This window comes from Astyanax mexicanus, chromosome 19 (assembly GCF_023375975.1).
Source record: "Astyanax mexicanus isolate ESR-SI-001 chromosome 19, AstMex3_surface, whole genome shotgun sequence".
Lineage (NCBI taxonomy): Eukaryota > Metazoa > Chordata > Actinopteri > Characiformes > Acestrorhamphidae > Astyanax > Astyanax mexicanus.
Genome location: NC_064426.1, coordinates 6567182 through 6711360, shown reverse-complemented (window position 1 = coordinate 6711360; position 144179 = coordinate 6567182). Strand labels below are relative to the sequence as shown.

Here is a 144179-nt window from a genome sequence, read left to right as displayed (position 1 = left end):
TGTGATCGGAGAACAGAAGCAAACGATGCGGTGGTGAAGGAGTTCCGTTCATTTCCACCGCGCCGTCCCTGTGAGTACCTCACCACAAACGAGCTGCCACCAGTCCCGGATTTCTAATGGAGCTGCATTAATTACCGCTGCTTAGGACAGCTGCCAACAGGATGCACTCCAGCTCAAGATCAAGATTAAAATCAGGAGCAGGCGGCCGATATCCTCGAGTGAAGAGGAGAGTAGCTCTAAGAAAAGGCTTATTCAGTGAAGGAAAGCTGATCCATCTGCCACTTTCCCTGATCCCTGTTAACAAAGGTTAAAGCCACAGTTATCACCAGTGTTAACAGGAGCAGCCTGTGTTTGTTCATTAATTATTTGGTAGCTCTCGCTCTCAAAGCTCATTAAAATAAGTGGAAAAGTTGGGCCAAAAGTCAAAATAATATAATAATTTCCTTTTAATCTACATTCTAATTTGTGAACACACCTTCTTCTAACAAATGCCTGTAGCTACAGTACTTTAAGTTTTAAGCACATATTGCTCAATGTTCAAATGTTTGACATGAAGTTTAAAGGCAGCATTTTAAATTCAGTGTTTAAGATAGGTTAAGTGATCCAGACTAGTGCTGACTTAGGCTGATTATGCTGCAGAATGCATTTAAATAAAAGTACAATATGTACTAAATTACAGGCTTAAAGGCTTCCTGATAGCTTAAGTTTTGTATTTTGCCGGCTGCAGGAATGACGAACCTGGCTGGCTGGATGGCTACTGTCAGCAACTAGTGGGAGGGGCTCCCTTGAGAGGGTTTCCTTTCCAATAACAGTGATGCTGTGCTTTTCTGCATTCACAATCACAGAATTTAAAGGGGCGCTCATGCACACCGTTTATCATTGCATTCAATAACCATAACCAGTTGTTGGTTCTCCATGTACATGTACATCGTCATGGTCAACCTGGCCCAAGATGATGACTGGTTTTTTATCTTAAAACATGTGCCATTGGTTTTTGTTCTTTTTTAAAATGCATAGGCAACCCTTGTGAAGCTCACAAATATCTCAGATGGTCCACAAAATACTGTATAAGAAAAGAGGCCTTGATGCCAATCTTGGCCAAAGTAAAACACAGTGCATATAAATTTTTACTCATTGTTTTCTATAAATCACTCAAAATAATCAAGATCATAGAGATCATAAAATAAAGCTGGATAATATATTGTTTATGCTAAATATTGATTAGGATAAAATTGTGTTTACAGTATTTATTTAATCGAGAATAACACAATATACTACAAGACAATACTCCTCCATATTATTTCAACAACAATTATTTGAGAAAGGTTAAGTGGTCCAGACTAGTGCTGACTAATGCTGTTGTGCTAAAAAATGCTAACATTAAAAAAAAAAATCAACTTTATATTACTTTATATAAAGCTATTTACTGTATGTGATAGGTGTGTACCTACTGCAAAAGTTCTTAACCCTCCTATTATGTTTGGGGTCAATTTGACCCCATTCAATGTTTAGCCTATAAATGAGCAGTTAATATCATTTTATTTACTTCATATTTGGTGACTTTTCCTAATTTAATGGGGACAACTGGTTGAACATAAAATTAATGTGATGGTGTATTTTTTTTGTGTCCTGTACACACTTTGTATGCATCGGCAATGTTTGGGGTCAATTAGACCCCAGGCTGTTTTAGCTTTTTATCGCATATGTTTTTTTTTTTTTTTTTTTTTTTTCTCAAATATGCACTTAGAAATAATATATGAAGCCATTAAAGCACCAATAAGATCTGTATTTTCCATTTTATGTAAATCAATGAGACTTTAGGGTAATTTAATGGCTATTTAAGTAGTCAACAAGCAAATATAGCATGTGACATAAACGTGGGTAAAAATGTTATTAATATATAATAACTTTCTGGTCCCACTTTATAATAAGTGTCCCTTAGTACTATGTAGTTACACGGTAATAATACATGTAACTACAATGCAACTACTAATGAAGTACACATCGTTACAGATTAACTACAGAGGTACAGGTTATGTAATTACACATGTGTATTAAGGTTCATTTTGGCTTGTGTAAGTACACATGTGTACCAGGGTGAGTGTAATTACACATAAATAGTGTGTGTAATAGTGTGTGTGTGATAAGTTGAGTATAAACTTATCCAACAGCTATTGTCTAGTATGTAATTAGGGCTGATTGAGTACACACACATTGTTACACATGTGTAAGTACACTTGCTCTATTACAAAGTGTAATTACACTCACCCTGGTACACATGTGTACTTACACAAGTCAAAATTAACCTTAATACACATGTAGTTAATCTGTAACAATGTGTAATTCATCAGTAGTTACGCTGTAGTTACAGCGTAACTACTGATGAAGTACACATTGTTACAGACACTCATTATAAAGTGGGACCAACTTTCTGTAGTTTAAAATGGCCAGGGTCAAATTGACCGCAAACATAAAAGGTGTAAATTATTTAGTACATATTATACCTTTATTTAAATGCATTTTCACAACGTAGCAGTGCACCCTGGAGAAATCCATCCTTTTCTTATTCAAAGGTAGTAAAACAAAAGCACTAAAGTAGAGATGGCCAGCCCGTGTCTACGGTTTAATTGTGTATTCTTTTGTAACCATGCCAGAGGCCATATTTAACATTGTTCTTATGATTTTTGTGTTTTTTTTTTATCATGTATAATTTTGACAGAGTTGACGCTTTTTTTTTTTTCCATGACTATTCTCCAGCCTCTTTTTCCTCCCCTGCAATTAAACAGTCTGTTTGTGTTGCCGGGCCTGGAATATGTAAATGACCTCTGTTCTGAGCACATCGTGTCCCATTCCAAATGTACTCCAGGCTGAAATTCGTGGAACAATCTGTTAAATCAGCCTCAGGGTTAAATGGAAGAGAAGGTAAACGCATTTAAAAATGATTTTAAATGGACTGAACCACTAACCTTTTGAAAACCTGACCATATTCAAAACACATGATCTCACATACAAATGCCCATGTATTAAATTAATTATAAAAATATTAAAATTATTTTTAAAAAAATTTAAGCATAGTGCTATGTTCACGGTCCTCTTCCTTTCTCTTGAATGAATTACAATTCCCACAATCCCCTGCACCATGCCAGCCAATCACAAATAGTCTTCGTGTTCAATGTAACCTGAATACTGATTGCATGCACCTGTGGCTCATTATTTACTTGTATAATTACACCTGATTGTTCCTCTGTATCTGTCAGTTTGCGAAGTATTGCCAACTCCTGTTGTTGCATACTGAGCATTATTTCACTCTTGTCAATATGTCAATTGTATGTATATAAAATATGTATGTTACTTAATAACTAACTTACAATTACACTTATATAGCAACTTTTTTGCCTGTCTAGGCACTCAAGAATGCTAACAATTACATCTACACATAATTACCTACATTTAACAACACACATTGGTCAAAAGCCAATCGCACAGCCAATCAGGTTTATCCACTTGTAGAACTGCTGGCAAGGTGGAAGGGAACTGTTTACTATTCTTAAAAAATGGCTAACTTAAACTTTAGTTTTTAAATTGGTTTCATAAAAGTTTTATTAATCTTGCACAATTTTTAACTGTAAAATAATCATTAAAAAATAAAAATCATAATCAAGAATTAGGCTACTCATATATTTAAAAAATGGATGAACACTTGTGATCTCTCAACCAATTACCAGCGGCTTCCACCTGCTTTAAAAATACAAGCCATTTATTATTAATCTAATTCTTTACATACTGTTATGTCACAAGTTCTATCGCTAAATACCAAAGACTGTAAAAAAGATGGACGCCGTGTCGCCATTCCCATTCATTCAATGAAAATGAAGCCAAAATCTTCCACCATGTTGGCGATCCTGAAACCCAAGTCTGTAGAACGCAGTAGAGACCAGAGGAGGGAGAAAGACTGTGGAGAGCAGCCTACTCATTTAAATAACCCCGCCCCTGAGGGCTGCCTCCACAAAGCTATACACACAGTCTTTGGTGCCTCCCTGGCTAGGTGTAACCCCGCCCTTTTACACACCAATAACCACACCTTTTTAAATAGAACTAAAAAAATGACAATATAAGCAAAGGTTACACTAGCTGCTGCATTTAAATAATGGAGCTAGAATTACAGTATATTAGAAAAAAACGTGATTAAAAGTTGTTGTCTGTTTTGCCATTGAAACCTATGGGAATGGGTTCGGTTACACAGCTTTCTGCAACCGAACAGCAGGGGGCGCCTGACCTGTGATGGCTTCACTTTTAAGACACGATGCTCTGTCCAGCTATACACAGTCTATGCTAAATACAATCCGCAGCCTGGTGCTATTATGTGTAATGTGATATAAAAATGCGACAAATTGGCAAACAGAGGATTTCTATCCTATTAATCAAAGCCAGCATCTTCAGAAGTGGCTTCTTCAGAAGTCCATTCAGATGACAAATTAGCCCCAGACACACACAAGCATTGGAAGCCAAGTGGTGGAATGTGGAGTTTGGCAGAAATCCAGCTACTCCCTGAGACTTTGTAAACTTTGGGCGTCTACAAATGGCCTCCAGAGGGTCTTGCATGGTTTCCCGTCCTGCATTCAGCATTCCAGAGAGATGCTGGAAGCTCAGCTCTTTTTGTTTTGGGTTTGTTTAAACCAGGGGTGTCCAAACTTTTTTTGTTGGGGGCCAGAAGGAGAAATATATTTGAAGTCACGGGCCACAGACTCTGTAATAAAACAAATAATGAAATATACCACTTTAAATAATATTTTTTCCTGATTATTTCATTTACACAATTTTACATGACTAACTGTCTTTATCTTTGACAGTGTTGTGTAAACTAAGATTTTTCAAATTGATGTTTAATTTTAATAAAGTCTCTTAATATAAAACTCCTTAATTACGGCAACTTTTAGACTCTTTGGCCCGTTTGCGCTAGAAATGCGCACTCTCTCCGCTTTTAGACTCTTTGGCCCGTTTTTCTGCGCTAGAAATGCGCACACTCTCCGCTTTTAGACTCTTTGCCCCGTTTTTCTGCGCTAGAAATGCGCACACTCTCCGCTTTTAGACTCTTTGGCCCATTTTTCTGCGCTAGAAATGCGCACTCTCTCCGCTTTTAGACTCTTTGGCCCATTTTTCTGCCCTAGAAATGCGCACCCTCTCCGCTTTTAGACTCTTTGCCCCGTTTTTCTGCGCTAGAAATGCGCACACTCTCCGCTTTTAGACTCTTTTGCCCAGTTTTTCTGCGCAAAAAATGCGCACCCTCTCTCTCTTTGGTCCGTTTCTGACACCTAGCGTTCAAACGTTGAATCTCACATTATAAAAACCTGCTTAACAGCGGGCCAACTTTCATTCTATTTCTAAAATACCTCGTGGGCCGCTTCAAAAAAAGGAAACGGGCCGCAAATGGCCCGCGGGCCGTAGTTTGGACACCCCTGGTTTGAACGGTTCCAGTCATCACACATTGGTATTTGTTGTTATTTTTGTTTTCTGCCCTCAGCTCGCCCCGAGTCCCGCTGGGATTTAGAGATGGAAGTAAATACAAACTAGTTTGTTCTTCCTTTACTACCTTAATTCAATTAGGGCAATTTGCAGCATCGATTCTGCAGCGGAGCAGACAGGACCCAGTCACCCGTGACGAGAGGTCGGAGAGGCAGCGGAGAGAGACGAGCGAGACTAAACACAAGTGACATGAAATGCTCAGAGTGACATGCACACTCTTTATGCCCGCCGGGCACAAATCGATTTGGACGTCGCTCCGGCCTTTCAGATGTTAATGTGTGGCGTGAAAGGACAGTTTGTACTGTTGAGTTAACAGGCCGATGTAAGAGTCACCATCTTAATCAGATGCCATTCACATCTTAATAAGTGTGATCACATGGCAAAGTTGTGTGTCAGTTGGTGGCGGGGTGGTGGGGGACACTATGAAGTTGGAGTGCCACTATACTCAATACATATAAAGAAACATAAGGAAACTTTTTCATGCATTTGAACATACTGTACATTAAGGGCACTATTGGCTATACAAGTAGAATTTGATGGTTATCTATGGTCATTATTCGTTGTCTGTTAGTTTCACAATATTACACTTATGTAAGATAATGGGAAGCTTAGTATGTGTAGCAAAACCAAAGAAAGAAGTACAGTACAACCATGCAAATGGAAATAGGTGTGAGACAACCATCATACTCTCTTCCCTTTTTAATAAACAGGAATACTGTATTGTCATCTTTTGATTTTCTGGAGAATTTTCATGGAATGAAGATGAACAGTTGCTTTTAACAGCAACCAAAAACACAGTGATTCCACAACATACATTTTGCTAACATTGCAGCTTCAACCCTGCTGAGCCATTCTGTTAGCACTGCGGCTAAGCTGCTCCCTGTTAAACGCAGTCCGAGATGTTATTAACGATTTGACCAGCCTGCAATATGAATAGAAGTTCTAATTAATCTATCTGCTAATCATAATGTCTGTTCAAGGATAAAATCCCATCATTCAACAAAAATGATAGGACTGCACAGACACAGTAGCCATACCGAGACGTAAAATATTACAACTGCGTTTTTATAAAGGTGGACTATGGAATAGGGTCTAGGATAATAATGGAAATAGGTGTAGCAATACCAAGCATTCATTGGTGTAGTGTAACCACAGAAATATGGATGGATTAAATGAGGCTTAGTTTAGCATAACTGTAGAAATGGGTGCAGTGTAATCCTGTGAATGGGTTCCTTGTCTATGGAAAACCTGTAACGTGAACAAGGGCAATAGATGTAGCGTAACCATGAAAATGGGGATTAGGTTAATTAAATGGTTTAGAAAAAATCTTAGCAAAAAAAGTTAAAGCTATATATTTTGGACTATTTTTGTAAAGTTTATTGAGCTACAGGGAAACCTTATCAAAATGCTGCTTAATCCCATATTTTAAGTTAGGTCAGCAAGAAAACATTTGGGGAAATTTTGGAACAAACTTTTTAATGACTATGGCCCCTATCGTATGCGTCCTGATGCTTTTTGCTATCTTACACCCCATCAACAGTCTACTGTTAAAACAGTGTCAGAGTTAAGGAATAAATCTACACTGATGGGCGTGGTGGTAGTTCTATTTTGGCGGCAGAAAACGCAGGTGCTCCACTGACTGAAATGAACCTAGACAACAGTCAATCATAGTCAAGTATATTTCTATAGGTGCACCATGACTTTTTTAAACCTGACTTTTAACTCAACAAAAAAAAGTATACGGAATAAAATAACATTGCGGATTCCTTAAATTGGATGCTGGTGTATCTTTACAGTGTGAACACACAGGTCAGTATTAATCCTCTGCTGAGACACGCAAAAGCATTGCACTGTTAAGATAGGAACGCGCCAAAGTCAGAGCTCACCTGGCTCTTAAAGGGAAGGACAAGTGACACACCGATTAGTTTGTTTTATATTACTCCCAAAACACACCCATGACTATTTAAGAGAATTAGTACAACAGTCTCATTATCTAAATATGCTGACCAACAGAGAATAAGAGCAAACCTGCATAAGATGCATTTTCTTTCACAACTTTAGGGAACATAACCTATATTCTGAAAATTCTTAGCTACTCATGTCTCCAGTGTAAACTCCACTTATACAGAGAGAGAGAGAGGATCTTCCCAACTGTGTGCCTCCTAATTTCTAGAGGCACTTCTTGTCCCTACATGGTCTGAAACGGAAGCTGATTTAGCAGAAACGCTCCTGGTCACTCCCGGTCCTTTCACCCGAGGCGGACCTAAGCCTTTCTGCTCATTTTACAAGTAGGAAATGTGGTAAGGACAAGACGCCAAGGAGCCACTGCCTGGGGCGCTTCAGCTACAGCTCTGCAGGCAGCCTGGCCTGGGACGCGTTCTCAGAAGCAACGCTTCTAAGCTGAAGGAAAGCTCAAGACGCTGGAACTGTGCACCCTGATGTGGCCTGAGGTGAGCGGGCAGCAGTAAGCCTCAGGTCAGGATGAACTTATAGGACAGTGGAGAGATATCGTAGAACATACAGTACTCCAGTATTTGGACAGGATTTATATTTTCCCCAAGGGTAACTGGAATAGTGTAATTAGCAGACTGATTTTTATCTCAAAGCCACATGGGAGAAGCTTCTCGTGTGCTGAGTAGAACCATCTCAGACCTTAACATCATCTGAAAATGCACCATATATCCAAAAGACCTGGAGGCCTATTGTACACCCTGTACAAGGCTTGTCCCAAAACTCTTTGCTACCTTACACCCAGTCAAATGCCTATTTTATGCCTTGCACCAGAATTTAGAAATAAATCTACACTAAAAAAATGGTGGTGGTCTGGAAGTGAGGTGTGTAGAAAACACAGGAGCTCCACTGACTCCAAAATGAACGTAGACAACAGTCAATCGCAATCGTCAGAGTCCTATAGGTGTTCCTATAGGTGCGCCATGCGTGCAAACCCAACTTTTAACTCAACAATAAACAGAATAAAGAATAAAATAACATCGCCGTTCACTTAAAAGATCTGCTGGTGTACCTTTACAGCTTGAATGTGCAGGTCAGTATCTGTCTCTGCAGAGACGTGCGAAAACACTGCGCTGTTAAGATACGAACGTGCCAAAGTCAGAGCTCACCCGTCTCTTAAAGGGACAAGGGGCAAGTGACTCACTGGTTGGTTTATTTCATGTTACACCCCAAAACAAACCCATAATTAATTAATTAATCTAGCTACACAATCCACAATTGGCCAGTGCACTAAAGAACATTAAAATAGGGCCCCTGATGTTATGGTGTGGGGATAGCCCCAGAGCATGATGCTGCCACCACCATGTTTCACAGTGGGGATGGTGTGTTTAAAATTATGTGCAGTGTTAATTCTCCACTACACAAAGCGTTTTGCATTTTGGCCAAAAATTCAATTTTGGTCTCATCTGACAAAAGCACCTTGTTCCACATGTTAGCTGTGTCCCCAACATGGCTTCTGGCAAACTGCAAATGGGACACATCTTTTTTCAGTTATCTTTTTGCCTCTCTTCCATAAAGACCACATTTGTGCAGTGAATGAATAATATTGTCCTGTGGACAGATTCCCCCACCTGAGCTGTGGATCTCTGCATTTCGTCCAGAGTCACCATGGGCCTCCTGGCTGCATCTCTGATCAGTGCTCTCCTTGTTTAGCCTGTAGGTTTAGATGGAAGGCCTTGTCTTGGTAGGTTTACAGTTGTGTAATTCCTTACCTGTCTGGTGTGTTATTTGGACTTCATGATGCTGTTTTCTCCCCAATAGTCTCTTAACCCTTGTGTGGTGTTCGTGTCTGTGGGACCCCTTTTTTATTTTTCATCAAATGATACTAAAAAAATATTTTTTATAACTCAAACTCATTGGCATTGGCTCATTTTTTGTGAAAAACATATATCAAAACACATTTTCGATAAACACACATTGTACCCCCCCCCCATACATTTATATTACATACAGTATGTTTGGCCAAGGGCTAATAAACATTGCTTCATTTGTAAATTTGAAACTGAACAAATTTTCTACTCATATCTTGAGTTTAATTCATTTTCTTTTACATTTTATTAAAACTAATAAAAAAGAGTAGCACTTTTTGAAAGAATTGTAACATAAGAAAGGTAAAGGGCAAATATTAACCATGTAAGCTGTTTATATTGCTTGCAATTTAGGTGAAGCGAGCATGTGTAAAGCATTTTAATGTAAAATTGCTTAATTTTGCTGAATTAAATACAAGTAACAAAGTAAACGAGTAACAAAAATATGAACACCACTATACCACTTTGTGTTGGTCTTTTACATTAAATTCTAATATTAATATTAATATTTTTGCAAGCCACTATAGCTGTTTAGGGACTGGAACTGAAGTTGCATGCAGCTTTTTTGCCGCAGTTATAGATTCTATATCACATGTATGGATCAAACGTGTAAAAAGTGAATAAATGGAAGAAGGAAACATGATAGACTGCTTCCCCAGTAAGATCAGCACTCTTCCTGTCTGAGTTTAGAGTTACAGTACCAGCCATTGCTCTCCAAAGACACACAAGGGCAAAAAGCTCCTCATGCATGAGCTTGATGAAAAATGAAGCCTTGACAACACACAGGTAAATACGTCTTGTAAATACAGCGCTACAATAATCCTGGAGCTTCCTGAGGCAGCGAGACGTACGCATGTCGCTGCTTTCCCAAGAAAAAATGTGCAAGAAGTGCAACAAAATCAGACATTCGTTCATATCCATCAGAAAAGCAGTCGGTTGCCAGGACCTGTGGAGGGTAAAAGCTAGGCTACATCATTATTCTTTAGCCCTGTAAAGCCCCCTGGCACATCCACCTTGCAATATTTAGCATGTGGTTATAATTCTTTTTTAATTGTTTCCCAAGTGGCTCATTATTAAAACAGCTAATGTTTCAAAAAAAAAAATCCCAAAGTCATGGGATAGCAGCATGTAAATTATTAATAAGGTGTTATCTGAGGGAACGACTTGGGAACACCCTTGATTTATCTGTATAAATTGTGAAGTGTTGACTTGTGAGTGAGGTTAAACACTGGCCAGCGTGCTCATGACAAGGCTGTGCATGCACGGTTGCTGAGAAACAGATCCAGATTTAACTGTTGGTGTGAATGGGGCATATATCCGGAAGTACTAATTTGCATATGGCGGCCATATTGTTCACAAATTTCAACGTTTTTTTTTTTTTTTTTGATGAATATTGAAGCACATGCTCTCACTAGTATTTTGATATCAAACATGTCAGGATTGGTCAAAATACCTAGGACTAGTTCGCAAAAGTATGTTTTGCATATTATGCAAATTAGCAAAAAATCTAAGTAGACGGAAGTGCATGGTCCAAATTTGGAATGTTGTAGGTTTTGAACCAAGGAATCCAGCAAAATAATAATTTTGAATATAGGTCTTATGCTTTTGAAGTTATTGAGAAAAATGTGAAAAATGAATTTTTTTGTTTATTTCACCACCACTTGACCAATCGGTGCCATTTTTGTTGTGAATAAGAAGAAAAATCTGAGCAAATACAATACCGAAGGTGCTTGAACCTTCATATTGAATAATAATATGAAAAGAGTTTTTCAAGACATCAGTGGTGTCATTTGATAGTATTTTTAAAGATTTTTTTTTTCCTTTTAAACTTTTAAATTGTGGTCTATACAATTTGTCCTCTTTTGAACTCTGGTATGTCTCCCATAATGTTGTGTGCATTGCAATACTTTGAGAAAAACTGTGCTCTTACCCTGCTAATTGCACCTTCACACTCTGCTCTTACTGGTGCAATAATGTGCAATTAATGAAGATTGACCACCAGAATGCTCCAATTTAGCCATGAAACCTCCCACACTAAAATGAGGGGTTTCAGTGTGTGAAGGTTTAATTAGCAGGGTAAGAGCACAGTTTTTTTTTTCTCAAAGTATTGCAATGCACACAACATTATGGGTGACATACCAGAGTTCAAAAGAGGACAAATTGTTGGTGCACGTCTTGCTGGCGCATCTGTGACCAATACAGCAAGTCTTTGTGATGTATCAAGAGCCACGGTATCCAGGGTAATGTCAGCAAACCACCAAGAAGGACCAACCACATCCAACAGGATTAACTGTGGACGCTGTAAGAGGAAGCTGTCTGAAAGGGATGTTCGGGTGCTAACCCGGATTATTTCCAAAAAACATAAAACCACGGCTGATCAAATTGTAGATTTAGCTGCTTAGCCAGATCCCATTTAAAAGAAGGGCTTTAAATGGTGTGGGCTTCACTCAGTGGATGACTTAGGGAGAGAAGTAAAGGAGATTGGCATGGCCAGGTTAGGAGCCCCACAGAGAGGGCCTGAATCAATCCCAGCATGGTGAGGGTCCTCTTCACGCATCTCCTCCCCGTCCTCCTCCTCCTCCTCCTCGTCCCCCAGGGGCGACGGCGTGACATTGAGAGGATGTGTGTGAGGAGAATGGAAAGAGGTGCAGTGAAGGACCAGAAGAACGAGGGCACGAGAGCAGCTCCTTGTCAGCTGGCCAGCTGCTGAGGTTATTTAGGAGAGAGGGAGGGAGAGAGTGAGAGAGAAAGAAAGAAGTAGATGAGAAAGAGAGTTAGAGAAAGAGATGAAATTGAGCAACAAAAAAAGTAGATTAAATACTTAGTATACTAAGCATTATACAACAGTTAGTTCCGACCTCACAATCTGATTGGTTGAGAAATGATCTAGCCATGATGATATTCGTGATAACATCACGGCCTTCTCACACTAAACCTGTATCACTCCGCCGTCGCGTTGCCGAGTAACGGCGTATATACACACAGGACACCCGCAGCAGCATCAGCTTATCAAAGGCTCGCCCACAGCCCGCAGCGCTGACTCGTCTTTCGTGGAAAAAAGGGAAAGAAAATCGCTTGGTTACAGCTGCCTGACAGCCAGAACACTAACCAGCCAGGCTAGGCTAAGCTACGCTAAGCTAATGCTGAGCTAAAGCAAGCTATGCTAACCTAACCACAGTCCAGCAGGCTAGCTAAAACCAACACCACCCAGCAAAACAAGCAGAAATGCTCAAAAAATGCGCAGCCTTCACCTGAAGTCGACTCCACGGAGCAGGAGAGGAAAGTATTAGCGTTATTTCACGCTCCTAATGTTACCATCTTCACTTATTCCCAATTTTGATTTCAAGCTAACTTTTGTGGTGTTACTCTGTATGAATCATACACCATTTTGTAGTTAATTTACAGTTCTGTTATAGTTGTTGTGGAACTACTTTTTGGCGGAAGGCACTGTTCATATTAAAGCATATTCAAACTGATTTTCTTAAAGTTCTTTGATTTATTTTCTTTATTCATTTTTTAAAAAAAGAAACTGTTGCATAAAAGCAATAGAACACTCAAGGTCGTGTGTTATCACGTGATGTTATTTGTGATAACAAACTCCCTCTCGTGTTCTATTGCTTAATTATAATGCTATAGTGCACTAAAGTGTTCTTGTAGCCACATTATTAATCTGTATATTTAAAGAGAGCTAAAATGGAACAACTCTTTTATTTATTCACTTTAATTGTATAAAAATAGTACAAAAGTCTTAGTTAAATTGTGCTAAGTGTACTTAACTGTACTAAAATGGAACTATTTTAAATATACTTAAGTAACATTTAAACATACTACTATGTTAATGTGTAGTTTTAGTGTTTTATGGGCACTTTCTTCATAGCAAGAATAAAAAAATTCAGGTACCATATTTTCCGGGGCTTTACACTGGCTGTGTGTGAATGGAAAATCTCTTAACGCCAGTCATACAGCTCTCCATCACAAAGGAATTAAGGAGTGGACATGAATAATCAATTGCTGTACCTTTTGCCCACTTTCTGAAGTGATAAGATACTAATAAGTTAACTAGTTAATCAGCAGTTAGGTTGCTGAACCTTAGCCTACATGTTCTTTATGGGTTGTCCCAATTCTTAAGGGTGGTTTTCACCTCTTACCCTGCAAAACAAGGGGTTAAGGGTACACAAGAGAAATGGGATTGGGCCATACTATTGTGGTCTGAATCAGTGCAGCGGCAGCCGCTGTGGCACAGCAGCTCAGGCCCACACACACGTCGATGCAGTCGATCGTTTTGGTGCAGAAATCCAGAGTCATGGCATGACTAAATATAGAGCGGCGCTTTATGTAAGTGGAGGTGAATCACAGGCTTTCTGTAGATTTCATCTCCACACCGAGGCTGCCGCACAGCTGCTTTTAGCCTCCTCCATGAACACACACACACACACTGAGGATAAAAACGTGCTTCATCTGAACTCTTACAAGTCCAGAGTTAGTATTTGTGTGTTTTGTTGTTCAAATGTAAATAGCATTGTCTGTATTGGCTTGCCATGAACACACTGGACAATGTTTAACTACAAGGATTTTGGCATCTGGAAAAAAAAAAATAAAAGACCACTTAAAAATTAAGAGTTTCCTTGATTTTTTGCACCAGAAGTAAAGGCATAAAGTTATCCAAAAGCAGTGTGTAAGACTGGTGGAGTAGAACATGATGCCAAGATGCCTGAAAACTGTGATTAAACACCAGGGTTATAGCACCAAATATTCATTTCTCAACTTTATGAATATGAACTTGTTTTCTTTGCATTATTTGAGCATTATTGCTCATTTTCTAGATTATAGAATAAAAACACTCAAACTCAAACATATACCTATAAATAGCAAAATCAGAGAAACTGATTCAGAAACTGAATTGCTGTTTTAAAGGTTACATTTTTTTTTCTTCACTTTAAAGTTATTAAGCATACACTCTACACTAGTCACTGCTATTTAATAAAGAGACTATCCAGCTTTTGTTGGAGTAACTATCTCTACTGTCCACAAATATTCGAACAGTACATATAGTGTGTTATTTTAACAGTATTATTTAACAGCTGCTGTGAAGCTGGGTGTGAGGAGCTGTGTGTGGGACTGAAGCGAAGTCAGCTCACCCCTCAGGCCTCACCGATTCACTGATTCTCACACATACACTCCCAAACGAGCATTCACACACTTTAAAACCACCTCACACACACTTTACCAGAAGTCAATACAATTTATTCGGCTGTCAGTCACTCTTCTTTCTCTACAAATGATCTCTCTCTCTTTCTCTCTCTCTAGCTCTCTCTCTCTCTCTTTGTGTGTGTAATATTCCATAGTTTTCTTTATTCTATTTTATTTTCTTTTTTTTATTATTTTCTTTTTTATTTTCTATTTCTTTTTCTCTGGATAAAATTAACTACCCTTTATTTATTTAGATTTTTCCTACAATTCTCTTTATCTAGTGATCTATAGGTGTGTCATTCACTCTGGTGTAAAATTGACTTTGGGTGTAGTAAAACATGATAAAGAGTATTAACCTTTGTTGAATAGCCCACCTCCATTTTCCCGCAGCTTTCTGAGATCCAGTAATTTTGTGCAGTTTGTCCAAACAGGCTAGAATGGGTTTTAGTTGGGCATATTTCGCCCCTGCAGATAAATGTTTTTTTTTCACTGTTATCCAGGCTTAAAGTAGCTCCAACTCCTCATTGGTAGAATCCGGAGAGCCCTAACATTAAAAATGAGGCATTAAGAACTTTAAAAGTGCATAAGAAGTTTATTAAAACAACTATTTACAACCCGTAGCGTTAGCTAAATCTACAGGCGCCGCTATCTTAAAATAAAGTCATGATCAGTAGAGTGACAAGCATGTAATGTTGACGGAAGTACATGCTGTATACATGACTTTACGCTACGGGTTGTAAACAATGTGTTTTAATAAGCTTCTGATGCACTTTTAAATTCCTTAATGCCTCTTTTTAAATATCAGGGCTCTCCGGATTCTACCAATAAGGTGTGGAGCTACTTTGAGCCTGGATAACGCTGTAAAAAGCGATTTATCTGCAGGGGCAAAATATGCCCCCTTAAAACCCATTCTAGCCTGTTTGGACAAACTGCACAAAATTGATGGATCTCAGAAAGCTGTAGGCGAACAGAGGTGGGCTATTCAACAAAGATAGTACTCTTTATCATGTTTTACTACACCTAAATCAATTTCACACTGGAGTTCTCCTTTAAGAGCCAGCTGTACTCTGACTTTGGCGCGTTGGTATCTTAACAGCACAGCACAGCACAGTGTGTTTTCCGCTGGCAAGATAGAAACTTGCCAGAAATTTATCTGAACACACCTCATTTTCAGATCACCACGCATAATCCACGCACTATCAGTGTAGATTTATTCCTAAACACCAACGCTATTTTGACACAAGTGGACACAAGGTGTGAAAATAGACTGTTGACAGCATGTGAGGTAGGATTGAGCATCAGGACGTGCCTTAAGATTAAGATTAAGGGTCCTTAATCTTTATATTGTTTTCAGAATTTCAAAATGAATGGATCGATAGAATAGAAATGCTCACAAATTATTTAAAATACACTCCTTTTACATTGACTTCTATTGAAAGCTAAGGAATTATTTTTCTTTCTGCTATAAAGTAGCCATTGTGGAAATTTGCCATATATAGCCATATATTGCCATTTTTCAGACCACTGAAGGGGTTTTAAAGGGATTTTAATTAATATCATCTTTATGTCACTATTATTTGGTCTACAAACCAATAATATCCAGTAAACAGTGGCTCTGTAGGCAGAAAGTGACCCCAAGTTACGAGCTAAAGGATTGCTAATACGAACTGTGCATCAACAGATGAATTTCAGCTAAATACACAAGCAAGGTGGGCTAGCGTAGGAAAGGTTGAAGCACCTTTAGCGCAGCATTAGCGATGTGAGTGAAGGAGCGCAAGATATCCAGCTGATGAGGCGATTAAACAGCATTAATCATGATCTAAATGAGGGAATTATGCAGGTATTACCATCACAGCTCAGAGAGCTAAACTGCGCTCCAGCGCTAGGTTGGGTTTAGCGAACTGCGGCGGCGCTTATTTTTAGCCTGCTTACATTTAACATACCCTCATTACAATGTCTCTCGCTCGCTCTCTCTCTATCACACACACACACACACACACACACACACACATGCTCAGGAGAGCCAAAGAGAGGAAGGGGGAGGCCTTGAGACGAAGCTAAAAATATCTGGATGCAGAAGCCGAAGCATTCATGCTCAAGCTTCCACACACACATGTATACACACACACACAAACACACACACACACACCGGGGCACGCAGCGTCTGGTCTGAAACATTCTGTCTGAGACACACAAACACACACAAACACACACATGAACCTGTAGCTTACACCGAGTTTAGAGGTAAAAACAAACAGAAAACTACACTTCCAGGAGTGGAAATAGCTAAGCTAACAGTAATGCAAGGGTTAAAGAAGCAATTTAATAGGTTATTTTGCTGAAACAATTCAATTAAATCAGGAATTTCCAGGATAAATTGCTGACCCAAGTAGTGTAGTGTAGTCAATCAACAAGAAAATGTAAAAAAAAGTGAAAAAATATCTAAGGTGAGCTTCTCTGCTTCACAACAAGAGATGCTAAGCTAACGCTGCTAAACATAAAAAAAAAATACTAGGCTCTCACCAATCTCATCCTACAAATGCAACCAAAATCTTAAAAAGTATAAAAGCCCATTTCCGCCACCTAAAATAAACAAAGTAAACTGCTCCCATTATTTTGAGATACTATCTCATTAGTTTGAGATACTATCTCATTAATTTGAGATATTAAATAATTATTTTGAGATACTATTTTATTTTTTTGAGAAACAAATGTATTATTTTGAGATACTCTCTAATATTTTCAGAAACTAATGCATTATTTTGAGATTCTGTCTCATTATTTTGAGGAACTAATTCATTATTTTGAGATACTGTCTCAAAAAAAATAATCCAGCACCTTTTTAAAAATTATTATTGCTAAGTAAACTGCTTCCATTATTTTGAGATACTATCTCATTATTTTGAGATACTATCTCATTAGTTTGAGATACTAAATAATTATTTTGAGATACTATTTTATTTTTTTGAGAAAGTAATTTATTATTTTGAGATACTCTCTCATTATTTTAAGAAATTAATGCAATTTTTTTGAGATACTGTCTCATTATTTTGAGGAACTAATTCATTATTTTGAGATACTATCCCGCATAATATCCCGATAACAATCCCGCACCTTTTTAAAAATTATTATTATTAAGTAAACTGCTCCCATTATTTGAGATACTATCTCATTATTTTGAAAGAATAAAGCAAACACACTTGCTATCTCAAAATAATGAGATTGTATCTATTATTATTAATATGCATCCATTTCTGCATTACTCATCCAGGCCTGCTGGCATCACAACGGATGGATAGTGAAGAATAAGAAAACATGTGAAAAACTGAGAGATGAACGGAGAGAAGGATGAGGGAATGAGGAGTCAGCCTGCAGGAGGAACCAATGAGGAACCTGGTCGTCATGGTATCCAAATCTGGCCACCTGTCTTCTCTAGGGAGACGACACCTGACCCCACCGAGCTGATTACTATTCCACATCTGAGACCTAAGACCACACACGCATACACACACACACACACACACACACACATATACTCTCTCTTTCTTAAAGACAAAAATGAGCATGTAAAGAAAAAGGAGAGAAACAGATAGAGACAGAGGGGGAGAAATAAAAAAAGAATGAGAAATAAACATAGACAGTGTGTAAGACAGAAAAAAAAGAAAGCAAGAGAGAAAGAGAGTGTGTGTGCATGAGAGAGAGAGAGAGAGAGAGAGAGACGAAATAGGAGAGAATAAGAGAGAGTGAGGGAGAGAGAGAAAGAGAGCGAGGGGGAGAGAGAAAGAGAAAACAAAAGAGAGTGAGAGAAACATAGAAAGAGAGTAAGAGAATAATTATTTTAATTAATTAATATTAATATTTTTTTATTTTTTAAGTTACTTCTACTATCCTACTATCTTATATATCTTTAATGTGCTTTTGTAGCTATTTTTACATATTTTATTTATTGATTACTAATTATTATTATTATTGTAACCTTACAATTTTTTCTCTAATATCTGTGTTTATTATTATTATTATTATTATTATTATTATTATTATTATTATTATTATTATTATTATTATTATTATTATTTTATTATTATCTGTCTAACACCACATAACTAAACTGAACAGAACTAAATAAGAGAGAGAGACAGAGAGAGAGAGTTTTATTTATACACACAAACAGTATTAATAGAACAGGTATTGGCCTGTTCGTGAACCTGTTCCTTTATTCTCCATCTTTATTTATTTATTATTTATCTCTTTTTCATTTTTACACCTTCACACTAATCTATTCTTATTGTGTGTTTTTTTTTTTTTTTGCAACAGTATTATTATTATTAAGTCATCAATAATTCATAGACTTTGCACAGCAGTAGAGCAGAATTTAGCCCCTGTATTTAACCCCTCAGGGGGAGTGAACACTCACAGTAGTGAACAGAGCAGTGAATGCACACCTGGTGCAGCGGGCGGTCACCCCAGGACCAGGGGTCAGGGGTACCTTGACCTTCTGGTGACCTGTCCTTTATGCCAAAATGCCCCTTTTGAATGAATCTATCTATCTAGATTATCTAGATTATCATCAGCAGTAATATTAACACCAAATTAAACTTCCTGAAGTGCTAAAAGGTTGTGTAGCTTTAAGTGATTTCCACCTCCAGGCAGTTGCTAAGCTATTTCTGTGTGGTTACTATGGTTTTCCAGGTGCTTTCTATGGCATGGTAAGCTGGCTACAACTAAGGTCTTGCTTATTGGTTGATATGGTATCAGAGGTGGTTCGTGTGGTGTTGCTTAGTGGTTGCTACCACCTTCCAGTGGTATCCCAGGTTTTTGCTATAGTGTTGCTATAGGGGTTTTTATGCAGTTGCAGGGGTATCCCAGGTTTGTGCTATAGTGTTCCTAAGCAGTTACTAAGTGGTTGGTTTGGTATTTCACATGGTTTCTATGGTGTTGCTAGCTTGTTGTTATGCTATTGCTGAAAAGTTACTAGGTGGTTGCTATGGTATCTCAGATATAGTTGAAATGGTGTTGCATGTGTCACGCTGTCGCTCTGTTTCCCTGCGTTTTTCCCGTTTCCTAGTGTGTTTCCCCAGTGATTTTCCATCACGTGTGTCTAATTTGTAGCTCCGCCCCTTCCCCAGGTGTTCAGTGTTTCATGTTACTATACATAGTGCCCGTTAGTCTATGTTTGCTGCTGGTCTTTGCACCTTCCTCTGTCGTTTGTCTTGCCACGTTTATAGTAGTTTATCTCCACGTCCCATAGTTCTTGTTTATTAGTTATTCTCTGTTTATTTCTCTAGTTTGTTTCCTTGTTTATTTCTTGTTTATATTTACGTTTATTTCCTTGTATATATATATATATATATATATATATATATATATATATATATATATATATATATATATATATATATATATATATATATATATATATATATATCCCCAGCCCTGTTTAGTTATTATCTGTCTAGATTTAGCTCTTGGTTATTTTCGCTGTTTGTTTATGTATTTATATTTCCTCGTTTATTCCTTATTTGTTTGTTTGTTTATTTGTTATTTAATAAATTCTGTCTCACCCGCATTTACATCCGCCTCCCGTCTGCTCCCGTTTGTTACAGCATAGGGTTTGGCAAACTATTCCTAGGCAGTTAATATGGTACCACAAGTGGCTCCTTTAGTGTTTCTAAGCAGCTGGAAGGTGGCTGTTATGGTGTTCCATGAGGTATAACCAACCACTTAGTAACTTAGTGCTTAGGAACAAAAACCTATGGCAAAAACCTATAGTTTGTAACCAGTTGCTAGGAGGTTGGTATGTTGTTGCTAAGTGGTTGCTATGCTACTCCAGATGGTTGCTATGATGTTACTACCAAACTAAAATTCCTACTTATGAATGTCTCTAAACGGAACTAAGGTAAAAGACAGAGAACGAAAGAGAATGATAATGAGAGATATACAGAGAGAGAGACAGAGATACAGAGAGAGAAAGAGAAACAGAGAGAAAGAGAGAGAGAGAGAGTCTTTGAGCTGACAGGGGCTGTGAGATGTGGAGTCTGCAGGTTTAAGACAGATCAGCGTTTCACTCCTACAAACACAGCCTAATTGAAAGCTTACCACCAGAGCAAAGCGGAAAAATCCAGAAAGCCGTTTGACATTTCCAGTGCACCTGTATTTACGCGTCCATTTGTGCAGCGAAAGTACTTTCACATTATGCATAATTTAGTGTGTAATAACTGCAGAGGATTTAATTCCTACTCAGTCCTGTGTGTGTTAGGCCCGGGGCCAGCAGCTGAACACTCCACATACTTTCTGTATAATACAATCTCTCTCTCTCTCTCACTTTCTGTCTCTCTCTCTCTCTCTCTCTCTCTCTCTCTCACACACACAGACACACACCTGCAGAGATACACACCTCACACTTTATAGTACTCTGGCAAAAATCCTATTTAACCTAATGGGAAATCAGAGCACCCAAATAAAAAGCGCCACTGGTACCCAATTGGAACCCAAACCACCTATCTAACCAACAGCACCTGTCCCCCATAGCTATTTGTGTTTAAAAGAGATTTATAGTACATACAAATTAAGTTATAATAGATAATAAAATATTTACAGTAGGGACTAAATCATTCATTGCAATTACTGAATCATTTATTGTACATACAGAAATATTAAGTAAAGGGGTTGGACAATGGAACTGAAACACCTGTCATTTTAGTGTGGGAGGTTTCATGGATAAATTGGAGCAGCCTCGTGGCCAATCTTCATTAATTGCACATTGCACCAGGAAGAGCAGAGTGTGAAGGTTGGTTTACTTAGCAGAGTAAGAGCACAGTTTTGCTCAAAATATGGGTGACGTACCACAGTTCAAAAGAGGACAAATTGTTGGTGCACGTCTTGCTGGCGCATCTGTGACCAACACAGCAAGTCTTTGTGATGCATCAAGAGCCACGGGATCCAGGGTAATGTCAGCATACCACCAAGAAGAAGGACCAACCACATCCAACAGGATTAACTGTGGACGCTGTAAGAGGAAGCTGTCTGAAAGGGATGTTCGGGTGCTAACCCGGATTGTATCCAAAAAAACATAAAACCACAGCTGCCCAAATCAGGGCAGAATTCAACGTGCACCTCAACTCTCCTGTTTCCACCAGAACTGTCCGTAAGGATAATACATTTTTGGTGTTTCAGTTTCATTGTCCAACCCCTGTATATAGTGAGTGTAACAGGTAAATTCAATATTCAGGTGATTGGCTTCATGGTAGCATAAAGTGCAGTGTCATGTGCTCGTGAACAGGTGTGATGTCAGTGTGTGGTGCATTCTGGGTATCGTAGTCCTAAGACTGGAGGCAGCTGAATGTGGGAGAGGTGGGAAAGCATTAAATACGATGTGGATTTTTGTGCACAGCTAAACACACTAATGGTGTGTTGAGAAGATGGGGAGGAGGCAGGGGATATTCTGGGATATATCAGAAAGCAGACATCAAGGATGCATTAAACATGAGCAAAAGTCCTGTCTCACTAGAAAACCCACACACCATCCATAGTAAACTGCAATGTGACGTGATGTCAACAGCAGACTGAACGGCAGTCAGCTAACAATAACACAGCTAACAGCTAAGAGTCTCCTCAGCTGCTGTGATCTTCACGTCACCTTGTTGTTCTGAGCAACTAATCAAGGGCGGCATTTTCTTGATGGCAGGGGACGTTCCGTCTCTCCTGTCCCCACAGTGCATATAGTTCTTAATATACAAAAACAGAAAAGGTACAAAGAGTGTGTGAACAGTGCAGTACAAATAAATATATATAATGTATAATATCCCCAGCACCACATTTTACCATTTTTTACAAGGTTATTTCCTTTACAAATCTGCCTCTAGTGACTATTTCATAAGGGTATTTGTTTAAAACGGCATTATTAACAACTACAATGGAATATGTTGTTCTACTACCACATATAAGCACAAAACACACTTTTTAAAATTAATAAGAGTTGTTGTCTTAAGCATATATCCAAGTGTGCTCCAAATTCAACTGTGTGTCCAGAGTGAGCATCAATTTGCTACTTCTTTGTAATGAGTTCCTATGAGTTTATCAGTCACTACCTGTGTTAGTTGTTATTTAGCATCAAGGTGCTGGTGTAATAGAGGAGCATTGAGGGGATGAGGTGGAGTAATGGGGTGTAGAGGAGATGAGGGTGGAGTGATAGGGGGTCAATGAGATGGGGTGGAATGGGGGGGTTTATCAATCACCGCCTGTGTTAGCTAGTTCTTTGTAATGAGTTTGTATGAGTTTATCTGACACTACCTGTGTTAGTTGGTTGGCATCAACAAGGTGGTGTATGGAAGTATTAAGGAGATGTGGTGGAGTACTTATGTGTTGGGGTAAAGGGGGTGGAGTAATGTAGTATTAAGGAGATGAGTGTGGAGGTATGGGGTGTTGAGAAGATGGAGTTGAATGGGGTGTAAAGGAAATAATATGGGGAGTAATAGGGTGTTCAGGACCTTTTTCATTTATATTTCAGAGGGACTTATTATCTTAAGAGTGTGCATCAAATTTCTAATGGGGTTTAAAGGGGATGAGAGTGGACTAATGGGGTGTTGAGGAGTTGAGGGTGGAGTTATGGGGTGTTGAGGAGTTGAGGGTGAAGTAATGGGGTGTAGAGGAGATTGGAAGGAGTAATGGGGTGTAGAGGAGATGAGGGTGGAGTAATAGGGTGTAGAGGAGATGAGGGTGGAGTAATGTAGTGTTGAGGAGTTAAGGGTGGACTAATAGGTTGTTGAGATGATGGTGGACTAATGGGGCGTAGAGGAGATTGGAAGGAGTAATGGGGTGTAGAGGAGATGAGGGTGGAGTAATGTGATGTAGAGGAGATTGAAAGGAGTAATAGGGTTTAAAGGGGGTGAGAGTGGAGTAATGGGGTGTTAAGAAGATGAGGGTGGAGTAATGTAGTGTTGAGGAGTTGGGGTGGAGTAATAGGGTGTAGAAGAGATGAGGGTGGAGTAATGGGGTGTTGAGGAGTTGAGGGTAAAGTAATGGGGCATTGAGGAGATGAGGGTAAAGTTATGAGGTGTTGAGGAGTTGGAGTAGAGTAATGGGGTGTAGAGGAGAATGAAAGGAGTAATGGGGTTTAAAGGGGATGTGAGTGGACTAATGGGGCGTTGAGGAGTTGAGGGTGGAGTTATGGGGTGTTGAGGAGTTGAGGGTGAAGTAATGGGGTGTAGAGGAGATTGGAAGGAGTAATGGGGTGTAGAGGAGATGAGGGTGGAGTAATAGGGTGTAGAGGAGATGAGGGTGGAGTAATGTAGTGTTGAGGAGTTAAGGGTGGACTAATAGGTTGTTGAGATGATGGTGGACTAATGGGGCGTAGAGGAGATTGGAAGGAGTAATGGGGTGTAGAGGAGATGAGGGTGGAGTAATGTGATGTAGAGGAGATTGAAAGGAGTAATAGGGTTTAAAGGGGGTGAGAGTGGAGTAATGGGGTGTTAAGAAGATGAGGGTGGAGTAATGTAGTGTTGAGGAGTTGGGGTGGAGTAATAGGGTGTAGAAGAGATGAGGGTGGAGTAATAGGGTGTTGAGGAGTTGAGGGTAAAGTAATGGGGCATTGAGGAGATGAGGGTAAAATTATGAGGTGTTGAGGAGTTGGAGTAGAGTAATGGGGTGTAGAGGAGAATGAAAGGAGTAATGGGGTTTAAAGGGGATGAGAGTGGACTAATGGGGCATTGAGGAGTTGGGGTGGAGTAATGGGGTGTATAGAGGAGATGAGGGTGGAGTAATAGGGTGTAGAGGAGATGAGGGTGGAGTCTTTTTTTTCTCATTTTACTGTTTTAAAAGACACATTCTGTGTAAAATAGCATTCCCCCTCATCGGTATTAGAGAAAGTGTTCCACACTGTCAGTATTTTCATGTTTTTATTGCACACACACTCAGCAAATAAAGGCAGGATTGAGGTTTGGATAGGAAACACTCCGATCCCCTAAAACCAACTTATTTGTCTCCTCTAGACACAACCTTTCCTTCTTTGTGTGCACCTGCCTGAAGAGCCTGTTCCTCATTACTGTTTACCCACTGTGTGTTTCTCTACATTGCATTATATTACATCAGATTATATAATGAGAACACACACACACACACACACTTGCTCACTCACACAATCAGACACACACTCACTCAGACTCACACACTCAGTAAATCTCAGTGATAACCTGGTCACAAAGCGTTCCTGAATGTGACATGAGAAAGTCACAGTGTAGTGTGAGAGAGAGAGAGAGAGAGAGAGAGAGAGAGAGAGAGAGAGGAAAACAAAGAGAAAGAGTAAGAGAGTGAGGAAAAGGGAAAAAAGAGAGGTAGAAGTAGGGTAGAAGAGAAAGGAGGAAAATAAACAGAATGGAGAAAGAACAGTTACAGAATGATAAGAAAGAAAACAAATAAAGAAAGATAGAATTCAGAGAAAGAGAGAAAAAATAAAAGGCGAGGACGAAAGCCTGGGGAAGACAAAAGACAGTTGTAAGAGAGTTGTGGAAGATGGAAGGAGGAGAGAAAAGCATAAAATAGTGAGACCAAATGAGATCAAGAGCCAAGAGACACTATGTTTGACAGCTGTTTGATGTTCAGATGTTCTGATAGTGGAATGCTTCATTATCATTCACTTCAGGTTAGCAAAGGAGGGAGAGAAGATCCAAAGAGAAAGAAAGTGGGAATAGACATGAACAGAGGAATGGGAAAAGAAGGGATGAAGAAAAGAGAGCAAGAAAAAGACAGAAAGACAAAAGAAGAAAGTGCAGAATAGAGAGACAAGATGAGATTCAAAGCTAGGAGAGATTGCCCCGGTCCTAAAGCAAGACCATCACACTACCACCACCATGTTTGACAGTTGGTTAATGTTATGATAATGGAATGCTAAAAATATAAAAAGGCAACACAACAGCAGAAGAAATGGAAAAAAGTCAGTGAAACAAACAAAGGATAGCAAAGGAGAGATACAAAGAGAAAGAGAAGAGGAATAAGAGAAAAGAGAGGGAGAAAAGGGCAAGAAAAAGGCAAAGGAGAAAAAGTGCAGAATAGGGAGACAAAATGAGATAGAGCAGAAAGAGAAAAGAAAAAGAGAGAGCGAGAGAGAGAGCAAGAGAGAGAGAGAGAGAGAGCTGAACAGTATCTCGGTAGGAGGTGGGGGGTAGGGGGGGTGGAGCACAATTGGCCAAATAAAATGGCGAATGGAACGAGTTCCCAAACTAAAGGTCAAAAAGCAGTGAAAGAGAATACAAATGGAGAAAGGACAGAGTGGCCAGTACCCTCGCATGAGTCCAGACAGCCTCACAATGGCGCTGTGGCATCCACACACAGCGTGCCCAGCAAAATACGGCAACTTAGCAACAGCACCAGCACCAGACCCCCACCTCCACGCTCCTTCAGGCAGTATCGCTCACTCTCGCTCTGTCCATAACGTCCAGCTGAGCTGCCTCTCTGCGTAAAGGCTGTGAAGCTTAGCCTCCCAGTGCTACAGCTGCCCAAATGAACCAATTACAAGCGTTTGATCACAGCCAAGGGCAACACGGCCCTCCCGCAGTCCGAGTCCTGTAATACACGACACGGCGACGAAGAGGTCCTCTGAGCCTGGGCTTAGATCCTAAACTCAGAATTAGTCTCTCGCTCCATCATCCTGACCTTTACAACAGCACATCATCAACGCTCTAACAAACGACTGTCTGGAAATGAAGCTTCATAGAAGAACTACTGCATTATAATAAGCACTGATAGCGTAGCCACAGAATGCTACACTGATCTGAGGAATTTAAATACAGTGGTATGAAAAAGTTTGGGCACCCCGTATAATTTTTTTACTGATTTTCCTTTATTAATCATTGGTTGTTTGGATCAGCAATTTCAGTTAAATTCATATATTTCATAAAGCAGATGAACACAGTTGTCAGGGTGAGGTGCAGGGAAGACGTGGAGGTGGACGTAAACGCAGGTAAGAAATAAATATTTAATAAATAAATGACAAATAAACAAAGAAACAAGGAACAAGTAAACACGTAACAAAGATAAACCAAAAACCAATAACCAAAATAAACAGTGAACCAAAATAACATAAACCTAAACAAACAAGAGATACTAGAAATAAACTAACAGGGCTAGGGAACAAACTAATAAATAAACAAGGAAATAGACTATTAAACGAGAGAACAAGCTAAAAACGAGAAACAAGGGACTAAGGCTATGAGAGACAAGAAAACATTGGGATAAGCTTAGAAACACAGAAAGAGAGACGAACGACAGGTGAAGGTGCAAAGACCGAGGAAGACAAAGTGCCACAGGAGATCTATAAATTGGAACAGGAAACAATGAACACCTGGGGAAGGGCGGAGCTACAAATGAGACACGTGGTGGAAAACTACTGAGACAGGAGACACAGAGGAGCAGGGGTCACGTGGGAATAACACACAGGCACGAGGACAGACAGGAACAGGGCGAAGACGTGACAACAGTGATATTTTAGAAGTGAAATTACGTTTATAGGATTTACAGAAAGTGTGCAATAATGATTGAAACTAAATTAGGCACCCCAACAGAAAAATTCCATCAATATTTTTAGTAGATCCTCCTTTTGCAGAAATAGCAGCCTCTAAATGCTTCCTATGGCTTCCAATGAGAGTCAGGCTTCTGGCTGAAGGTGTTTTGGACCATTCTTCTTTACTAAACATTTCCAGTTCAGTCAGATATCTTAGATTTCAAAGGTCAAAGGGTCAATGAGCTTATCAAATAAATTTCATGTTCCAATACTTGGTGCTGTAGGTATTCAAATATATAAAGCGACAAGGGTGCCCACATTTATGCACCTGCCTAATTTAAAGTTTAAAGAATTATTGCAAGCTTTCTGTAAATTCTATAAACTTCATTTACCTTCTCAAATATCACTGTGTTCATTTGCTATATGATATATATTTAACTAAAATTGCTGATCTGAACAACCAATGATTTATAGGGAAAAATCATAAAATTATCAGGGGTGCCTAATCTTTTTCATAGCACTGTAAGTGTAGTATATACTGTTCCGGCCAGATCACCCACTGCAAAACACCCACTGCACTGTCCACTGTGGGTGATAATGCCTTCTATGAAATATTTCTGGTACACTTGTGAGACTGTGGGTCGAGGAATGTCAATTTCCCGCATGTGCTCTTTAAGCACATGGCCTTATTTCGTTATTGTCATGTCTTTGCCCTAGCTCTGCCTGTCTTATTTTTAACCCCACCCCCTAGTTACTTCACCAGGTGTTCCTCACCCACTTTGTGTGTATATAAGCCCCTTGTTTCAGTGTTTCTTGTTGAGTCTTTTGTATTTTTGTATGCTTGGCGCTCTTCATTTCGTCAGGTCTTTTGTTTTTTTTTTTGTTTGTGCTGGTTGTTCTGTGTTTTTTGTTTTCTAAGAAATGTTTAATCTGTTTAGTCTAGTTAGATTTTCCTTGTCCAGTTTTTACTATTGTGTTTTCTTAGACTGTTTATTCTTGTGTTGCATTATTCTTACCTATATTTCTTTTCTGTTCATGCTTTAAGTTATCTTGTTTCATTTAATTAAATATTACCTGCATTAAACACTGTTTAATTATTTTCCACTACCACAGTATTTTTTGTGCATGTGCAGATCATTACTGAGATTTAAAAAAAACATCTCTCTTTATAGGATTTCTTTATAAGATTTATAAGATACTAGGCTTTAATTTAAGGCTTCAAAGAAACCGCTGTATACATGATCACTAAATAAAAAAAAAAACACACCTTCTGATCTGATTAATGCAGAACATTGGAATTTGTCAGTCACGATTTTTGCTTTGCTAACAGCCAATAAATGCAGAATAACATGTGAAGTAAAGATTGTATAAAACCCACATTGTGTAGAAACATAACAGATCATAATAAGCATGTAAACTCACTCACTCACTGTTTGAGGTTCACAGATCATCGCTTCCCTGTACTGCTCTCTCATTTTTCAGTTACGCCACGGAAAATACAGTTTCCCTTCTAGGGCACCTTTAAATGTTTCATACTAGAAGGGACAATGGATTCCTCGGATGAGTTGTTCAGCGGTAATCATCACTGCTACACACACACACACACACGTGTGCACATATACACACACACACACACACACACAGTCGCACACTCCCCTTTGATAAATGAGAGCCCTGGTGCCGGAGAGATCAGTGGGATGTGTGAGAGAGTCTGTGTTCTCCACAGCAAGAATCAGCCTTCATAGCTCCGCTGGAGTTTCAGCACACAGCCATCCATCTCACTTATCATGAACCCTGCACCTCCTCCAGCTCCAGCACATCAGCCCATTACTGCCCGACACACACACACACACACATAGAAACACGTTAAAGCCATTTCTTCCCCCCCGACATACACATCAACAGTCTGAAACCACAGATAACACTTTCTTCATGAAGATCCTTCGTAAATGCTTAAATCTGAATCTTACATTTATTCCATCACTGAATTTAACCTCAACCCAGAACCTGATTCTAATCCTAATTTCAATCCAACACACTGATATTTACCACTTGACTATTAGCAGATAATGATGTCCAACTGTACAGCACATACATCTCCGTGAAAGTTGTCAGTAGCAGAGGGAAGCATGAAGTGCTGTAAGATTTTGTGGGAAAACAAAAAAAACTGCACTGACTTTAGACTTGATAATAAAACACAGCGGATCAACACCAGCAGATGACATGTCTCTCCTCTAAACCATCACTGACCATCAGTAAATTTTGCAATTTATTTGTAAATTAAGGGAGCAGAGTCTGGAGGAAGAGTGGAGACACACACAGTCCAAGCTGCTCGAGGTCTAGTGTGAAGTTTCCACCAATCAATGATGGTTTGGAGAGACATGTCTGTCATCTGCTGCTGTTGATCCACTGTGTTTTATTATCAAGGCTAAAGTCAGTGCAGTTTTGTTTTCCTTCAAAATCTTACAGCACTTCATGCTTCCCTCTGCTACTGACAACTTTTATAGAGATGTGGATTTCATTTTCCAGCAGGACTTGGCACACTGCCCACCCTGCCAAAATTGGTACCAATTGGACTTATATAATATTCTAATTTTCTGAGACACTGATTTTTGGGTTTTCATTGGCTGTAAGCCATAATCATCAACAATAAAATAAAAAAAAAACACTTAAAATAGATCACTCTGTGTGTAATACATCTATATAATATATGAGTTTCACATTTTGAACTTTATTACTGAAATAAAAATGTAACGTTTTAATGATATTCTATTTTTTTGAGATGCGCTATTATATGTTATCTTTCTAGTGCACCTCCAAGTAGAAACACTAGCCCTGCTACAACTAATCAATTGAATTGATTAAAATTGGTTATTAAAACAGTTGGCAAGCCTGCTGGAGTAGTTAAACAACATGTGTCTAAGTTTTGGTGAATTAAATTTATATCTTACTCACGTTTAGCATTTTCCATTCCACCTTAAATGTGGCGGCAGCTACAGCTTTTTTTAAGGTATCTGACTGTTGATGTGTGGAAGTGTTTGGGAATCACAGCTACATGTAGATTTACATAACATTGTTACATTGTTGTGTTAAATAATTAAATAATGATCATTATAAAATCAATGCAACTGTTGAGTTAATTTTTCATGAAAATATGAAAAATAGGAAATATTTGAATAAAATGCTGGAAATAAAATTTAGATTTTTGTCCATTTATCCTATTAATAATCGATTAATCAAAAACAAATGCTGATTAAGAAAAATAATCAACTGTAAAAAAAAAAAATATCATTATCATATATATATATATATATATATATATATATATATATATATATATATATATATATACGTGTATATATACGTGGCAAAAGTGCATTATTGATTCCACTAATTATTTTTTATTTAAAAAAAAAAATATATATATATATATATATATATATATATATATATATATATATATATATATATATATATATATATATATATATATATATACCTATTTATTTATTTTTTACATTTTTTTTATAAATAGTGGAATCAAGAATGCACTTTTACCCTTCAGGGCTTCCATACATACATACATACATGATAACATATATGGAACATGGTGAAACAGATACATAACAGTAGATGCAAAACACAGTACAACACACACAGAACTATATAACCATGTATGTATTATACAGTGTTTATAACCCACGGCTGCTGCTGCTGCTGCTGCTGCTGCTGCTGTGCTGTGGGGGATGCTGAGCTGTGGCTCTACATCAGATTACATCACTTTATACATGTGTTGCACTGACAGGACTCTGCAGTTTCAGCATGCAGGAACCAGGAACACCAGGAGCTCACAAGACTGTTGATCTGAATTATTCTGCTCATCTTAAAAAAAAAAAAAAAAACGAAAAAAAAAAAACTTGTGGAGAATATTTATCAGATGAAATCAGAGAATTGGAAAGAGTCAGGTTTTATATATATATAAAAAAAACTCCTTTATACAATCATAATTTATAATTTGCTAATGGAATTAAATGATTTAATCTACAAAGTTGTATCTGTTTGTTCTTGGTTGTTTGGTGACACCTAGTGGTTAAAGTGACCTGGAGAGATTATTATATTATATTATATTATATTATATTATATTATATTATAAAAAATAAATTATTCTTAAAAAAGAAAAAGAAATTATCATATTTTGTCATCTAATCTTTTCTAACATAAATTTTAAAAACTATAATATTCTTAAAAATAAGTTAAACAATTTCTTAACTTTATAAGAGCCACATACTGCACATGTAATTCACATATTTATTTACACTGCCATGAAAAAAGTATTTGCCCGCTATATATTTCTTTTGTTTTAGCTTTTTTCATACTTACATTTTTCAGATTATCAAAAACATTTTCATACCAGGACAAAAGGTTAGGGATAACCTGAGTAAAAATACAAAGCAGTTTTTTTTTTATTATGATTTAATTTATTGAGAGAAAAAAAATGTTAACCAAGTAAATAAGTTTAGGGGGCCATTTTGTTTAGTTTTCCATGTTGGTTTGGATAGATTTTTACCATTAATAAATGAAATCTTAATAAAAAAAAAAAAGCTTTTTATATTTACTTCTATATTTATTCTATCTTTGTCTGATATTAAAATGTGTTTGTTAATCTGAAAATGTAAAATAAAGCTTCCTAATCATGGAAATCCCAGGTCCTGTCCATCATATTTTACTATTAGGCTGCAGGCTTATGCCATTAATAGGCATAGACAATATGGACAATATATATGTATACTGTAATATAAATATAGTATTGTTATACGATACATTTGTGATACTTTATTGTTACATGGCAACAAATATCATAAGTGTTTGTTAAAACAGACTGTTTCTCACTCCTAAGACTAAAGTTACTGCTTCATTACTCCACATGGTGGCACTATAATCAAAAGAATAGGGTAAACTTGCAGTGAATAACATTGATTATAGTTAAACAGAATAATAAATCCATAATTCCTGCTATTTACTTATTTAGGAGTATTTTATCCTCAGAGGATGTGAAGCATCGTAGAGAATTGTCTTGTTATATATTGAGTATCACAGACTCACAGTTTTTTTTTTAGGTGTTGAAAAAAAAAGTTTGTTTTGTTTGGTTTAGGCTTCAGATCAAAAAATATATATTTTTTGCATCACTATTAAATAATCCCCAAAGTTTTTATATTTGCCAAACTCTGTCAAAACATTTTTTCTTTAGCCCTATCTGGGCGGGATTAGTTTCTCAGGGGGTTATGGGGTCATTTTCTCTTTTATTGGGGATCCTTTGTGATTTTATTCCCATCCGGAACCACCATGTACATTTTTTACAGGCTAAATTATCTTCTGTTTTTTGCTGAACTCTGTGGTCCTCTGGTAATTTTATTTTTGTACGGATCCACATCTCTGAGTTTTGTCACCTCATATTTAATAAAATAGTTATTTGTCCACTGCCACGCACCATAATTACACTTCGGGTGTGCGTTCCCCCTGAGATCCATGTAAAACACAACACCGAGTGGAAATGGAGGAGCTACTGAACTACTGAGCTTGGTCATGTGACCAAGAAAGCCTAAAAAAAAAAACTCGCCGGTCCTCCTGTTTTTTTCAATTGCAATCCGGATGCAAGAGTGTTTTCACTGAGTAGAAGTGTGAAATAGTTTTCACAGATGTCCCCCTGAGAAACTAATAACATCCGGATAGTTCTTTTGACGTACTGTTCCATTTCTTCAACAAAGAACAAAGAAAAAATGACAAGGTTGCGGTAGATTTTTTAACATTCAGCTGTAGGGGTGGGCGAAATGGCTTTAAAATAATATAATGGTATACTTGGCGATATAGGAAAACAGAAAAATAATTAGTTAATTTCAGGAATACCATATAAGATAACAGCATAATCATAATGTGGCAAAATAAATAATATAGCATAAAATAATATAATGCAGAAAAAAAATATTGCAGAATATTTAGTGCATGCGTATAAACTGCAAACTAAAACAATTATACAATAAATACACTTAAAGCTTCACAGTTAATAATAGACTACTTTTAAGACAGAACATCTCTATTATCACGATATGGATTTTTAATATCACGATATTTCTGTGTCACTATATATTGTATACGATATAATATTGCCCACCCCTATTCAGCTGTGTTTAGAAGAAAATGGAAATGGTGGACCAAGAAAGCCTAAAAACTCACTGGTTCTCCTGTTTCTTTTTTCAATTGCAGTCCGGATGCAAGAGTTTTATCACTGAGTAAAAGTGTAAAATATATTTTTCACAGACGTACCCCTGAGAAACTAATACCGTCCGGATTGGGCTTTTGACGTACTGTTCCATTTCTTGCACAAAGAACAAAGAAACAATGACAAGGTTGCGGTAGATTTTTTAAATTAAGCTGTGTTTAGAAAAAAAATGGAAATGGAGGAGCTACTGAACGTTATGTCATGTGACCAAGAAAGCCTAAAAACTCACTGGTTCTCCTGTTTTTTTTTTTTTTCAATTGCAGTCCGGATGAATGAGTTTTATCACGGAGTAGAAGTGTAAAATATATTTTTTCACAGACTCCCCCCTGAGAAACGAATCCCCTCCCCTCCCTTGCACAAAGAACAAAGAAACAATGACAAGGTTGCGATAGATTTTTTATTATTATTCAGCTGTGTTTAGAAATGTGTTTAGAGTTTGAATGACACTGCTTTGTAACAAACCTGGAATGGTTTTAGCACACGATTTAAACGAGTTCAAAGAAAAGCTCTGCTGTAAAGCTATAACTGGAAACGAATACCAACTTTTCTTCTCATTCTTGTACCAGCAGCATCAGATAACAACATTTTACTGCAGTCGTGTTCCCTCTGGCGGTTCAGATGGGTTAGTGCCACAACAAGCGACAGGCTTGCTTAGGCTGAGTAAATCACATGCAGAGAGGTAAGATGTTAAAAATGAGCCTAATAAGATAATTGCGTAGGACAGGTTCAGACAGATAAGGCAGCAGATGCGTTGACAGGAGTGCAGGATGATGCAGAACCAGAAATGACGGATCTACTGGATATTGATGCCACTGATTCTGACCTCGCCATCGAAATTCAGGAATTTATACTTCTCAGCAGCCTGGCGGTTGGGGAAATGAATCTTGCATCCATCTGGCAGGGAGATGGTGAACTCCTCATTGTTGAAAGTGACCTTTATCTGAGGGAGAAGAGGAAGAGTCATGTAGTTAAATGTATATAAACTAGCTTGAGCTGTCATGTATGAAGTATTTTATTTGAAGTATATTTAACATTAAAATAAATAAACACAAAATGCAGTTTTTAAATGAATACAGGACAGAGACTGTAAAAAAAGAAGATGGACATTGTGTCGCCGTTCCAATTTATTCAATGAAATTGAAGCCAAAATCTTCCTCCATGTTGGCGATCCTGAAACTCGAGTCTGTAGAGCGCAGTAGAGACCAGAGGAGGAAGAAAGACTGTGGAGAGACAGCCTACTCATTTAAATAACCCCGCCCCTGAGTGCTGCCTCCACAGAGCTATACACACAGTCTATGGTCCTGCCCATACAGTCATTGGTCCTGCCCCGGCTAGGTGTAACCCAGCCCTTTTACACACCAATAACCACACCTTTTTGAATATAGAGCTGAATAGCGTTTTAAAATATGAGTTCTGTGGGGGTATAACAATGTAACAATATAAGCAGAAGTTACACTAGCTGCTGCATTTAAATAAAAAAAAATGTGATTAAAAGTTGTCTGATTTGCCATTGAAACCTATGGGGATGGGTGGGGTTACACAGCTTTCTGCAACCGAACAGCAGGGGGCGCCCGACCTGTGGTGGCTTCACTTTTGAGAGACGATGCTCTGTCCAGCTATACACAGTCTATGATACAGGAATAAAAATCCACCTACATGGCTCTGTGTGAAAAAGTATTTGCCCCCTAAACCTGAACATAACTGGCTGGGCCAAACAATGAGTTTTTCACAGTGCTGTGTAGAAATTTTCAACACTTTGGAGGGTTTTCAAGCACGAACCACCTTTTTAAGGTGATGCCACAGCATCTCAATCAGATTCGACTAGGCCACTCCAAAGTTTTTACTTTAATTTTCTTCAGCCCTTTCAGAGGTGGACTTGTTGGTGTGTTTTGGATCATTGTCCTGCTGCAGAACCCAAGTTTGTTTTAGCTTGAGGTCACGAACTGTTGGCCGGACAGTCACCTTCAGGTTTTTTTTTTTGGTAGACAGCGGAGTTCATGGTTCCATTCATCACAGCAAGTATTCCAGGTCCTAAAGCAGCAAAACAGCCCCAGACCATCATGCTACCACCACCATGTTTTACTTTTTAGATATGATGTTCTTTTTTTTCTGAAGTGCGGTGTTACCTTTACGCCAGATGTAATGGGACACACACCTTCCAAAAATGTTCATTGATGTTTTTAATCAGTCTACAGAGTATTTTCTCAAAAGTCTGGGGGATCATCAAGATGTTTTATGGCAAAATTGAGACAAGCCTTAAATGTTCTTTTTGTTCTGCAGTGTTTTTTGCCATGAATGCTGACCTTAACTGAGGCTAGTGAGGCCTGCAGTTCTTTGGATGTTGTTGTGGGGTCTTTTGTGACCTCTTGGATGAGTCGTCTCAGCGCTTTTCGGGTAACTTTGGTCGGCGGCTACCCCTTGCACCATTGGTACCACTTTAAAATAAGACTACCTTTATAAAGGGTTTATGAATGGTTTATAAAAGGAGATTATTGAATGGTTTTCAATTAGGCTGCAAATACTTATTAATAATTAATAACCAGTTAATAAATAAATAACAACATGGATAGAAATGACAACAGTGAGTTTGAAAAAAAAAAGTAGTGGCAAAGTAGTGATTCCATACTCATTTCTACTGTCCAACCTCAGATCTTTGAAACTTTGTGTTTTCCATCAATCAGCATTAAAGTTGTCATATTAATATATTTGTAAGTATGTTTAACTCTTTACTATACATGAAATGACTTGAGTTGAATTGCATGACTAAGCAAACAACGGATCACTGTTGCCTTTTCAATTGATGTGCTGTAACTGCTTATCAATGGTTTTACGTCATTACGTCAACCTAATCAATAATACTTAATAATCTAGTTTATAAACCATTTATAAACCATTTATAAGGGTAGTCTTATTTTAAAGTGGTACCTCACCGTTTGTTGATAATGGCTCTCACTGTGGTTTTGATGAAGTCCCAAAACTTTATAACCTTTTCCAGACAGATAGATCTCAGTTACCTTCTTTCTCATTTGTTTTTGAATTTATTTGGATTATGGTTTGATGTCTAGCTTTTGAGGATCTTTTGGTTCTACTTCACTTTGTCAGACAGGTCCTATTCACTGTAAGTGATTTCTTAATTGAGATCAGGTGTAGCAGGTATCAGATCTGGGTGTGGCTAGAAAAACTGAACTCAGGTGTGATAAACCACAGTTAAATTATGTTACATTTTTTCACACAGGATCATGTAGGTTTTGATTTTTTTTTCTCCATTAATAATAAAAATGAAGAAATCTTAAAGGGGCAACACTTTTAGAACACTGTAAGTCTAAAAAAAAAAATAGGATGATAAAGTAACTTCTTAATAGGGTTGGGCGATACTGGAAAAAATAGCCAATATACTGTAAAAATAATAGTCTAAATTCACTTTTCTAAAAGGCTCTTTTCAGAAAGTGGTCCTACCTGAAACTCCTCGCCTTGGTTAAAGGGAAAGGTTCCCTCTCTGTGCTCCTCACACCAGTTCCCCCCCTGGTAGGAGTTGCAGACCACCGTGCGCTGGTCACCGTGGGCATCGAAGCGAGCGTTCATGTGCAGTGCCAGATCATCTGCGCTGTTTCCAATGTTAATCGCAAAACTGAAAAACACCAAAAATAGGCCTGTCACAATAATTACATTGTCGACTTATCGTTCAATAAATGGACAGGACCTCAATTATTTTAATAATCGTGACATCGTCCATTGTGCGACACAGACACAGGGAGTTAATAACCTCAAAACCCATACCTTTTTTTAAGAAAAATGCCCTCTATCAACACCCAAAATTCACTTAAAGAAACATAGTAACGGCCCAGTGTGGTGTTAGTCAATTAACTTTAGTGTTTCTTAGGTACATGTTGCCTCAACCTTCCCCTCTCACCATCAACGTATCTGTCGAGTTAAGGCTAACTTATGCCGGTCCAATGCAATCCAGCTGGGACAAACCAGTGCTGCATGTCAAGGTGTGGAGCAGACTCACGCTTCCCCTGCCTCTGCACTTCGCAATGTGTATAGTTTTTAAAAGGGTATAATTCCTATGTTATCATTATATAAGTACCATATATTTGTTCTAAAATGCCAACAATATTGTTTATCGCAATAATATCGTTCGCAAAAAATTTAATATCGTGACAGTCCTAACCAAAAATAGGTTAAGACATTTGCAGGTCCAGGACATCATATGTTTATACATGTCAGCTTTGGTTGGCACACATGCCAAATCTGAACAGGCGGGTCTCGATCTGTTTCTAAACAAATTCTGGTCAGTGCTTAGACAGCTGCACCTCTCAGGACCCCTATACATGTTTACATTCACACATTTACAGAAACACTTACTTGGTTGAATCAGCAGTGGGGACTCCAGTAAGGGTCAGGGTCTGCCCCGCCTTGAAGGACATGTTCTGCACGACCACGCCCTGTAAAAATCAAACAGAAACACAGTAAGACTTTATCTATAAAAATAAAAAATAAATAAAAACATTCTACACCATCATCAATAGTGTATTTAAGGAAATGCTCTGCAAAATAATGTGGCTTCTGACACTGAATGCCATTGTGTAGTTGTTTGCCATTTGTTTTAGTAGTATCTCATAATTCTGAGAGATAGTAAGTAAATAACCACAAAATCATTGATTATGAGATACTACCATATATACTGAACTTGTAGATAGTGAATTTTGATTATTAAATACCATGACCATTACTCAAATTTGGGTTTCAAGGTATCATTGAAAACGTACATTTCTGAGACTATTTTAAATACTAAAATTAAATCAATATAAATGATCTACAGTAGTCACTAGCAGGTAATTCTGAGATTCTCTCTGTGCATCCATTTAAAACACTTTTTTTTTAAAGCCTATTTTTCTATTTAAGATGATTTAGCCTGACAAGTGTGATAAGCAGAAACTAAGCTTGCACAATATTAACTGATTGAGAATCAGCTGACTCTGGAGAAGCTGTGACTGGTTAGGTTCATTAGTTTAGTAGCTCCCATGCAAAACTCACAATCATAACTAGGGTTTGGAGGTATGACGGTAATACCATATACAGCAGCATCTTCAAACAACGACGGTATTGCATGAACATGACGTGCCAAATTTCTGCTCTGTGGCTAATACAGGCCATAATAGCTTATTCATTTACGTGCATTTAAGATGGCTACAGGAGTGGGGCACTCACTGAATTTGAGTTACTCTCTGAAAACGGATGGGAGGAAAGGCTTTGCCATCAAGCTGCCGGCGCTCAGAGGGAGCACAATTGGTCCTGCTCCCTCCGGGTGGGTAGATGGCGCTCTCTCTCTCCCCACATCACTCCTAGAGTGATGTCTGCAGCACAGGGCGTCTGTGAGCTGATGTATCAGAACCGAGTCGTTGCGCTTTCCTCCAAGCGCGCTGTGATGCTGCTCGGCAATGCTGCATCAGCAGCAGCTCAAAAAGAAGCGGTGGCTGACTTCACATGTATCGGAGGAAGCTCCTGGTGTGTTGGGGCTTTACTAGTGATAGGAGGAGTCCTAATGAGTGGGTTAGGTAATTGGCTGTGTAAATTGGGGAGAAAATGGGAAAAAATAGAAAATAAATAAATACATTTTAGATGATTTAACCTAAGAAGTGCGTAATAAGTTTGTGCGTAGTAATGTTTGTTAGCTTCGTAGCTCCAGTGTAAAACTAAAAAGCCAACTTCAGACTTTAACCCTTGTGTGGTGTTCGGGTCTGTGGGACCCGTTTTCGATTTTCATAAAATGATACTAAAAAAATATTTTTTCTAACTCAAACTCATTGGCATTGGCTCATTTTTTGTGAAAAACATATATCAAAACACATTTTCAAGAAACACACACTGTACACCCCCCCACCAACCATTTATATTACATACAGTATGTTTGGCCAAGGGCTAATAAACATTGCTTCATTTGTAAATTTGAAACTAAACAAATTTTCTACTCATATCTTGAGTTTAATTCATTTTCTTTTACATTTTATTAAAAAACTAATAAAAAAAAGAGTAGCTCTTTTTGAAAGAAATGTAACATAAGAAAGGTAAAGGGCAAATATTAACCATGTAAGCTGTTTATATTGCTTGCAATTTAGGTAAAGCGAGCATGTGTAAAGCATTTTAATGTAAAATTGCTTAGTTTTGCTGAATTAAATAGAAGTAACAAAGTAAACGAGTAACAAAAATATGAACCCCACACATGACTTGTTGATTGGCTTTTAGTTTACAGAATCTGGAACATGATACAGTTTCACATGGTTCACTGAGTCATCGAGTCATTTATACACAGGTTCCTTAAAGTGGCTTCCTCTGATTACACCAAACCAGCCAAATGTAAACGTTGGAACATCTGTTTCCACTCCGTTTTTTTTATTTTCCCCCTTTTTACTGATGAAATGGGCATCAGATCAGCGTGGGCAGCATGGAATCGTACAGTCAAACATGAAGGGGATGGTGTGTATAATTTTCCTGCAGTGGTTCTGAAATGGGGTTTAAAACAGTAAATGTAGTGATGAATGATAGGGGAGTAGTAAAAGTAGCTTTATAAGAAATATATATATGAGTGAAATTAAGTCAGATTTTCCTCATGGCTGCAGAACTGAGTGCATCGGCAGGCACAGAGCCAGGCCTGGGCCTCCACTCTGTACATGTGGCACCATCCATCTGCTGGAAAACCTATACAGTGTGGATCAGGAGCAGCTGTGCACTAGACTCTCTAGCAGAAATACCTTCACGATCTGTTTCTCAGACAAACGATGATGTCAGAGGAGCAGCAAGCCCAAAAAAATACAAGTTACTCTGTAAAACAATCTGAAATACTGTCTAAATTATTGGTGATACAGTAAGCCTGGTGTATGAACATTTTTGTAAGAATAACTGATACACACTGAAACCAAGGCTTTACTGGACTTTTACTCAGTCGACACGTGACCAATAAAAAGCAAGAATGTTCTCCCCATTTCCAAAAGTCTCCTACTCACCATTCCACAGGCTGAACAATAGATTTATTGTTCAAGATTATTGTTTTTATTGGCAGATTGAGAAGTTTTGTATAATGCCCGTGCTGCACACTCACTCTCAGGGCCCTGTTTTAGTGATCTATAGGTCTGTAGTCAACGTGCAATCAAGCAGCTTGATTTAGGATGTGTCAATGTGTCTTTGCTATCATAACGACGGGAAAAGTAACAAAAACACAAAAAAAGGCATGTACTAGTTATCTTTACTAATTAATCATGGGTGTGTTTTGGGCATAACATGAAATAAACCAATCACTCGCGCTCTGGTGGTTTGCTATTTTAAGGGCGCAGCGCTTCTTGGTTTCACAGCAAAGCAAACCGACTTGCTTGTTCTCATTGTGAAGGTGTGTGAGCAGCTCATTTAAATGAAAAGCAATGCTTTTTTTTATTTGGTGTTTTGGTTATTGTTAAAGTAAAAGTTAGGTTTGTGGCTTGCACCTGAAAGTCCGGACTAAGGTTTGTGTCTTTGTTTTATTGTATGTAGTATTTGGTTCAGTTAGTTTTGGTTTCACAGAGCTGGGCCATTAATTGATTTTATCGATTCATTCAAATGTACAGTTAAGGACGATGTGTTTTTATGAAAATCGATTTTCTCTGAGTTTTAATTTTCACCACCAATGCTCCCCTGAGCTAAGCCCCGCCCCTCTCTCCTGTACGCAGCCCCACCTCTCTCTCCCTCCCTCCCTCATCGCCTTATTCTGCAAATTAGGTGATGACGTCATTTAGCGACCTCTAGCGGAAAAATCGATTTTTAATCGATTTTGAAAATCAGATTATCGCCCAGCTCTAGTTTCACACTACAATTTATGGAGTGGACTAAATAACTTGACTACATCCTGTTGGCACAATTAGCTATGTGGGCGGAGTCTCAATACTTCATATTAATTGGTTTGTACAATGTGTGTCATGAGTTTGGCTTTGAGTTGCTTTGTCAGGTGTTGTGCTGAATTCTAGCTCTCTGTCAGAATCTGACTCCCCTTTGCAAACACTCTTTTACCCCACAGCAGATTCAGTGTAAAAGATTATCCTCAGATTCTTTTTATTTCTGTTTATAAATAAGGGTTAATCTACTGATATAGTGAATAAATTAATTTCCAGTCTAAGCGCTTGTGTTTATACTTCAGCGTGACGCCCCTGCACGCCAAGGGGAGTCGAATTTGGCACAACACCTGTTCTTTTTCCCTCTGCTTTGTTTAAAGACTGACTCAACATCCTGTAATCGGTCTGAATAAAGACTGAACCACTTAGAAAAGTGTTTTACACTGTACATAAACCAGACCATGGTTCAGTAGATCCAAACCGAGACCATCTCCTTTGGTCAAACCAAACTCTGGTCCTTTGGTGGGGACCATGTATCCATATGTATCCAAATACGATATTAGCCACATGCGTTTACTCCTGGCAGTCAAATGCATCTCCGGTTAGTCAGACTGAAATCCGAATACTGTGTGGGATGGAATGTGCATATGCAATCTGAACAATTCCCTTGTTGTGCACCAGTTATTACTGGTGTATTAGTTGTACTGGGAGAAGTTTACACATGCATTGATTTGTGGTTTGGCCTTAACCAGTAATCCTAATGCTCATGCATTGATGAGATATAAACAGGGACATTTAATATTGTTTAAAAAAGAGAGTTCATGACATTAACAAAGCAAAAATCTATAACCTTTTTGGCTTTGTGCAATTTTGTTCACTGATACTAAAAATGCAAAATAAATTCTGTGAGGTGTCACACTTAACAAACCAAGAATAATGGCCAGTTGAGGCTCTACAATATAGATTAATATATATAGAGAGTGATATAGAGTGAAGGTTAGCACATGCCTCCTCCGATACATGTAAAGTCAGACACCTCCACTTTTTTCCAACTGCTGCCGATGCAGCATTGCTAAGTAGCATCACAGTGCTGGCGCTCGGAGGAAAACGCAGCGACTCGGTTCTGATACATCAGCTCACAGATGCCTTGTGCTGATCGACATCACCCTTTGTAGTGATAAGAGTAAAGAGAGTGCCATCTACCCACCCAGAGAGAGAAAGGCCAATTGTGCTCTCTCAAGGCTCCGGCAGCTGATGGCAAGCTACGTGAACGGGATTCGAAACCAGCGATCTTAAACTCGTCCCAAACCACCTGGGTTGGGATTTTAAATATAAAGGGGTTTGTGAAGGTTAAACCCTTACTGCATATGTGTTCCTTCATAGTTTTTGAGTCTTTGATATTAGTCCACAATGTAGTAAACAATGCAAATAAAGAATTATAATTATAATGAGTATGTGTGTCCAAACTTTTGACTAGTACTGCATGTTAAAAATGACATTTTTTCACATGGCTCCAGCCATGGAGTGCTGAGCATGCTAGATCTGCACTGGGCCTTCACATCAGCTCTGGCTTAGAGGACAGCAGATTTTTATAGCTGCTTTAATGTTGGCACAGCAACCAGGCTAAATCTGTCAGGCAGCGCTGAGGAAGTGGGGGAGGGAGGTATGATACGGACTGACCAGTAAAGAAAGTGCTGGAGAGAAGAGGGGGAAGAAAAGAAGGAAAAAGTAAGTGAGTGAAAGAGGAACAGAAACAGAGAGGGAAATGGACGACCCTGTGAATTCTTTCCACATTAGTCCCTCTGCTATATTGTAAACTAGCATTTTTTTCCCTTTCCACTTCACGTCTAGAGCACAGGTCACAGCTGCACTTTCACACAGTCGCAATACATCTCACTTCACTCAGCCTGAGAGGCAGAGGACTTACAGCAGCTGTGCGCGTGTGGAAACACTGAACGCAGGGATGACAGCATTCAAACAATTACTGTAACCTTTACACAATTACAATGAATCTCACACAATCACTGCACACTTTTCTCACATAGTTTTAAATGAAGATTTTGCACTCATCCATATGTATTTGTTAGGGGCGTCACAATTCTCTAAATCCTCGATTCGATTTTATTTCCGATTTTAGGGTCACGATTTGATTTGATTTTCGATTTTCTTTTTTCTTTTTTTTTTACAGCAGAGAGGTCTATGCCAGTTTTAGATTAGTCTATGGTCAGTCATTGGTTTGATTCATCAATCATCAAATTAACAATATCTTATTTCAAAAGGTGGGCTTGATATAAGTGATGCAAAGTGATACAAGTGATCTGTAATAGACCACATTAGGCACTAATGGTCAAATTTAATTGATTTAAATAAGATATATATGTAATGCCATCTAGTGGCTTTTTTGGTAGCAGCATTGTGCACTATTAAAACAGCAATGTGCAACATAACAAAATAAATAATAATAAAAAAAAATACAGGAACAGTCATGTACAAAATAATAGAACATTTAGAGCCTTAACAAACTGAACTCTATCCTACTAGAACAGTTAAACATGAAAATCCTGTGGGTGTGGCTCATTTTCCTAGCTTTCTCTAGAAACAGCTGAAGGTGTTTTTTTAAATACTTTTTCATTTCCTAGAAGGTATTTGAATGTGAAAGTGGGTGAGTGAATGTGAAAGCGAATTTGAGTGATCGTGAAAGTGAATTTTAGTGTAAACAGTCCTTGAGTTAGCAGCCCTAACCCTCTTCTATTGTGTTTCTCTCCACAGTACTTTGGTTAATTCACTGTAGTTACAAATTAGTCGACTGAACGATTGAAATTAGGAGCTGATACATTTTTATAATTGTCACTGCAATCGTTGTAGCCCTAGTGATAACCTGAAACACGACTAGTGGAACATCTTGGTTGGATCTGCCATAAAAAACAGTAAAGTATTGTCAGACCAGTTGGTGTAAACCTTAAAGTCTTTATCTAACTGTACATTATTTCAAAGCATTTCCAAAAAAATAATGATCTGAATGTTTTATTTTTAATTAAGTCAAACTTGGTTATAAAATCCATCTGTTTAGGTAAATCTGTGAGTGTGTAAGATTTCCAACCACTTAAAATGTTTAAATAAATGTTGATTCAATGCAGAATTATAGCACTGATCAATGCTTATGAGTACAACTGTCACAATGACGACTTCTGGTGGGCGATATATCATCCCAGAAATTATTGTGATAAACGATATTACTGTCATTTTAAGGTGATTAAAGGCTATGAATTTAAAGACAACATTTTAATTCATCATAAGTTGGGAAATATATATTTTTTTACCTACTACAGTCTGTCCACAATGTGTGAATGGTTTTAACGATTTAAGGTTTTTAAATAAAAAATAATAATAATAAACAATAGTGACATACAGTGTCTAAAAACAACTCTGTTCAAGATGACCTAACCTTTGACCAAGATGACCTAAACTTGATGCAGTTTTTGGCAGGTGTGTGAGGATTCTGACATCTAGTGAACACAATGCTAATTGCTGAGGCAGACGTTTCCAGTACTCCAGCACAAAGCTAAATAAGTATTTTTAAATATAATGTCACATATAAATATATTTTTATTAAATGTGTATTCACACATATTAACCAAACATGGTCACAATCTTTTTAGAGGTAAAGTGGTGACAGGGTAAGGTTGAGTCAAAAGAGAACTTTAATCCAATTTGCATGTCACAATATCTATTCAAATCAGATCTTAATACCAGAATGCCAAGATTTCATTACACTGTTGAATCCCATGAGATCTACAGACATTCCCTATCTCACATGCTTTTATTTAAAGCACTAAAAAAGTACCACGCCCTTATTCATACAAGGGTCTTCACTACTAAACCTACTTCACCACTAAATACCACCACTTATTCTAATAATGTCCATACTCCACACGACTTTTAAAAAAGACTCTAAAAAATACTTTTAACAGAATAAAGTCTGACTCTCACATCTAAAAACTAGATGGTTCTGGAGATTACATACAATATATATTACAAATTAAGTTACAAATAATGTGTATATCAATACTGTGATTTATTTATCAGAGACTCACAACTTGTGTCCCCATCAACAGTTTATTTTTCTGCCACACTGTTAGTTCTTGATCAACTGTTAGTTTTTTTCAATAGAATACATTTTGAGTTCAACTGGTCCTATAAGCTTCAATAACCCCCTTTTTTTTCTACGACCCTGTATAGCAAAGAATCCCAGTTTCACTGCTACACATTTCCCTTTGATTTAGATCAAATTAACGCAATAAAGAACATCATTCTGGAAAAATGTGTAATTGTTAAACTTGTTTGTATCAAAAATAACACTACTGCTCAATAAGACAAAGTAGTGCAAAATAAAATAAGTTTAAATATAATGACTTTAAAGTGATACCTGGGTTTAAAATACTTTAAGAACCATAATTTGTAAGCCATATTAACTGCAAAATATGTTATTTTTCAAACCATATGTAAGCAGTCACGTAAAATAGTCTCGCCCTGCGGCTTCTCAAAGCTCTCCTATTGGTTGTTGACATTGTTCGTGTCACTATTTGCTCGAGCCAAGTCTCAAGACTTATGATCATATTAAACACGCTTAATTTTATCTGAACACCAGGACGAAAAAAAGACTGAACAACTGAGTTGAAGCGACCACAACTCAACTCTAACAAGACACATGATTTTACTCCAACTCTGGAAATTTGTCTGCGACAGTAAAAACGATTGAAAATCGGCATAAGACTATTTTCATGGCCAAGCTGGTCAACCAAATCAAATGGAACATACACAAACTGGTCAAAAGCTGGTAACATAACTATTTTCCCAGCAAAATATGGCATGTTTTCACCTGGATGACCAGTTTTACAACCAACGCCAGTTTATACCATCTGAAAGAAGCTTCCAGCACAAGCTGGTCTCAAGCTGGATTTTTCAGCAGAGCCGTCACACCCATTTCACAAGCAAACGCAAACTTCTAATGTCCAGTGTGACTGTGGTTTTAACAGCTCATTAACAGCACAGCGGTTTCAGTGACTCGTGCATTAATACAGAGGTCTGTCATGACAGGTGTGTGTACATTAAATATTTTACAACAGGTTTGAATGCAGCTCAGCATTCTCTAAAGTAAATGTAATATTTTTACATATACAGTAATATTACATTACATTACTCTGTCATCACCTTGTAGGCGAATGTAAGAACTTGGAATTTAAAACGAGCAGCCACTGGTAGCCAATGGAGCTCAATGAGCAGTGGGGTGCCTGTTGTGTTAGAAATTATCAATTTTTTCTGATGTTAAAAAGCGCGAAGCGGCAGGATGGAGCAACACATGATGCGTGAAGGAGAGCTGGTCATCAACCAGAACACCCAGGTTCCTAGCAACCTTTGTCGGGAAGAGAGAGAGAGAGAGAGAGAGAGAGAGAGAGAGAGAGAGAGAGAGAGAGAGAGAGAGAGAGAGATGGTTATGGTGAAGTTGTGTTAGATAGACGGTTTTGCTGGTATAACCAGAAGTTCAAGTTCTAGAGAATCTATTTGCAGAAAATGAGAAATGGCTGAAATAACAAAAAAAGGTGCAGAGCTTTCAGACCTCAAATAATGCAATTTTCAAGCTCCTGCTCATCCCAAATCACCTCAAACTACCATCTCACTTTATCAGCTTTAGATCAGGGGATTGTGGGGGACGAACACTTTTTATACTGTTTACTGCGTAATTTTATACGTGTTCCTTAAGTATTTTTACGTCCAATATCAATCCAAAATGTAGATATAGAATGTTCAATAAAAAAAAAAATAAATAAATAAATAAAAAGACACTGAATGCGTATCCAAACTTTAGACTGGTACCGTATATAGAAGCAAAAATTACACCCTTTATACATATATATATATATATTAGTGGCATTTAGGGGTGTGCCATATCATATCGTACCCGATAATATCGCCAACATTTTTAAACATCGTGAACGATATTATACCCTAAAAATATTGTGCCAGATCACCCACCCTTAATTATCACAGCAGGGTCCTACTTTTTTGCTGTTTAAGCAAAAGAAAAAATCTCACATTTCTCATTTACAATTATATATCTACTAGAGACAGATTATATCTGTTCAGTATCATTTATTTTACTTTAATCCTGGACATATGGAGATATTTGGAGTGCATTATTATTAGTATCATGACATTCTGGATCATTGATTTCTGTTACAAATCTGATAAAATTCAGATTTTGTATACAATCGTATACAATAATAAAATGTATGTTTTTTTTGTTGCAGTAGTGTATTTTTTTGTTGTTGTCATATCGCCAAGAGTATCATTATCATGATAATACCATGAGATATTGTGATTTTATTTTAGGGCCATATCGTCCACCCCTAGTGGCATATATATTTTTTTTAATGAAAAAATATTATTTTTTTATTAATTAATTGCAATAAATAATGTTACAATATACTGTCTAAATTACATAAACAGTTGTTGTTACAGGCCTAGCTACAAACAGTCTAGCTCTGTAGCAGTAAAATCACTTGAATAGTTGTTCAGTGTAAAGCTGGCACTGCATATAAGACAGTGTCCCACTTTAGTCTTAAAAAAAAAATTCAGATTCTTTTCAAAAGCTTCTACTGTACGGTTGGCATAAGTGGAGCGAGACGAATTAGCCTAGCATCTGCCTCCGGCCTGCAGAGGCTCACCTCAGCTGTTATATGATTAGCGGTTGCTAACTCTGTGTTTACTACACAACCGCCAAACATCAGCCTGGACACAAACGCAGGCTCTGTCTGGCTGAACATTAGGTTATCTGTAATTATAAAGTTCAGTCCAGTGCAGTGCGTCTTTCACACTGATGGTGAATGACCCAATTGAGGCCTAAAAGACAGGGCTTGCTGAGTGAGATTTTTTTTTTTTTTTTTTACTTTAACCTTTGTTTAATCAGGGTAGTCACATGTTGATTTCTAAAGCTATTCATTCCCAATTTATTCTAGAATTTTCACAATCACTATTGAACTCAAGGGACATCAGAGGGGGTATTTGCCCTACTGATGCCCCCTGGTTGAAACAGTGTTGCTAAAGTGACCTCTAGAGAGGCAAAAACGAGACAAACTTCCAAATTAGCTGAACTTCCTCCGGAAAAAAATCGAATCAAGAGTCTGCTGGGCTGGGCTCTATGACCATAAACATATCTCATGATTTTTTACCTTAAAAACCTCAATTAAAGCTTCTAATGGTTGAAGCTAATTATTTTGCCCATCCTTAATCAAGTCATTTTAGCCACATCAATAAAGATACTGGGCAATATTGAGGTCAGAAAAAATTACTGGGGTTATTTCCATATATTGTGCGACAACATGATAATGCAATCATTGTGACAGGCTAAGGTGCAACTGATGTATTCTTCATGGTCCTCAGTTCTCAGTACCCACAATCGTTTGTGTATATACAATGTGAATGGGAAAAAATGCCTTGAATCAGGGCATTTTAGTCATTTTACCACTACAGGGACAAACGGTTCTAAGCACAAATTCTGAGTAAACCATTTTGTTTGCTTTTCTGCAGTTTGACATGAAACACTGGGTCCATTTTTCTCAGCATTGATAGCTAACCATACCTGAAGCCACAAATCTGTTTAGTGGGTATATGGGTAGATATTGATATGAACAGTCTAAAAGCCACTGTGTTCTGCTCAGCTCAAAAAAGGCTTAAAAGAAATAGATTATCAATGATGCTAACAGCCAGACTTAGACGTTTTTGAGCAGTTAGCCACAATGTTAACAGGCAGACTTCGTAGGGTGAGCAGGTTAGCAGCAGGTTGTTAAAATCTGAAATATTTGCTGGTAATTAATAACAGGTCAGTGCTGTATTTTATGATATATATTTTATGTCCGTAGATCAATCTGATTATTTGTAAAGCTTAGATTAGCATGATTGAGTTGTTGGCTCAGACAGGTTCTATTACCATTGTTGAAATGTTTTCGATGTTCACGATTATATATTGATACCAAATTAAGATCCAGCCTCAGGCTCCAGATTTGCTTTATATATAAAAATGTCAGTAATAGACACATACGGGGTTAAAATGTACATTAAAATAAGTATGGGTTTAAAAAAAAATACCTATATGAGATTAATGTTGGCTGTAACAATGAGACCCATTTAGGAAGACCAACTGGGTCCCAGTAACAAAACAAATACAAACTCACTCATAGCGCTTTTCCACCAATGTGGAAATCGCATTGTTCTAATATGCAAACCTAATTTTGAACCATTTGCCATGTTTCCACCAACAAAAGTAGGTTCCGGAACCATAACTAGGTTATTCAGCATGAACCTTAATGGTATCTGTGGGCGTGTCTGTTTTGTACAGGAGCAAAATGGCGACCCCTCTGTTGATGACGTACGATGTGAAATTTTTGATGGTTTCACTAAAACTGGTAGAAACAAGGGCTGGTTCACAAAAAAAAAAAAGTTTTTTATCAGCACGAAAGGAACTGGTTCAAGTTCAAGTTCTTTTAGTGGAAAAGCACTGTCAGAGTTAATGCCCACCTGGAACCCATTTAGCCCATGTTCCACCCATATGAGCCCCATATGAGGATGTTGGCAGCAGCACTGCAGCTTTTGCACCTTGTCTGCTCAAACACACCTCTTGAACTTCATGAACTTCAGTTTTTTCTTGGGCTGAGATTCCCAAAAACATTATAACTCAGAAAGATTCTGATTTGGAAAGGGTGGAGCGAGCACCACAGTTAATACTATCTCTCTCCATCTGTTCAGATGATGTTGATACAAAAATGTTGTTGGGAAAATGATCCCTGATGAACCTAAGATTTTTTGGAGCAATGAAGGTTATTAAAAATGCAGTTCTAAACGATTCCACAATCACTTTTTTGTGGAGAAGCCAACTTTCCCTGAATGAAGGGACCACTCCCTTTATCTACCAAGAATGATTGATTACTACTGGAGCCCAAATTTCCATCTATTTCCCAAAGCAATCCCATCTGAGCTAATATATGTAGCATCAGCTATGGACTAACCAGTCCTCAGAGACCTCCAGATGGTCCATATCTGTAGCTGCATCCCAAAATACCGGCTACAGGCGATGTGGGCTTGGTTTTTGGCTGCTAAATCATAGAAAAAGGCTGTGTCAAAGTGAAAGACTCTTTGTATACAGCTGAAAAATGCAGCCTTTGTTTAGAGTGATTTCTAAACCCATCACAATAACATTTATTTTAGGACTATATACCAGCTATCAGATTATTGGGCTCCTTTCGCTAAGTAAAGATACTGGGCAATATTGAGGTCAGCTAAAATGACTGAGGATATTTCCATATATTGTGCGATAAGACGATAATAAGACGACCTATTGTGACAGGTTAAGGTGCAGCTGATGTATCCTTCACAGTCCTCACTTCTCAGTACCTACAATTCTCTGTGTACATGGAATGTAAATTGGGAAAAACAGCCCCATTCAAAATAGGTTAAGATAGACAAAAATTAATTCAGCATATTTTAAATTAATTAATAGCGAATGTTAGTTTTTACAATTTGTAAATATTAAAAATAAATGTAAAGAAATGTAAGGCACACAGTAACTGAAGTCTTAATGTTTACAGGACAGTCCAACAGAGGACACGCCCTAAATCGACCGCAGCTTAGGCTTTGGAACGCAGTGATAATTGTGTCTGTAAAATAGGTGGATTATGGCCGTTTTGCAGTTTTCATTACTCTGAGGGGTTAACATTTAATGTAACCTGTCTATATCTCAGATGTGTTTCCACAATAAAATCAACACATTTTCTTAAAACTAATAACTGTAACTGCAGGGGTCGGCAATTAAGACATTTTCCAAGCCACTATGTGTTTATGAAAATGAAGTGTAATGGGATGAAGCAGGTAAACCCTAGAAAAAAGGAAAACTAAATAAATAAACACAGCACTCCTCACGCGGGATCGAACCCGTGACGTCAGGGTCGCGATCCAATACACTACAGCTGCCACGGCTAGTGAGTTGGGACACAGCCTGTAAAAAAAACGCCCTTATAAGGAGATAGGGAGCCCAAGAACGGGCAGGAAAACGAGAATGGGCAAAAACGAAAGTCATGACAGAGGAACAGAGAGACAGGGGAGGAATGTAAACAAAAGCTGACCAGAGAGACATTTTGTTATAATTTAAAAAAAAAAAATTTTTAAATGTCATTAAGTAAAAAAGATTAGGCCACGCCCCCCCCTCGTCAAAACATATTTTTCTAAAAGCTATAATGACTATAATGTTATATTAAAATGTTAATGTTGATAAATGTGGGATGCACTAGGCTCCCATGTATTTCAGCTGCATATATGCCCATTGTAAATGAATGTATTTTAGTAGAATGTAAATATATTAAAGAAGCAGCGTGTGCAGGTGTGATGATCACAGTATAAACCAATAGGGTGTCGGAATGGTAGATGTTTATACTTCTCTACATCCAATCACAATCAGATTCACTCTATCTGGATGGAGAGATTTATCTGAATAGGGTTTTTTTTTACAATGAGAAATGAAATGAAATAGGAGTAACAAGGCTATTTTTGAATATAAGTGGAAAAAGCTGTCTGAAAAATAATTACTACAGTAAAGTATAGATTGCCAAAGTTTTTAACAAAGTATTTGTTCTTCTTTCTTTTATTTGATTCTTCCATTTCCAACACAACAATGCCGATAATAAGAAGGTTACCTACTTAAACAGCTGCCTATTTAGTCAGTGCCTACATAGGGAGCTCACAAAGGTTTTGAGACGGACCCCATTTTCTGTGTACTGAGTTGGGCTGGTGCACAAGAAACCTGGCCAGTTTAAAAAATATTGCACTTAAAGCATTAAAACACCAATTTAAACCCCATGAGGAAACTTGCTAATGAGCTGCTGAGTCTGCTGTGTTTAAGCAAGGAAAGCAGGGATTCCATTACCATTTTTGGGAATGTTGTTTCTTGAGGGCTGCAAACTACTAAAATACAAAACTTGGAGCCTTAAGCAGATTCTAACTTGAGGCATTAATTATTAAACAGTCAATGAAGAAGCATCATCCATTCTGTTTGGTAATCAGGATGCCACTGTGAATATCCGTGTGAATTTGCTGCTGGCACGCCCTGCACAGCTTTTTTATACACCAACTTTACACACAACCTCATGGAGGGCTTAGTTATACTGAATCAAGGCCAATCCTAAAATCCCAATAACAAACTCTAAGACCAAGACATTCAAATGGGTTACACATTGACTAGTTTGACCATTATTCAGTAATATATGCTGTGTTTTCATAGAAACATGATATGATATATGATATGCAACTCAAATACCAAGATTCTTTTTTGATCAATGATTTTGTATAGAGATTCCCCTATTATTGTGCTTATTGAGCTGGTAAAATATTTATCAACTGTACTAAATTCCTTCTCCAACTTCAATGTCATCTCAATACTGAATTATTCACTGTCTATTGCTCTTTAAAAGTGTGTACTTGCATTATTTTGCTTATCATACTATTATTTGTTGCAACAATTTCTGGGAGAATATATCATCCCTTTTAAAAAGAACTGTTTTTATGACCGGTCTAACTATTAATATTGCTGGATAGAGCTGGGCGACATGGTAAAAATATATTTCATACAAGGTAAAGTGATTTTAATGCAATTTTAAGTTGCACACCATCCAGGTAAACAGGATTTTTAACACTTTGTGTAACAAAATGTACAGTTTTAAGCAGTGTCTCAAGAACTTATTCATGCACTTACCCTTAATATGCTTTAAACAGTATATTGTTTTATTTGATAAGACAATTTATCTCAATATGATTTAAAAAAAAATCATCATATTGCCCAGCTCTATTGGTGACCCACCCTCTGCACAGACAGCATTTACACACACCAACTTTACCCTCACTGAGAGCTTGGTAGGCTTGGTTATATGAATTTAGGCTAATCCCAAAATCTAAGCTAATAAAACAAACACATTCCCACACGTTGAAAATACTTTTAACCCCAATATTCAGTAAAATACGTTATATTTCTGCTGTCCTGATCCACTGCAGACAGTGAATCAGCTATTTGTGGAGGAGGGAAAGGGAATTCCTGCTTCTAAATGCATCTCAGTTGGGGATATTTAAGCCAAACACGAGTTTAAAGTTGAATAAAAATGCAGTAAAGATGTTTAAAAGAACAAAAACAGTAAAATAAGATACTTACACTCATGTTTTCTGCTGTGGTTTGCTCTGTGTGCTGAGAAATGAACGGCCTGAGGAGGAGAAACTCACCCTCAGCGCTGCTCGCCTTTTATCTGCGCTGGGAGAAGGGGGCGGGGTTCAGCGTTCAGCCAATAGGATTGCTTGCTTGACCAGCTACGGGCCAATGGCAGATGTAGGATTGGTTCCCTATATATGAATGAGCTCATGCTGTAATATTAATCTCAGTTATGACGGGAATAAACAGCTATTCATTCTGAATGGGAAACAGTATCGTCACTAAATATTAGCAGATAATCTGATACATAAATTATCGAGAGCAGTTTTCACAATGTTGTCTACTGTCTAACAACGCTGCTAAAATATTTCCACGACCTCATTATTAATAATTATTAACTGACTAACATTTAAAAACGTTTACATTTCTAGGCATGTTTTCTGACAATATATTAGTGGTAATAACATGTTCACGTTATATTTATCATTAGATTTTGGAGCGCAGTAAAAAGCATTTAATCAGCAGGTTAAAACTTAAAACACTATACAATAAACTACAACAGGTATTTAAAAAGCAAATTAATTCAAAATGTGATGCAAGTCCTGCAGTTAAACAGGACTATGTACACACTCTGTAATTTGCAATCTAGTATAGGGAGAAGTGTGTCATATAGGGCTGTGTAGGATGTACAATATAAGTAGTACAAGCTAGTATATGAAGTATATGTTGTATAGATTAGTATATGAAAATTTTGTGCAGTATAGGTAAAGATATATATAGTATAGAGGTGTATATTCAGTATAGAGGCGTATTTGAAGATAGGGGAGTGTATGTAGTACAGGGAGTATAGTGTGGCGTAGATAGTATATTCAGTATAGAGGTGTATATAAAGTATACGGAAGTATATATAATACAGGAAGCATAATGTAGTATAGGAAAATATACTGTATAGAGGCTTATATGCTGTATAGGTGAGTATATGTAGTATAAGGAGTATAGGGTATATGTATAGTGGGGGTATAATGTAGTAGAGTGAGGTATTTATATAGTATAGAGGTGTATATGAAGTATGTGTAATATATGGTAGTATAAGAAGTATAGGGTATATGTATAGTGGAGGTATGGTGTAGTAGAGTGGGATATATATATATATATAGTATAGAGGTGCATATGAAGTATAGGGGAGTATATGTAGTACAGGGAGTGTAGTCTAGCATATGGAGTATACACAATATATGGTGCTATAAGGAGTTTTGGATATATGTATAGAGGGGGATAAGGTGTAGTAGAGTGGGGTATATATAGTATAGAGGCATATATATGAAGTATAGGGGAGTATATGTAGTATAGGGAGTATAGTCTAGCATATGGAGTATATTCAATATATGGTAGTATAAGGAGTATAGGGTATATGTATAGTATAGTGCGGGTATAGTGTAGTAGAGTGGGGTATATATAGAATAGAGGTGTATATTAAGTATAGTGGAGTATATGTAATATATTGAGTATAGTAGTGTAGCATATGGAGCATATGTAATATATGGTAGTATATGGAGTATGGGGTATATGTATAGCATATAGTAATATAGTATTATAGTACTATATATTGTATATAGGTGTATATAGTATAGGACATATTGTGTTTAGTGGGAGTATAAGTAGTATAAAGAGTAAAGCATAGCAAAGGAAATATAATATTTCTATTATAATATTTCTACATATGATAATACTATAATATTTTCAACCCCAAATAAGACCAAATTTGCATATCTGTGTACATCAAAAGCAGTAAAAGGACACAGACTTCCAGCTCATGATGTAGTGTAGCTGCTAATTGCACTAGTTAATCAGTCTAATTACTAACAGAGGTGGTGCATTCGTCAGCAGCGTGTCGGAATATTTCACGAGTTTAGGATTTAGGACAGCGAGGAGTGGCAGTCGTAATTGGCCCAGCTGGACAGATTGATGTTGATGTGAGTCTGGTAATGCCGTTTATTTACTGATGAATTTACCTCATGCTGGCTGTGGTCAGAAAATATGTAGTGGTTGAATTTGTTACATTTTGTGGAGAAGTGACGAGGACTAATAGCTGAAATGCTTTTCCTTTTATAACGATGTGCGAGATTCCACTAAAGGGAAACTTCTGTGCAATGTGTAAGTGTGTAAGTGTGAGTGTGTGTAAGTGTGTGGGTGTGCCTGAGATACTCATGTCACATGTCATAAAACATTTATAGGGGAGCAAAGGCAACGTGAACTCTAGGCTAACACTAATTACTGTATCACTGTTCCCCTTTGTGTCTTAAAAGTCACACATGCAACAGCCCATCTAATTGAGAACGCTATAAGAGCGTTTATCAACATTTTTATCAACATCAACAAAAATGTTCCAATAACATTCTGAAAACATGTGATATAAAGGGATGTTGCAGTGACTTTACCAGAAATATTGTTCTTAGAATATCCAGAAAACTTTTAAAAGGTTAACGTTCTGCTCTTCAGTGGGTTTTAGTGTATATATATACTGTCTATATTTTATATACATGTGAACATGACATATTCAATTGTCATGTCAACTAAAGTCCATTATTTTACAAGTATATTGTAAAGGAATGCACTTCAATATGTACTTTAATACAACTTACAGTACAATAAATTACTCTTACTTTATTTGTGAATACTAGCTCTCACTGTGGTCAAAAAGCCTTAAAAATGACATTGTAACCTTTTTTCAGACTGATATATTTTTACACCACTGTATGTATGTAATGTATACATATGTAATGTATTTTTCTTACATCCTGAAGCATGCTTCTATTGTCATCAAATGTACAATAAACTGATATATTGCACTTAAGTGCAATTAAAAAAAATACTTTTTGAATTATTTTTAAATAGATTTCAGAGTATTTTTAACATCTTTTAGTACACAGTTCCCTTTTTTTTTTTTTTCTGAAGTGAGCGATTTGGTGATAATGTTGGCTAACTATCATTAGATAGATCCAAATCCAAAGAGCTCTTTGAGACCTTGAGAAAGAAGGGTGTGGATGAGTTTGGGTGGAACTTTATAAAGATTTGTGTGGTTTAATTTACAAACACTGGCCTAGAAGAACTGTGAGGTACTGTGTTTTTTACAGAGTTTTCCCACTTCTTAACTCCCCAATATATCCGAAAATGACTGATAACTGCTAAAGGGAGCCCGCGAGTGAGTGCTTGATGAATTGGGGATGAACGGAGCTAAACAGCTAAAACGCAGATATATTGATATAAAACTTTGTCTAACTTCTTATTCTCTAATTTTAGAAAGTATATTGAAATGTTTTGTTGAAAAGTAAAAAAAACTACCTGTTCATTTCTATTTTTTCTACAGTAAACTATTTTTCAAAAGGTTATAGGAAATAAAGAGACTAGCATTTCTGCTACCTTTGAGCTCACTCTGCGCATGCCCCTCCCCTAACGACGAAAGCCCTCCCACACCCACAAAAAGATGTCATGTATGAAACCCCTGGGCTGCGTCCAGAAACCCCAAAAAACATTCCTTTTTCTTACTGATTAATTAACTGATTAAGTTAATTTTATGTTTTGGATAAATATCATATAATATTAACAAGGCCTTACAGTTAGTCATTTTTGTACAGTTTTCATAAAATACATAAAAATCTTTCACCATAAGGGCAGCAGGTGGTGCTCGCTGTCCGGCTTCAGGTTACTGTGCTGTAATATAGTGTAATATCCTCCAGGGCAGTGAGTGGCGCTGCAGCACAGTTCAGACCGGCGGCTCCACACGTGTGCTGTGTTTACAGCTGCAGGCAGGCAGGCTGAGGGTTGTAGATGGGGGTTTAGTGTGTGTAGATGTTTATAGGGGTTTAGGGGTTTAATATCTCAGTCTGGAGCTTCTCACGGGTCAAGCAGGATGCAGGACGCCGCGGCCGAAGGCGGGACTGGCCGGTTCCAGGCGCAGTTTTTCGCTATGTGCGGATTAAACGCGTTTCAGTGGGGAGTAAGTAAATAGTCCTGTCTTGGTGTTCTGTCGATATGTGCTACCCGTCGATATGTGCTACTTAGCGTCTGTGCGCTTGCGCCGAACCACTGTTCTGAAATGTTAACGTGTTTTTTTTATATTAACTGTGTTTTCCTCGGGCGGATTAAATAATCTGAGTTTACTGGTATTATTTGCTTCAGTGTATCGTAAGCATGAATGGCGTTTCAATTTACTGTTAGGACAGTTATAAGTAGGTAGCACGATTTGACTGGGTAGCACAAATCGACAGAACACCGGCTCTGTCGGGTTATCCTGTTTTTACGGTTAAAATGTTAACATTTCTGCTCTAAAATGTTTTAGGGTTTAGAGACTGAGCTCAAATCTTCTCCAGAACCTTCAGAAGTCATTTTGGACATTTTAAAAAAGGTAAAGGAAGTTGTTTTTCCCTCAGAAGTTTTAGCTTCAGCCTGCTAGCTTAGCTTACGTAGCCAAGTACATGATAAATAAACTAACTCAACCTAGAGCTGGGCGGTATGACCAAAAACATTTATTACAATTTTCAAAATTCTGAAATTGCTGTGTTATTATTATTATTATTATTATTATTATTATTATTATTATTATTATTATTATTATTTTTATTTAATATTGTTTATTATTATTTATAGGTTGTGTGTGTGAATGGGCTTTAATATAGGTTTGTGACTTCCTGTACTGTTTGGAGGACATATAATATACAACACTAAGGCCTTAAATTAAGGCCTTGATTATTATAGGGTTTACTTAATCCAACAGTGGCAGCTTATAATGTAGTGTTTTATTTCCACCAAGAGTATAAATATAAAATATAAAAAATTGAATTCAAACAAAATTTTATTTGTGTGAGAAAATAATAAATGTTTCTTTTACAGACATGTTTACATTCCATCTGTCGCAAAACCCCACCCTCCGTGAAGTACAGGAGACTCTTCCTCTCAGAGCTCATAAAAAGGGTGACTATATCTTAAGTTTTCCATTAAATAGAAAAAGATGCAACCCAATGTCATAAAAAAATAAAAAAAAAATACTGATCGATTTCTTCTCTTTTGTGTTGCAGCATGAGCGGACTGCTGCCGAGCCTCTGGATGAGCTGTACGATGCTCTGGCTGAGGTTGTGGGTGCAAAAGAGGAACCAGTTTGTTATAAAACCTATTTACTGGTAAGCTAATGGCATAGCAAGTATTCCATCCCAACACCCCCCACAGCTATTAAGCTGACCCTAAAGATTGTTGGCAGCCTAATATAGAAAAAAGGTGTAAAAAATGACATTCTGGTTTCTTGTCAGCCTTCAGGGGAGCCAGTAAGTCTAGAAGAAAATGTGGCATTTATCTCGGATGGAACCACGGGGCTGGTCACCTGGGAAGCTGCTCTTTACATGTCAGAATGGGCACTTGAAAACCAACACATCTTTACTGGCAGGTATGGATGAACATAGACAGGGGTACTAAAATAATGACTAAGGCATCAGGCAGCATATTTATAACCATGTCACAGGGCTCAAGTGAATACAACCCAATTCTTGCACTGATATTATAATTCTACACCGGTGCCAGTATGTGACTATTTTTATGCAGTACCATGCATATGAGTTGTGATGCTGATAAAAAGATAAAGAAAGAACATTAATAGTGCTTTGATATAAATATCTTCATTAACTTCAGTCAGTACAATAAAAGTCAGACTGTAAAAATCTGATGCATAAGCCTCTAGCATAAGGCCTCTAAAAGCAGTTTCACCTACAGCATACAGTCATGGCCGAAAGTGTTGGCACCCCTGATTTTTTTTTTTCCAGAAAATGAAGTTAGGAAGCTGGGTTTGTGTCCTAGGTCACGGGTCTTCCAGCAGGACAATGACCCCAAACATACTTCAAAAAGCACCCAGAAATGGATGGAAACAAAGCGCTGGAGAGTTCTAAAGTGGCCAGCAATGAGTCCGGATCTAAATCCCATTGAGCACCTGTGGAGAAATCTTAAATTTGCACCCTATAAATATGAGAGACTTGGAGCAGTATGCAAAAGAAGATTGGTCCAAAATTCCAGTTGAGAGGTGTAAGAAGCTTGTTGATGGTTATAGTGATTGATTTCAGTTATTTTTTTCCATTTTGTCCGGCCCATTTTTGGAGTTTTGTGTAAAATTATGTCAAATTAGCCTTTTTTTCTCTGTTTTGTTGTGTAGTTCCAATACACACAAAGGAAATAAACATGTGTATAACAAAACGTGCAATTGCAATAATTTCCAACACCAACACTTTCGGCCATGACTGTATTTGACATATATGGCAACCTCGTGTTAGTGCATTATTTTTTGTCAATGTGTGTAGTACTACATTTAATTAAATGCATATTTCTACGCAAAATGTACTTTATCATAAACATTTCTGGCATTTCTGGTACAGATAAACAAATGCTTTTTGAGGTAGGTTTTTTAAGCTGTGCATTGCAGCAGTGTGCCACCATGCAGTGTCTTCTTTTTGTCCACTTTTTAAACAGGACTGTGCTGGAGTTAGGCAGTGGAGTGGGGCTCACTGGGATTGTAGTGTGTCAGGCTTGCAAACCCACCAAATACGTCTTCAGCGACTGCCATCAAACCGTGCTCCAGAGACTCAGGAACAACGTTCACCACAATGGCCTGACTGAACATGGCAACCCAGACTCAGTCTCAGTCAGTGTGGAGGAACTGGACTGGGAAACTGTGAGCGATGAACAGCTGCAAAGGATTGGAGCTGACGTGGTCATCGCTGCAGGTAACCCAAGAATCTGTTTGCACTGTGTGTTCTTGTGATATGGGTACTTTTGTTACTGGTGCACTGAAATGAAAATGTTTGCCCAAAACCAAACAAATGGTTTGAGTCCTATTGAGTAAAATCCTCCCAAAACCTTAAGTTTTGAGCATTTTTGGTCTCTCCCCATTCATAGAAATTGAACTTGGTCTTGCCTTAGTGTAGTGTAGTGTTGTTACCCACCATGCCAAACTAACAGTGAGTGCGTTTGACATGCAGATACATAATAAGATTGTCAATCAGTCTGTGCATAAGTAAAAAAAAATGCTATGTTAGTGAAAATACTAGTGCATCTCAAAAATATTGAGAAATTTAATATTGTTAAATTTCTTTTTAGTAATTCAGTTTAAAATGTGGAACTCATTATATAGATGTATTACACACAGAGTGATCTATTTTAAGCGTTTATATCTTTTATTGTTGATGATTGAGTTACAGCCAACAGTGGACCAAACCTAGCAGATGACATGTCTCTCCTCTAAACCATCACTGATCATCAGTAAATTTTACATTTCATTTGTAAATAAAAGGACCAGAGTCTGGAGGAAGAGTGGAGAGACACACAGTCCAAACTGCTTGAGGTCTAGTGTGAAGTTTCCACCAATCAGTGATGGGGTTTGGAGAGTCATGTCTGTCATCTGCTGGTGTTGATCCACTGTGTTTTATTATCAAGTCTAAAGTCAGTGCAGTTTTGTTTTTCTACAAAATCTTACAGCACTTCATGCTTCCCTCTGCTGATAACATTAATGGAGATGCTGATTTCATTTTCCAGCAGGACTTGGCACATTGCCCACATTGCCCACACTGCCAAGAGTACCAGTTGGTCTTTTATAATATTCTCATTTTCTGAGACACTAATTTGTGGGTTTTTATTGGCTGTAAGCCAACTTCATGTACACACATTGATTGGATTACTGACAAAATCTGCTTTAATAGGATTAAAAAGTACAGATAGACCCATGCATTGATGTAACCAGATATTCACGTTACCATGTTAACTTGTTTTTTAAATCAGATGTGGTTTATGATCCTGATATAATCGGCTGTCTGGTGAGGCTGCTGGCTAAACTTCTTAACTGCAAAATGAAGGAAAGTCCTCCTGAAGTTTATATAGCCTCAACCATTCGCAACCCAAAGACATACGAATGCTTCAGGGATGAACTAGGTGAGTTTATTTATTGTCATTATATGTCTCTATTCATTTCAACACTAATAATGCTCTAATAATATTGCAGTAGTAACAGGCATTCATCAAAATAGTTCATGAATAAAACTTAAAATCTTGTTTCTTCTTGTACAGAAAAGGCTGGATTGAAACACCTCGTCGTTACCCATCCCGTCACACACGTCTTCCCATACACCCGAGTCTCCACCATAGAAATGCTCAAGATACTCAGTTGACCTGATCTGTCAAAATCTCTTTTTTTGTTATTAAAGTGCTTATTTACATCTTATTTACAAGGAAAAAAAATGTGCTTTTTGCTCTTATATTCAAGTCTTATCCCATTAAATTGCTGGAATGCTCATGACCCAAAAGAGGTACATTGACATTGTAATAGTAATGGTATACCCTGTACAAATCCCTGACCGAAACTGCCGCTTGTGGCGAGTGCAAAGACCGTACTGCAGCTGCTCTGCTGCTGGTCAGTCACAGTGTTCCTTGAATAGCGGCAGGACGTTGTGGTCCCAGTTTTCGTCCCAACGCTGCTGTCCGCTCTCTCTGAGGTTGTTTCTGAAGAGGTTCAGTTTACCCTGTTCGTTAGGGAAGTCTGAAAACAGCATCTGTGGAAATGAAACACAAATCGGTGAGTAGACATATTAAAGATGTGTGCATACAGGCTACAAGTGTAGATGATACAAAAAAAAAAAACTTTTTCTCTGCTGTAAAATAAGTTTATTTACATTATAAAACTTTGGCTCTGGAGGCACTTATGCCCAGATCAGACTACACGAATTTGACCCGATTTTGTCGTCGCCGAAAGACTAGCATGTTCGAATTTTTTGTATTTTATCGCCTAGTTTGACGTTGCTGCTCCACGACCTGCTCCCTGACTCTGACCAAGAGGAAGAAAGAGCGTTCTGTGGTGCACAGATGTAAACACGGGAAAAGAAAGCAGCACAGTGCTGCTGCAGTTCACTGGACCAGAGAAACAGAAGAATAATCTAATAATCATCTAATAATCTACTTCATCCATGAGATATTCTGTTTACAGACACTGAAACCTAAGTAGCTACATCTTTACCATACCTCAAGTTCTCTCTGGAGTACAAAAAACATGTAATGTCCATTTGGGTCACCCAGGAATGAGCCTGCCCACAGTAGCTTTTCCCCCCTTTTTTTAGTTTCTTGAGCAAAAAAGTGCTTCCATCACGCAAAAAGGGCTTCTGTAGCTGTGATTGTTAGATTGTTAGAATGCGGACGATGATTGGTCGGTGACTAACGTGTAGTGTTGACAGTCCTCCGAGAACAACACAAAACGAAGGTAACTGCTTAATCTGACATAGTGAACATTGTGAGGGACAAAAATGTTTTGTAGTCTGAGCTTGGCATTAGAGAAGCGGCCTGATTTTAGATCAGTTATTGCCAGGTTCACGCTACACGATTTTAGCCCAGTTTTTTGTTGATCGCCGCCAAAATTGGGGATCTCTCGGCGCTCGCTCAGTCGTGTAGTGTGAACTACTGAAAGGCGCTCGCTGAGCTGTCGCCAACCAGTCACAGACGCCTGGCAAATATTTGCCATGCTAGATATCTGACACAGTTGGCGACTGGGAGTCAGGAGCAGCTACATACTTCCAGTGGAACTGCAGTAAAATTGCAAATTGCATCCCCTGCATTCCCAAAGCCGTTTATGGAGAGTCTGACCACTTTCTGTTCCTCCTATTAGATCTCTATTATCAGTCTATTCTCTATTACATTTCAGTCTAAAGAATCTAAAGAAAGCAGGTTTTACACTGTAAACACTAGAATTACTGCCACTGTAAGCTGATTGGTTGGCAAGCTGATCCTGAAGATACAGGTAGAGCCTGTTTAAAAGGTTTAAAACTGGAGTTTAAAAAAAAAAAAAAAAATATGTCTGCGGTACTGAAATTTGATATAGATGTGTGTTGAGGACATAGGTACATATTTTAGTATAAAACTGATCAGACATTTCTAAATTCTGATTTTGCATCAGTTGCTTCATATGAATCAATTCATGTTGGACTTACTACTAGTGTGTATATACACAAAACATTTTTCCTGCAGTAAAATAAGTTATTTACATTCTGAAAACATTGAGGGTTTTGGAGACTCCTACAGGACATTTGGAGAAGTTGTCTTTCCACTCTCTACTCTACTTAATAATCTTTATATCAGTAAGAGGAATTAATCTAAATTCTGCATGTTTGAAACTAGATAAACAAAAGCTTTGGAGAACATGAAAGGTTTGATTTGTATTCACTAAAATATTGATATTAAAATAGTAGGAATTTAGGAAAGCACCAATTTAGTGTTTATTCATTATATCACAGTTGCAGATTTACTTCAACATTTTTTTATATATTTTCTATTACAATTAGGGTTTTCAGTATTGTGTCTTATCAAAAAAATTAACGCAAAGACTTGAATGTAATTTGAATTCAAGCCACGATACTTAAAATCCAACCCAGATTCGGCCCAAAGACTTAAAATTGATTTAAAACTCAATTTGGACAAGCAGCCTAGAAATGTTTAGCTTAACTCAGACTTGCACCCCAAAGATTGAGACTGTACTCTGAACCCTACTTGGAATCATAGTCCAGATACTTAGTACTAAACTTTGACTCCAGAGACTCCCAGCGACTCAACTCAGACATGACAAGAGACATTCAGACCTGAGACAGGCCTTAAAGTTCCTCACCTTTAGCTGCTGAGATAGTTCTGATGAGTCCTTGAAGATCAGGCCATTTTCCTCATGTTTCACCAGCTCATCCAAGCTTTTTGTAAAAGAAAACAAAACAAAAAATAAGCCAAATCGTTTCACTACTCAGTTTTTAATATTAGTAAAAGTGAAAAAAAAAAAAAGACAAAAGCATTTCTAACTCACCACTGGAAGTCTATGGCACAAACAGGCAGACAACAACCAAACATGTCGACCACCTTCATTGGCAGGTCAAGACCACTCGAGGATGTGTGCAAACAGACTCCTAGATCAGCAGAACCTGGTTAAAAAAAAAAAAAAAAAGAAAAAGTGCTGTTATGACGGACAGTAGACCAAAAGTCCGAAGCTCTAGATTATTGAATAAGCAAAACAACAAACTACAGGGGTTGGACAATGAAACTGAAACACCTGGTTTTAGACCACAATAATTTATTGTCCCGACAGACAGTTCTGGTGGAAACAGGAGAGTTGAGGTGCACATTGAATTCTGCCGTGATTTGATCAGCCGTGGTTTTTTTGGATACAATCCGGGTTAGCACCCGAACATCCCTTTCAGACAGCTTCCTCTTACAGCGTCCACAGTTAATCCTGTTGGATGTGGTTGGTCCTTCTTGGTGGATACCGTGGCTCTTGATGCATCACAAAGACTTGCTGTCTTGGTCACAGATGCGCCAGCAAGACGTGCACCAACAATTTGTCCTCTTTTGAACTCTGGTATGTCACACATAATGTTGTGTGTATTGCAATATTTTGAACAGAACTGTGCTCTTACCCTGCTAATTGAACCTTCACACTCTGCTCTTACTGGTGCAATAATGTGCAATTAATGAAGATTGGCCACCAGGCTGCTCCAATTTAGCCATGAAACCTCCCACACTAAAATGACCGGTGTTTTTTGTTTTTGTTTTATTGTCCAACCCCTGTAGATAAACAACTGTTTTAAAGTTTGGCATCACTTTATTTTTATATGATTTTAATAATACAACTGAAACTACTTTTACATACTATTGTATGTGTGGTACTGCTCTTACCCAGGAGAAGAGGATAATCCTCTGCTTCCAGCCACGGAGTGCAGATTTTAACATGTTTAAAATTCTTAGAGTCGATTATCTTCTTATAATGATCCTTAAGAGGGCCTTTACCTACAGATAAGAAAGATGGAAGATAAAGTAAAGTAAAATTAGGCCCCAACATGCATCAAATTTCACTTGTGAGCACTTTCTAGGAATAAAGTTGTACCAATCTGGGCACATTTGTACCAAACAGTTATTAACAGAATGCCACAGCCTTTTTAATGTGACTGGCTGTCGAATCAATGAGCTTGAACTAAATATATATATATATTTTTTGCAAGGGAATTACGTAAAGTGTCAGAACTCAGAAATATTTACAATGCAAAATGGGCAAAAATAACCACATTTTTGTACGGCTGAGACCTATTGAGGAGGGATGGGATAGAAGCTCATCCCAAATCACACATCTCAGTTGATAGGGTTTAAGTCAGGGGATTGTGGAGGCCTTTTTTGTGCTATTTAATTGTTTATGCCTTCAGTATTAATCTGCAATGTAGACAATAAAGAAAATACATATATTAAAAAAGGAAATTAAATGAAAAGGTGTGATCAAACTTTTCACTGGTACTGTATGTCTGTCTGATGTCTGTAATAAAAGCTATGGATAATGATCAGATCAGATTATCTGCACATTTTGTGAAAAAACATCTAGTATTAGTATATAGAGATCGTACTGGTACTCATACCTGTGATAACGCACAATATTGATGGAAGACTTTCTTTTGCTTCTATGAAGCGTTCATAATCTGTTGGAGGAGGACAAAAACTGAGGTTAGTAGGCATATTAGTAAATTAAGTACACTAAAATAATTGGTGCTAATAATAATAATAAAAAAAAACGAACAAAAATCACCTTCAAGGGCCTTTAGTAGAACTGAGAAGTCCTCGTCCTCTGAGAAATAAAAGTGAATGAATTTACACAAATACATAAATAGCATCATTCTAGACAATTTCTTTAGAATCACGTTTTGCATGCAACCATTTACACTCAGCACTCATCAACACACACACAGGTGAGAAGAAGCAGCCAATAGCGTACAGCCTACTCTCAACCGGAAACAGACATCCATCTGGTGGAATGCATTGAGTACTGAGGACCAATGCTAAACCATATCTAAGCATACGGTCATACACAAATTAAAACCCCCACACGCACCAGGACAAATTAGAGCAGGGGTTCTGGAGGTCACTGGGGGTTACGTACTTTCGGGGGGGGGGGTCAAGTTTTCTCAGGTAAATTTACGACAAATTAGATTTGGGTGCTAAACTTTTTTTTTTTTCTCTTTACTGAATCAAACGACTCATAAGAGTCCCTTTTTTAATAAAGTTTTCTTTTTACTTATTTAAACGACTCATTCTCCGTTCTTTTTTTTTTCAGATTTTTCCCCATTTTCTCCCAGTTTTTTGGATATCGAATTGTCCCACCCCTTTGTGCGTCCCCATCACCGGTGACGCCCGTGAAGGATGTGGACGAGCACACGCCTCCTCTGACACGTGTGAAGTCAGTCACCTCTTTTTTCAAGCTGCTGCTGCTGAATTATTATCTGAGCAGCTAGCACGCTCGGAGGAAAGCACAGCGTCCACAGACGCCTCGTGCCGCCCAGCGCCACCTGAAGTGTGATGGGGAGAGAGCGCCATCTACCCACCCCAGAGGGAGCAGGGCCAATTTTGCTCCCTCTAAGCACCGGCAGCTGATGGCAAAGCTGCATGAGCTGGGGTTCGAACCTGCGACCTCCCACTCATAGTGGCAGCGCTTTAGACCGCTGGACCACTCAGCGCCCCTAATTCTCAGTTCTGCTTGACTTTTCGGTTCAGGTTCTGCAAGTTCAAAATAGAGCGTTTTTTTAGAAGGAAGAATTGGAAGCGGAGATGCAGAAAACATGTACAAAAGTACTTGGAAAATGAATTCAATGTTGTTGAAAAAACGCCTCCCCTTTGGATCAACATTTGTGAATCTGGATTTTCTGCACTGCACAATTTTCTGCATGTCTAAAAAACAAATACAGAGCCCGTCTGAACGTGGAAGTTGATTTCTGACTGTTTCTGAACCCTACTAAGCCATGCCATAAGCATGGATCATCTTTGTGATTTAAAGCAGGCTCAACCATCACATTAAGTAATCAAACTTAGAATTGTTTTATTTGTGCTGCCAATGATGGGGGGGCTCCAAATTTTTCTGGAGCCTACAAGGGGGTCCACATTTAAAAAGCTTGAAAACCCCTGATTTAGATTATTCAATTTTGACATGATATTTAAATTCTTAGAAATATAGTAGGGGTAAATTCAATGGCCCAGACAGGGCAATACTGACCAGTCCAGCTGGTGCTGCTGATGAGCAGTGCAGGTCGTCCAGCAACCGAAGTCACCTCTCCTGTTTTAGTGTTGAGCACCGTTAAGGCAGTCTGTTCTTCATTCTGCCTGCTGTTCTCATCACTGCAGAAATCAAACAAAATATCATCAGGATAAGCTGCTCTGTCACAATTATTACTTAACCCTTGTGTGGTGTTCATATTTTTGTTACTGGTTTACTTTGTTACTTGTATTTAATTCAGCAAAATTAAGCAATTCTACATTAAAATGCTTTACACATGCTTGCTTCACCTAAATTGCAAGCAATATAAACAGCTTACATGGTTAATATTTGCCCTTTACCTTTCTTATGTTACATTTCTTTCAAAAAGTGCTACTCTTTTTTTTATTAATTTCTTAATAAAATGTAAAAGAAAATGAATTTAACTCAAGATATGAGTAGAAAATTTGTTCAGTTTCAAATTTACAAATGAAGCAATGTTTATTAGCCCTTGGCCAAACATACTGTATGTGATATAAATGTGTAGGGGGGGGGGGGGGGGGGGTGTACAGTGTGTGTTTATGGAAAATGTGTTTTGATATATGTTTTTCACAAAAAATGAGCCAATGCCAATGAGTTTGAGTTAGAAAAAATATTGTTTTAGTATCATTTGATGAAAAATGAAAACGAGTCCCACAGACCCGAACACCACACAAGGGTTAAGAAACAGTATTAGAGGAAGTACCTTAAATAAATAAAACATACCTTGCCCTGAATGGAGGGTAAGCACTGGCCAGTCTGAAGAAGAGCTCATGCTGAATATGCAGAGGTGTTTCTCTAAATATTGAAGGTGGCTTGTCATATAAAGTCGTTGCCCTGTAAGAATATCAGCATCATAGAAATTAGAGCATTAGCCACTGCAGCCACCGATTTAAAACTGTGCTTTGGTGGAATAACCCTGGTTTTAATCACAGTTTTCATTTCACAGCATCGTGGCATGTTCTCCTCCACCAGTCTTACACACTGCTTTTGGATAACTTTATGCCTTTACTCCTGATGCAAAAATTCAAGCAGTTCAGTTTGGTTTGATGGCTTGTGATCATCCATCTTCCTCTTGATTATATTCCAGAGGTTTTCAATTTGGTAAAATTAAAGAAACTCAAATTTTAAATAGTCTCTTATTTTTTTCCAGAGCTGTATTTCTAGTCCTATGTGAGAGCAGCACTTACCTGATATTCCAATTCTTTTGAAGGTCATGTCTCATAGCATTGGTGACGCACAGGTTATGATCTGAGAAACGGCCAAAAAACTTCTCGTACCTGAGAAATGAATAAACATAATGATTGGCTTAAAATAGATCACTGTGTGTAATACATCTATACAGTTTTACATTTTGAACTATATCACTGAAATAAAGCAACTTTTTAATTATATAATTTTTTTTTAGATGCACTACTATAATCCTACTAATATAAGTGACCAGGTGTAAACAGGAACCTTTATTCACTTACCATTTTGCCACTTTAACGATGGGATGCTTCTCCCCCAGAGAGAGCGCCATGATGGAGTAACCATAATTGTGCCAGTCTATCACAAACTGAGCACCGCAGAATCGACTGGCCAGCCACGTTACTGCAATACTCGGCAACCCAGGGGGATTCTAGGTGAAAAATATAGAAATAAATAATTCATTAATGCTCATCCCTGCAGACTATAGTAACTATAGGTTTTAACTACACTGCTCAAAAAAATAAAGGGAACACTCAAATAACACATCCTAGATCTGAATGAATGAAATATTCTCATTGAATACTTTGTTCTGTACAAAGTTGAATGTGCTGACAACAAAATCACACAAAAATCATCAATGGAAATAAAATTTATTAACCAATGGAGGCCTGGATTTGGAGCCACACACAAAATTAAAGTGAAAAAACACACTACAGGCTGATCCAACTTTAATGTAATGTCCTTAAAACAAGTCAAAATGAGGCTCAGTATTGTGTGTGGCCTACACGTGCCTGTATGACCTCCCTACAACGCCTGGGCATGCTCCTGATGAGGTGGCGGATGGTCTCCTGAGGGATCTCCTCCCAGACCTGGACTAAAGCATCCGCCAACTTCTGGACAGTCTGTGGTGCAACGTGACGTTGGTGGATGGAGCGAGACATGATGTCCCAGATGTGCTCAATCGGATTCAGGTCTGGGGAACGGGCGGGCCAGTCCATAGCTTCAATGCCTTCATCTTGCAGGAACTGCTGACACACTCCAGCCACATGAGGTCTAGCATTGTCCTGCATTAGGAGGAACCCAGGGCCAACCGCACCAGCATATGGTCTCACAAGGGGTCTGAGGATCTCATCTCGGTACCTAATGGCAGTCAGGCTACCTCTGGTGAGCACATGGAGGGCTGTGCGGCCCTCCAAAGAAATGCCACCCCACACCATTACTGACCCACTGCCAAACCGGTCATGCTGAAGGATGTTGCAGGCAGCAGACCGCTCTCCACGGCGTCTCCAGACTCTGTCACGTCTGTCATGTGCTCAGTATGAACCTGCTTTCATCTGTGAAGAGCACAAGGCGCCAGTGGCGAATTTGCCAATCCTGGTGTTCTCTGGCAAATGCCAAGCGTCCTGCACGGTGTTGGGCTGTGAGCACAACCCCCATCTGTGGACGTCGGGCCCTCATACCATCCTCATGGAGTCGGTTTCTAACCGTTTGTGCAGACACATGCACATTTGTGGCCTGCTGGAGGTCATTTTGCAGGGCTCTGGCAGTGCTCCTCCTGTTCCTTCTTGCACAAAGGCGGAGGTAGCGGTCCTGCTGCTGGGTTGTTGCCCTCCTACGGCCTCCTCCACGTCTCTTGGTGTACTGGCCTGTCTCCTGGTAGCGCCTCCAGCCTCTAGACACTACGCTGACAGACACAGCAAACCTTCTTGCCACAGCTCGCATTGATGTGCCATCCTGGATGAGCTGCACTACCTGAGCCACTTGTGTGGGTTGTAGAGTCCGTCTCATGCTACCACGAGTGTGAAGGAACCACCAACATTCAAAACTGACCAAAACATCAGCCAGACAGCATAGGTTCTGAGACGTGGTCTGTGGTCCCCACCTGCAGAACCACTCCTTTATTGAGTGTGTCTTGCTAATTGCCAATAATTTCCACCTGTTGTCTATTCCATTTGCACAACAGCAGGTGAAATTGATTGTCAATCAGTGTTGCTTCCGAAGTGGACAGTTTAATTTCACAGAAGTTTGATTTACTTGGAGTTATATTATGTTATTTGAGTGTTCCCTTTATTTTTTTGAGCAGTGTATATAAACCGCATACCTGCAGGAAAATATAAGCCTGGTCCTCCAGCTTCAGTAAGACGTAAAGAAGCTGGATAGACTGGAAGACCACCTTGGAGGCATAGCGAAAGATTTTCGGTCCCACTAAAAGATAAAAAGCAGATGATAGAACAGAGAAACATCAGAAAGATGTTTGTGCAACATAAAAATAAACCTGAGCCTGCATTACTGCGTTACCTTGAATGCCCTTAAGTTCTGAAATAGGAATGATGTCTATTCGGTCGTCTTCAAGAACATCTTGATGAGGTTTGGTACCTACAAGGGGAAAAACACCCGTCAGTTAATAATCTGATGATACACCAGCTTTACAAGGGTAGAAACCTTGCATAAAAATCTTGCATAAATATTTATCTATAAAGTATACAGATTAATAAAGCAGTGATGTGCATGCAATTTCTCTGCAGAAAGTAAATAAGGACAGTGCGGATTTGGAAATACTGAATGATGATAATTAGTTATAAAACATTAATAACTGTTGTCTTAATACTAACTAATTCAAAATGATAGAAACAATTGAATGTGGATTTAAATGCCCAGATGTTTAAGTGAGAAATGTTGGGATATTTTAAGTAAGTAAATATAAGTAAATATGTAATCTGTTGTATTTGGGCACTTTAGGAAACAGAGCAAGCTGAGTGTGAACTGTGTAAATCAGCACATTACTCCTCTCTTATTTGGTTTCTGTCGCCCAGTATTGCTGTTAAAAAAAAAGGTTGGATTCGACAAACATAATTACAATTAACACTGTCAATTATACAGTACCCATCAAAGGTTTGGACACACCTTCTCATTCAGTCTTTATTTAATTGATTTTCTAAATTGTAGAGTAATATTAAAGACATAGAACACTCATAAAGACACTGACCATAAAACACCAAGAGTGTGCAGATCTGTCCTCAAAGCTAAATGTGGTACTTAGAAGAATCTAAACTAGAAAACATACTATGTTTTTTTTTTGTTTACACAAAGTTCCTGCATGTGTTCCTTTATAGCATTAACATAGTCTTCAATATTCAAAAAACATAAAAATAAGGAAAAACACATTGAGAAAATGAGAAGAGGTGTGTCCAAACTTTTGACTGGTACTATATATACACAACTCTAAAAAAAAAAAGAGAGACCACTTAAAAATGATGAGTTTCTTTAATTTTACCAAATTGAAAACCTCTGGAATATAATCAAGAGGAAGATGGATGATCACAAGCCATCAAACCACCAAACTGAACTGCTTGAATTTTTGCACCAGGAGTAAAGCAGCATAAAGTTATCCAAAAGCAGTGTGTAAGACTAGTGGAGAAAAACATGAAAGCCAAGATGCATGAAAACTGTGATAAAAAAAAAAACAGGGTTATTCCACCAAATCATTTTTTGCCATTTCCCATTTTCTGCAAATAAATGCTCTAAATGACAATATTTTTATTTGGAATTTGATAGAAATGTTGTCCATAGTTTATAGAATAAAACAACAATGTTTATTTTACTCAAACATAAACCTATAAATAGCTAAATCAGATAAACTGATTCAGAAAACGAAGTGGTCTCTTATTTTTTCCAGAGCTGTATATGGACTAATATGTATGGACTGTAAACAAGGCAATAGTGTGCATGCTTTCATTACTGACTGTCATTCAGAAAAGTCATGCAGGTGTCCCATTGAATCCCATTGATGTGAAGCAGAACTGCAGCTGCACTGATCTGATTCGCCACGCTGCAGTCCTGATGCATATGCATGCACTACTGTAGTCTCGTGCTCGTGCATGCTCTGCTCATATGCTACACAAAACAAAACGAATCCCGAATGTCTCGCGCCAGCTTTACGGTGACTGCAGTGAGTCAGAGCGTCACTGCGGCTGCTTACCGAGGAACCCGACCAGCGTGACGTTGTATCCGTGCCTGCTGAGGGACAGCGCGTGGTACTGCATGCGCGGACTGCGCCCCAGGTCTCCCAGCACGAGCACGCACGCGTTCAGCAGCGCCGACTCGTCGCGCGCCTTCAGGCTCCGCGCCAGCACGAAGATGAAGGCGACCACGGCCACCGGCAGCAGCGCCCAGGACAGGCTGAGCCCGGCCAGCAGCCCCAGCAGAACCAGCGACACCGTCACCAGCAGCACTGCCGCATTGGCGTCCGCCATCGTGGCTGGTTAGCCCGCCTCTGACGCGCTGAGGCGGGGGGAGGGATTTAAAGGAGCCGCTGCTGCGATATTCAAGAAATCTAAACTAAAACTAAAAACAGTTTTGAATCAGTTTCTCTGATTTTTCTATTTATAGGTTTATGTTTGAGTAAAATTACCATTTTTTTATTATATAAACTACAGACAACATTTCTCCCAAGTTCCAAAAAATATATATTGTCATTTAGAGCATTTATTTGCAGAAAATGAGAAATGGCTGAGATAACAAAAAAAAAAGATGCAGAGCTTTCAGACCTCAAATAATGCAAGAAAACAAGTTCATATTTATAAAGTTTTAAAAGTTCAGAAATCAATATTTGGTGGAATAACCCTAGTTTTTAATCACATTTTTAAATGCATTTTCGCATGTTCTCCTCCACCAGTCTTACACACTGCTTTTGGATAACTTTATGCTGCTTTACTCCTGGTGCAGAAATGTAAGCAGTTCAGTTTGGTTTGATGGCTTATCATCCATCTTCCCCTTGATTATGTTTTTCAATGTGGTAAAATCAAAGAAACTCATACTTTTTTAAGTGGTCTCTTATTTTTTTTCAGAGCTGTATGTTCTAGTGATGAAAAAAATATAAGAATGCAATTTTCTGCCTGTGATGCACCTAAAACAGAATTCAATAAAACAAAATAATACATCAATTAATAAATTAATAAACACAAACAAAACATAATATATGTTTTTTGTATTTTATTGCAGTGGAGACATTTGTTTAACACTGTTATTTTTATTTAATATAACTTATCAACTTATATCATTTTTTTTTCTACAGTAGGGGTGGGGGATATATGGCCCTAAAATAATATCAAGATATTTCATTTCAATATCAAGTTATTTTTGCGATAATGATACGGCACATATCCAATATCTATAAGGAATTTTGTCAGATTTGTGACAGTATGATCCACAATGTCATGATACTAATAATGCACTTCTCCAAATATCTCCCTATATCCAGGATTAAAGTAAAATAAATTATACTGGACATATATAATCTGTCTCTTTTAGATATATAATGGGAAATGAGAACGGTGTGAATTTTTCTTTTGCTAAAAACTGACAAAAACTAGTATCCTGATGTGATAATTAGAGGTGGGTGATTTGGCACCATATTTCAGGGTATAATATGATTCATGATCTTAAAAAATGTTGTTTACTATTTTTAATCAGTAAAAACTCATATTATGATGGGAAAATATGTTTTCTCTGCCACATTAGCTGTGATGCTACCATGCTTTATTTCAGTGTGCAGATTTGTCTGTTCCAATGCAGTGGGCAGGTGTGATGAATCGTATAAACCAATAGAGTGTTGGAATGGCATATGTTTATACTTCTCATCCAATCACAATATGGATAGGTTTGGTACTGAACGATAAGACGCTGGAATGAAAACAAGCTGAAATGAAATATGAGGAAATACAAGACTATTTTTAAAATGTACTCTGTGGTGCCGCATAAGCTTTTTTCCTTAATTGCATTTTTTCCCTCTTATATTACTTTTACGTTTATACTTTAAGTAATTTTGAAACCAGTACTTTTACACTTTTACTCGAGTAAAAGGTTGAAATGCAGTCTCCATACTTTGATAAAAATATTATTTTTAGTAATTTTACTATGCAACAGTAGGGGGAGCCCACAAGCAAAAATATGAATATTTCCCAGTGTCCCTTTAACTCACAAATATGATCTGATAGGCTCTAGGGATAGTGTCTGGTAAATGATTGCTCGTAGCTTTATTACTCAATCAATAAAATGTAATATATTATAATATTTGCACATTGATTAATACTTTTGTTGCAATATGCACAGTCTTTTTGGTTTGACCTGTGCAGAAAGGAAGAGAAAAATAAGCTGTGAATCTGAGAGAAGATTGAAAATCAGTCAGAGATATTCCTTAAATATTGTCCATAGCCAGAACAACCGTTTGGAATGTCCTGGAGAAGAAAGTCATCACTGGTGTACTAAGAGGTGTTGAACAGCAGTTGATGACAGTAACATTGTGTGTGCTGTAAAGAAAGACCCTAGGTGGCTCTCATCTTGGGTGCTGTTAACCTTTAGATTCTGAGGCTGGTAACTTTTATTTACTTATCCTGTGCAACAGAGTAAACTCTTGTTTTTACTTTCCTGGGTGGTCCTGATGAGAGCCAGTTTTATCATAACATTTTTGATGATCTTTGCTGTGACTGTACTTGAGTATACTGTTTTTGAAATGTCCTTAAAATCATTTTTTTTGTCTATACATTTTGAGAAGTTCTTGCCGTAATATGGATTAGAACATTACTCAAATAGGGCTATTTACTGTATACCAACTCTTGTATACCAACTCTTGACAAGTTCATATTACATATTACATATAATACTAAAGTTCTTTACTTTAATATTAATCTACAACACAAAGTGCCTATAAATCGTAGGGATTAGGGCATAGGGAGCATGAGTTAAGAATGGAACGCGCCCCCTCAAGGCTGTACACTAGCTTACACTCCCTCCCTGCCTCCCCTACTTTACTGATCCCCCCGACTCATCACTGTATTCATCAGAACTAACCAACCACGTGATGAGTTTCTCACCTCGCTCTGTTCCTCCACACTTCTAAACTAAAAAGCAAAGTCTCCTTCTTTTACTGCAGCTTTAACTAGTTATTCTTTCTTTTAGATTGTTTTTTTTAATGGGAGTGAAGAAGAGCATGTCTCCCAGTCTGCTGCTGCTCCTCTTCCTCTCCTCCCTGATGAACTGTTCTCAGCAGGAGCTGATTGATGATCTGCTGGAGAGTTTATCTAAAGGAGTGTCCTTCTTCGAGAAGCAGAGCGGGAATATTAACCTGGATGGAGTTGTTGGTTATGTCATTCTGCAAGGTAAGTTTCTACTGCTGTTCTGGGGGCGTTTGGGCACGAGCTTAAGAAAAGCATAAGAATAAAATAACCTCTGTAGTTGAGTTCTGCAGTGTTTTCTCAGTGTTTGCACCTGTTTATCTGTTGTAACATAACGAAGAACAGTCAAAAGGGAAAGATTTACACTGGAAACATGGGTTGGGTACTGGACCACTGGGTCATTAAATGTTCACACTATACATAATGTATAAAAAACTCAATAAAAGTTTGTTTTGCATCCATATTTTCACCTTTTACTGTTTATTCCCTGCATTTAATAATTGCATAAGAACTTGTAACCTCTGTAGTTGAGTTATGCAGTGTTTTCTCAGTGTTTGCACCTCATTTACTTCTGTAACATAATAAAGAACAGTCAAAAAGGACGAGATTTACACTGGAAACAGTACTGGGCCATGGGTCATTAAATATTCACACTATACAGAATGCTTAAAAAACTCAATAAAAGTTTGTTTGGCATCCATATTTTCACCTTTTATACTTTATTCCCTGTATTTAATAAAAGCATAAGAACTTGTAACCTCTGTAGTTGAGTTATGCAGTGTTTTCTCAGTGTTTGCACCTTATTTACTTCTGTAACATGAAGAACAGTCAAAAGGAAGAGATTTACACTGGAAACAGTACACTGTAAAAAAAAAACTGTAGTTTTTACAGGAAAACGCTGGCAGCTGTGGTTACCAGAGTTTTCCTGTTAAAATTACAGACGATAAGTAAATAACTCTACTGAAAAAAAATGTAAATTAATTTACAGTGATTGAAATCACTGCTAAATTACAATAATAATCTGTCAAGTTTACACAAATTAAATGTTAATTTTGCATAGCAGTGTTCTACATAAAAATACCCTTTCCTGTATTTTTTACCTCTAACAAATGTCCACTGTAAAAAAAAAATCTTGTCAAATTTACGGTGAAAAACTGGCAGCTGTGGTTGCCATTTTTTCACCGTAAAAAAATACAGTGATCTTGTATATGGCTTCACGGTAAGGTATATTAACACTTGTAAAACAACAGTTTGAAAATGTACAAATAAAGAGGAGTTACTGTTAAAATAACGGTGAAAGTGTATATAGGCTCATGGTATAGCTGTATAATTCACAATGTAACCCTGTTGCTTTTTAAGTGAAAAATGATCCATTCCACAGCATTTATTGTCCAATTTTATGGCAAATGTTTGTGGTTGTCCAACAATTTGGAGTCACGCTGTAAACAACATACAGTTTTAAACAGCATTATCTTTTTCAAAAGCGCTTCATTATCTGGACTACTGCTCACTTACAGCACAGAGACGTGCTCGGAGAGTGAAATCACTTATATACACATAATGTAAAACCCAGGCAGGTGGATAAAACCGCTATGAAACTACATCATGGTGATGTCTCTGAACTAAACATCTAATTAACATAGCCACGCCCCATAGACAGCTGCGTTACATCCATACATTCAGGCCCTGCTTTTCACAATGTAATATACTTTTTTCACAAGAATATACTGTAAACAAAACGGTTTATCAATATGAAATTTACTGTTGACAAGAATTAAACTGTAATATCTTATACATTTGCAACTGTTTATTTTACTGTGTACTGGGACATGGGTCATTAAATGTGCACACTGTACAGAATGCACAAAAATCTAAAAAACTCAACAGTGCATTGTTTTTTATCCCTATTCTTACCTTTTACAGTTTATCCCCTGCATAAAAAAAATAGCATAATAACATTTGGTCACTTTTATAACCTCTGTAGTTGAGTTATGCAGTGTTTTCTTAGTGTTTGCACCTCATTTACTGTTGTATCATAATGAAGAACAGTCAAAAGGGAGAGATTTACACTGGAAACAGTGTAATGTGTATTTCTAACCTCTGTAGGTTAAATGGTTTTGTTTTTTGTAGCTATGCAGTGTTTTCTCAGTGCTTGCACCTCATTTACAAAATAATGAAAAGAAAATTAAAAAATTACCGTAATTGGCGCAGGCTCAAAAAGAAACCAAAGGAATAAAGCACCCGTGACAACAATTTATATGCTGCCTTATAGATGCTAATGTTTCTGCTTTTGATTCTGTATCTACTGTAACTGTAGATTTAATGTATGTATGTATACAAAGAATCCTTCTGTTTCAAACAGCAATTTGGGAGGTAGGGACTGATAATTTGCATCAGTTTAATGGCCACAGTTAAGTTGTTAGAAGTTCACATGACATTTGTATTAACAGCTCTGGAAAAAAAAGAGACCAATTAAAAAAACTACGAGTTTCTTTGATTTTACCAAATTGAAAACCACTGGAATATAATCAAGAGGAAGATGGATGATCACAAGCCATCAAACCAAACTGAACTATTGAATTTTTGTAAAGGCATAAAGTTATCCAAAAGCAGTGTGTAAGACTGGTGGAGGAGATCATGATGCCAAGATGCATGGAAACTGTGAATAAAAAACAAGGTTATTTCACCAAATATTGATTTCTGAACTCTTAAAACTGAACTAAACTGAACTCTTAAAACTATGAATATGAACATTTTTCTTTACTTTCTATTTGACAATATTTTATTTGGAATTTGGGGCGAAATGTTGTTTATATTCAAACATATACCTATAAATAGCAAAATCAGAGAAACTGATTCAGAAAATGAAGTGGTCTCTTTTAAACAGACCTGTATATTGCACATTTGTACTGCACAGACTGTGTGTGTTGCCCATGGCCCCAACTGTGTCACTTCTAACAACTGTTTTCATGGCACTAATATATCTGTCTTTAATCACATGAACAGCGCAGTTGCTGGAAGCGACGAGGTCCTGGCCTCATTCAGACTTCGTGAGCCTCTCCCAGCGCTCCACAGCCATGTCCCTGATCAAAAAGCTGGACAGAAGCTTGACTCACGCCGTCAGGTCTCTGCAGCAGACAGACCCTAAATATTACAAAGGTAAAACACAACACAAATCACTAGCTCTCAAGAGCACACTCAAAAAATGTATTGCAATAAATAGAAATTAAAAAAGTGTGTCTTAACACAATCACTACCTTAAAAAAGGTAGTGATTGTGCAGATTGAAAGGTGTCTCCTGCCAGACAGATTCTACGCTATTGCTTCATGGCTGTTATGTAGTTGTAATATTGTTACTTATTAGCTGCTATGGTACTCCTATTGGTTGCTGTGGTTTTGCTATAGGGTTAGTAGTAGGTATTCTAGGTGGCTGCAGTTGGGTTACAGTGGTATCCCAAGTGGTTGCTGTTGTGTTTCTGTGATAGCCCAGATGGGTGCTGTGAGGTTGCTGTGGTATCCTTGGTGGTTGCTGTGGAGTTGATGTACTATCCCAAGGTGGTTGCTATGTTATCACTATAGTTGCTATAACATCCCAGGTGTTTGGTATGGTGTTACTATGATAGCCCAGATGTGAGTGCTGTGAGGTTGCTGTGGTATCCCAGGTGGTTGCTGTGGAGTTGATGTACTATCCCAAGGTATTGCTATGATATACCAGGTGACATTCCAGGTGGTTGCTATGTTATCCCTATAGTTGCTATGACATCCCAGGTGTTTGGTATAGTCTTACTATGATATCCTAGATGTAAGTGCTGTCAGGTTGCTGTGGTATCCCAGATGGTTGCTGTGGAGTTGATGTACTATCAGAAGGTGTTGCTATGATATTTCAGGTGACATTCCAGGTGGTTGCTATGTTATCACTATAGTTGCTATGACATCCCAGGTGTTTGGTATAGTGTTACTATGATATCCTAGATGTGAGTGCTGTGAGGTTGCTGTTGTATCCCAGGTGGTTGCTGTGGAGTTGATGTACTATCCCAAGGTATTGCTATGATATACCAGGTGACATTCCAGGTGGTTGCTATGTTATCACTATAGTTGCTATGAAATTCCAGGTGTTTGGTATGGTGTTACTATGATAGCCCAGATGTGAGTGCTGTGAGGTTGCTGTGGTATCCCAGGTGGTTGCTGTGGAGTTGATGTACTATCCCAAGGTGTTGCTATGATATATCAGGTGACATTCCAGGTGGTTGCTATGTTATCCCTATAGTTGCTATGACATCCCAGGTGTTTGGTATAGTCTTACTATGATATCCTAGATGTAAGTGCTGTCAGGTTGCTGTGGTATCCCAGATGGTTGCTGTGGAGTTGATGTGCTATCCCAAGGTATTGCTATGATATACCAGGTGACATTCCAGGTGGTTGCTATGTTATCCCTATAGTTGCTATGACATCCCAGGTGTTTGGTATATTCTTACTATGATATCCTAGATGTAAGTGCTGTCAGGTTGCTGTGGTATACCAGATGGTTGCTGTGGAGTTGATGTACTATCCCAAGGTGTTGCTATGATATATCAGGTGACATTCCAGGTGGTTGCTATGTTATCACTATAGTTGCTATGACATCCCAGGTGTTGGGTATGGTGTTACTATGATAGCTCAGATGTGAGTGCTGTGAGGTTGCTGTGGTATCCCAGGTGATTGCTGTGGGGTTGATGTATTATCCTAGGTGGTTGATAGTTTGTTTCTGTGGCATTCCAGGTGTTTGCTATGCTATCACCCTCGTTGCTATGGCATCTCAAGTGGTTGCTCAGGTGTTGCAAAGTGGTTGCTAGGTAGATGATATGTTATTAGTAGGTGGCTACTAGTTTTTTTCAGTATTAATTGAGGTAATTTCTTTGGTGTTGCTAGGCAGAAAAAAACATCTACATCGTTGTTGCTGTGGTACCCTATGTGGTTGGTTGCGTCAAAAGCTGCATTAAAAACCAGTTTGTCTTTTAATTTCGGAATAATATAAAACTGCTGATTCTTAATTATTTCTTCTCAACATCTCAACGACGGTCAACATCAGCATTTCACTTTAAGAAAAGTGTATTGAAGAGTGATGAAGGTTTTCTGAGAAGAGAGCTATATACAGCGTTATTGGATCATAATCTCTTCTTATTTCCATATTATTCAGCTGAAACCTGGCTGAGATAAATCTAACAGAGTTAAGCCACCTGGGAGACAGAATTTTGATTAAAGTAAGAAAACCTGAGGGCTGTAACTCTGAAATTGCATTTCAGAAATGAGAAATCTCACTACGAGTACAAATACGATGCTAGAGCATGCCTGGCACCCATTGCTGACACAGATGTGCAAATGCATACATGCAGTGTTGCCACTAGAATAACAGCCTTTGGAGAAGATTAGTTAAGATTGGAGCCTTTATTTAGGTTATAGGGACTGAATAAAATTAAATTTTAATGCTTGTATTGGAGTTTCTGGTGGTCGTTCCTCCCTTCGAAACACTGGCGCTACAAGTTTTGCAACAGGCATTTTACTGCTGCTTGTTTAAAGGGGCATTAAGGGCCCTCTCTGGTGAGAATGGGTAATTGCACCATGCGGCATACGGAAGAATAATGTAAAACGGGGGGGGGGGGTGTGATGCAGTCTCCTTTCAGAGCGGATGAATCCGATTCCAGGTTATGTTCAGTCAGAAAGAGAGAGCGCTCTCAGTCAGAAACTTCACTCCTTCGTTTCTTTGGTTTTACTATGTGTGAATGAGTTACTGAGCTCCGAGTTCCTCCTCTGAAGTCTCCATTGCTCCACCAGCTGTTCGCATTCAGTAAAACTGAGCCGGATCCTCTTTTACATCCTCTTTTGTACATGAGACGTAAGTACGTAAAGACGCGTAACGTGGCCAGAAAATCTCCTGCGAAAAGTGACCCGAGATTTTAGAATGAATGAATATATTAGGCTTAGCAGGGATGGTCATTCCAGCACACTGGTACCATTAAACACAATATTTTTCCATACTCCACTCAGAAATGCTTCTGCTTTCAGTTTAGAAACCAAAACAATACAGACTGCCACTTTAAGTGCTAAAAATCCAACCCAACTTGAATTAGTTGATGCACCCTAAAATAGCTGAATTGATTTGAACTGTAAGTAAGGATGTCTGCTGTTCTCCGTTGTTCTCCACAGAGTTTGAGCCCATCCTGGACACATCTTTCTGGGTTTTGCCTCAAGAATGGAGCAGCACCGACCCCTCCCTTGTGTACTCGTCACTCAAGTCCACAGAGTGTTATGATGAGCAGCTTGGAGACAAGTGCATGACACTACTGTTAGGAACCTGGTAAGAGGAACAGAAATACTTTACCTTATTTTGGCATCCGACTTGAAATAAACGAACAAATATTGTTTATTTATTGAAGGAAAGACAATGGGACACCGTGCATCGTCACCAAGTCTTGCAGAGACACAATGACTCGTTTCGGATGCCCACATTACTCGCTGTCCCACCAGCTGCTGTACTTCATGATCGGGACCATGGTAATGTTTCAGCGTCTCTTCCAATAGTGTGTATCAGCATTGGGAAGTACAAGGGTTGGACAATAAAACTGAAACACCTGGTTTTAAACCACAATAATTCCAACAGTTCTGGTGGAAACAGGAAAGTTGAGGTCCACATTGAATTCTTCCGTGGTTTAATGTGTTTTGGATACAATCCGGGTTAGCACCCGAACATCCCTTTCAGACAGCTTCTTCTTACAGCGTCCACAGTTAATCCTGTTGGATGTGGTTCGTCCTTCTTGGTGGTATGCTGACATTACCCTGGATACCGAGGCTCTTGATACATCACAAAGACTTGCTGTCTTGGTCAGAGATGCTCCAGCAAGACGTGCACCAACAATTTGTCCTCTTTTGAACTCTGGTATGTCACCCATAATGTTGTGTGTATTGCAATATTCTGAGCAAAACTGTGCTCTTACCCTGCTAGTTTAACCTTCACACTCTGCTCTTACTGGTGCAATAATGTGCAATTAATGAAGATTGTCCACCAGGCTGCTCCAATTTAGCCATGAAACCTCCCACACAAAAATGACAGGTGTTTCAGTGTCATTGTCCAACCCCTGTAGTTTTTCAGTATGGTATCAATTGAGGCCAAAGATACTTGTGGACACCCCTTTTAATGAGCTCATTTTTGATGAGTTGCATCCATTGCATACAGACACAGATGTGCAAATGCACACTTACAGCTTGTCTAGTCCATTTAGAGAAGAAGTGGCAAAAAATAGCACCCCTTGAAATGTTTTGCACCATTCCTAATGTTGGGCATGGCTTAGACGGTTTGTCACCCTCCAGCATTGGTTCCAACACTGGAACCATGTTATCTGCAATGATGGTGATTTATCTGATTCTTCTGGAATAAGTTAGAAATGAGGTGGGGTGGTGATCATCCAACATCCTGACATCACTTAATGGTCTTGCATCACTGAATGCAACCAAATCCCAACAGTAATAGTCCAAACGCAAGTACAAATCTGCTCAGTAACATGGTCAGTAACGACAATTACTTCAACAAAAACAGGATTTGTTTTTGCCATAAAGTAATAATGAAGTAATAATGAAATCCCAGGGGTACCAATACATCCATTTTAGTGTAGGAACCAATTTATCCATGTAGTGTAGGAAATTATGCAAGCATACCTGGCATCAGAGCAAAATAGGGACTTGTTTGTCAACTAAGCCATGGGGAGGGAGGCCAATAATCACTCTGAAGGAGCGACAGAGAGCTAAAGTGCACAAGCATTTGCCCACCTGTCACTGTTCAACCTGATATCTGTGTCTTCTCAGAAAGGATGCTCCAGGATGCTTAAAGGTGATATGAGGCTGTCTCGCATCAACATTACTGTGGAGCACTATCAGAGGATCTTCTGCTCCAACATGATGAAGAGCAATCTGGACAGCATCAGCAACGGCATCACTGGACAGATACAAGATATCTTCATAGAAAACAGTTAGTATATTTTTGGGTATGTTACATGTATCCACAAATATACATATATACACACACATATACACCGATCAAGCATAACATTATTTATGACTTTGTTTCTACATTCATTATCTATTTTCTCAGCTCCACTGGTCATGTAGGACCATATTGTAGTTCTATAATTTAGACTGTAGTCTTGTATCTGTTTCTCTGCACCACTTGTAGATGTTCTGCCATTAGAATAGTACTCTCTAGGGGCTCTGAGTGGTCCAGAGAGCTAAGCGCTCCCACTATGATTGCCAGGAGATTGCCAGTTCGAATCCTGTTCATGTAGTTTGCCATCGGCTACCGGAGCTCTCGTGAAGCACAATTGGCCTTGGTCTCTCTGGGTGGGTAGATGGCGCTCTCTCCCCACATCACTCCAAAGGGTGATGTTGCTCAGCACAAGGCTTCTGTGAGCTGATGTATTGGAACCGAGTCGCTGTGCTTTCCTCCAAGGGCACTGTGATGTTGCTGCATCAGCAACAGTTGTAAAAGAGGAGGTGGCTGATTTTACATGCAAAAATTAAGGAGAAAATAGGAGAAAATTAGAAAAAAAAAAAAAAAAACAGAATAGTACCTTTTGGGTTGGATCTACACAAAACCTATTGGCACCATGCCAAATGTCAAAAATCTGATTAGAGATTAGAGGGTTATAAACCTACACACCCTCCTCCCAGCACTAAGCTGTAGAGCAGTGGAACTTTGTTTTCCTTATAAGGCAGGTGGTTTTTAATACCCTTGATTTCAGAAGAGACGATGAATGAGCAAGTGTCTAATATAGTATATTTTCTATATTAACTACAGTTGATATGGAACATATCAGAACTTTACATCTCACCATGACTTTGTTTCACAGTTCTACTGTGTGGTTTGGCTGGGTTCTCTGACTTCTATAAAGCAGACTGGTTACAGCACATTCTGCAGTGGCAAGACAGAGAACTGGGCTGCTTTGGAAAAGATGGTAAGTGTATAGGCGAAACAATGGCTTATGTATGTAGTACATTATACCTCTGGCTGTAAAGCAGCACACTGAAAAAGCATCAACCTGCTGTTTATTATTATTATCTTACTGTTCTTATATCAGAGGACTACTCACAAATGTTTGAGGAATTTCTGGATACGCCCCACAAACGAGCAAAAAGAAGAGACAAGGCTATGAAAGGTGATATTAGCCTGTCTGCTTTTGCATGCTACTGTATATACTGAATTGTATATAGCGATAGTTTCCCAGACATGGTCTTGGTTCCACTTTTCTCATGGACAGATTTATATCAATGTTACATTTTTAGTATTTTAAGCTAAGTTCACATTGCAAGTTTCATTAATCAAGTCAATTAACTACATTTATGTTGAGCTGTATATAGAGAGCATTTTGAATAGAGATTTTCCAAAAGAAAGAAAAATATAATCTATGAATAATCTAAATCTCTGTCTGCGAAACTGGGAACCCAACCATATTGTTTTTGTATTATTCTAGTGTATTATTTTAACTAGAGCCATTTTTAAATCTCTATTTTTTTATATTACTATTTGTTAATGTTGCAATACTAGTCTTGGTTCCAACTATCCTATGAACAGATTTATACCAAGAAGAGTAATAGTAAGCCACTTGTAGTATTTTAGGCACACATAGTTCACATTGCAAGTTTCATTAGTCAGATCAATCAAATACATTTTTGTAAAATTAAATATAGTTACATTTTTGTCTGTAATGTAAACAGTACTTGTCCCTGAAACGGCACACATGCGCACACTGATACATTTATACATGATCCCAAAACATTTAAATGAGGAAGTCTCAGTATCTTTTTTTTTGTTCTCATCTCAGAGCACTGCTCACAAATGTTTGAGGAATTTCTGGATATACCCCACAAGCGAGTGAAAAGAAGAGAAAAGACTTTAAAAGGTGATGTTCACAATAATGCTAATTAAGCACTTTTGAAAACACTGCCTGGGCAAAAGAAATCGCCACAAAAAAAAAGGTCACACACTAATATGTTACTGAACCTCTTCTGCAATGTCACAAGATTTATTTCAATCCAGTGTTGCATCAATTTTTCACCAAGATCTTGCAGCAGCATTGATGATGGTAGAGTCTGACCACTGCACAAAGCAGCTCTTCTCCATCCAGCACATCCCAAAGATTCTCAATGAGGTTAAGATCTGGACTCTGTGGTGAACTCTCTCAATCCATGTGTGAAAATGATGATTTCATGCTCCCTGAACCCTGAACTCTTTCACAATTCCAGCCCCATGAATCCTGACATAGTCATCCCCCATCAGGGAAGAAAAAATCGATTGATGGAATGACCTGGTCTATATTCAGTATATTCAGGTAGTCAGCTGACCTCATTCTTTCAGCACATACTGTTGCTGAACCTAGACCTGCAGACCAACTGCAGCATCAACCCCACATCATTTACTTACTTAAGTCCAGGGGGCAACTTCTTTTTTTTTGTCCAGGCAGTGTATTTACATTGGCAAGAGAATGTTTTGGTCAAATTCTGGTATTGTAAGTGGTTAAGAGAATAAAAGGAGGCAGTAAGCAGGTTGCAAAAGACTCAGGGGTGGTGGTGCACTATTCTACTGTGCAGCAACACCTGCTCTAATATGACCTCTAAAAAGTAGAAAGCTGGATATAAGAGCAGTTTTTCAGTACGCTTTTTTATTTTTTGAAATAAAATTTTGGCAAATATTTTCAATCCTGAAATTATTTTTAAAGTTTTTTTTTTTTTCAATTGTTTATTAGTGTTTTAATTCTCAAGCCTGATCTTGGCTTGGAAACTACCTCTTGTTTTCATTAATAAGGCTAACAGTAAGAAATTGCACTATTGTTTTAAACTATTCTTACTTCAAGTTTTATTAAAATTAAATCCCATACTATTAAAGGAGCTATTAAACGCTGACAGTTGTCTCCACTACATTTACCTTTCACCTCATTACTCTGAGTCAGTAACTGCTGTGCATTTTCTTGTTTCTGCAGACGGCTGTTCGAGTCACATGACAGGTGTAGCCGTGAGCACGCTGGGGGGTTACCTCAACTTCTACCTGTCTGAGCAAGACATTACCAAGAGGCCGCTGACCTGAACTCTGGAAATCACAACAGAACATTGCATTCATTAAACACACTGGTTTTTATTCTGTAGAAAAATAAACTGTAATCTGTACATTTTTAAATAGCAGTACAGTATCTAAGAATGATAACTGAGTATATATATATATATATATATATATATATATATATATTTCATAAATTTAACCCCAGAAAAACAGATACATAAATGCTCATATGTTGTTCACATACAGTTGATGTTCAGTTTAAGCAGATTTGTGATGCTCAGAGAGTGTAACCCTCAGGGGCGATATGACCCAAAGGGCATTCTTAATAATGCATGGCTGACTACATTCCAGTAACAGCTTGGTGTCTCACTCTTCCTGGAAAGCAAGACCGTATTCCAGGAACTAAAGAAAATGTCTGAAGACTTTAAGATTCAGATTATAGATCCCTACAGTCCTGGAACTTTACATTGCACATTACTGTACTGTTTTTTTCCGCACCATAAATCATTTTAACCCTTTGGACAGCTTGTTAAATATAATTTGTTGGGTTAAAACAGCAACAGTACTGAAATGTGCACTGCAGAGGTGGAATTATCCAGCATTTTTTAACCTCATTTGTTAGCTGCCATTTAGCAAATGGTCCATTATTATAGACATTAAAACTTAAATGTGTTTGCAGTGAATCTACACTCAAAATCTGTTTAAATGTTAACCACAACAGAAGCAAGGAAACTGACAATCCACAGTAATTATCTATAGTAGACTTTAACATTAGGTTAAAAACGCTGGGGCATTATTATTATTTTTTTTACAAGAAGATAGTTTGGTCGCTTTTAGAATGGACCTCAATGGCAGCCCGGCATTGTTGTGCCATTACTAGTGTTAGGGGAGTAGTTTGGCAAAAAAAAAAAAAAAAAAAAAATCAGCAAAGACATGCATGATATCTAATGTGTGCTTTTTTATTCTGCGTACTGTCACTAATCTAATTTCAATGTATTTGATGCATAAAGCTAAAATAGTGATTTAGCATTTAGATACTAATCCTGTTATGTACATATGTTTCAAATTAGGTGCCATATTTATGTTTACATGTACTTATGTAATTTCATACTGTATTTAAATGATGTTATTTACAAAAATGATTAAAAAAATGTGTTATGAGCAGATTTAATATATTTTATGGGGCATGTATTTACAGAGTAACTGCTGACTATGTCTGTCTTGATCACTTTTTTTATTGGATCATATAGACTACCAATCAAAGGTTTTATAACACCCCTATTTTTCCCCCTTTATTTTAGCCACTTAATCTCTTCAGGTCTAGTGAATAAAGGGAAATGCTACAAAATCCAGTGTACAAAATCTTGCAGTAAACTTCCAAAAAACAAAACAAATAAACTATACACTGAAAGAAAAAAATTAGTATTGTAAAAAACTCTGTAAATATTAAAAGTAAAGTATTTTCTTTAGAGAAATTACAGAAGAAGCCTAAGAGCGGTGAGTACTGTTCCCAACACTTTCAAAAGACAGGAAGACGTCTGGCTGACCACATGGCAACAGCTTTAACCTTTAGCTTAGATTAACATGATTGGACTGAGTCTTAGTTTTAGCAGTGAAGAGAAAAATTAGAGATCTGTCAGGAGCAGTAATAGTAAGTAATTGCTAAGATGACACAATAAAAAAAGCTGCTTATCTTGGCCAACTTAAACAATAGGGGTGTTCTAAAACCAGTAGTGTATATATTAATAAGTAATAAATAAGCGTAGTTAGCAATATTATTGTGGTTTTAAGACCATTATATGTGATACACCATCTTGTTTATGTTAACCTTGTTGTTCAGAAAACATATACAGTGCGATGATATTGAAATTGATAATGCATGTAATTATTGTGACAGGCCTATAACTGACAGTGAAAGTCTAGTGTTTGCTAGATATACATTATTGTGCAAATGTTTTAGGCACCTTTGGGAATTTTAGTAAAAAATAAGTGTCTTATCTGGGCAGTAAGTGTTTATTAGCTCAGTAAAACACATTGCAGCATTATAATAAATACAAACAGCAATTTTACAAAAAGCAGAGCAGCTTTTACAACCCTGTTTTTCTTAAAACATCTCCTAATCTCTCCTCCTCATCTGAGTTTAATAGAGTTATTTCCAGCTCTCATCATATTAATCAACACCTGGTTTGGTAAATTACTGGTAAATGTGGTAAATCAGGTGAGCTGCTGATGGAACTGAATATAATATACACATGCTGGCTGAGGAGCATCCAGGAGAAATCTGGAATCTCTACACTTTCACCTTCTTCAGCTCGGCTCACAGGATTTAACATACTTAGTTAAAAATGAGAATTCCTTGTTATGTTTTACTGTATGTATGTTTATTTGCATCTGTTTAAATCATAAGTGGTGTTTTTTCAGGTCAAAACACTCATATTTCGGAGATTAGTGTTGGATTAGTGTTATTTGCTTTGGTGCCTAAAATGTTTGCACAGTACTGTACTAGATATCAAACCTGTCTTTGCTGATTGACTGCATCTGGATGATCACTGATGAATCAATTTATAAGATTTCTTGACAAACTCCAACTGTACAGGGTTATGATACCCACAACAACCCTAATCGTTCCAGTCAATGACCTCATAGAACAGAGCCTTTATCATGCGGGCCTCGTACGTGACCGTGTTTTTGCCGATGTGCATGCGCTCCTCCTCCAGGGGCTGCTCGATGACGGCTGGCACATTCCTCCCGTACACTTCAGGGAAAGAGGGAGGAAAAAAGTAATTAGCCCCGCTGAGAAGAGCAGGCTTGAAATTTAATTAGCGCCTTCGCCTTGAAAACAGCACACTTTATCCCCAGCTGAATAACACACACTGTAAACACAATCAACCCATAATCCGTCAGATCCTGTTCCACCATTTCATACAACTGTCAAACTGCACGCGGATAATCTTCCAATCAGCCTTCAGTTACATAAAAAACACACACTGACCTTTTTGGACCGAGCTGAAAGGAAGGGTACTGATTGATATAGCCAACCCATTTGCATGAATGACATTTTTCACTTTTTATACAATGTATATCTGACTGAATTATTTGTATTATTTTATGATAAGTGGACCAATAAAGATGCCTTAACATGACTTAAAAAATAAAACCTTTTATATTTATTGTCCTTTAATTTATTTTTTTAAATAGAATGTTTCCTCCATCTGTAAAATAGTTTAGATGCAAGATTTTAGCATCACAGCAATGATATGTAAAATGATGGGACCAAACTCAAAAGCGTGTTTAAACAGAAATACATCTTAAGTGTTTTTTTGGGGGTTTTTTTTGCTTAAATTCATACTTGAGAAATACGTTAAATTTCTCTTCATAGTTTTTGTTAAAATCTTCTATTTACTGTGATGTCATAACGACCATTGAGATTTTACTTCATTATAATGTCATAATGGCCATTATAATATTATAATTACCACTGTGGTGTCATAATTGCCATTGTAGTGTCATCTTGGCCCTTGTGATGTCACAATGCCTATAGTGATAACACCTCATTGTGATGTTATAATGACCATTGTCTGATAATCAGAATTATACTAGAATTCTAGACATATTATGGGATTTTCTACAGACACTGCTCTAACTGCATCTGTGTTAACAATTATAGTATATACAGAGATTTGTTAAAACCCCCAAAACACAAAATTCTAATCATAGATCTTCTTTAAACATGGTGTGGACTTGTCTTGGCTGGTATCCAAGAATTGCATCAGGTTGGAATAATTATTTGATGTTTTACAGATCAGATTTACAGAGCAGAGTATCAGGCTTGTAATAGTGAATGCCACCTGCCTGGCTGGACCCTTAGCAACAGTAACAGAGCATTCATAAAAAGATACTTACGTTCACAGTTTTCCAGAAACTGGACGCAGTCTTGGACCACAGTATCTCTCAGCATGATCATGTGCTTGGCCATGTTCTCCAGCAGGGAGAGGAAGCATCTCTTGATGTAAAACCACGTGTCCGTACCAAGCTGAAATCACAACACACTCTGCAATCAGTCCGCTATTCTTTTATCACATTATTCTAATTCACTGCATGGTCTGCTGAAAAGAGTGTACGCGTCTCTGAAGGACACCAAGATGTGTTGTGATCTTGACTGCACATTTTTAATCTGATCTGGACCAGCATCCCATAATCACACTTACAAAGACACTTTTATTAAGTGATACTCCTAGAGCCTATTGGTGGGCTATAAAGGCCAATTTATATTTCTGCGTCGACACTATGCTGTAGACTACGTGTATCCAGCGAGAGTGCGCCACATAGCGGAGTGCGTTTATACTTCTGCGTGCGTGTATCAGTGGCTCTGCATCGCACTGCGGCTTAAACTGCGAAGGTGGGACTGTGTGGGCGGGAATGTATGGCCTAGCAGACCAATCACAGCTGTGGCTGTCCATGTTGTGCGACATGTAGATACATAGGCTAAGCCGTAGGTTCGACGCAGAAGTATAAATTGGCCTTAAGCCTCTACTGTTATGCCAACTCATTGTGATGTCATAATGCTCATAGCAATGATACCCCATTGTGATGTCATAATGGCCATTGTGATTTGATTAATTGGTGGGCTGTAAACCTGCATTGCTTATTAGCTACATTTAGAATCTCTCAGGGCTCCGGCAGCTGATGGCAAGCTGCATGACCGGGACTCGAACCAGCGATTTCCAGATCATAGTGGCATTTTAATGTATAAATACTGTAATTGAATACAGAACAACTCTAGCTGTATCTGAAACTAAGCCCATATTCACTATTTAGTGCAGTATTTCATAGGGTTACACTATTTTGTAGTGATGTCCAATAAAATGCAGTGGTGAATTTTCAGTGCACTGTAATAATCATACAGTACACCCTAATATACAGTGAACAAATGATGTACCCTATATTGGAAATGGAATACTTGTAATTCAGTGCATTGTTTGGTTTTTAGGATTTGCATTATTAAAAAGGATTTGCATTGAATGAAGAAGAGCATTCATCTCTTACTAGCATATCAAATTATGCTCCCTATAATAATTGTGCCCTATGTAGTGCTCTAGAATTTTTAGGTAAGGGATAGTGAATAGGACACAGTTTTAGGCACAGCTTATGTAATTATGTTGAACCAGTAAAGCAAAAGCAAGATGATGCTGCAGCTCTTTGGAGGTGGTCTGTGGATTGTCCTTGACTGTTCTCACCATTCTTCTTCTCTGCCTTTCTGATATTTTTCTTGGCCTGCCACTTCTGGGCTTAGCAAGAACTGTCCCTGTGGTCTTCCATGTCCTTACTATGTTCCTCACAGTGGAAACTGACAGGTTAAATCTCTGAGACAACTTTTTGTATCCTTCCCCTGAACAACTATGTTGAACAATCTTTGTTTTTAGATCATTTGAGAGTTGTTTTTGATGAGCCCATGATGCCACTCTTCAGAGGAGATTCAAATAGGAGAACAACTTGCAATTGGCCACCTTAAATACCTTTTCTCATGATTGGATACACCTGGCTATGAAGTTCAAAGCTCAATGAGGTTACCAAACCAATTTTGTGCTTCAGTAAGTCAGTAAACATTAGTTAGGAGTATTCAAATCAATAAAATGATAAGGGTGACCATACTTTTTTATCTAATTTTGGTTTAATGCATATTGCACATTTTCTGTTAGTACAAGAAACCTCATTTCAATCCTGAAATATTACTGTGTCCATCAGTTATTAGATATATCAAACTGAAATGGCTGTTGCAAACACTCAAATATTTAGAACTAAAAATTATTAAGATTAATAGGGGTGGCCAAACTTTTTCATATGACTGTATAAAAGACATAATATTGAGAAAATAATAATTAATAATAAATAATTTTGATTAAGTCAGACTGCAACCCTGTAAATGCAAGCTATGGCAATGTACCTTATTACGAGTGCAAAAAGCAAGAGAAATGAGCAGTAGCTCTAAGCTCAGCAGGACGTTACCCACAGGAGAGAGTGAGAATGTTTCTGAGAGGATAGTGTTTGTTCAGCTGGTTATGGTAGAGTGTTTCTCATTTTTAGAGGGATAAAAATAACATGTGCTTAACAGAACGTTGTACAGAATGTGTAGAGCATGCAGGATGTGCCTGAAACTTTATAGTTTTAATGTAAGCCCGGTTTTACCATATGTTTTTCAAGTAAGAACAAGGGAACAGATAGAATATACCTTCTTGTTGTACGGCTCCAGACTCTTTATCACACGGGAAATTCCGAAGTCGTAATTCCCTTTAGCACAATATAAAGTCCTGCAAGCATAATTAGATGTGTTACAGTTTGAAATATATAGAATAACATAAGAATAACACTCTTATGAACAGAACCAACATTCTAGTACATGTAAATAGCATATTTGCAATATTTGCATTTTACATTCTAACTGTTTTTAGACAAATAACTTATTCTGCCATTTTAAAGACATTGTATCCATAGGTACATTGTAAGCCCAGATAAGTTGCCTTAAAAAAGTTAAGTAATGAAAACTTAAGTTAGCATAACTTAGAACATCATGTTATTACAACTATAGAGAAAGTTGATTTAACTTTTTTATTTTTGTTATATTTTAAGACCAAATAAGTTGAGTTTTCTTTTAGTTTTATTTTTTTGCCGGTTTGCTCAAAAATGAATGAGGAATGAAAACTTGAGTTAGCATAAATTAAAACGTCAAGTTATTACAACTTAAGGGGAAGTTGATTTATTTCTAAGGAAGCCCAGGGGGAATCACTACACACTGATGGTGAGTGTTAGTCAGAAACTGTTGGACACACCCAGTATGCAAATAGATTGTGACGGAAGCCAATGGAAAAGAAGCTGCCAGTGGCAACAGACTATTTATAGACTTATTAGAAGTCGGTTCAACTCAAAGATCTCAGTTTGAATAGTACAGTATACGTGCCCACAAAGGTTCAACTAACTCAAAATAGTTGAGTATTGTTTAGAAATATCCAATTTGATGTAAAACAGACTCAAACAACGTATGGGTTTACAGTGTAGTGTGTTATATATAGCAATACAATCCAGTGCTTACCCAATCACAAGGTTGACAATGCACAGATGAAACACCTTCTTGTCTGGATCGTTGTAAGACACCTGCTCTTCTTCTTTCTCGATTTTTCTCATCAGTTCCTCTGCCTTCAGACACATGTGAGATGTGAGAAACACTAATAAAACCTGTACAGATAGAAACTACTGCTTTTGCATCAACACTTACCTCTTCATTTTGGCTCGTCATGATGTAGGACACGCACAGGTTAGCCAGGACAATGGCACTGACATTGAGGATCTATGGAATAAAGCATGGCTGTTTATTCAGTTATAGCATGGGAATCAAAGCACAAGCGAATGGCACACAAATCCAAACAGCAAGCTTCGGACAACACACCGTCCCATGCATTCAGGCAATACGACTGTGAGACCACGCTTAAAATACCAGCACTTATTTTACCGAAGGCTTTCGTTTGCAGGGACACTCCTGAATGTTACACTGTTCCAGCTAGCAAAGGCAAAACAAACAAACAACAGTTTTTTCATTTATAATTTCTACGCCTAGTGTTGGTTCTTCAACTCCTGTAGATAAATAGCATTAATATGTGATTCATAAAACATTACAACATTACAATAGCAATACAAAATAACAAATAAAAAACAAATATCTGAGACACATAAATTTAATAACATTATAATATACACAGATGAGCCAAAACCTTATGTCCACTCAAATATAGTGATTAAGCTCTTGGATATATATATGTAATCAATAATACATGAGAGGGACTGCTTTAACGTGTAACATTGGCACTGCTGTGCTGCGATCATAGACACAAGGCCACACACCACAGTTTCATTATTGCTGTTTGGTTATAAACACTCTGCAAATTAAAATAGTATCATTACTGCTCTGTTTGTAGCTGTGCTGTTTGGCTTGTAAGCGCTGCATCATTGCTAGGTTACCTGTATGTGGTGGAGTAATACTGTTCATGTAGAGCTTCGGTTACAGCGCATTACCAGCTGATAAGGGCACTCACAGAATGCCTCTCAGCCAATCAAATTGCAGGGTTGGAACTAACTGTGTGATATACTGTCAATGCTTTTTTTGTATTCATTTTTGCTGATTTGTTTTTTACTTTTTGTCATGGATGTTTGAATAAACTTACAGAATATACCTTGTAGAAGATCAACACCATTTGATCATTTGTCAGGTGATCATTAAATTTTGGCCCATGTGTGTAAAACGTAAAGGAACAAACTATAAGAATACACTATATGGAAAAAAAAGCATTGGAAGCTGTGTGTACTAATATTGTAAAGTGGAAGCATTTAGAAACCACAGCAACTCAGCCACAATGTGTCTGACCATCTAAAGTCTTCAAAACTCTGATGATGCTCTGCTGAATGCCTATTAATGCCTATATATTTAGAATGGGTATCATAAAGACTCATTAAAGGGGACATATTATACCTCTTTTTCCACTCTTTTCAGTTAGAATAGGTCTATGGACTATATAAAACATGTTCATGAAGTTCTTCGCACAAAATCACTTTTACATAAAGAGATCTCACCAGCTCTATTCTTGCCCATTTTCAGTCCCTTTTATATTGATCCATTTAAAGCCTCTGTCACTTTTATGTAAATATGTTGTTGCTGGCCATACTCCATGTATATGCTGGGTGGTTACTATATGTTAGGGTTAGCTTGTGACAAATGGCAAAACATGTACAAGTTAGTTCATGCCTAACTGCAATAGAAGCACAAATCATCATTTGACTAGCCACAGTAGTAGAAGATACAGATCCCTCCGTCAGACAAAGTCTGCTGGCTAATCCTGCTTTGTCCGAGGTTTTCAACCAAAATGACTGAAATAGCATTTCTTTAACTGATGTAGTGGGTGGGTGCCTTGGGGGTTTAGGGTGTTAACAGGTGAGGGGTGGTGCCAGGGTGGTTCTATGGATGTTTTCTTATGGTCACGTCAAAATACAGGAACCATTCAAACTAATTCACAGAAAAACTGGATAAATGGCTTTTTTGAGCTTGGAGTGTTTTTATAGGGGCAGTCGAAACCTAAGTTAAAATACAAAAGCATGCTATAAGAGAGTTTTGCATATTATGTCCCCTTTAAATTTTTATTTATACGTAGGTGTCCTAATACTTTTGTCCATATAAAGTCTCTTCACAATGAAAAAAGTAAACATCTTTTAACAATCAAGCTCCTCATCAGCTCTGTCATTTGTAGCAATCATTATATAGAGCTTCTTTTAATGTTAAAGGTACCACACTGACAGCACTTACATTGTCGTAGTGTTTCTTGACAATGGGCTCATAGAATCCAATGGCCTCCTTGTATTTGTTCTCCTGCATGAAAAGCACATGCGCCACGTTGAGCTTCCAAGTGTCATGCTCGTTGCAGAACTCCACAGACTTGCGGAAAATCTTCTCCACCATGTTGTAGTTCTCTCGGTTCCAGTAAATCTTAGCCTGTGCCATCAGCACAGGAATGTACCTGCAAAAAGATTTATTAAGATTAATTTAAATGGATCAATTCTGGCTCTATCTGTTTTGTTAGAAAGAAACATGAAACATGAAAGGCTGACCTTTTATGACCTTTTATTGTGAAACAGTGTAGTTTGCAAACTCACTGTTTAACCACACAGAATCATGAATTACAAAGCCTTCCAGGTTCTCCAAGACAACCACTAAAACCACTTGACCCTCGCTGCTTTCTGGGTGCCACAGTGATGGCTACCCACCACTTCAGGCACTTGTGCTGACCATGTCATTGTGCGTGTGTGTGTGCGTGTGTGTGGTCACCACATGGATGGGTTAAAGCAGTGATAACATTTAATCTGTGTCCAGCAGAAGTACAGTAAAGTACACAATGTGGACTCACTCCTCTAGAAGTTGATCATAGTCTTCAAGTGATTTCTTCAGGCCTTCATCATCCCTCGTTCGCCGTGACTCTTGTACCTTCAAGGATGAAACAAAGCGGTTTCTGAAGTGAAGCATCTGGCCTGTGTATTTACAGCACAATAAAATAGCAGTAATTTTGTGCATATGTTAATTTCCCCATCTACTCGTGGTTTGGTTACTTGAGATAAATATTAGTGTTTGCTACAAACAGGGTCAAAGTGAAGACAAATATCTTCAATAACATAATATGGATGGATAACAAATAAATATTCCAGCTCACTTTTGTATTACATCATCACACATGGACTATCAGTGTCTTTTCTCTCTGTGTTCAGGTGTGTTCACGGTCACACACTAAAGAGAAACGGATAAAGTGTAACCTGTTTGGTAACCTTGCGTAATTGCTCGGTTAGTCTTGCAGCGATTTCATCCAGCTTTCGAAAAGCCTGCAGGATGAGACACAAAAAATGCATAGTTATCAAGTTGCCACATATGTATACAGGTATTTTAGAAAAATGTAAAAAAAATAAAATAAAATAATAAAACACCAGTTGAAACCTTTCTTTCTGTCATATTAACTTATTAACGTGGAACATCACTAACCAGATAACCCTCACAAGAGATCTTTAAGTTCATACTGTACAATTGAATTGAATAGCTATTAGCACAACAAATGGTTTTAGAACACATTTAACCATTACCAAACATACAACCACAGCAGCAGTTGAAAAGCTAAATGAGTTTTAGGTGCTAGATATTAAGATGTTTTGGGTTGTGTTTTTTTTTATTCTAAGCTCCACAATACAGTTCTGCACAATTATCTGGAATTCATGAGCTTGTGAGTTTCAGTGGTTAAAAATGAGGTTGATTCCAACCCTGTTGTCTTTGGGGATCGTTATGTGCTCAAAAACCCTAGCTGGTACATCTCTACCTTCACATAATTGTATATCAACCCACTTAGAGCACTACTTAACCTATCCAGTGTGTTCAGAACTACTTGTTGTAACTGTTAAAGAAATGAAGACTTCTATAACCTCTTCTGGAGATGTCTGTGACGTCAGCATAGCATCTAGGAACTCGTACAAGTACTGTTGAATACAGAAAAACAAATGTTAAACTCACAACTCAATCATCTACACACATCTAAACTGAATTTGGTAAGTACTACAGCTGCATTATGATCATGATGTGTTGTCATTAGATAGGGTATATATATGCTTCTATTATTACAATAAAGGCAGGCTTTTACATCTGCATCTAAGATAATGCTTGAAGAATTAAAAATAAAGACAAAAAAACAGAAAACAAAGATACAACTATCAGAAGCAAGCTAATGCACTTCACATGGCTTTTCATGTACTTTTTTCATTACTTTAGTAATCATTCGGGAAGCTCTAAGTAAGTGGAGTTAAAAACTGCGTCTCTTACTGTTGAAAGGAACTTGTAAGTGAGGTGCGCGTTTTCAGCCATCACATCAGCGGCAAGGTCAAAGTACTGCAAGTGAACAAGGCAGAGAAGAAAGAGCCCATTTACTCTCATAACAAAGCACTCGCAGGAAGAAAAACACACACACTTTCACTGCACGGCGGGGAGAGCTTAGCCCCCATATTAAAGCACAGCTTGGGGTATTACATAACCAACAACAAAAATGCGCTCCCTAGGAAAGCAATAAATGAGGCACAGAGTTGATTACCTACATACTGAAGTTTTGCCTTAAAGTAATGGCGGTTCCTCTATTTTCAGAAAAAAAAAATATTTTCTGCACTTTTCACTACAAAATCAGGATCCTAAATTTCCAAATAAACATCATAGTAAGCCTTATGCATTTTGGATCGTGGAGTCCTGGGGAGTTAAATATGAACTTTCTGAATAAAGGTGTTTGAAAAAAAAGGCTGCAAAATTTCTCTCCAACTGTTAAGCATGGGGGTGGATGGATTGCAGCAGAGATTCTTTGTTTGGTTTAGTCGCCCAGACGCATTTTATTTACTTTGCTAAGTTAGTTGTTTTTCATTTTTCATTATTTTAAAAAGCAGGCCTTGTTTGCTTCACAGAGCAATATTTTATTTTTATTTTGATTAAAGGACATCAAATATGTCTTTAATGACTGATTTTGGGTGAGAGGGAAAGGAGGAGGGAAAAGGGGGGGCAATGAGTACATTCAACAACTGCTTTCAGAACATTGCATTACCTCATATTTACAGTAGAGCAGAAGCAGGTTGCCAAACGTCACCGGTGGAAAAGGGTTCTGCTGCAGGAGAAAAGCCAGCTTCTCAAAACCCTCTGAAGGCTTTGTGTCCATGTTCATCAGAGCCTGGTTGTGAAGGGTGACTGGATCCAGCTCCTGAACACAGAAATATATCATTACATAATTTATATACAGTACCAGTCAAAAAAGAATTTAAGTGGACATACTTAAATTCAGTGTTATTTAAAAAAAATGTTCTGCATTGTAGATTAATGATAAAGTCATTTAAACTATAAGAAAAAAACATATGGAATTATTTAGGAAACAAAAAAATGTTAAATAAACCAGAATATGTTTTATATTTTAGATTCTTCAAAGTAGCACCTCTTGCTTAGATGACAGCTTAGAGTCACCTGGAATTCAGGCTTTCAGTTAACAGCTGTGCTGAACTCGTCAAGAGTTAATTACTTGAATTTCTTGCCTCCTAATGAATTGAGAGCATCAGCTGTAAAGTTGTGAAGAGGTAGAGTTACAGGTATACAGTGAATAGCTCTATTTGAGTAATTTTCTAATCCATATTATGATAAAAACTACTCAACTAAGTAAAAAAATAAAATAAAATAAAAAATGAAGGTCAGTCAATCCAAAAAACATTATGATGAAACTGGCTCTAATCAGGACCGGCACAGGAAAGAAAGAGTGAGAGTTCCCTCTGTTGCACAGGATAAGTTCATCAGAGCCTCAGACACCGTAAGTTAACAGCTCCCCAGATAAGAGCACCTAAATGCTTCACAGAGTATTTTGGATTTTTTTAACACTTTTAAGTTACTACATGATTATTTGTGTTCCTTCATATTCTGGTTGACTTCAGTATTAATTTACCATGTAGATAACTAAATAAATAAAAACACTGAATGCGAAGCTCTTTCCAAATTTTTGATTATGACTGTATAACATTTTAGTTATACAATATATAATTATTTTTTTATGTTTGTGTTAGGAAAATGTATATGTATATGTGTAAATAGCAAGTGTGTGAGTTTGTTTGGGCTAAAACCTGCTTTATTACAGTTTCATGAGCTTAATTACCATCCAGTTATTCAATCTCAGTAATAAATTAATGCATTTTTTTTGTTAATGGAGAGCTTGTGGATAATAATGATAAGCTCTGCTTTTATGGGCTGGGTTACGGCACAGAATTGGAACACCACCACAGAGAGTAGCATAACTTTTACCACACTGTAATATATAATCCAGAATAATTACCATATAGCGCTATGTGGCATGATGTGTGGTTAGCAAGCTGAAGAAACTGAAGTAAGTAAATAACTGAAGTTTCCAAAGATAAATGACTGGTTGTGAGTCCAATAAACAGGTAAAATCAATAGCTTTATTGCTGCTTGACACCAGAGGGCAGCAAACAACTAAATGAACCAAACCTGCTTTCCAGGCCAAAACAAGCCTGGTATATGCTCTAGAGTTATATTCAGTACAGGATAATTAGTTGATTTTGATAAAAAGTAGGTACTGATTAACATTTTAAAAGTGTATTAACCTTATAATAAATAGATCATTATCATTAATTATTAATAGGTACTAAATAATAAGTAAATACGTTACTTAACAATAGTAATTGCCGAATAGTAATGAATAATTACTATGTACTGAATAATCAGTAGATACTTAATTAGTATTTTTAAATAAAGAATGAGTTGATATTAAATAATAAGTAGGTACTATATAATCCGTAAATATATATTAAAAAAAAATATTTGTTGAACAGTAAGTACATAATAATTGCTACTTATTAATTTTTAGGTGCTCAATAAGTACAGTAATTTGTGCTTACTGAATAATTACTATTTACTAATATATTGGAGGGTACTATATTTTATACTATATTTTTAGGTACTGAATTTAATATTTTGGATGTGCAGGGTAATTAAATGATGCTTTAAATTAAGTATTTACTTAATAATTATAAGTGGCCACTAAATAATTAGTAAATGCTTAATAGTAATTGCCAAACAGTACTGAATGATTATTACTGTATGTACTGAATAATCAAAAGATATTTAATTCAAAAAAAGGTATTCACTAGATAATAAGCATAATAAAAAAATATTTAGTATATGCTTAATTACTCATATTTGTTAAATAATAAGTAGACAGTAAATAATTTGGGTTCTAAAATAATTAGTAGGTACTTAATATTATATTAAGTACTGAATGATTAGTATGTTCTGAACAGGTGATAGGTGATAAAAATACTGTAAAATAGCTGGGGTTTAATAGGTTACAAAAGATGCAGTATTATGGGTACCACTTTAAAATAAGACTACCTTTATAAAGTGTTTATAAATGGTTTACAATTAGTTGGCTGTGGGTTCACTATTTGGCAAACAACAGGTCATTGTTGCCCCTTCTACGTATGTGTTATAACTGATTATTAATGACTTTTAAGGCATTTACAACCTAACTAGTAACCATTAATAAACTAATTGTAAACCATTTATAAACACTTTATAAAGGTAGTCTTATTTTAAAGTGGTACCGTATTACGTAATAATTTTATCCAAAAATGTAATAAAAAAGGGGAAAATGACTAAAATTCCACAGTGACAGTCCAAATCTAAACAAATGAAAGGATAGCTAAACATTTTGTATTGCTGACTGAATCGTTGCTCTAACTGGGCTGTAAAAGTGGCAGTGTTCCTAAACACCCTTTCCTGAGAGGCAGGAGCAGTGTATTTAATGAGAGCTTATGTAAGACAGGAGAACTGTTTGGATTGATTAATTCTCGGCGGGAGAACTGGCACACAGACATGTTACTGCAGCCCCGACATCATTCCAGCAGGCAGGTGGAGCTTCCCTGCGTACAGCTCGAGCCCAAACACAGTCGGAGCAGGATTAAAGCAATCGATCCGGCACAGAGGACGCGTCTGCTCCATCCGCAATTAGGAGAAGGAGAGTCTTCCATGGGTTTTAAGAAGTTTAAACCTGAGAGATTTGTGGCGGGTTTGTCACGACTCCTCGATTCTCATGACCCAAAAGGTTGATCGATAAACTCTTCCACTGACAGTGAGCCTACAAGAGTTAGCACGCCCGTAATCTTCTCTGAACTGATGTGGAAAAAATGCAGCCAGTGACGGACGTCTCGGATCGCCTGACAGCTTCTGCTGACAACTACAAAAACAAGCTGAGGAGATGAGTGAATGTTGGAAGAGTAGAAGAGGCACTAATGAAGGGCTTCTGCTTTTGATTGCTTGAGTAATACCTGAAAACATCTACCCACAGTTTTGATAATCCTTTGAGTCTAATAAAACTTGACAACAGTATTCTTTATAGGGGTGTAAATCAAAGAGGAAAATCTCATGATACGATGCCCATAATAACGATGTTATCATGATACTGTAATATTATTGATATATTACAAAACAATTCTCTACGATACTTCCCAGCATCTGTGGTACTAATTATATTAAAGATTCTGAGTAATCAGTTTGTACTTAACATTATATTAAGTACTGAATTATTATTATTATGTACAATTCTCTATGACAGGGGTGTCCAAACTTTTTTTGTTGGGGGCCAGAAGGAGAAATATATTTGAAGTCACGGGCCACACTCTGTAATAAAACAAATAATGAAAAATACCACTTTAAATTATTTAAATTATTAAATTATTTCATTTACACACCATTTTACTTGACTTACTATCTTTATCTTTGACAGTGTTGTGTAAACTAAGATTTTTCAAATTGATGTTTAATTTCATGATGTCTCATAATATTGAACTCCTTAATTACGTCAACTTTTAGACTCTTTGGCCCGTTTTTCTGCGCTAGAAATGCGCACTCTCTCCGCTTTTAGACTCTTTGCCCCATTTTTCTGCGCTAGAAATGCGCACCCTCTCCGCTTTTAGACTCTTTTGCCCCGTTTTTCTGCGCTAGAATGCTCACTCTCTCCGCTTTTAGACTCTTTGCCCCATTTTTCTGCGCTAGAAATGCACACTCTCTCCGCTTTTAGATTCTTTGGCCCGTTTCTGACACCTAGCATTCAAGCTTTGAATCTCACATTATAAAAAGCTGCTTAACAGCGGGCCAACTTTCATTCTATTTCTAAAACACCTTACGGGCCGCTCCAAAAAAGTATAACTTTAGTTTGGACACCCCTGCTCTATGATACCTCACAGCATCTGTGTTACTGGAGATTATAAAAATAAAATACTCCTGAATAATAAAATACCAGGAATGATGGATTTCTTGGTGTCAGTTTCACAGAAATACACAACCAATATTCTTCACCACAGCTTTACCCTATAAATTTGATTAGTGCCACCATGTGGAGTAATGAAGCAGTAACTTTAGTAAGTCTATTTGGCGGACTATTATTGTCCCACCCCCTATTAAGCTTTTTTCTATGGACGTGGAACCGGCACCATTCTCGTTTGCAAACCTAATTTTTAACCATTCGCCGTATTTCCACCAACAAAAATAGGTTCTGGAACAAGGACTAAACTGATCTAGTTTAAAAAAAGAGATGCTAGGCTAATCTTGGTCACAAACAGTGGACTTATTCTGGTCTGTCACCAATCTTTTCTTTGTAATTTCACACCCAGCAACGTCTCTCAGGCCACACAAAACACATTCATGGGGACATACTATTAGCTTAAATACACACACAGACCAGATTTAATCTGTAAGACATTGGATTTACATGGTATTATGGTAACTGTAAAGGTTTAGAAGTATGACTATTGGAACTGTAGTCTCTCTCTCTCTCTCGTGTGTAGAGAGAGCGATCTCTCTTGATCAATGTTTTTATCTTTCTTTCCTCTTTATCTCTCACTTTTCTCACATTTGGATTTGAAATGGCACTGATATTTTAGCTTTAACATCTCATGTTAACTCATAAAATCATGGTAGACTAAATGTGGACATACATTTTTCTGTGTGCGTGCGTGTGTGTGTATTGAAACATACTGAACATGCTAAATTTACATTTTCTTGCTTCAATAACACACTGCAGACTCCTTTAACTTTAAATCAGTACATCAGGTTAACATCAATGTGCAGTAAATTGATGTTAAAAAAGGATTAGTACAAATTATAGCTGTACCTCTTCTGATCTTGGCGGCATATCAGTCAGTGCCTCCTGGGCAGCGTCATCTGTGTGCCAAAAAAAAAACAGAAATGAAAGAACATACGCTTTACTTTGTTTACTTTGCTCACATGAAAAATATGCGTGAAAGTGTTTTGTCCTGAGAAACTTCCTGCTACAAAATGAACTTCAATACATTTCACTTTGCAGCCAAGCACCGCAGTACACTGCACTACCAGCATATCAGCAAATAGACAATTAGCCCAAAACACCATAAATAACAGTGCGTATAATAACAGCATCCCAGGATTCAATGTGTCCTTTATACTGCTACCCTTCAGGCTCTTACATTACAAATTTGGCAGGCTGTTCTATTTGTACTTACGCTTCTTCAGCTGGTACTCAATGGCTGCTTTTAAATTAAAAGCCTCAATCAATGCCGTTTCATGCAGCACGAGTGTGTTTCCGACACTCTTTACTTCAATGCCTTCTGTCGTCATACCCACTCCAAGTTCTGTGAGTAGAAAAAAAAAACAACACAAAGAACTCTATAATGAGAAAGTCTACTGATTATATAAGTATGTTTATATAAGGTCATATGTATGCTAATTGCATGCATCCAATTACTTTGTATATGAGGATTTTTAAATAAGGAAAAATAACAAACCATAAACAACTTAATAATACATTTACAAACAGCTCTAATGAGCATTTAGCAGCACACTGTGGTTCTACAATTACAGTTCAGGGTTCATACATTTTTAATCCAATAAAGTTGCATGATTTTTAATGACTTTTTCATGCCTTCATGGCAAATTTTCATGGCCATAGGATTTTTAAAACATCAGTGCAAACATGGACAATAAAAACAAAAATTTTAACTTTAATGATAATCAAAATTGATTATAGTAGGCCTAAAATATATCTGACACAAAATCTCTTATAATAAAATGTGTGTCAGGTCCTGAGAGCTCCATTGTGTAGGGCTAAATTGCTGAATTAACTCTGAGCTGACATATTTTTTAGCTTAAAATTAAATTTTTCCATGAATAAATGGAGAAACAAAGATTTCTAGACCAAATTTCCATGACTTTTCCGAAACTTTCTGGGTGTTTTTATGTTTCCAAAGCTTATCCAAGCCTTATCTAGGTTTTTCATGACCATATGGTCCCTGATAGTTAGTTATGTATCTGTTTCTCTGCACACTTTATTATCCTCCTTTCACCCTGTTCTTCAATGGTCAGAACCCTATAGGATAGAAAACCACCACAGAGCAGCTATTATGATTACTTGGGTGGTGGGTCATTGGGTCATTATTCTCAGCACTGCAGTGATTAGTAGTGATTAGCATGGTGGTGGTGTATGAGGCGTTAGTGTGTGTTGTACTGGTTTGTACCAGTGGATCAGACACAGCAGTGCTGCTGGAGTTTTTGAACACTGTGTTCACTCTATTACACACCTCCCCTCCACCTTGAAGATCTAAAGACAATAGCTCATCTCCTGATCTACAGTTTGTGTGGGCCACACCATTGTTCTCTGTTGGCAGGTAATTACTGGTTGTTCTATTCTCAGGTCTACAGTGACACTTACCGTATTTTTCACACTATAAGACGCATTTAAATCCTTTAATTTTCCCAAAATGCATAAGTTTGTCTTATAATCTGGTGTGCCTAATGTATGATTTTTATCAGTCATGTATTAAAGAGCAGCCAATCTGCTGAAGTACAGCGTTATACAGTGATGTTTCTCCAGTACCGAGGCCGGACCATTAGCTGCTAACCGCAGCGCTAGCTCTTTCGCAGCTCAGGTAAGTATTATCTGCCTGTAGCCTGCTGCTAACCTCGGCTAGCACTGCTGGAGCTAAGTGCTAACCGAGCTAAGCACTAGCTCTTTTGCCATTCAAAGTGGAGTTTATCAGACTCTTGCCAGCGCTACAGTGTTAAAACAAGCTACATGGGATGAACTGCTAGCTGATAGCGCTCTGTCTTACCGGAACACTCAGGGTTCCTCAGCGTAGTGCTGTCGGGCGGCGGTTGGCTCTGATGCTAATGCTGCTAGACCCAGCCTTATTGTAAATCTGGAAATGTAAGCGTACTGTAAAAATGGAAGTTCTTTAATCACCCAGCAGAGGTATCTGTGTAGATTAACATCCAGCATTTGTCTGACTTTAAAAGAACATTTATATATTTTTTAAGAATTATAGTTTTGTTTATTTTGCTAAGTTTTACTTAACCCCCACCCAGAGGCAAGATCTGCTGAATTTAAAGTGAAGCAACACCAATCTGTGTCCTATCTAGTCGCTTAATGCACCTTTTAATCCAGTGCGCCTTATGTATGATAATAGACCAGAAAATAGACTTTCACTGATAATCCAGTATGCCTTTTAGTGCGAAAAATACAATAGGTGTTTAAAAACTCCAGCAGCACTTCTGTGTCAGATACAAATCCATCACAACACATGCTAACACACCACCACCATCTCAGTGTTGTTTCTGGAAGGATGGTGCTCCATCCAGTACTTTTGTGATGAACTAGAAAGTTGGGGATTAATAAATTGAGAAGATTAGTAGAAAAAGAAAACAAACAAATCATTCAGTAATTGTGACTTAAGGGTTTAAACACCAAAGCTCATGCTTTTTTATGATTATTACAAGAAATTGTAAACTTTTCCAAGTGCAAACCTGGATGCTCTCTCATCCCACGCTCAATTATTTCTCCGATGTACTTGAGCGCTGCTGCGTATTGCTTCAGGCTGTAGTGACAGAGGGCGATGTTGTATGCCAAATCTGAAACAAGAACCAACAAATATGATACAGTGCAATACTGACGTGTTTTCAGAACACTTCCCCCGAGGTCGGGGATCTGTATGCTGCATCCATATCCATAACATCTAAATTGCTACCCTGAGGGCTCAACAAGCCACAACTGGCAGTGAGGGATACTGTTTTTACTGTTTGTGTGTGTGTAAATATGGGGGATTTGTGTGGGCGTGGGGTGTCCTTGTTACCTGGCTGATAGCCCAGCACTTGCATAGCGGTCACAAACTTCACGCAAGCCTTTTCATACTCCCCAAGCTTGTAGAGCAAGCAGCCCTGATCCACATCGGTGTCCGGGTCATCCACGGGCAGCTGCTCCACCAGGGCCTGCGAGAGCCAAAACCAAAAGTTTCCTCTGCAGAAAACTCATCTTTCCAGCTGTGCAGTGGTCAATGAACAATTTTCCATATCTGACATTCAGTAATGTTTCCTCTATTCCAGTCTAGACCTGGTTAATTTTACATGATATTTTGTGTGATGGGTGAGGCAGGATATTTGGTGCTTTTTTTCATTGACACAAGTGTAAAAATATAAACTAATCATACACTGTAAACCCAGAAGTTGTTTGAACACAAATAGATTTAGTCTGTTTTACATACAAATATATATTTTTAAACATTACTCAACTAATTTGAGTTAGCTGAACATTTGTGGGCACATATAGACGTAGACAAACGTAGATCTTTGAACCAACTATTAAAAGAACCAACTTATAATAACTGAGTTTAATCTGTTGCCATTGGAAGCTTATTTTCCATTGACTTCTGTCACAATCTATTTGCATACTGGGTGTGTCCCCCAGTTTCTGACTGACACTCACCATCAGGGTGTACTGATTCATCCCGGGCTACCTTAGGTAAACTTGTACATATATACAACATGCATCATTTTGCGAGCTAAAGTAACTATGTGTTGGCTGTGCTCTCAATACTTTTAATTCTTTACTGTTATCTTTCTTCATCTACTTTACTATAAGTATTAAAAAAAGGTTGAATGATATAAAAAAGAATCAACACTTTTTATACACCTGACTATTGCATTCAAAGTAGAATTGTTATGCAAACAATTGATATAATCAAAAATAATAATTAAAAAATAAAATACTATCATATAGTTTGTGTTCTGGTTAAATTGGTGGAACATATGTTAATTATGTATTTTTTACTAAAACCAATGGATAATCTTAAGTTTGAATATATATGTATATGTATTTGTTAAGTTCACTGTAATTAAAAATTATATTACCTGAACTTAAAATGTATTAGGTAATCGGTTACAACAAATGTTTTGAGTTTAGTCAACTTATTGGGTTTTACAGTATGTATGTTAATAAAAGAAAATAGTCTAATCAAAACAATATTTTGGAGCGGCCCGCAAGGTATTTTAGAAATATAATGAAAGTTGGCCTGTTAAGTTTATAGCGCAAGAAAACGGGCCAAAGAGTCTAAAAGCGGAGAGAGTGTTGATTTGTAGTGCAGAAAAAGGGCAAATGAGTCTAAAATTTGCCGTAATTAAGGAGTTTAATATTAACACATCATGAAATTAAACATCAATTTGAAAAATCTTAGTTTACACAACACTGTCAAAGATAAAGATAGTAAGTCAAGTAAAATGGTGTGTAAATGAAAGTAATCAGGAAAATGTATTATTTAAAGTGGTATATTTAATTATTTGTTTTATAACAGAGTTTTTGGCCCGTGACTTTAAATATATTTCTCCAACAAAAAAAGTTTGGACACCCCTGCTTTATTGCATGGTATTGCCCTCAGGCAGCAACCCCTTTTTTGATTACACCAATCCTTTCATTTTTTTAATGTTATTTTTTGCAAAATAATGTCACAGAACACAACTTTTTTGTTTACTTATTAAAATAGTGATTTTTAGTTGTTGCCTCAGGGCAACATTATGCAGCTAGATCACATTTATTGGGCATAATTGCGAAAACAATGGTGGTTATTATTTTATTTTCCTTCTGAAAAATATATAATCTATGCCACATGGATTAATGAATTAAGACATACACTATGGATATCTAAAATAAAGTGTATTTAAAAACATGTATTCTACTTTTGTTGGAGCAATTGTCTCTGCTGTTTAGGAAGGCTTTAGAACACTAGATGTTGTTGATTTTACGTCTGTAGTGATTGGTTTCATTTATTTAAGTAGAACCTCAGCAGACTACTGTATATGATATAAATCCACAGATTACGGTGTAGTTTGGAAACAGAAAAGCAAAGAGGTACCTTTCGAGTATGAGATCGAATTGAAGCAAATGGATTAAGAATTAGAAGCTTTGCTCATTTATGTCAGATATCAAGATGTCATCAGATGATCAGACGTCCTGCCTAAATGATTTATTTAACATACTTTTTTATATATTTTACCACATAATGTGAGACATTTTTGAACAATATTGTAAAACTAAATCAATAATACTCAACACAACACTTTTTACACATACAACACATGGAAAAAAAACATTTAATAATAAAACTACACACTAACCATTGCTGCAGGAAAATCCTCTTCTCCATATTTGATAGCAGCTTGCAGCTTTATCATCTGGTGTTAAAAGAAAGATTTTTTATTAGATTATAAATTATTGCTGTTGAAATAATATAAGCAGGCATATATACATGTAGTTTGGCTACTTATTACTTATTATTTGGCTACATTATTGCCTTTTACTAATAATTAAATAGTTTATTACTTTTCCAACTGGAAGAGGTGAACATTCATGGGTGAAATATGTGATCTAACATACATTTAGAAAAACAGCTGCAGTAATATTAATGAAAAAAAACTTGTATTTTGTTCTTATTAAGCTTATTAAGTGGGTTTTATACGTCTCTTTTTTATGTAATACTCTAAAGTGATCTCATGGGTTACAAAGACACCAAGGGTGAAATCAACTGTCCACTCAAGCTAGTAATCAAAACATTAAACTACCAACCTTAGTGTGACTTGTGGGGTTGTCCAGAGTAAAGGTAGCCTTCATTGCCTCTTGGAAAGCACACGCTCCATACAGGGACTGAGCATAGTAGAGTTTGTAGTCCTCCACCTCTGGATGCAGCTGAATTAGCTGCTCATAACACTCAGCAGCATTGGTGAAATCCTGCATGTGGTAATAGCAATAGCCCAGCAGAGATAAGGCAGCCCTGGACTGGAAGAACAGCAGAGGAATGTTTACAGCTTACTGTCGCTGTCCAAAAAAATTAAATAAAATAGTCTATACATTTAAACAGAAAATCTGTTCCTTGCCCACTTTTTAGATTGACTTCCACTGAAAGTAAAGAAGGTTTTTATCTCTCTCCTGTATAGTTGCTGCTTTGGAGATACATGATTTTCATTGGACAATAACGACATACAGTCCAGTGATTACCATTTTATTAACATTAACTTGTAACTGATACCTTTACAAAACATTATGCAGAGGATAATTCATCCTAAAGCCCAAATAATACACAGCAATGTTAATTGTTTATCCATAAAATTACATACAGTATACACAAAAGCATTAAAAATACATGACATCCTACTCACTTTCATCTGCTTTTGAAGTTCATTGCTCAGTATGTGTATAGCATCTCCATATCGGCCATCTTTGATCTTACGAGGGAAAAGAACAGAGATCAGTTAATTACGAACAAAGCTGTTTTTTAGGAATACAAAAATACTATAAATACATTAAAAAACATTATTATTTTTATATATATATATATATATATATATATATATATATATATATATATATATATATTTGAAGTCAAAGCTGCAAGTGGGTTTAAATGGTTCCTAGGATTAAAGAGTGTATTTACCCTACACTCTCTTTCTTATTAAACAATAATAACCTTTTTTACTAGTAAAAAGTCAAATTAAATTAATATCTAAATATATAAATAGATTTTATTTATTTATTTATTTATCTATCTATCTATTAGTCAGAACCAGAGTAGTAGAAATTAAAAATAATAATATTACAGAGACTAAAACTGCACATTACAACAGTTCAAAACTAAATGAGGTACTTATACAAATTAAAAATATTGTCATTGTGAGCATTTATTTGCAGAAAATAGAATGGCTAAAATAACAAAAAAAAAAGATGCAGAGCTTCCAGTCATAAGTTCATATTCATAAAGTTTTAAGAGTTCAGAAATCAATATTTGGTGAAATAACCCTGGTTTTTAATTACAGTTTTCATGCATCTTGGCATCATGTTCTCCTTCACCAGTCTTACACAATGCTTTTGGATAACTTCAAGCAGTTCTTTTTGGTTTGATGGCTTCCTTTTGATTATATTCCAGAGGTTTTAAATTTTTTTAAATAAAAAAAAAACAACCATAATTTTTAAAGTGATCTCTTTTTTTTCCCCAGAGCTATACGTATGGGTTCTAGTCAGAGTGGGTATGTTGACATTTTGCTTGTCAAAAATCTAGTATAGATAATGAATAACTGTAAATTGTTATGTATTTGGACTTTTTACTAGAAAAATGTAAAATGTAACAAATATTTCTATAATTAGAGGGAATGAGATTTCGTGCAAATCACTGGTAGGTTAACTAGACATTTAGTTCTGAGAGTGTGGATGGCTATTATTATTATTATTATTATTATTATTATTATTATACATTTAGAAGTATAAACATCCAAAAGACAGGTTATTCTGGAAAAACACCATCAATATTTTGGCCAAGAGACCAGAGGAGAGCTAGCTAAGTTAATAAGTTAAGTTAGTGAGTTAAACTAGCTAATATAACACAAGATATTAATTCAGTAGCGTTAATCCTTATATAAGCTATATTAAGTATAGCGTCCGTTAGCACTAAGCTAGCTGCCTGAACCAAACTCATAGCTAGCGTTAGCGTTCACACTGGCACAAAAGCGGGTAAACTCACCATTTTATAGACTGTGGCGGTGTACTCGCCATCTTTAATCGGCGTTAGTGTCATAGTGTCTAGTTTTATTTTATAATAAAATAAGCTAAAAACACGGAAAATGAGCCGCCAGCTCAGTTAGCTAGCTAAGCTAACTGTTTGGGCTAACGGGCATCTACACACAGGCTCTGGTAGCGTAGCAACGAGAGGAAGGGCAGACGCCATAATAAAAGTCCCTGTTCCAGCGCGCAGCCGCAGCACTGCAGCCTGAATAAATATATTTTTAATAAGGAGAGATTTTAGATTTTCTTACCTAGCAGATTTTAGAAGTTCTCAAATGTGTTTTATATATTTTTTCTGATTTGTCTCATTTTGTCTTATAAGGCCATAAATCTCCCTAGAAAGCAAAGAACATTAAATTAACTTTATTATTTTAACGTTGCCTAATGGGTAGTGTTGAAAGGGTGTGAATTTGTGTGGTAATGTTAAATATTAAAGTTAAATTAAATTAAAGTAATGTTTAATATAAACTAAAAAAATAATAATAATAATGAATCAAAGTAAAATCAATGTGCACAAATAAATAAATTCTGACCTCGGAAATCAACACTGTTTTAATGGATTAAAGATGGAAAAATAAACTTTGATTTAAAATACACTTCTTGGCCAAAAGTATCCTCTCATCTGCGTAGTGCTTGGTGAGCTGAGGCTTGGATGGAGTTGCTCAACCATGGAAACTCATTTCATGAAGCTCTAATCTAATATCCACATCAACCACATTGGTCTTATAGTCATGATGGTCAACCAGCTTGATGTTGGTGATGCTGGTCAACCACCTTGGTCTTGATGATGCTTATGCTGGATATACAGTTTGGTCATGGTGGTCAAACCAGCTTGGTATTTTTGGTCATGCTAGTCATGATGCAAATCATGCTGCTTAACCAGCTTGGTCATGCTAGTCCAACTTGTTTATCATGCTGATCGAGACACATCAACAAGCTTGTTGGCCAATATAAGCAACAAGAGTCATCTAGGTCAACTAGTTTGGTCTTGTGTGTCCTGTTAGTTGTCCAACTGGTGATGCTGGTTATGTTGATTTATCAGCTTCATGATACTGATCATGCTGGTTAACCAGCTTGGTCCTATTGGCCATGCTGGTCAATGAACTTGGCCTGGTTCATCATTCTGTTCAACCAGCTTGGTCGTGATGGGGATGCTGGTCAACCACCTTGGTGTTGCTGCTCATGTTGGTCAACCACCCTGGTGTTGCTGCTCATGCTGGTCAACCAGCTTGGTGTTGCTGCTCATGTTGGTCAATCACCTTGGTGTTGGTGCTCATGTTGGTCAACCACCTTGGTGTTGCTGCTCATTCTGGTCAACCACCTTGGTGATGCTGCTTATGCTGGTCAACCACCTTGGAGTTGCTGCTCATGTTGGTCAACCACCTTGGTGATGCTGCTCATGCTGGTCAACCACCTTGGTGATGCTGCTCATGTTGGTCAACCACCTTGGTGTTGCTGCTCATGCTACTCAAGTTTATCATCAGCATATACCAGTTAATCCATCACACACTCAAACAAACATATTCCCTATATCAGTCAAGGGCTGAACTGGTCAACTGGCTTACCCAGGTGGTGTTGTTTTCAGCAGGGATATGTTTCCACTTGAACACCAAAAACCTTGAGGGAAGACCCTCTCAATCCCTGTCAAACCCTGTCAACTGGCCTGCTTACACTTGCTTAGGAGTGTGTGTGTTAAAGGGACATTGTGAATGAGGGAGACAATGAGTGTGTTTGAGTTTGTGTGTGGGTGTGGGTGTGGATGTGTGTGTGTATATCCAGAGTTTCCTGGATCATGTTCTGCACACTGGTGGAGGCTGGAGAGTGTGTTGGGTCGTCAGTGAGGCGCAGTGCTCCAGAGGCGCTTGGAGACTCTGAGGAATTCACTTTTGTATCAGCAGGTTTGTGAATTTTTAAATCTTTAGTTTACTGTTTTACAGTTTTGTAGGATAGCTGGTTTTCACATGAACTTGTTTTGTTCTTTTATTATATATTTGGATTTTATTACCGCTTTTTTCCCATATAAAACAGAAGTGTTTAAATATCTTCTCTATATCTGCAAAACTTTGTACCCACCTGCAAACCAGGTTTGTTTGTTTGATTATTCAGAAAATATAGATTATTCAGAGAAATTTTCTCCCAACCATCTGAGCTCCAGGCTGGGGTCCAGGCATGAATACATGCTGAGAACTTTGAAGACAGAAGCTTTGAGGATTAAGTGTGTGAAGATAAAGTGCCATCAAGGGCTCAAATAACTTCGGAACAACCTCTAGATACTCACAGACCTCAAAATAAAAGTGCATCAAAAGGTTCTTTAAACACTACCACAGAGGAACCCTAAATAATTCTGTTTATAATAGAAAAGAGATGTGTGAGTATGTGTGAGAACTTTTTATCAGGTAAAGATTCTTCAAACCTTTAAAATGTTCTACATCAATGTGTTTCAAAGACGAACTGCTTTTGGTTTAAGAAAAAAAGGTTTATAATAGAAATGTATACCAATAGAATTGGTTATTTCATTTAAATCAAGTAATTTGTCCCTCCTGTTATGTTACAGGTTACATGTTGCAACTCCCTGCTACTAAACAAAACAAAAAACAACTAAAACAAAATTGAATTTCATGTTTTAATGTTATGTAAAGCTATTATGTCTAATATGTTGGTCTTTCAAACGTAGTAAAGTAGTGAAACGTTAAAAAAGTTTAAACTTTTTTTTTTTTACAAGTTAATTATCCTGATTGAATTTTTACATCAAGTGAAGGATTTTTAAATTGCACAAAGTTTTCAAAAGTATCATCAATTGATACTGTGAAGAACCATGTTTGTAGTAGAGATGTGTAAGTGCAAAGAACCTTTAAAAGGTCTCATTCCATTGTTTCATAATTCATTTTAATATGTCTAGTTGTGGTCTCTAGTATAAATGGATGATATGTGAGGTGTTTTTTGTGAATACAATTGCTCTGTTGTTTCTGTATAAGCCTGCTTTAGTTCACTGGATTACTGGTCTCTGAAGAAAGACAGGATTTCTGCTCTTGCTCATGAATATTCATACATGCAAACAAAATATCGCCTCTGATTGGCTAACAGCACTGCCGCCCCCCCCCCCCCCGCCCCCCCCCCCCCCCTAAAACTCATAGGACAAAGAGCTGCCCTCCCTGCCGTTTTGGTAACTGTTCTTTCGACAAAACTAACGCTACTAAAATCTTTCATCACATCGAAGCCCCAGAGTCCGCTCTATATCATAAAATCAGACGTGAACAGCGCCCGCTCTGACCGGTGTTCTGTCAAGTTGTGCTACATCGACAAACCGTGCTTCCCTAGTGTAAATTTAAAGTCTCAGTAAAATTCGGAATCCACCGGAGATCCAATGTAAACCTGTAGTTACTTACACAAGATAGCTAACGCTAACTAGCTGGTGTAAACAGAAGCTGTAAGTTCTTTAGCTGACAAGACGGCTCTGCTGCAGCCCGGCTTTAGCTCTGTATATGTGGCCGGTCCCGAGCCAAGGAGACTTTATGTAATTCACCTACTAATGAAGAACTGTCAGTGAAAACTGCTGTAAATAATGTACTTTACATTAAAATTATTGAAATATACCTATATATTGACATTACATTATTATCTAGCCCTGAGTGAATTGTTCATAAAAAATATATATATATATATATATATATATTATTATTTTTTTTAATGAACAATTCATTTATATTTGATATCTCTTTATTATATTTTCATACACAGCAATTTTATAATTGTTGTTTGGTCAAAGCAAAAGATTCCTTCTTCCACAGAACTGTGGCCTGTGACGCTGTGGCTTGAGAATTCCAGTGTCCAGTGCAGGAGATTGAAGCCTAACTATCTCTGAGGCTGGGCTGCTGTGTTTGTTTTGCTTTGTGAAGGTGGTGGAACGTGCCAGAATGGAGTTCAGGATGAGTCTGCTGCTCCTGTCTCTTGCCGTGGTCATGGCGTCTGGCCAGAAGAGGCACCAGGCTAAAGCGGAATGGAATTACCGTGATGGCTGTAAGCTTTTTCTATTTCTTCTGCAATACAAATACAATCTGCACACATTCAGGTGCAGATTGGGTTTAATAAGGAGGGGGAATGAGATTTATACAATTATACAAAGAGGAGCTGTAAGGCTAACATTGCAAGGCTAACAAACACTCAGGCTATAGTAGTTTCCATACATCTTAGCAGAACACACCCAAACCACTGTCAGGTCTTCTTTACAGTGCCGTATTTACTTGCTGTAAACTATAAAAATGATAAAACCTCACTATGATTGCAATAGTTCTCCTGGCATTAAAGAGGCACTAAACCTTCTGAGTTTTGCTGACTCCAACCTAATTTAAAAGGTAGTTTGGGAGGGGCACTGAGTGATGTATGGGTTTAGAGGCAGGACAGGAGCGAGAGCTGATCAGCAGTGTTGAGCCTCTGATAGCAGTGAGATGCAGCACTAGTATGTCTCTTTAATTCTAAGGAACACATTTTAGCTATTCATGGGAAAAATATGGTTTAGGGTTTAGTGGCTCTTTAAAGCCATGGGAACCTAAATCTGGGTTTTTCCTTCCAAACAAGTAAATCTGGTTCCTCAGGGGCACCACCCTCTCTTATGGGTTAATCTACAGTTACAGTAAATACAGTGTGGCAAGAGGAGTAAATAAATAAAAGTTTATTAAATAATTAGTGCACGACTACGCCACCTAGAGGGAATTTCCCTCTTAGGAAATACAAGAACACACAGGCCCAAGACACTTGGAGAACAGATACGTACTTTCCAAATTAAAACAAGTTTTATTAACAATTATCAAGAAAAGGTTATACACACCCAGAATCACAAAAAATATATATATTAGAACTGAGGGCTTACCAGGACAGCAGGACAAAAAAAATAATCACCTACACACACACATACCACTGCACACGAGCACACACCCACAATTACGAAAAAAAAAGAAAATCCAACCGAGGCAGAAAAGAAATGAATTAAACCAAATTACTAGCACACCAAACACAAAATATTAAGAAATTAAGGTAAGGCTTCCAACTGACCAAAGTAATCCTCCAAAGAGAATAACCCCATAAAATAAACCCACACTCAAAAAAAGTATACAAAACAAAATAGAAACCCAATTAGAGAAAAGAGCTCCAAAGAAAAGAAAACCCAAATTAACTCAAATTCCAACACAGAAAAGTTAGACACAGAAAAAAAGATCAATTAGATTAATCAAAAATATAGAAGACAAAATACCAAATTAGACACAAAACAACCCCAAAAGGCAAAATTAAGAAACTAAAAGACAAAAACTGAATATCACAAAAAAATGAAAAACCAACACAAATCAATACTAAAACACAAACTTAATTAGCCAAAATAAATCAAAACAAAAAACAAAAAAAAAAACTAAATCAAAGCAAAACAAATAAGCCAAAGCAAAAACTAATTAATTAATTTAAATAATTAATTAATTAATCAAAATTAATCCAAACAGAAAACTGAAACAAAACTAATGAAACAAAACTAATGAAACAAAACTAATGAAACAAAACAGCAGCACGGTGAGGCGCTATAAGCCACTCAGCACACTCTGGATGCGATATCCTATAAAATAAACACTGAGCTTAACAATGGAAGCCCGCTGGTCACGAGTGGGAACGACCACAGTGTATTTACTGAACACATCCGTCATTACTAGAACATTTTCCAGTCCATTCCAGGATGGCTCCAACATCGTAAAGTCAATGGCCAAGATCTCATTTGGCCTAGATGCAAGGACATGACCCATGAAACTATGGGTTACCTGTCCCGAATCTTTAGCGACTTGACACCACTCACACTCTTGGCACCACTGTTTGATATCTGTCGACATCCCTGGCCAATAACAACGTTGCCTCACCATAGTTCTCTCAATGCCCTGGTGCCCATCGGTTACAGTAAATACAGTAATCACCTGTGTAATCTGCTGTACCTATACTTCTGGTTGATAGAAGTGTAAGGGTCATTTTTTGCAGAAAATGGATGCTTTGACAGTTACCTATGCTTTGACAGCTACCTTGTTTCAAGACTTTCGGACTTTTAAGTTTTGTCTGAGCCAAAATAGCAAGTGTGGAAGGTGCAGAGAACCATAGTTCTATTATTATGACTCGAGAAGCAATTGTGTTAGTTGAAATATATGTTGAACAAAAATTCATGTATATTATAAAGAGGTTATATAGAAACTAGATAGTCTTTTCTAGATAGAGTCTTTGGCATAGGCCCCGTCATCGGCCCAGGTCTTGATACATCTGGACACTGCAGATTCTATGGAAGACAGGGAGGAGCCAATCCCCTGGTCATCCGAACGGGACCAACCAGAAGGCGGTGGGGAAGGAGGTGGAGATGTGTAATGTATTGGCAGCTGTTTGGATAGGTAATTAGGTGACATAGCAAGACCAATTGAATGTAGTCCCTGTCCAGATCTACTGAACCCTATTCTGGTTCATTTCCAGTGTGAAAACACTTTTCTAGATGGTTCAGACTTTCCAAACAAATACAGGAAATTGAGGCAGGTTATCATCAGCCATTAAACATTACAGAAAAAAAAGAACAGGTGTTGTGCCAAAATACGATACAGCAGTATGGACAAAAAATGCTTAGACTTGTGACTCTTGTATCTACTGTAACTGTAAACTCTATACACTAACTTTATTGATAGACAGACAATAAAGCAAATTGAGGGGAATCGAAATGCCTTGCTAGTCCAAGAATGGGAGTTAAATTCTGGCAGGGAGGCAGAATTCGGCACAACACCTGGATAGGCAACTTGCCAAACTATTTTGTGAAGTACAGGGAGACACAGCTCATGCGGACAATTATGACTGAATGTTGAAATGTCAGTCTGCTCGTTAATCTGCGGTGTGAAACCAAAATAAATTAGTCAAAATGTACTATATATTTTCAATGTGTCAAACATATGAACCATAGCATGGACTGCATACCATGGAGATCCATATTCTCAGGTGTAAAAACTTCCTAGTGTCAAAGAAGTGCTAAATCTGTCTTGTACATTTGATTTTCTGCTAAACATTGTCTTTAATAAAAGTTGACAAAGTTCAGAGGGGTTAATATATCTTTATTTATGCCCTCAGTCTAGTTTCACTCACAGTAATTATCAATGCTCAGAAGGTTAGAAAATATGTGACCTTTGAGTCTCCAACTGAGAAATTGAGCATGCAGGATCTATATTCTATATTGATACAACACATTTTAATATGCTTTATTCCTTGGTCTTATTTTGCAGTGCATTTCTGCTCATAATGATTCAGGTCTCCAATATCAGGTTTACATGATTTATAATAAAACAACGTGCTGTTAACTGTTAGGCCTTTTGCATTTCCAGCTGATAAAGTGAGCATGCGAGGTGTGGCCAACCTGACTCAAGTTCTGGACGACTGGAGGTTTGATATCCTGAGCCAAATGAAGGGGCAGCTGCAGAACGACCACCAGACCCTGCTGCCGGACTACTCCAGGTACTGTAACTATGAGGGTGGAGAAAGAAATCAACACAAAGTTTCACAATACACACACACAAAAAAAAAATGTCATGAGACATTGTGTACTTTATAATGATCATAATGGAGATATATAAGGAGATGGCTTGGAAATGTTCACACTTGTGAAAGAAGATATGAAGTGTAACCTTTGTGAGAGTGAGAGTGAACACTGGGTAGCCTGCCCTTGACAAGGCAACATGTATTATTGGGGCCCTTGATAGTGGGGGCCAGGTGGATGGGTAATTCAGGTAATTTAGTGAGGTTGTATATCGATAATAACTTGGCGATATGATATTTATGATGATACAGGGCTTATAATTCAATATATCGTGATATATTGTGGTATGTTAAGCAAGAGAATACACTATATTGCAACTGTTTAAAGCAGCACTAGGTAGGATTTTCTTGATTTTTGATCTTTTTAAAGAAGTAAAATTACAGCTTGAATCTCACTGCAGCGCTGCATTGAGGTGTAATAGGAGGAATAGCGGTGCTCTTGTGTCTGTGCCGGAGCTCCTCTGAGCTCAAACCAGACTCTGCAAGTTTTTCGAGGCGGCCGCGACCAACGCTCGCGAGAACTGCGACCTGCTTTCCGACCTTCAGTTCTAACAGTTCTACAAGGACAACTGGTTCATTCTTTACAAACTAACAGACAGACACTCTGGCAGAAGCTGGAAAGAGAGCGAATATGTCTGTGAGAGACAGAAAAAGAGAAAGAGAAACTAATCTGCCTGAAACATTCATTACACTCTACAACTGTAGGGGGAGCCCGTGAGCACAAAATCTCAATCCTACCTGGTGGAGCTTGAAGTCAACTTTTAGAGAAACAAAACTGTCATAGTATAAAATTACAATGTCATAGTTATAAAATCTGAATTAAAGTAAAGTTTCCCTATTTGTGTTTATAACACTGCTCTCAAGTTTTTGGAGTTTTACACAACACTGTTTGAGACCAAGCTTAAAAAGTAAACTAATAATAAATAATATATACCGTATTTTTCGCACTATAAGGTGTACTTTAAATCCTTTAATTTTCTCAAAAATCGGCATTGTGCCTTATATTCTGGTGCACCTTATGTATGAATTTTACCAGTCAGGTTGTAAGGAGCAGTAAAGCTGTTCAGAGGTGAGTATTATCAGCCTGTAGCCTGCTGCTAACCCCGGCTACCACTGCTGTAGCAGTATTAGCATTACCTGCTAGCTCTTTTGTCATTCAGAGGTGAGTATTATTAGAGTCTGTGCATTTACTGTGTTAAAACAAGCTAAGGGGTATGACCGCTAGCTAATATTGCCCTGACTTACTAAAACACTCAGGGTTCCTCAGTTGGGTGGCATTAGCAGTTAGCGACTAATGCTAATGCTCTAGCCTTAGTGCTAGAAAAATTCAGGAGTCTAAACTTACTGTAAATAAACGGAAGCACTTTACTCAATAAACTGTTTTCAGGAGAGAAATCCAGTGCTCGTTTGACTTTAAAACAAAGTCTTTTTTACAGTTACAGTTTTGTCTACTTAACCTAGCTTTACTTAACTTAGTTAGCTACCCACCCCACCACCACCCAGCCATGAGACCTGCTGAATTAGAAGGAAAACATGGTGACACCCCTGTTCCTTACTAGTATTACTTAAAATTCGCCTTATTATCCAGTGCACCTTATTTATGAAAATAGACCAGAAAATAAATAAATAATTTTTTTCTTACACGCCTACTGTTTACCATTTTTCGACCCACCGTGTAACAAGCATTCCCACCCACAGTGGACAGAGCAGTGGATGGTAACAATCATGACCGGCAGCTTCTGGCTAGAATTGTCCATTTATACAAGCAAGCCACTTTGGAGAAATATCATCCACATTTAGTGCAGAAGGCCCTCACACTTATCCCACAGGTCAGTGCAGCATTTTTTTAGCTTCCATGGGACGTGGCAAAAGTGATGGGACATGGTACTTCCATTTCCATTTCAGTGTATTTTAGGAGACATACTTGCAAATACTGGCAGTAAATGTCCCTTAACTCCATATATCTTTAAGCATATTACACTGAACACTGGACTTACAGAAGACCAAATTCCATACAGTTGGGTCCCCTGTTCCTTCATAACATGTGTTTTTCATATGTTCTGAACTCAAATATTCACCATCAGTGACCATAAGATAAACATCCTTGGTTTATTATCCACAGAGAATACAGTCGGGACAGAAAATTGCTAGTTTGGGTTGAACACACGTGCCAGGATCGTGAGGTCCTGGGTTTATTTCAGAGCAGACTGTCTAATTACGACTGAAAAAAAAAAAAACACGTTGGAAACTTTGCAAAGTTTTTTCACGCTCAATCAGAAACTTTATGACTTGCTATGGTTTGGACTCTACTCATACCCCTGGTCATGTTCCTTTTCAGAGGCCTCTGTTGATAACGGTGGGCCATGTGGTAGCTGAAACATAGACTTATAGCTTTAAAGATCCTCTTGCAAATTTTTCCAAATGGCAGAAAAGTAAAATGTCTGATTATGTGACTCAGGCTTGGTATACAGCTTTTTTGTGTTCACATAGAAACAAATGGTTTTCCCATAGAAATGATTTGGATGCAAAATTAAGGCTGTCTTTATATGTATTGATGACTCAGATACACAAGTGACACATAACCATCTATATGGGGTACCTTGTACCATGTATCAACCGCCTAGCAACACCACTATAGCTCCTCTAGCAGGCACATAGAAAAACACAGGTGTGCCACTGACTAAAATGAACCTAGACAACAGTCAATCGAGTCAATTCCTATAGGTGTGCCATCCGCAAACACACCTATTACACACTTACACACTTATTAATAACACACATAGATGTGTGCTGGGCACTTGTGTTTTTCTTTCTCAAGATAGCAATAATAAATAAAAATTTACCTGAAAATAGATTGTTATCGCAGTATAAGATAGCAATGAGCATCGATATGCATTCTTTGCCTCTTTGCACTCTAAAAGGCACTTACTTACTGTACTTTATCAATGATTTTTAACCATGGGGGCACCCCTGGGGGGTCAGAAATGAAGTTGTATTACACTGATAATTGTTTACAGGCTGTCTGTCATTGCTATAGATGTGTAAACCCAGCAGCACAACATTATCAAATCACCACCCCCACCTCCTACACTCTTTACCACAGGTCTTCTTTTTCCCTTTCAGGATCCAGCCTCTCTCAGAGGCTTTGAATGATCTCTACAAGGAGTTCAACGCTTTAAAGGCTCACCTCGGTGACCTGACCGAGAAGTTTGGGCCCATTGAGACGTTCATTGACGAGCTGAAGGCTAAAAGAGCCACCGCAGCCGCGGCCGGGGCTTCGGTCGGAGCTAGAGCTGGAGCTGCTGCTGCCCCACCAAGAGGCGGAAGACCTGTTAGGAACAAACCTCCACCGTCGTGAAATCTTGGAGCTTTCTAAAAACCCCAGACAGAGCTGGTACTCTCTCCAAAGCCACATTCAGCAGACCACCATGTTTTATTTCCTGTAGAGCTTCTAAATCTTTTTTTTTTTGCCATCTTGTTACTGCACGAGGCTGGAAAACTGGTAATATACAATACGCTGACCAAGGTAAAATTACCACCCACCCCAACCCCCCTTTGTGGTTTTCTTGCAGTTTTCTTGAGGTTTTGCTCCAAGCGAAAGTGGCAATTTGCAAATGTAGGGATCTACTTTAAGAGAAAGCATGGAGGGATATATGTTAAACAGCTGTAGATTATGTTTCAGTAAACGCACAGTATATACATCACCTCAGAGTATGTTATTTATATATACCGTATATGTACACAAACTCACTGAGCACTTTATTAGGAAGATATGCATACCTAATACTTCCTGATTGGCCAGCAGCTTTAAGTAAAGTGCAAAAAAAAAAAAAAGAGTGGCGAATAATGCAAAATGTCAACAGAAATTCTGACAGAAATTCTACAGTAACTCAGTTTACCACTCCGAACAATTATAGCCAACAGGTGGATGGGTTAAAACAGCAGAAGACCATGTCATCCGATTCCACTTCTGTAAGTCAAGAACAGAAAGCTGAGGCTGCAATTAGCAGAAACTTGACAAAACCGTCCTCAAAATCAGTTGGCTTTCCCTGGTCTGATGAATTTTGATTTCTGCTCAGATTTCTACATACGGTCAGAAGTTATCATAAACTGCATGAATAAATCCATGGACCCAACCCAGCTACGACTTTTCGGTTAGTTTTCTAAAATGTAACAGCTATCTAGGAAAGTTATGTTAGAAATGTTATATGATACTGTTATGAAAAAACCCTTGATTATGGCACACACTTTCAGGAAGTTCCTGAAACATTATTTCTGTAACAGCTGGAAATCTGCCTAGTGACAATATAGAGTTAAATTGACATGTTCTCTTGCCGCTATATTGGCTGGAAGGCTACAGTAACTCAGTTCACCACTCGTTACTGTTATAGTGAACAAAAAGCAACAAGGAATGCACAACATCTTAAGCCTAGAACAACAAAAAAGCAACAACAGCAGAAACACAGGTAGCATTCCCGTTTGTTCAGCCAAGTACAGAAAGCTGAGGCTGCAGTCGGTACTTACTTGCCAAATCTGGACACACTACCATGGACCCAAACCCAACCTGTCTTGTGTTAGAAGTTTAAACAAGAGAAGGTGGTATAATGGTGTGGGCAATGTTGCTATGTTTTAGCCCATTGCATTATTACCAACCAATTATTGCTCGAGTTAATTATTGCCCCAGAGTAGTTTTGCTGACCATGTGCATCCCTTCATGACCACAATTTACACATGCTTATAAGAATCAAGTATAATAATGCACAGAGTTGCAAAGCAATGTCACTCAAGTTTTGCAAGTTTGATGTTCTGAAATGGTAGTTTGTCTCAGTCAAATCAAATAAAGTGAATTAATAGAAAAACTCCCTCAGAGATGGAGGAGGAAGAAACCTTGGGAGGACCGAGACTCACATTTAAAGGGGGACCATGCTACCACTGGCCAGACAGCTATTAAATGAATATTAAGTCATTTTGCATTTACACAGGTCTAATAAAGCAGTTAGATAATGAAAACAGAATCTAAATCCAGTAAAATCTTGTAGTAGAAAGTGAAAAAGTAAGAAATCTGCAGAAACTGTGTGATGCAAACACGTCAACATGATTCCCAAGCAGAATCCCAAAAACAATAAGAAGAACTGAAAGTGTAATAGTAGAGTATTACTAATAAAGTGCTCAGTGAGTTTTGCCCATGATTGTTTACCATCATACTCTTTGATAATATCAAATCTAGACCTCATAACTCAAACTAAATAGACAAAACCAACAGAAATACAGAGATAGTTCCAAATAGCTTGGAATAAGTTTTGTTAGATGAATTTATAAACTGCAAGAGCAAATGGGGTATGTATCCTGATATAAATCAAATATTAAGGGGTATAGTCTTCATAGTCTTCATGTCATAATAATTGCATTATCTTCACATAGTACAGTATATTTTCTACATGTCATTAATAACTTTTTTTCTGACCTCAGCATTGTTCATTGTGCTTACTTTCACATACTGCCATATGTTTGTTCATATAAGAATGATACATAAAGCAAATAAAAAATGCATTAAAATGTTTTTTTTTGCACTTTTAAAGAGTGTAATTAATATTAGTATAAATTGTCATAATGGTTTTGGGAAAATACATGGTCTAAAAAAAGTCTGTTCGTATACAGCTCTGGAAAAAATAAGAGGCCACTTAAAAATGATGAGTTTCTTTGATTTTACCAAATTGAAAACATCTGGAATATAATCAAGAGGAAGGTGGATGATCACAAGCCATCAAACCACCAAACTGAACTGCTTGAATTTTTGCACCAGGAGTAAAAATAACAAAGTTACCCAAAAGCAGTGTGTAAGACTGGTGGAGGAGGACATGATGCCAAGATGCATGAAAACTGTGATTAAAAACCAACCAGGGTTATTCCACCAAACATTGATTTCTGCACTCTTAAAACTTTATGAATATGAACTTGTTTTCATTGCACTATTCAAGGCCTGAAAGCTATATTTTTATTTGGAGTTTGGGAGAAATGTTGTCTGTAATTTATAGAATAAAACAACAATGTTTCGTTTTACTCAAACATAAACCTATAAATAGCAAAACCAGAGAAACTGATTCAGAAACTGAGGTGCTCTCTTAATTTTTTTTTCAGAGCTTTATATGTATATTGAATTATATAATGTATATATACTTATATATATTCTTATTCCAATTCTAACTTTAGCCTTGTTTATCACAAGCATTATTCTGCATTAGCATCTGTCTGGCAAGCCTGGTAATGCTGTGTCTTTTTTAATGTCTTTTGGCTCATAACTGCGGTCTTAAGGTCTTAAGCTACCAATAAAGTGTCCTTTGCATTTATTATCAGTGAGTAATATCTTGAGGAAGCATGTCAAACAGACGTCATATGGTCTACACACAATTACTCTTTCCCCCATATTTCCAACAGCGTTCTAAAGACCTGCAGATGTTGAGGTACTGGAGGAGTGGGTAATTAGGTAAGCAGCCCAAATAAACACATGCACAGAGCTGTTTTTGTAGCAGAATGTTCTGTTTTTTCCCAGTTCGGTCAAATAGCCATTGCGGAACGTTTCATTCCTTCTGAGGCCGTCTGTCATCTGCCATGTCTCTCTCTCGAAGAGCCTTTTCAACGTTCAGGCTGTTCCTACTGTAAACACTAGCCGAGAGATGGGCTCCTGGATCCTGATGCTCTTCTAATGACGTGTTTTGCCATTTTTAGCCTTTCTACTGAGAGGTTTCAGATTCATTTTGCACTCAGTAAAAGCAAACAAACCTTAAGCTGTGTGTTCTGGCTTACAAAATGAGCTGTAGTGCTCAGTCTCAGCACCAGAGGGAGACCTGCACATGTGGCCTGGAGGATCAAACAAGTCAAAGCACTCCTACAGTGCTTTTTTTAAATAGTTTGGACAGAATTTTAATACTAAAGTAATTTAACTATGAAGAAAAACATATAGAATTGAATTATTTAGCAAAGAAAAAAGTGTTCAACAAACCAGAACATGTTTTATATTATTTTACATTCTTCAAAGTAGCACCTCTTCCCTAGACTCCAGTTTTGTACAACTTGGCTTAGATTTTCTCAGTCAGATTTATGAGGTAGAGTCAATTGGAATTCAGGCTTTCAGTTAACAGCTGTGCTAAACTCGTCAAGAGTTAATTACTTGAATTTCTTCTCTTTTTCAATGCGTTTTCTTTATTTTCATGACTATTTACATTGTAGATTCTCACTGAAGGCATCATCAAAACTATGAATGAACACATGTGGAGTTTTATGTACTTATAAAAAAAATAACTGAACCTCCACAGTCACCGGACCTGAACCCAATCCAGATGGTTTGGGGTGAGCTGGAGCACAGAGTGAAGAAGGCAAAGGGGCAACGAGCGCTAATAAACACCTCTGGGAACTCCTTCCTTCAAGAATGTTGGAAAACAGTGAGAGAATGATGATAGCAAAGGTCGGCTATTTTGAAGAAACTAGAACATAATTTTTTTTTAGTTATTTTACCTTTTTTGTTAAGTACATAAAACTCCACATGTGTTCATTCATAGTTTTGGTGCCTTCAGTGAGAATCTACAATGTAAATAATCTTGAAAATAAAGAAAACGCATTGAAAAAGTGAAGGTGTGTCCAAACTTTTGGCCTTTTTTGCTGTCACCCTCTGCTGGCAGCACAGGTCAAACCATTAAAGCTTTGTTAACCTGATTCCTTTTACGCCTACTTTAAAGTGTCTCTATGCAAACTATCCAAACCTAGCAGAGGAACCAGCCTAAATCCTCAATATTAAACCTCTGGACTGACGTAACAGAACCAATGTTGTTGTTGTTTTGCTGCAAAATGACGGTGACGCCAATCAACTGTCAAACGTATTACTGATTTGAAACCCCTTTGAAAGGTCTTGCATGACAGTCTTGAGGTAAATTTATTCCCGGGATGTTGTAAATCCATCCCCAGCGTGTAAATGATGCGTGTAAACATCTGGAGATGCCATTCAATGGTCAATGAATCAAAACAAATGCATCATAATGGATCAGTTTGAAGGTTTGTATCCTGTTTTGGGCTTTTCTTCTGTCAGTCAATAAATGTCAGGCAGATATTTTCCATTTTCCAGTTCAAATGATGGTAAACAAATCCTGCTTTTGTTGGAGTAACTGTCTCTACTGTCTAGAGAAAGCTTTCTAATTGATTTTGGTGCATTGCTGTGAGGATTTGCTTGCAATCAGTGAGAAGAGCAGTAGTGAGGTCAGGATGTCAGATAATCACCACCATAATTCATCCCCATCTCCACAACTCAACCAAGAAGTACTGGATGGAGCACCAACCATCAGAGGACACAGTTCCACTGCTCCACAACTCAACTCTGGAGGGTTTTACACCCCACTTAGTTCATGCCTGGGCAGAGGTGGAAAAAGTACTAAAAAGTTGTAATTTACTTAGAGTTAAAGTTACATACAAAGTTGCAGTATTTTGTTCAGACCACTGCATAAAACATTTTCAAGAACAAGTGGCATAGGTTTCTTTTTTCCATTTTTCTTTCTTTACTGTTAAAAAGTTAAAAACTTTCGTCATATAGGTGACTATAACCCGTATTTTTATAGTTTTACAATTTATTATTATATAACTTGCCATTGCTATGCTTTAACTGATATTTATATGTTTGTTTTAATAATCCAAGCAGATTGTTTAATGTTCCCAATAACAACTTAAGGAATTATCATGAAAAACATGAAATTATACCAAAAAATGTTGGTCGGCACGTGCACAGTGCCGCAAAGAAGCACATATCGATGGCTAGCATCACTCAACAGAACACCGGTTCCCCCGAGCCGCGCTCAAAGACCCCACGCTACACAGCTGATTTACACAGCGTCTCTCTCGCTAACCGTAATAAACACTGTTGGAAAAAGTTCAGCTGCGCTGCCATGGAGAACAAAACAATTTTTTTTTTAATTCAGACAATTAGTTTTTTTTTTCCCCAGCATTTAATTTGTTACTCAGTAACGGGGAGTTTTCCAATGTAGCGAAGTAAATTACTTGTGTCAAAATTTACTTGAGTGAAAGTAAAGTGACCTATTTTAAAAACTACTTTAAAAATTACAAATTACTAATAAAATCTACTCAATTACAGAAACGAGAGTAAATATAATTTGTTACTTTCCACCTCTGTGCCTGGGATTAGGTATAGTGCCAACTGGTTAATTGTTATGTGCTTCAGGGAGTCCTATTCTATTGGTAATACTTCTCCACAGGATATATGTGTCTCTTTCTAATGTGAAAGTTGAGACCGGGGCAATTTAGGGCTAATAATGAGACAAAGAAGCTGAAGAAAGATGTAATTTCATATATTGGATGTAATTCTATTCTTGTGTTGCTTTCAAAAGCAGTATCCAGAAAGGTACCAAAGTAATTACAATTTACTGTAAGTACATTGGGATTTTAGAGCAGCATATGCTAACTTTGACACATCTTTTACAAGAATGTTCATTCATTTTTCAACAAGACAAAGCAAAACCACATGCTGAACACATTACAAATGGCATATCTGTAAAAGACCAGGGTGTAGGCAATGGACTGTAGTCCAGAAATGATCTGGGTTTGCTGCAGTTGGTCTGCAGGTTTAGGTTCAGCAACAGTATGTGCTGAAAGAATGAGGTCAGCTGACCTCAATACCTGAATATACTGAATATAGATCAGGTTATTCCATCAATGGATACATTTTTTCTTCCCTGATGACACGGCCATATTCCAAGATAAGACAATGTCAGGATTCATGGAGCTGGAATTGTGAAAGAGTTCAGGGAGCATGAGATCATCATTTATCATTTTCACACATGGATTGAGAGAGAGTTCACCACAGAGTCCAGATCTTAACCTCATTGAGAATCTTTGGGATGTGCTGGATGGAGAAGCGCTGCTTTGTGCAGTGGTCAGACTCTACCATCATATAAATATTCTAAGTGTTTTAAAACTAACAAACAGACGAAAAACTGCTAGAACTTAATGTGGACACTAACCTTTTCATCTTTCTTCCATTTGCAGTTCTAATTCTGGCATAAAAGTGCCCACCTTATAAATGTAGGGGCATGCAGATATAATTGCATTATTGAAGGTGATTTGTCAGTTGAGTTCAAGCCATTGGCGTCCACTATTTTGAAGGATTACTTAAGACCTTCAAGGTCAAAGTTATTACCAGCTATTTTGGCTATGTACTGTATGTAAACCTCTGCTTACAGGGGTACCACAACAAAGCATTTTTATTAGTTTTTATTGATTTACCCTCAAGTCTCAAGTTCACATTTTACCACTAATACAAAACTGGGCATATGGCCACAATGGGGATCTTTTTCCAGTCATTTTCTAGATATTTACTGTGTGTGATTTAAAGTTGGAACTGTAAAACAGAAATGAAGGTATTTAAAGGGGGGCATGAACAGCCTTGTGGCTCCAAATCGTCTGAAAAGCATCAAATCCACATATATATTGGCTGTGTTATTGGCTGAGTGGTGCGGTTTGACCCAAACACAATAAGCCTCGGAATATAGCCTTCACGCATAATCAAGTTTACAGCGAGCCCCTAAACTTTTGTGTGGTAGTAATTTATTCTCAGGCTCTGCTCTGAAGATATAGGCTACTGATGGAGAACACATGGATAAAGCAATGGAAAATGAACAATGTGCAGTGCGTGCTTCATAATGCTTTATAGATGGATGCTTTATAGATGCTAATCTTATATTCTATTAAATGTTTTCCAAATTTAATCATAAAACATATAGTAAACGACATAATAGTTTGATACAAATGTGTTAACTCATTTGCGTCACTAGCTGGCAGGCTATATAATACCAAAATGTGACTAGATATGCAATGAGTGTGATTTTTTTGCCAGTTGTAAACTACCTTGATAATCAAAGACCAGCTGAGACCATCTAAAAACAGCAAAAAATGTTCTTAAGCTAGATTTTTTAGCAAGATTCAAGATTTTTAGAGTATAGGTGTGCATGTGAGTGAAAAACTTGCAGATTCCCACCAATGTACAGATTTTTATTTTCTGATTTTTATATTCTGTTAAACTCATATTTTTGTACATTTCCCTCAGTTGAGCTCTATTTCTCTCAGCCAAGTGACATGACAGTCAAGTAAGGATATTTATGACACCAATTTATGAAGTAAAGTTGTAAAGTTAACTATGTAGCTGAATTGCTAAAATAAATTACCTCAGTTTAGCTCTTCTTCTCTCCTTCAAAAGCCTGTTTGTTTCTCTAATGATGATGATTTGCTCTTCTTTTAGCAACAGATATTACATGTCAAAAAAGAACTTCGACTGTCAATTTAAAATTTGTAACATAAGGAAAAGTTAGCTTTCCAGCTACAGTACTTTCAGCTACAGTACTTTCCCTCAGTTCAGCTCCATCTCTTTATCTCAGCAAATCTGAAAGGTAAAGTTAGAAAGTTTATAACTACTTTGCCAAAAGTCTTACCTCAGTTCAGCTTCTTTTCTCTGTCTGGAAGGGCAAAGAATTTCTTTCTGGAATATGATTTGTGTTGAATAAAGACGGAGGCATATTTTCTGTAAAATCTGTTTTGCTTTGAAATACAAACCAACATGCCAAATAACATATTGAACAGTAGTTTTATCCTGACATGCTCTCAGCTTGGAGTGAAATAAGATCTCTCTATCCTTCTCAATAAATGTCATTTAAACGTCTAGTTTCCAAGAACCATCAAATCGTTTTCAACACTAGGAGGGTAAGAGCCTATTTCAAGATACACTTCTCTGGAAAAAAAACGACTCCACCATGAGACAGTCTATCATCGGCTGCTGCCAGAGAAGAGTTTTCTTTCTTAGATATCCTTACGTAACTCTGTCCCTATTGAGGTCACCCCTATAAATCGGAGTGAACACGTAGAGCGAGGAGATTGACAAGCTTTAATTGAGTCTTGACTGGGTCTCGATAAAAGTGCACATCATGATTGAAGATTTAACAAGCTCCAGGAGCCCAAGAATTCTAATCCGTAGATATTGGAGGTCTTACAAGTGGCGGGGCTGCCAAGAAGATACAGTCTGAAGAATTATGTGAACTCATTTCTAAGTTAGGGTCGGACAGTAAAACCACAAACCAACGTAATGGCGCTCTAAAAAAAAAGCCAAACCAAGAATATTACATGCATATAGAGTAAGTCTGCAAGGCTGAAGGGCTTAGTATGTCTGAATCTGAGATCTTTACAGCATTTTGATGGCTGGATTAATCACCTGTTGAGTACATTCAGTTTATTTCAACAGCTGCTCCTATGCAATCTGCATTAACGTACAAGTTTCAGATCAGTTTTTGCCGGAAAGAGCAAAAACTATAAGATAAAATACTGAATCTGGTACTATTCTGAACACAAATGTGCACTATTGAGTATCTGTCAATATACAGGAGTTGGACAATGAAACTAAAACACCTGCCATTTTAGTGTGGGAGGTTTTATGGCTAAATTGGAGCAGCCTGGTGGCCAATCTTCATTAATTGCACATTGCACCAATAAGAGCAAAGTGGGAAGGTTCAATTAGCAGGGTGACATTATGGGTGACATACCAAGAGGACAAATTGTTGGTGCACGTCTTGCTGGCGCATCTGAGACCAAGACAGCAAGTCTTTGTGATGCATCAAGGGCCATGGTATCCAGGGTAATGTCAGCATACCACCAAGAAGGATGAACCACATCCAACAGGATTAACTGTGGAGGCTGTAAGAGGAAGCTGTCTGAAAGGGATGTTCGGGTGATAACCTGGATTGTATCTAAAAATATAAAACCACGGCTGAACCCAAATCATGGCAGAATTCAATGTGCACCTCAACTCTCCTGTTTTCACCAGAACAGTGTTTCAGTTTTATTGTCCAACCCCCGGTATAATGCACTGTCCACTGTGGTTGGTAATGCTTTCTATGACACAGACACTGACAATAAAAAATGTTAAATAACCACAGAACTTTAGAAATGGAATACACCATCTATCTGGCAACCACTGGAATTAAGCCTCACTCAAACTCACTCAAACTTGCCATGAACATGCTGGCCAATGTTCAACCTCACAATATAATCACAATATAACAGCTCACAACTTATTCCCTTCACAGTATCCCCTGAGATAAAACTTTTGGCATGTCAGTGTTTTTCATTACCTGTTCACATTTATGCACTACAATGAACCCTGATATTAATACACTGCATTTAAAATTAAACTCATCTATTATTAACAAGCTAAGTAATTTCAAACACATTCATTTAACGAAGTTTAAATAATCTGCATAGATTTACCCCCGCAAGGGACGAGATTAATGCAAATCGATTTTGGCCAAGGAGATAGCTCTCGACATAATTGCTCATGTACCAACATTTGTAAGCATATTTCAAGAAAAGCAATTAGAGCTACTTGGAGCAATCCATCATTCCGGGGCTAATTCCACATTCAGACTGGATTTAGTTTTAATATTGCGGGAATAATTTGCAGCTGATCTGCATAGTATAGCTTACGGAGGCGTCTTGTCTCGTCACGCCTACAGGACAAAGTTCAGCCAAACAACAAACATGTTTTTTCTGTCTCATTCAGGGATGTAATTTAGGATGTCTACATGCTAGAGGTGGATGGATTGTCAGAAAGGCAGTCTACATCAGCTCTGTTTAATCAGAAACATGCATTTATGCTTGAAAAGGACACGGCATATAGCATAACAACTTTTGCAGCAATGGACTCAATAGAAATAAGATGTGCAGGCTCAGGCAGACAGAATTAAATATAAATAATATATATTATATTATTCAATAATAATTATAATCAGGTAATCAAGTTTACAGTACATGAGCCAAAATGGCAATAATCAAATTTAAGCAGAAAATTTACAGAATGTTACATTCCATCTGGACTTAATAAGAATGTTTTTATTCAACGTTAAACCATTATTATGGCAAACGTTTTTTTTAAGAAGTTCCTGAAACATCTATTTTTAGTTCCATTTTCTTGCCAGATTATAAAGGATATAGATATTCACTTCGCCATGTGGCAGCCTGCCAACCGCTGTGTTGGCACCATCAGATTGGACCTATTGCCATATTATACTTGGCAGCTGGGGTTTTGGCACAAGCAGCTTGGGCCAATTCCTATATTTTACTCAGCAACCGGTGTGTTGACATGTGCAGCTCGGGCTAATTTCCATTTATACTCAACAACCAAAGAGCTGTCACAAGCAGCCAACCAAGGGTGTTGGCACAATTCTCATATTATATTTGGCAACCAGGGCATTGACACACACACAGCTTAGGCCAAATGTCACAGTATATTTGGCAACTGGTTGTTTTGTCACGTGTGGATTGGGCCAGTTGTCATATTATACCAGGGGTGTCCAAACTACGGCCCCATTTGCGGCCCGTTTCCTTTTTTGGAGCGGCCCGCAAGGTATTTTGGAAATAGAATGAAAGTTGGCCCGCTGTTAAGCAGGTTTTTATAATGTGAGATTTAAAGTTTGAACGCTAGGTGTCAGAAACGGGCCAAAGAGTCTAAAAGCGGAGAGAGTGCGCATTTCTAGTGCAGAAAAACGGGGCAAAGAGTCTAAAAGCGGAGAGAGTGCGCATTTCTAGCACAGAAAAACAGGCCAAAGAGTCTAAAAGCGGAGAGAGTGTTCAGTTGTAGCGCAGAAAAACAGGCCAAAGAGTCTAAAAGCGGAGAGAGTGCGCATTTCTAGCGCAGAAAAACAGCCAAAGACTCTAAAAGGGGCGAGAGTGTTCAGTTGTAGTGCAGAAAAACAGGCCAAAGAGTCTAAAAGTTGCCGTAATTAAGGAGTTTAATATTAAGAGACATCATGAAATGAAACATCAATTTGAAAAATCTTAGTTTACACAACACTGTCAAAGATAAAGATAGTAAGTCAAGTAAAATGGCGTGTAAATGAAAGTAATCAGGAAATGTATTATATAAAGTAGTATATATATATATATATTTTTTGTTTATTACAGAGTCTGTGGCCCTTGACTTCAAATGTATTTCTCCTTCTGGCCCCCAACAAAAAAAGTTTGGACACCCCTGCATTATACACTGCAAAGGGGGGTGTTGGCACAAGTGGCTTGGGCTGATTGTCATATTATATTCATAGCACATGTGGTGTGAGACAATCCCCATATTATACTCAGCAACCGGGGTGTTGATACATGCTGCACTTGGCCCAGATGTAAGCTGAGCATTTGGGCCAGAATAAGGCAAAGATTCAATTTGGAGCCAAGCCAATGTAACCCATAAACGGCTTGAGTAAATTTTTGCTATGTGAGTTGTTGCCCTTAGTCCATAGAAAGAGCACTATTTTATTACATTACATTACATTACATTACATTTGTCCAAAGCGACTTACAATAGTGAAGTACAAAGTAATAGGAATTAAGATAAACCATTTTTAGATAGGGCTAAAGGAGGTCGAAGGGAAATAAAGGGAAAGAGAAGTGAAGGAGGGGAAGAAGGAAATGAGGTTAGAAGTAGTTAGTGTGTTAGAGGTGTTAGGAGAGTAAGTGCTATTTGAAGAGCTCTGTCTTCAGGAGTTTATTAAAGATAGTGAGAGATTCTCCTGATCTGGTAGTAGAAGGTAGTTTGTTCCACCATTGGGGAACTCTGTATGAGAACAGTCTGGATTGTTCTTTGCTTTGTGTGAATGTTTTTTGGCAAAGCGAGGCGCCGTTCATTGGAGGAGCGCAGCGGCCGGGAGGTAGCGTAAGCCTTCAGGAGTGAGTGCAGGTAGGAAGGAGCCTGTTCTGTCATCACCTTGTAGGCGATTGTAAGGTGAGTTTTGAATTTGATGCGAGCATCAACTGGTAGCCAGTGGAGCTCAATGAGCAGCAGGGTGACATGTGCCCATTTTGGTTGATTGAAGACCAGACGTGCTGCTGCATTCTGGATCATATGATTACATAATAAGAGCAAACAATGACCGTGTACCTTTTGATAAATTAACTTTTGTAGGCAGCTGTCTTTTAAAAAAAAAGAATGATCTTTTAACTGTAGATGCAAAAGCAATAAAAACAAATAGAGTGGTCTTAAAGCCATGCATTTGCCTTTCTCTCTGCGGCTCAGAAGGGATGGGTTTGAGCCGTCATTTTTCAATTACAGCGTGCAGTGGGGAAGGGCACACATTACACAACCAAACTGTGTCTCAAACAGCTGTGACTGGGATTAATCGAATAAAAGGGAGATAGAAAGGAGATTAAGTGGGTGTCCTACCCTCCTACCACCCCACCCGTTTTCACAGCTCTCCACTCTAAGAATGGCTGTGCAAAGTGTTGTCTAAAGATTACCACCGTTTTACACAATGTTCAGGCGAGGCAGGTTCACTGTCATGTGCGTTAATAGAAGCAATTGAGATCAAGACAGAAGAGGAAATTGGTCCCCCCCTTCCTCCCCCAAGCAATAAGCCTTTTGAAGGGTCATCGCTGTAAGTGAGAATGGAGTTTCATTATCAAAGGCGAGAGATAGCCAGCTGAAGAAGAGATAATCAGACTTAGGACAGCTACATCCATGTGGGTTAAGAGTGCTTTCTTATTTTCTAGGACCATTCGAACCGCTCTGGTTACTGATCCTGGTTAAAATTCCTAGAGCGTCCTCTTGTCTTTCCGACAAGCCGTTTGACTTTGCATTTAAGCAAAAGTGACACCACCCACCTTTTCCAAAAGCTTGAAGAAATGCCAGGTGACAGAGAACTGTCAAGGTTGTCAGGAGAAAAGACATAGTGCACAGCTAAGGTGTCTCCGTCAATGCAAGAAGCTTGGCAGCTCAACGTGGGTTTAAAATAATGCAGAAGGTACACAGTGTGTATACATACAAGATGGTCATTTTGTGCAGGATATACTTGGCCAGGTATTTGTATTGTCACATCCTATTTTTTTGCCAAACATTTGTTAAAAATGCATGCCATATGATGCTAGATACGTTATTGTACATAAATAAACTAGTTTCAAACATAAATCACAATGACAATTGGCTGTAGAAACTTTTGATTGGGATTCTTGCCATCTTGTTTTCAATCAATTGAGTGCAATGTTATCATGTGACCACTAGATGGTATGGACAGTGTCTCCATTTGAGGTCAAAAGGTGAACACTTAAAAACAATTAAGTATCATAGTGCAGAGGAGCAGAAATGTAATGTCCACATTTGTGGACACTGGGTCTCAAGAGGTTAAGACAAAACTACACAAAATATAATGACACAAAATATACAAAACAATACCTACTGAGATGTTATTAATAATAAGACCAACCCCTGGCTGAAATATAAATGGGAGTTTAACTAAATGGGACCAATGTGAGCCGTGGAGATCTGCGCAAGTGCAGTAGCCATAAGAACCTTAAAAATCTGACGTTTTTATAGAGCATTATATAGAGTCAAACATTACAAATGATTCTAGAGGTTTTTGTAACTTAAGCTTCAATTGTTTAAATTTTGGTCTCTCCCCATTAAAAGAGATAGAAGCTTGGGCTCATACAGTATGACAAAGCATATCAACTCAGCGTTGTTGAAAATATGGCCGCCAGTGAAAAGACTTGCCTCTAAGGACTTAACTACCTTGTGACACTATATGATGCTCTTTGAAGGAACATGAAATCGAAGAGAAAAGAACTTAAAAATCTAGTGATAGCTGATCAGGTCAAGCATCTTTCGAAGGCAAGTCACATATTAGTCACATAAAAGTCATATATTAGTCATAAAAATGAAAATCTTTCACTTTTCTCAAACTGGGATGTAGTTTTTGCTATGCCTTTTAAACAGCAAATTGTGAGTGACTTAGGCGCCAAGTGGTGGAGCCGTCTAAGAGCTGCCACTATGATCGGGAGATCTCTGATTTGAATCCCGTTCATGCAGCTTGCTATCAACGGCCAGAGCCCTGAGAGAGCACAACTGGCCTTGCCCTCTCTGGGTGGGTAGATGGCACTCTTTCCCCTCATCACTCCTAGGGTGATGTCGATCAGCACAAGGCATCTGTGAGCTGATGTATAGAAACTGAGTCTCAAAGTGTGCTTCCTGCTACTGTGATGCTACTCTGCAATGCTGCATCAGCAGCTGTTTGAAAAGAGGCGGAGTCTGACGTCACATGGATCAGAGGAGGCATGCGGTAGTCTTCACCCTGCTTGTGTTGTGGCCTCACTAGTGATAAGGGGTAAGGTATACAGCTGAGTAGCAGCGGAATGAGTGGGACAATAAGCCTTGCTAAATTGGGAAGAAAAAATGGGAAGGAAGGAAATTAGAAATAAGACATTTAAGGGAAAAAAAATATGACTAAGAATATATACAAGGCTAAAAGCTAACGCTAGGCTGTTGCAAGGGCTAACTAGGTATGAACTCTTGTGCTAGCCAAACACATACCATACTTACCACACATTAGCCTTCTTAATAGTTGCATAAAGCATTTTAAATGGTCTTGTTACAGTGTTAGGCTAGGTTAGGCTATTGCAGGTAAGGCTAGGCTAAGTTTTGCTATGCAGCTGAGGAGTGAACTGCCACTGAAAAGTAACCGGGTGGGACATTTTTATTTTGCAGCATTCAAATTCATAACAAATTGTTTTAAAATATAACAGTATAAATAAAAACAGTATTTTATCAACTTATTTTTTGTTTATTGTTCCTAAATGGCTAAATTGCTGAAATGTCTTTGTTGTTGAGCCGCAATGCAACCCTAAATTTCCCATGTGAGCAATAATAAGCACAGAGCTGAACTGAAAATAACTGCCTCTGAGGGGGCTGATATTACTAAAAGGCCACAAGTGGTTCATAAACAGAACTCATGCACATGCCAAAGAAATGTGCTCTGCCTGTTAGCATGCATGATTCAGTTAACCTGATAATATGGAATATTAAAACCACACAGTAAAATGTCCAGCGCTCATTTTGGTACTTAAGACTCATCCGTGGAGAGCAGTTGGACTGAGTGAGTTATTCCACCATTAGATTTTACTGTGCACTTTCACTGATTTATGCAACACTGATACTTAACTTTAATAACTGCTTCAAAGTCCCCATGACATTTATCCATTATCTCATAATGTTAAAAATCTCAACGTGCTGCAGCGTGGCCGTAGTATAAATCGACTGCGTTAAATGCGCTCCCACAGACTTAATTCGAGCCGGCTGCAATGGAGTCTGCGGCAGTTCATTTAGCACTGGAGGTTTGACTCTGCAAATTGGAAATCCAGCATTGTGTTTTTTCTGTGTATGGGGTCATTTGGCCAAATGAAGTAGAGCTTAAAATAAACAGAATTTGTTTCAGGCCACATCAAAACCTGAGTGCACCCAGACCTGTTTGGTTGAGTTAAGATTTCATTTCTCAAATGGTTGTTGGGTTCAAGTCAGGTTTCTCAAACCCATCTACAGATTTTGTTCAAGATTTACACAACTATAGTTTATTTCCTGTTACGAAAGGGAGCAGACGGGAGGCAGACGTAAAAGCAGGTAAGACAAGATTTATTAAATGACAAACAAACAAACAAACAAATAAGAAATAAACAAAGAATATAAATACATAAACAAACAGAGAAACAAACAAAGTGCTAAGCTAAACCGAAAGTGGCTAAACAGGGCTAGGGAATATATACAAGGATAAATACGTAAATAAGTACCAAACAAGAGATATAAACAAATAATATAAACTAAACAAACTATTAGAAACGTAGAGAAGAGCGATAATGAAACGTGGCAAAACAATAGCTATGACGTGACGAGACAGACAACGTGGGAAGGTGCAAAGACCGACAGCAAACATAGACTAAAGGAACCTATAAATAGTAACATGAAACACTGAACACCTGGGGAAGGGGCGGAGCTACAAATTAGACACACGAGATGGAAAATCACTGGGGAAACACACTAGGAGACGGGAAAAACACAGGGAAACAGATATAAACCATCATATTTATATTAATAACTCAAACAATATAAAGTATGGTACAATGGTGAGTCACTTGCCCTGTTGACTTCAATATGGGACTGTAGGATTAGAATTATTTTGACTACATAAAAAAAAAATCAGACACAAGTTTATTATGTAGGTTACAACTCCACTGTTAACTTAGGAAAGAATCTTTTTGAGTTACAGTTCAGAGTTCAGAGAGAATTGTACTGTGTTACAACTGAACTAAGACATCCGTTAGTTGGGGCATTTTTGGGCTGAGAGGAAAGACTGTTGGGCTACAGGTGGACTGGAACTAAATTTTGTTGAGTTGTACAGAATCTTGCTAGGCCACAGATTGGTTAAAACTGAATTCTGTCTGGCAAGTGTCAGATTTAAACAATTTCTGATTGAGATAAACTGATATCACTGGTACTGTCAGACTACAGTTGGGTTTAGACATTGTTGGACTACCAGTGGGTTGGGACAGCATTTTTAAATTCAGACAGAATTGTGTACTGTGTTACAGTTGAGTTAGGACACTATTTTATTGGGCCTATTATTGAACTGGGCTAGACGATTTATGGACTTCATGTGGGTTGGAATAAAATTGTGTGAAAAACGGTCAAGTTCCTACTGAATCTTGTTAGGCTATGGTTTAGATAGAATTTTGTCAAATCAAGGTGGGTTAAAACTGAGTTAAGACAGAACTGTTTTAGGTTAGAGTTGAGCTAAGACATCATTTTTCTAAGCCATAACTGGTCTTAGACAGAATATATCTCGGCCACAGGTGGGTCAGGATGAAACCTGAGTGCACCCAGACCTGTTTGATTGAGTAAAGATTTAATTTCTCAAATGGTTGTTGGGTTCAAGTCAGGTTTCTCAAACCCATCTACAGATTTTGTTCAGCATTTACAAAACTTCAGTTTCTCTTCTTCTATAACCCCATCATATTCATATTTTTTTAATAATATAAGCAACATAGCATATGACACAATGGTATGACAAATTTGGTACAGAATCTTGCTTGGCCACGATTGGGCAAGGATTTTTTTTCAAGACAAGTTTAAACAGCAGTTTAGGCTGCAGTAAGTTTCAAACAGAACTTTGTTGGGTTCCAGTAAGATTAGGACAGAATTTTGTTGGGCTACAGTTAGGTTGGAAAAAAAATGGTTTCTGGCCTGATCTAGAAGAGAACTGTATGCAACAGTATCCAACTTAGGTTGGCACATAATTTGTTGGGTTGCAACAAGAGTAAAAGTGTTGCTTTTTTTGTTGGTCTACTGCTAGGTTGAAATTTCTAATTTCACTAGGAGAAAAATACATCATTTTGTTGGGCCTCTGTTTAACTGAGACAAAATTATGTTACAGTTGTCAACAGTTGGATTAGGACAGACTTTTTATCAGGACTAAAGACTTCTTTACTACAGTCCAGTAACATTTTGTTGAACTGGAGTGAAATTAGAAGCAGGTTTTGTTGGGTTCAAATGGAACTGAATTCTGGCCAGTGCCTTGGTTTGGGTCTCACGGGACTCTAAGGCTATATTTGAGTTTATTTCAAAATCTCAGACCATCTCTCTCAGGCCATCTCTCTTTGATACTGCCACAAAACAATGAGTCTCACCATGCCTGCCTGTTCACCATCATCCCACTGTATACCCCCAGCTACCCAACAGCCTTGTCAAACTCCCCTGGGCTTGAAGAAGCAGCTCAGTGATTGTCATGCCACTCTATCACCGCACCCGACCTATTCCCACGCTGATGGGAACTTGTCTGCCATGACTAATGGGGATCTGCTATCAAAAATACACCCCAGTCATCATCCTTTTCAGTTGAAGGGAAGGTATTCTGTGGGATGGTTTTGCTGAAACATGGAATTCTACGGTGTTGGTGCAGTCTCTCAAAAAACAAAATAGGAAAAGTTCAAATTGGCTGGCTTGATGGACAGACCAGCAGGGCCGATGCGACAGGGGTTGACTGGGGGCTAAAATTTCATCAGGTTTCTGAATAGCTCCATTTAATTAAATGAGGTGGTATGTTTTATATGGTGGACCAGTTCCATTTGCTGTTTTAGCCACACGTGAAATGAGTTTTGAGGAAACAAACTGAACCTGAGCGAGATGCACTGCACTGCTCGCTTCTAGAGAAAAGGATTACCAACTCCTACCAGCTCTCACGCCACTGTTGACTGAGCTCAGGACTGAGGAATGAAACAAATGGAAATTTGCTATTAAGGCAAAAAAAGAACTGTTTAATTTTGATTCAGGATGGAGATATAGATGATCTTCTATATAGTTGTGGAATAATCAGCTGACTGGTAAACCATCAAACTAGTTGATAGTGGCTGATTAAAAAATGATAATGACAAGGGGTTGTTGCTATAGCTGTAGGTATAGTTGTTGACTGCTTGGTGGTTGATAAGGTGTTGCTACACTATACGATTTGTTTGATAAGATATTACTATCGTATAGGAATTGGATATTACTATTATTATTACTAACGTAATTTTACCTGAAAGTCCCACTGAGATCAAAAATCACTTTTACAAAAGAGACCCGGCTAAGATAGCAGATGTCCAAGTTGCTAAGGTCTTGGTAGACGGTTGCTATGGTGTTATTAAGTGGTTGCTAAGATGCTGCTCTGGTAGAGGTGGCAGAGTCGCCATGGCTAGGTGGTTGCTGAGGTGTTGCTGCAGTCAGTGGCGTGCACAGACATTTTGGGGGGCAAGTGCTTAGGGGGAAAAAGGGCACTTTTTAGCGCACGTGGTGCTGTGTGAGACATTTTACTGCACAACAAACTGATTTCACACTGGGCTTAGAGGGCAAACGGTAGGATTTTACTTGATGTGTATGTTACCTGGCTGGTGGGACACGGGGGAGAAGAAGCCTATCTTTTTGCAGTGCGTGCTGTGCTGAAGATGCTGCTATGGTATAGGTGTTGTTCCCAGAGGTGTTTATTAGCACTTGTTGCTCCTTTGCCTTCTTCACTCTGTGCTCCAGCTCACCCCAAACCATCTGGATTGGGTTCAGGTCCGGTGACTGTGGAGGTTCAGCTCATTTTTTTTAGTTAAGTACATAAAACTCCACATGTGTTTATTCATAGTTTTGATGCTTCAGTGAGAATCTTCAATGTAAATATGAGAAGGTGTGTCCAAACTTTTGGCTTGTACTTGTATGTGTTGGCTAAGGGCCAAAGAAATTTGACTAAATGATGGACTGCAAATGTGTTAGAAAGCTGTTTTGGTTAAAAGTTGGATCAAAAGTTCAAAAGAACCAGCTCTCAGTTGGTTCCCCCATATATGGGGGAAAATTACAAAGTATGTGGCCAGTAGCAAAGTTGTACTTGTTTGTTTTACAAGTTTTTGGACACATTTCAGTTCATTTCTTTGTGAAACTTTTGCCCACTATGTTCACACTAATTAAAAGGTGAAAAAGGCTGAAATAAATAATATATAGTATAGTATAATCCTCTTTGCATTAAATTTCCAATGCAACAGTGGTGTATATATCAATCTTTATCTTCCCGTTTCTAAAGGCTGATTGTAGTGGGAATGTAATTACCCCAGTGTGAGCTGCCAGGGCCGGCAGTTCATTGAAATCCTCTGGGTACATGACAAAACTGGTGTGCGCACACTGCCAAAATCAATGAATGCCATTCTAGATGTCAATAATGGGGGGAGACGGCGGGCCATACTGAGAAGTGATATATCAGCCCTTTCTGTAGGACACATCTGAGCAGAGATGAGGCAATGTTTCAGATTCATTCTTTTTAGAATAACCACATTTATCTGTCAAGCCCTCTTCTTAAAGTTTTATATTTAACAGTCATATAATTAATACCAAGAAAAAAGACAGACAGAGAGAGAGAGAAAGAGAGAGAGAGAGAGAGAGAAAGACAGAGTTGCAAATGAACTGGATTAGATTTCAGACGTTTCAGGCCAATTTGAAAATGCTGGCAAGGGGGCTCTGGAGGATCCACCTATGGACAGAAGCTGGAGGGAATCATAGACTGACTGACAGCTGGTTAAATGCATAGCAGTTCATAATTTAAAATGATACATTAAAATATATTTTCTATTTTTAATGAATTTCAATTAATTATTTATTTTAAATTATTCATTAATCTACTGTATTTCCCTAAAAATATCAAGCTTTTTTAAAACATGTCCAAGAATTCTCTGTTTAAACTCTCATCTTAGAATAACCCCCCACTTTTAATAAAGCATTGACATTACAATAGGCCCTATTTTAGAGATCTGAAACGCACCAGCCAATTGCAGATCGCACAGCTGGATTTAGGGCGTGTCGATGTGTCTTTGGTATCATGAGAGCACAAAAACACATACATCTTCTGTGACTGGAAACAGGCAAAAGTTGTATGAAATAATTATTTTAATTAATCACGGGTGTGTTTTGGACGTAACATAAAAAATAAACCCATCAGTGTGTGCCAGTAGTCATTCCCTTTAAGAGCCGGGTGAGCTCTGACTTTGGCACGTTCGTATCTTAACAGCGCGGCGCTTTTGCGCGTCTTAGCAGAGACAGATACTGACCTGCGTGTTTATGCTGTAAAGGTACGCCAGCACGTGATTTAAGGGAACAGCAATGTTATTTTTATTCTTTATTCTGTTTATTGTTGAGTTAAATGTGTAGTGGTGCACTTTGACGACTGACTGTTGTCAGGGTTTTAATCAGTCAGTGGAGCACTTATGTTTTACACAACCACAATAACAACAAGCAAGGACCCAGAGCCATCTCTCTGCCATCTCTGCCCTGCCTGCTTTTCTAATTTTCCAGCAGCGGCGGCGGCGCTTCCCTTCCCATCGCAGTAAACACTGTAAATAAAAGCAGTGACAGGGCCTCGCAGAGGAACACTGTAACCTAAAGAGCCCTCCATTGGCCGTTTGCCGGGATTTGTGCTTCTTGTTGCTGTGAAAAAGCCCTGAGAGTGCTCTTC

At 37.8% G+C, this 144179-nt stretch overlaps 6 protein-coding genes across 7 annotated transcripts; 3 read left to right on the top strand and 3 right to left on the bottom strand.

Moving 5' to 3' along the window:
* Positions 1-33684: 33684 nt before the first annotated feature.
* LOC103029886 (beta-galactoside-binding lectin) lies at positions 33685-53516 on the bottom strand. The gene is made up of 4 exons (XM_007260748.4): positions 53408-53516; positions 37667-37746; positions 36758-36929; positions 33685-34241 (listed from the first exon to the last, which is right to left on the bottom strand). The coding sequence occupies exons 1-4, from the start codon at positions 53411-53413 to the stop codon at positions 34095-34097; spliced, it is 405 nt and encodes a 134-aa protein (XP_007260810.3). The 5' UTR covers positions 53414-53516; the 3' UTR covers positions 33685-34094.
* Positions 53517-57155: 3639 nt separating this feature from the next.
* On the top strand, positions 57156-61652 carry eef2kmt (eukaryotic elongation factor 2 lysine methyltransferase). 2 transcript variants are annotated; one of them, XM_007260749.4, is made up of 8 exons: positions 57157-57398; positions 57741-57806; positions 58292-58372; positions 58477-58578; positions 58705-58838; positions 59909-60162; positions 61214-61363; positions 61499-61652. In XM_007260749.4, exons 1-8 carry the CDS (start codon positions 57312-57314, stop codon positions 61597-61599), a joined length of 975 nt encoding a protein of 324 aa, XP_007260811.1. In that variant the 5' UTR covers positions 57157-57311; the 3' UTR covers positions 61600-61652. The 2 variants fall into 2 exon arrangements, with proteins under 2 accessions (XP_007260812.1, XP_007260811.1); XM_007260750.4 differs by lacking the exon at positions 57741-57806 and having other exon boundaries at positions 57156-57398.
* On the bottom strand, positions 61356-72993 carry alg1 (ALG1 chitobiosyldiphosphodolichol beta-mannosyltransferase). Its single transcript, XM_022675778.2, has 13 exons — positions 72670-72993; positions 70989-71066; positions 70792-70895; positions 68972-69120; positions 68690-68779; positions 68226-68336; positions 67482-67603; positions 66024-66062; positions 65857-65916; positions 65129-65239; positions 64263-64377; positions 64077-64152; positions 61356-61980 (listed from the first exon to the last, which is right to left on the bottom strand). The coding sequence occupies exons 1-13, from the start codon at positions 72941-72943 to the stop codon at positions 61843-61845; spliced, it is 1467 nt and encodes a 488-aa protein (XP_022531499.2). The 5' UTR covers positions 72944-72993; the 3' UTR covers positions 61356-61842.
* Positions 72994-74728: 1735 nt separating this feature from the next.
* c19h16orf89 (chromosome 19 C16orf89 homolog) lies at positions 74729-86880 on the top strand. Its single transcript, XM_022675797.2, has 9 exons — positions 74729-75847; positions 78650-78802; positions 81826-81976; positions 82056-82173; positions 83479-83641; positions 84519-84623; positions 84747-84824; positions 85491-85568; positions 86646-86880. The coding sequence occupies exons 1-9, from the start codon at positions 75661-75663 to the stop codon at positions 86747-86749; spliced, it is 1137 nt and encodes a 378-aa protein (XP_022531518.2). The 5' UTR covers positions 74729-75660; the 3' UTR covers positions 86750-86880.
* A 742-nt stretch (positions 86881-87622) lies between these two features.
* Positions 87623-111877, bottom strand: flr (fleer). The gene is made up of 19 exons (XM_022675793.2): positions 111689-111877; positions 110334-110399; positions 109744-109953; positions 109296-109352; positions 106982-107117; positions 106656-106760; positions 104360-104488; positions 103993-104042; positions 98875-99027; positions 98115-98180; positions 97721-97774; positions 97067-97132; positions 96667-96743; positions 96069-96279; positions 93993-94064; positions 93810-93913; positions 92952-93030; positions 90626-90755; positions 87623-89477 (listed from the first exon to the last, which is right to left on the bottom strand). Exons 1-19 carry the CDS (start codon positions 111740-111742, stop codon positions 89341-89343), a joined length of 1956 nt encoding a protein of 651 aa, XP_022531514.2. The 5' UTR covers positions 111743-111877; the 3' UTR covers positions 87623-89340.
* A 1627-nt stretch (positions 111878-113504) lies between these two features.
* On the top strand, positions 113505-125664 carry si:ch211-76l23.4 (uncharacterized). The gene is made up of 4 exons (XM_049467669.1): positions 113505-113627; positions 115626-115746; positions 119106-119235; positions 122440-125664. Exons 2-4 carry the CDS (start codon positions 115644-115646, stop codon positions 122672-122674), a joined length of 468 nt encoding a protein of 155 aa, XP_049323626.1. The 5' UTR covers positions 113505-113627; positions 115626-115643; the 3' UTR covers positions 122675-125664.
* The last annotated feature ends 18515 nt before the right edge of the window (positions 125665-144179 follow it).

What these genes read in the sequence shown, in the direction of transcription:
- c19h16orf89 (XM_022675797.2), top strand. Translation starts at nt 75,661, where the DNA reads ATGGGAGTGAAGAAGAGCATGTCTCCCAGTCTGCTGCTGCTCCTCTTC. An exon ending in TGGTTATGTCATTCTGCAAG is followed by an intron (nt 75,848 to 78,649) that starts GTAAGTTTCTAC and finishes TCACATGAACAG; the next exon opens with CGCAGTTGCTGGAAGCGACG. An exon ending in ACTTCATGATCGGGACCATG is followed by an intron (nt 82,174 to 83,478) that starts GTAATGTTTCAG and finishes GTGTCTTCTCAG; the next exon opens with AAAGGATGCTCCAGGATGCT.
- alg1 (XM_022675778.2), bottom strand. Translation starts at nt 72,943, where the DNA reads ATGGCGGACGCCAATGCGGCAGTGCTGCTGGTGACGGTGTCGCTGGTT. An exon ending in CACGCTGGTCGGGTTCCTCG is followed by an intron (nt 71,067 to 72,669) that starts GTAAGCAGCCGC and finishes TTCCCCTTGTAG; the next exon opens with GTACCAAACCTCATCAAGAT. An exon ending in AACTATCTCAGCAGCTAAAG is followed by an intron (nt 61,981 to 64,076) that starts GTGAGGAACTTT and finishes TCATTTCCACAG; the next exon opens with ATGCTGTTTTCAGACTTCCC.
- si:ch211-76l23.4 (XM_049467669.1), top strand. Translation starts at nt 115,644, where the DNA reads ATGGAGTTCAGGATGAGTCTGCTGCTCCTGTCTCTTGCCGTGGTCATG. An exon ending in ATGGAATTACCGTGATGGCT is followed by an intron (nt 115,747 to 119,105) that starts GTAAGCTTTTTC and finishes TTGCATTTCCAG; the next exon opens with CTGATAAAGTGAGCATGCGA. An exon ending in CTGCTGCCGGACTACTCCAG is followed by an intron (nt 119,236 to 122,439) that starts GTACTGTAACTA and finishes TTTCCCTTTCAG; the next exon opens with GATCCAGCCTCTCTCAGAGG.
- LOC103029886 (XM_007260748.4), bottom strand. An exon ending in CCCACTGCTGATTCAACCAA is followed by an intron (nt 36,930 to 37,666) that starts GTAAGTGTTTCT and finishes GGTGTTTTTCAG; the next exon opens with TTTTGCGATTAACATTGGAA. An exon ending in ACCAAGGCGAGGAGTTTCAG is followed by an intron (nt 34,242 to 36,757) that starts GTAGGACCACTT and finishes CTTCTCCCTCAG; the next exon opens with ATAAAGGTCACTTTCAACAA.
- flr (XM_022675793.2), bottom strand. Translation starts at nt 111,742, where the DNA reads ATGACACTAACGCCGATTAAAGATGGCGAGTACACCGCCACAGTCTAT. An exon ending in TGCCGCCAAGATCAGAAGAG is followed by an intron (nt 99,028 to 103,992) that starts GTACAGCTATAA and finishes TTCTGTGTTCAG; the next exon opens with GAGCTGGATCCAGTCACCCT. An exon ending in TACGCAAGGTTACCAAACAG is followed by an intron (nt 96,744 to 97,066) that starts GTTACACTTTAT and finishes TCATCCTTGAAG; the next exon opens with GTACAAGAGTCACGGCGAAC.
- eef2kmt (XM_007260749.4), top strand. Translation starts at nt 57,312, where the DNA reads ATGCAGGACGCCGCGGCCGAAGGCGGGACTGGCCGGTTCCAGGCGCAG. An exon ending in GTTATAAAACCTATTTACTG is followed by an intron (nt 58,579 to 58,704) that starts GTAAGCTAATGG and finishes GTTTCTTGTCAG; the next exon opens with CCTTCAGGGGAGCCAGTAAG. An exon ending in TGACGTGGTCATCGCTGCAG is followed by an intron (nt 60,163 to 61,213) that starts GTAACCCAAGAA and finishes TTTTTAAATCAG; the next exon opens with ATGTGGTTTATGATCCTGAT.